This window comes from Urocitellus parryii, chromosome 4, assembly GCF_045843805.1.
Source record: "Urocitellus parryii isolate mUroPar1 chromosome 4, mUroPar1.hap1, whole genome shotgun sequence".
NCBI lineage: Eukaryota > Metazoa > Chordata > Mammalia > Rodentia > Sciuridae > Urocitellus > Urocitellus parryii.
The window spans coordinates 19538737-19682915 of record NC_135534.1 but is presented as its reverse complement, the minus strand read 5'-3'; the positions used below and the strand labels follow the sequence as shown (position 1 = coordinate 19682915).

Genomic DNA, 144179 nt, shown 5'->3' with positions numbered 1-144179 from the left:
TTTAAGTGGTTGAAAAACAATCAAAGAATAATATTTTGTGACACATGAAAATCACATGAAATGCAAATTTAATGCTTGTTAATAAAATTGTATAGAGACACAGCCATGGGCATTAGTATATTGTAGGTGGCTGATTTCACTACACTGGCAGTATTTTTCTTTTTCTTTTTTTTGAGTAGTATTGGATTGAGTCCAGGGGGCACTTACTAGTGAGCTACATCCTCAGCCATTTTTATTTGTTTATTTTTATTATGAGACAGGGTCTCACTTAGTTGCCAGGCTGGTCTTGGATTTGCAGCCTACCTGCCTCAGTCTCCTGAGTTGCTGGGATCCGGGGTATGTGCCACCATGCCCAGCTACACACTGGCAGAGTTGTACAACTTGCAGGGCCTGAAGTATTTACTGTGTGGCCTTTTACAGAAGAAGTTTGTTGACCCTTCAATTTAGGACATTCATTAGGCTTGATGAGATGTTGAGAATCACCTGTCACCTCCTATCACCATCTTCTCTGTGGGCCAGCTCTGCTGCGCCAGCTCTCCAATAATTTATTTGACGACTCCGTCTTCTTTTCACTGCTTGGATGTTAAATAAAAAAAGTGTCTCCTGGGTGATGTTTATGGCTTGACAGCATCTGCTGGGATAACTGTGTGGCTTTCCTGTGAAACCTGTGTTTGGGGGCTGTTAGGTTGCTGATTGGAGAACTGTCGTGTGGATGTTCTGGTGATGTGCTGTGCATTGGATGGGAAGATCCGTAAGGCTGACTTTCCACTGCCCCCAGACTTTGAGCCCACTGTGAGACTGTCCTGGCACACGGGGAGAAGGGCACCAAGGTCTTGGGCGCTCAGCCAACCTTGGCAGACCCTGCTGGCAGGTGTGGGGAGTGGGGTTGGTGGTGGCTTTTCGGGAAGCAGTGTGTTCCTGGCTGATGCAGCCTGGCCTCCCTGGGGGCTCAGTGCAACTCTGGCTGTGATGGGCAGTGAGACCCGAGAAGTGGCCAGGTCCCCTCGGCATGCAAGAGAGCCCGGAACGCCCACTCGCTCTCCCCTGCTGTTCAGGCTCCTGTGTTGGCAGATTCCCCTCCAGTCCTGCTCTTCTCAGTCTTGTGAGAAGGCCCACTCCTCTTCTGCTCCATGACTCCACCCTCCTCCCCGAGGCCCTGCTGGAGGTGATAATTATCATAATAGCTAATATTGATTGTGCACCCTCTGTATGCTGAGTTCTTCACATGGATTTTATCATTGAAGACTTGTCACAATAGTCGTATGAGGTAAATACTGTTTATACCATGAGAAGTGGGGGGGCGGGAGGGACTGACTTTTTTAAAGAGCAGTTTTAGGTTCACAACAAAATTGAGAGGAAGTTACAGATGTACCCACATATCCCTGCCATTTCCTTGTAGTTATGAAAATTATCAAATGTACAAAAATGAACTTCCAAACACCCACCTCTCAGGCTCAGTCCTTTTCAGATATTTCACCCTGCCCTTGCTCTAGCTAGATGGTATTGTTGATAATTGTCGAAAGTGGTTAAGTAGACTCCTGAGTGTGTCCTCTGTCATTCCTGTGCTCGATGGCTGGCAATGCCAGGTCAACTCCCTCATATGGGTGTCTGCTGCCATTGATAGAGCCCCTACTCCATGCTGCTTAATTCCTGCATGGATCCTGCAGAGTAGACCATAACTTACAAGCTGTCTTAGTCTGTTTTCTGGTGCTATTACAGAATGTCAGAGGCTGGGTAATTTATAAAGGAAAGAGGCTGATTTTGGCTCATGGTTTTGTAAGTCTAGGACCACATCTGCTGAGGGCTTCATGCTGTCTTAATTCATGGGGGAAGCAGAAGGGCAACCTGCTTTCATGGTAACCAGGCCAGTCCCCTCTTCACTTGAGAAAGGCATTGATCCACTCACGAGGGCACTGCCCCCTTGACCCAAATACCTTGCATCATGCCCCACCTTCCAGCACTGCTGCATAGAGGGCGCAGGTCTCAGTGGGAACTTTGGTGGGGACACACTGTTCTTAAACATGGCACAGGTAGAGTAACTCATGAAGTTAGGTCATTGGCCTTCGGACTCTTTGCTGATTAAGGTGTTGGTGCCAGGATTCAGACCTAACTCCAAGTCCTGCTGATTTTTCTACCCTACCCCACCTTGTCTCAGTCCCCTCAGTTCAGAATAGCAGGATCAGTGGGCGGTGGCTTGGCGTACCATGGTGGCTATTGGCTGTTTTTTACTCTAAGGGGGCTGGACAGGGCAGGAGGGAAGGGGACTGGTGGGATTTATGGAGCAGTTTTATTAGATTCAGGGGATGGAATCAAAGTCTTCGACTAGAAGATCCGAACTCTCTGCCTTGCATTTTGATTTTGGGGGGTTTGGACCTAGCGTTGGTGGCGAGGCGTGGGGAGGCAGTGGGAATTTGGGGGCAGTCGAGTGGTACATTTAATATTCCCTTTGTGCTCATTCTTCACTGCTGACATTGGCTAGAAGTCTCTTCCTGAGAGAGAACCCGAGAAAGTAAACAGTCGGTTAATGATTGTGACCCGGGTGTTGTGGCTACAAGGTACACTTCAATCAAAGGTCACCAGCTCAGATGTCTTCAGGGCCAGTTGGGAACATAAATAAATGGATTGGGCCAAATTGTGAAAAGTCACATGCCTCTCAGGCCTTCGTGTGGTGGAGAAAACCCACAGTGTGGGTGCCACGTTGCTTGGCAACTGCCATTTGTCCTCAGCGTTGGGGCGACAGTATCTGGGAGAGACTGTGAACACCAAGCACTCCCCCCTCCCCAAAGGGGATTGACAGTCAGATCCAATTAATAGCTTGAACGTGGCCAGATAAGAAAACCAAATCCTTTTTTTTTTAAATTTTATTTGAGAAGCTGAAAATCAGGATTTAAAAACTGCTAAGTCTCCCTGTTTTTTTTTTTTTCAATACTTAAGATTTTAAGAAACATCACGGGTCAAGCAAAAGACGACCGAGCCCTGATTTAGCTTCCCCAGACCTGGTATCTGAGGTGGAGCAGGGGTTCAGACCCTCTGGCCTTGGTGTACGAGGACTGAGCCCTGAGGAGCACTCTGGGATTGGGCCTCAGGCCCAGCGCTGGTCTGGTGGAGCTGCTGAACCCCGCAGGGGCTTACTCTCGCCTTCAGTTGTCCCAGGGAAGGTAGGCTACTTGTGTTCTTGAGGTCCCTCGGGAAATCCGTAAATGTTGATCTGAGTTTCATTTAGTATCCGCCCCTCACCCTTTGAGTGTGTTTAAAATTATAATGAAAATACTTGTCCCAGTATCTCTTCCACCAAGTCTGCGTACAGCCGAGGCTCTCAGCATTTTAACTTGGTTACATTCAAAATAAGAGCAGAGAGCAGGGCCACTTGAACTTGGAAGAGGCTGCTTTCGTTGAAGAATGCACACACACACACACACACACACACACACACACACACACAGGTTTACATTCATACATACCTAGATCAAATATGAAGTGTGGAATTCTAAATCTATATGTAGTTCTTCATAAGATTCTTAAAAAAATAGTTCTGCTGCTAAAAATACCCATGGAAACTTTTGGCCTGGGATTTCGTCACCCTCAGCTCTAAATCTCAAAGAGTTCACATAGTCTCACCAAAATAGTGCCTCTGGTGACTCTCTTCTCAGTGCCTTTGGTAGAGTCCCTCATGCCTCCAGTTGGCCCAGGTCGGGGAGAGGGGCCACCTGGGCTGTGCAGGGTGCTTGGTCCTCCTCCCTTTCCCCGAAGCCTCGTGTGGTGTTTTGGAGCACAGAGCTGTGGGTTGTGCTCTCTCTTCTCCACCCTTCCTTCTGGCTGACAGCAATGAGGCAGAGTAGGCCAGCCATGATCATCTTGCTTTGCCTGCCGTATTGTGCCCTGGGTACCCTTTGCCACGCTGCCTGCTGGCTTGCCCATCCCCTGCCTTTTGGACTCTAGGGTGGAAGCAGATGCTGGGGCTCAGGCCACCCCACAAGGCCACACCTGCCTGAGGGAAGTGTTTGCAGAGATGTTTGCTGCCTGGCTTCTGGGTTTGGTGGGAGGGCCCACCCAATCTGCCATTTTCACGATCAATGATTTGCTTTGGGGGCTTTTTTTTTATTTTAGGGAGCCGTTGGGTGATTTTCACATGGGAGATTAAATGAGGACTAGGGAGAATGATGGTCTTTCAGAAATGAAATCTTTGCATGCTCCAGATCCCATAAAATGCTATTTGATTTTAAACATTGCTTGAAGCGGTTCACATTTTGGTTAATTACGTCAGTGAGTAAAAATAACTATTGTCATATGGTGTGTGGGCTTGGTTTTAGAAGGATAAAGAGTCTATTGTTACCCATTGTGCTATTCAGTCACTTATTACCCACCCTTGAAAAACCAACGTGTATAATAGAAAACCTGAAGCTTTGTCAGATGTTAAAATCCAGGCTCTCCAATTCACTCCTTTTTTTTTTTTTTTTTTTTTTTTTAAAGAATAGTGCAAAAGCCGCATCAGTCATTCAGTTCAGCTGGCCTGATGGCACCTGGCTGTGAGGCCCGGATGGGCCCGGCCACCTGCAGGCCTGGGGTTTGCTTTTGATTTCCTGGTCTCAGTGGAGACTTTCCTGGGGATGAAGCTGCTTAGTGCTGCCTGGGCGTGGTTCAGGTCAAGGGCTTCAGGGCTGGGCAGACCTGGGCCAGAATCTGTAAGATGCCCGAAAGGCTCTTAACTTTCTTTTTTTGTAGCAGGGATGGAACTCAGGGACACTCAACCACTGAGCCACATCCTGAGCCTATTTTGTATTTTATTTAGAGACAGGATCTCACTGAGTTGCTTAGGGCCTCACCGTTGCTGAGGCTGGCTTTGAACTTGTGATCCTCCTGCCTCAGCCTCCTGAGCCCCTGGGATGACAGGCGGGGGCTGCCACACCCAGCTAGGCTCTTAACTTTTCTAAGGGCCGGTGTCCACGTCTGTAAAATGGGGATAAACACAGCTGCTGCCTCCCGGGATCGTTTTAAGCCGAAGCACAGAGACTGGGCAGCAGCGAGGGGCTCAGTCAGCCTAACAAGTAGCACCGACCAGGATTAAATTTCCCGGGACAGGGCCACTCTTGAGGCTTTTCTGCCACTCTTCCTCTGCAGGCTGCCCTCAAACCACTTGAGCCCCTCCTTTCCTGTCCCCAAGCTCACGAGGTCCTTGCACCCTCTGCCTGCTCTTCCGGTGGCTCCTGGCTGCTTGTCCACATTGTGGTATCAGGCTTTGACTTTTTTCTTTTGGGGGGGGGGTTACTCAGAGTTGAACTTGGAGGCCCCACCACTGGCTACTTCCCCAGCCCTTTTAATTTTTTATTTTGAAACAGGGTCTCGCGAAGTTGCTGAAGCTGGCCTCTAAGTGGCTGTCCTCTTGCCTCAGCTTTCCAAGCTGCTGGGACCACAGGTGTGCCCACCCCCACCCCCTCCCCACCCTGCCACACTGTCACTTTCTTTTGGTGGGTCTCTTGCTGGTGAGCTCTTGGGACCACCTGAGTTCCCCGCCATCTCTTCAGAGCCTGGGACAGTGCAGGGTGGAGGAGGAGGAGGAGGCATGAATGGAGGGACTGGACAGGTCAGAGGTCACCCAGCAAAGCCCAGGGGCAGCGGGGACAGAGGTTCTTGGAGCAGGGGAAGGTTGTCAGCTGGGAATAAAGGAAGTTTGTTTTGTTCACGTCTTGGGAGAACCTAGACGTGGCACCTACAGGTCAGGCACCTTCTGTCATTTTGTAATTGGTGAAGGGGTGGCTCTGTGAGAGCGCAAGGACCAGGAGCAGCTGGACCTGACCCCAGATTCCCAGGCTCTCGGCAGTGACGTTCTGAGGTCTGTGCTGCTGGTCTGTGTGCTCCTGTGGACCCCTGCTCACCTGTCCCCAACCTGCTCTGCCCACCAAGATGAGGCTGACCTTTATGTTCTACACCAGGGGTGACCTTGACCTCTGGCTTCCCATTGGGCCAGCCCAGCAGGAGGCCCCAGCCAGAGGGCCTCCTGGGAGATGCCTGTTTGCTCTTTCCTCATGTGGCTACCCCAGGATTCTTGCACATCCCTTGCTAATGTCCCTTCCCCTACCCACACCATTGCAAACAGACCTTTCAAACTCTCCTTACCCTGGTTGAACATGTTTCTGGGAAGTAGTCTAGTAGTTCTGTTACATTTCCTCTGTAGATTGAAGGGAGAGGCTGCTAGAGGAGGGGCATCCGGGTACATGAGGGTACCCGGAGAGGCTGCTAGAGGAGGGGTATCCGGGTACAAGAAGACTTTAGGCTTTGGTCTTTTATGTTCCAAACAAGAGGATCTAGAGAGAGTTACAGGGAGAATCTGACAGACTGAAACAAAAATATATGGTAGCAGATAGAATCCTGTCTGGCACTTGCTGATTGTATGTGTATGTGTTTATGGGGAGCATCAAAAAACGGAACCCACCTGAGTCTGTCTCAGCCCTAGGGTGAGGCTGTTCCATTCGGGGTCATGAGGACTTGGCTACTTCGGAGGAGAAGAGGGAAGTCAAGGAGCGTTGGGCAGAGAAACAGAGCCCAGGGAGCAAGAAGTCCGAAGTTTGTAGACAGGGAGACAGGTAGCAAGGAACGGTCACGTCAGACAGAGGGGAGGAGGAGAAGAGGTTGGGGTGTTTTGGTGTGTAGTGTTTCATGGAGAGTGAGGGGGGTGGGGATTTAGAAGTCTAAGGTGGACATGACGGGTGAGGTCCCGTTGCGTAGTTGTGGAGTGAGAAGAATCCAGGGTTCAGAGTGGATCACTGAGGTCCCTTCTGCAGCTTTGGCTAAACAGGGATGGCGTGAGGAGCAGCGTTAACAGTTGCTTTTTCTCTCAGGCCAGGGGGAGATCCTTGTGACTGGAGCCACAGTTCCTGGAGGCTGGTGGTTCCCAGAGAGGGTTTGCCTCTTCAGCAGAGGGAAGGAGAAGTTGTGAAACAGGAACCCATCTCTGAGGGAGGGAGCCAGGAGCCGGGCTGGAGGTCTCACAGCAGGGGCTGCTCCCCAGAGAGGAGGAGACTCTCCCTACCTCGAGGCGCTGTCTGATGGGCTGTCCACCACACCTGGGGGGTCTGGGTAGCCGAAGCCTTGGACAGGACAGAGGACACCGCTCCCTTCCTACTGTCATCGCTGGGGTCTTCTCGCTCCTCAGGGTTTGCTCCTGTTGTCCAGCTGTGGGGGTCGGCAGAAGCATTGGGTCCCCTGTGTGAGTGACTTTTCAGGGCAGTAGCAATAAAAGGGTGAGTTTTGAGTACCCAGGACAGGAGGGGCTGAGGACCCTTGGTGAGAGGGGGTGAGGCCGAGACCTGGGCTTGAGTGTTGGTGCTCCTCCCTGGCTGTGTGTCCTTGGACAAGCCCCTTACTGTCTCTGGGCCTCGATGGCCTCCTCTGTATCTGGATCGTTCCTTTTCATACTTGGGGAAAAAGAATACTCGGGAGAGTAGGAATTTCAGATTATCCATTGTTTTTGTCAATGGGACCCGAGCCTTGGCCATGTTATCTGTGCAGAGGGGACAGAAGCACCTTGCAGGGTTGCCGTGAAGGTGACGGTAATAGTGGCAGCTGAACGAGGTCGTTGACTCTCTTCCTCACTCCCAGGAGCCAGACGGGTCGGCATCTCCGTTTACAGATGCAGACGCTGGGGAGCGGAGGTGGAGCTTGCAGCCCGCCTGCCCGCAGCCGGGGCTGCTGCATGGTGCCCTTCACGGTGTCGGAGTCTAGATCCATCTCATAGCCTGATGCACGACTCTGCTGAGACGAGGGTTGCAGAGAGCCCAGCTCAGCACCCGGCACGGGGCTGGCCCTTAGTGAACTTGGGTCACTTCTTCATCATCCTCCGGCTGTCCCGGGCTCTGGAGCGCCAGTGTTTTTGGTTCAGTTCAGGGTGACTGCTCTCCCTCTTCTCTGCCTCCCCAAATCCACCTCTCGAGACTTATTTTCCAACAACAGCCTCCCCCCTCTCCCCCAGCAGTGGCTGAGCTTGATTATACAGTCACCCACTCTTATCTTTTTAAAAAATCAAGGTGAAACCTATATAGCATAAGAGGAAACACTTGACTTCAGCGGCCTTTAGTACGTCTGCAGTATTGTGTGACCATCGCTTCATCTAGTTCCAAACACGTTACCCACAGGAAACCCCAAACCCCAAACTCATTAGCAGCCACCCCTCCTCCCAGCCCAGGCGACCACTAGCCTGCTTTCTGTTTCTGTGAAGTCCCCTGTCCCGGGTGTTACATGTCCATGAAATCATACAACAAGTGGGGCCTCCGTAATGTTTTCAGGGTCCGTCCCCGTGGTAGCGTGGATCAGTGCTTTGCTCCTCTTTGTGGTCAAAGGATATTTGGTCCCGTGGATCGACGGCACTTCAGCCTCTGTTGGGACGGGTTGGGTGGACTCTGCCTGTTGACGTTTGCGGATTCGGCTGCCCTAACACGTGCTGTCTTTCATGCGAGCATGGCCCCCATAACCCTCTGATCCAAGGGTCTGCCAGGTCCCAAGGGAAGGGCTGGGAGCTCAGGGAGATGTGCCCCTGGCACGGAGCTTGCCCCTGCACTCTTTATCAGGTTTGATTTCCACCAGCGGGAAGTACAGAGTGGGCGGGATGGTCTGATTTCCAGCCTGAAGCCCCTCTTTCCCATTCTTTCCCTCTGTACCCTGGTCCCTGGGGCAAGTTAGGGTTGCTGCGTGATTCTGGGTTGTGTAACTCAGGGTCCTTATCTGTCAAGTGGAGATTTAGAGCTGCTGCTGTACAGTACCGGAGTCCCAGGGAGGAGCTGTGAAGCGCTCACTTCTTTGCCTTCTGGGATTGGGAGAGGCTGGGGTGGAGACCCACTGTTGGAAGGTCATTCACGAGGGATTATTTCTGTGGAGTCCTTCTCCATTAGTGGGGAAGGAGCTGAGGTTATTCTTGTCACTATGCCTCTCTGTCAACTGGTGGAAAATTGTCCCCCAAAAGTTTCTTTTCTGCTTTGCATGTGCATTTATGGAAACTGGTCTCCTCTGGCACAACTGGTCTTTGACTTTATTGGAGAAAGATGAGCTTTCTGTTGATTGCGTTCTCTAAAAAGGTGTTAGTGAAGTACCCCCTGTGCCAGGTGTCTTGCCCGTGGTGTCTTTCCCAGTGCCTTTTTACCCAGAGACTGGGGGTCTGGCTGATGACCCAGATCCTGGCTCTGCCTCTCCCCGGGTGCTCTGTGGTCCTGGACAAGGACATGGTGGGATTACTTTTTTAGAGGGTGGAGGTTAAAAAAGGGACACACAGGTATCATCTTTTGAAACTAACTTATAAGTTACCCCAAACTCTTAGAGTGTTTCTGTGCACTTGGGAGGCACATGGCTAGTGGCTAAGCCCAGGGGTTCTGGAGTTGCGTGCCTGGGTTCAGATCCAGGCCCTTCACCTCCCCAGCTCATTAGTGACCTGTGCCGCCTTCCAGGTTGTTTGCAGGACGAGACTGGTTTTGGGAAGCACTTAAAACAGGGCCCAGCCTGGGAAACAGGTTGAGAATACAGATTCAAAGCTGTGATTTTAATCTCCCGTAAACCTGCCTTTTCCTCCAAGATGTGGTCCTTGCGCTCCTAACGGTAGAACTCACAGCCCTTGGACGCGTTGTCCCGTGTAGTGGTCATCAGCCTCTGACTTAGGGGCCAGATCATCGGAACACACAGACACGGTCAGATGGCACCAGCCCCCAGCTGCGTTCAGCCACCATCCTCCCGGCGACACACAGGCTGTCTGCTGTAGCTCTGGCTCTTGAGTGGCGTGCTTGGCCCACTCAGGTGCTTGAGAATCGCTTGTTAGACAACCACCCGTGTTTCTCCTGAATCACTTATTTTTGGGCACGTCGCGTTTCCCTTACTTTCCTGGAAACAGCTTGCGGGCGGGACCGAGATCCGTGAAGATTTTAGGTGATACTTAGATGGATGGGTTCCAGGAGAGGGGATGGCACATGCCGAAGAGATGCCACTGGGAGGGGCTGGGACGTGCCCTCCCAGGGTGTTGAGGTTTTGTGGTCTCACATTTTCTAACTCCTGGGCAGAATACGTTTACCGCCCTGTGCTGCCTGCCTGGCCACTGACTCCCTGCCCGTCTCAGACCATGTGGACTGGTGTGTTGCCTGGACTGAAGGGCGGGGCGGGGCCCGAGGTGAGGGGTTGCATTGAGGGCTTCCTGGCTGACGTGGAGGGGTGGGGGTGGGAAGTTTGAGAATGGGGGAACATGGCGGCAGGCTTCCCTGCCTGTTGGGCTCATTCTTTCCTTCCAGTGGCATTCACTGAGGGCCTACTGTGTGCAACATAGTCTTTGCTCTCATGAGGCATGCATTGTAGTTGGGGGAGATGGGATATGCGGGGGATAAGGGGCATTAATTTCCATGGCTGACTGGGAGAACTTGGTGAAGAGGGGACAGTTTTGGCCATGCCATGAGAAGGAAGGTCTGGGGCAGAAAGCTTCAGGAGGGATAAATACCTAAGGGGGAAGCCAGCTTCAACAACGTGAGGGGCACTGAGACCAGAGGGGCTGGGCGGGCTGTGATTGAAGGGTGGAATTTTATTCTCAGTGTGGTGGGAAGTTAGTGGACTCCCGCCACGCCACTCCCCACCATTTTTGATTATTTTCTTCTTCCTGAGCATCATCCTTTGAACAATCCAGCTCACCAAAAAGATATGTTTATGAAACAATGGGACATGCAGCCTTGAATTATTTTAGGCTTTAAAAGGATGGAGAAATAATTTATGGATCACAACGAATATCCTTGAGAACCCCCCTCCAACCTGCTGAGGATCTGGAGATGGCGGATTCATCAGCCAAATCTTGAAAGCCTTTCTTTTCAGATCTTCATTCCACCCAAAGCTGCTTGTCCTATGATTAAAAAAAAATATATTACTGCCACCTACTGATAGAAGATGAATTTTTGTACAATGAAAACCCCCAACCCAGTGGATTTCTTCTGCTACATCTGGCTTTGCATGCTGCACTTGTGACCTGGAAATCATTCTGGGGAAGGGGTGCACCGGTCCTGGTTTCCTTTTTATCTGGTCCTGACAGCCCCAGTTCATCAAGAAAGGGCAGGAGAGAGGTGCTGGCCTGGGAGCTGCTCCAGTGCTGTCCGTGGGAAAAACACTGCGTAGCCAACAGCTGCCCAGTTAATCTTTGTAGTTAACCATTGATTTCTCTGAGTCCCTATATTTAATGTCCCAAGACACCTGAGCCCTGGCCAGCAAGCCTTAGCTTAATGCACGTACCACTCCACCCCCCATTATTAAATCCTCAACTGCTCTATTTCTGATTTGCATTTTCCATGTCTGAATGAATCTGCTGACTTCTGTTTTTTTTTTTTTTCTGTTACAGATTGTGTGCGCAGGTGATGGTGAGTACCATTTTCCTCTGTTCTTGTATTGTTCGCTACTGCCCCCTAGTGAACACAGAGCAACATTAACAGCAACTGTGAAAAATCTCAGAATTTTAAATACCCTTAGGTTCAATCCCTGATATTAAAACAAAACAAACTTAACTATTATATCTAGTTTTGTTTTAGGATAATTTGTTAAAGCCCTGTAACTTTCCAAATTTTCTTTAGAAGAAGTGGGGTGAGGATGGAAACAGCAAATAAAAGGAAAAAAATTTCAAATAATCATGCAGTCCTGATTATTTATAAAAAATTTATATTTTATAAAACATAAAAATTTATATTTTCTAAGTTGGATGCTGTGTACCTCTAGTCCCAGCCACTTGGGAGGCTGGGGCAGGAGGCTTACTTGAGCTGAGGGGTTTAAGACCAGATTGGGCAACATAGTGAGACCCTGTCTTTTAAGAAAAATGTATTCTGTGTGACTTTTTTTTTTTTTTCCAATACCGAGGGGTGATTTAACTTACTAGAAATTATAACATAGTATGTTTATGTTTTATGTGCTGTTATCCCATAGGTATTTTCTTTTGGCGCTACCTTGCTATGTTAAGAAAAAGAAAAGCCATATACTGGGATAACCTTTGGAAAATCAGAGATAGCTTCCTGTGTGTTTTGCTTTCACGTGGAGGGCTGGACTGGGGATGTGGTTCAGTGGTGGCAGGGTGAGCGAGCATGTGCTCGACCCTGCATTTTTATCCCAAGAACCTCAGAAAGCAAAACAAAAAGCCAATATCATGTGGAAGGCTGAGCTTCAGTTGCTAGCCAGTGCTAGTTCATTCCCTGGTCTATAGTAAAATGAGAAAAATTAAGATATAATAGTTAAGTTTTTTTTTTAAATTAAAAATCAGGGATTGAACCTAGGGGTATTTAACCATTGATCCACATCCCCATCCCTTTTTAATTTTTATTTTGAGATAAGGTCTTGTTAAGTTGCTTAGAACCTTGCTAAATTGCTGAGGCTGGCCTCAAATTTGTGATCCTCCTGCCTCAGCCTCCCAAGTTGCTCGGATTATAGGTGTGTGCCATCATGCCTGGCACTAATAAGTTTTTTAAAAAATATCTTTTATTTTATTTATTTATTTTTATGTGATTGAACCCAGGGCCTTGCATGTGTTAGGTGAGTGTTCTACCAATGGGCCACAATCCCAGCCCCACTAATAAGTTTTTAATGAAACTAAATTAATGAAAGCACCATTCATTCTGGGATTATGACCTTACTAATTTTTTGGTCATAAAACATTTCTAAAGGTAATAGTATTTTAAAAACAGGGTGTATGTTGGGAAAAAACAAAAATTGGTAGCTTTTGTTTGTCCCTAAAATTTTTCTTTTTCCTTAGGAAAGATCCCAAAGTCTGTGAGCCATAGAGATAAAGATAATTAGGTTGTTCTCAGAGTGCTGTATAAAGGAGGCAGATCTTGTTGAAACCTTCTAATAAAGCAAATCTTAGTTAATAACAGTGATTTTTGCAAAGTGTGTACAAACAGTGGGGAGAGTTCTGTGCTTGGCATTTTTCCCGTTAATCATTTTGGTAAGGGCTGGGGATGTGGCTCAAGTGGTAGCGTGCTCGCCTGGCATGCGTGCGGCCCAGGTTCGATCCTCAGCACCACATACAAACAAAGATGTTGTGTCCGCCGAGAGCTAAAAAATAAAATATTAAAAAATCTCACTCTCTTTAAAAAAAAAAAATCATTTTGGTAAATAAACTGGTAGGTACTTGTGCAGTCTTGAGCCACTAGTGCTAGAAATCCCAAGGTACTTCTGCTCACATCAGATTGGCTGGAGCTTAGTCACATGGCTCTATTTGGCTGCAGAGGAGGCTGGGAAATGTAGTCTTTATTTCATATAGTCATGCACACAGCTAAAAATCTAGGGGTATGTGACAAAGGAAGCAGGGGGGATGTATTTTGCGGGTCAACAGCAGGCTCTGCTGCAGCTCTGTAAACAGAGGTCTTGGGAGGCTTAGTAACACAGTCATCATAAGGCAGGCAGCAGCGGCCAGGAGTCTACCCCAGAGTGTTCCTAGTGGCTCTAGTTTCCTGGGAATGGCTTTGTACAATGTAAGCACACAGCATCTGCCCCCGTGTGGCCAAGTGCCTGCTCCATGGTGAGAAACATGAGTGTCTGTGGACTGGTGCTGTAGCTGATGGGCCAGAGAGCATCAGACGAGAGCCCAGATGTCCTAGTGTGCTTTTCCATCTCAGTGTCAGTATTTTGTAAGAGTTTCTCACCCTTGTTTTCGAGGTGCAGATTCTTCATCTAATCATTCTCTGTTTTCCCACAGCCCCTGGTCCAATTTCCGAAACTGGCTTAGCCTTCAGCAATGACTCACAGCCCTCTAGGATTCCTACTGGGCAGGAAAATACTGGAGAACTTAAAAGTGAGGACACCACCAACCAAAGTATTACCATTGGTAACTTGTCCCCTGGAACCAGTTATCCGAGTGGGACTGAAGGGACATCCAAAACAGTTGACAGTAGACCTGGTAAGCAAGTGGGTGGTACTTTTTGTCAGTGATGCTTCTTAAAGGAAACTTGTAAGATCTGTAAATATCATATTTTCTGAATATTGTCTTTTAATCATCTAAAAGACTTGAAATTTCTCTTTATGAAAGTGCATATTCATAATATAAAATGCATCTCAGCAAAAAGATATCATATGAACCATCAATCAGAAACAGTCACTGATGAATTATGATGTTATTTTATAATTTTAAGACATGTGTATATATTTTTTTCTGCTAGTCAGTTTATTATGAATATTATTCTTCAATATAAATATTTTTACAGCATACTTTTTTTGGGGGGGGGTTGCTGGGGATTGAACTCAGGGGCATGCAACCACTGAGCCACCACCCCAGCCCTAATTATATTTTATTTAGAGACATGGTCTCAATGATTATTTAGGGCCTTGCTTTTGCTGAGGCTGGTTTTGAACTTGCAATCCTCGTGCCTCAGCCTCCCAAGCCTGAATATAGCATACTTTTAACACCTTCCTGCCGGTCTGTTGTCGGAATCATAGTTGGTAGATGATAATGACCCATGGTCCAAAACAGGTCCACTGTGTGTTTTTGTATGTTTTATATGTATGTTTTACTGGGACACAGTCCTGCTAATTTGTTTCTGTACTCTCTGTGTCTGCTTTCCTGTTAGAATTGAGGAGGCATAACAGGGAATTTATGGGATGGAAAGCCTGAAGTATTTGTTCTCTGGTGCGGGGAGCCACCCTGGATGAACACGCCTTTAAGTCCTGATGCCCTGGGGTCCTGAACAATTATTGCTTTCCTTCTGCAGTAACTTGGGCTTACCCCAGCTCGGATAACAAGGCGTGGCTCCAGGTGTAGGTGTCACTTGCTGGGGTTGAGTTACACTCACCTGTTCCTTTGTAATCCTACCCCTTCTGCCTTTTTTGGATAGAATGTTCTAAGAAACAGCATTCCCCCCAATAAAAGCCCACTTCCAAACGAGATCTCACTCCTGTCAGTCTCTTGTGACCTTCTCTTACACCACTTTGGGGAGCCTGAGGCCAGAGATGGGGAAGCCGTCCTGAAGCTCATATAAAGGTATTTTGTGTCTGTGTGGTATTGTGCATCACCACACGTAATGGATGGGAGTGGCACTCTGGCATTCATAGAAGAAGCTTTCTGACTTCTGGGGTAGATCATTGGCTCTTAACATAATGGTTTAAAGGAATCTAGGGTACCCCCCCTTTTTTTCAGGGCTTCATGAAGTACTATAATACTAACATGTTATTTGGCTTTCCTGCCCTTCATTCTTTATTGGGTACACAGTGGAGTTTCCTAGATGTTGTAAGGAATGGGAAGACATTGTCATTCCGATGGCGAATAGAATGTATGCTTGTATATATATATTTTAAATTTTTTTTAATTGTAGATGGACACAATACCTTTATTTTATTTATTTATATGTGGTGCTGGTGATTGAACCCAGTGCTTCACATGTGCAAGGCAAGTGCTCTACAACTGAGCCACGACCCCAGCTCCTGCTTCTGTATTTTTATGTTTAAAAATTTCCTATTTATTTGTACTATAGTATGAATAAATATAACCTATGTAAGCAGAAATTCTCTGAGATCCTTAATTTTAAAAAAGGTATATAGGTCCTTAATCCAAAAAAGTGTAAGAATGGCTGGTTTGCAGGTTTTCTAAGTTGTATAACTAGTTATCTAATAATGTTGAATAGGTAGATTATTTTCATACTTTTTCCATAAATATCATTGTGATGCAATAATTTTGTTAGTTCAATAAGGCTATAAGGTATTGATAAAATTATACTACTAAAGCAGTTTAAAAAAACTACTGAATTGTTCCTAGGTCAAGATAGGGAAATTTTAGGAGTTCCTAGGGAGATTATGTTCATCAGTGGTGTTTTAAAAATTGGTCTCTGTTCAGGGACAGCCCCAAGTGCTTCAGTGGCCACAGTGGTGCTGGTTTTTGGGAACATAGCAGATGGTCCTTGCAGACAAAAGCAGTCTACAAATACTGGAATGATCCCTGTCTTTCAAATGCATAGACATTAATGTCTAGTCACAAGGACTAAGAATAATGAGAAAGGCCATGATATCACCAGAGATACAAAAACAAGTGCTATTAACTGGATAAAAAGAGATAGAGATGTATGTTTGAATTCTGAGGAATTCAAAATAACTCCTCTAGGGAAGCCCAGTGAACTTCAGAAGACGACAGAGATGGAATTCAAAGAAGTGAGTATTCTAATAAGTGACCAGAAATGGGAACTGTGACAGAGAGGTTGAAATAGTACAGACAAAATCAAACAGAAATCCTGGAGCTGAAAAATACAGTGACTGAAAGGACCAGTGCCATAGAGAGCACCATCAGCAGAGCTGATAAAACTGAAGAAAGAATCTAGGAACTTGTATAATGTGAAAATATACAGTGGGAGGAGAGAGAAAGAAGAGATATGAAGAATGCTTTTGGGATTTATGGGATAGCACCCAAAGAGCGAGTGTTCAAGTCATTGGCATTCAAGAGGGAGAAGAAGAATACAAAAGAGTATGGGCTGGGATTGTGGCTCAGTGATAGAGTGCTTGCATGGCTTGTGTGAGGCACAGGGTTCAATTCTGATCACCACATATAAATAAATAAATTAAAAAATAAAGGTCCATTGACAACTAAAAAATATTCAAAAAATAAAAATTATTTAAATAAATGATAGCATAAAACTTTCCAAACCTGGAAAAAGATATAAATATCAAGGTATAAGAAGAAAAATCTTCATTCATATCGAACCGTAATAAAGCTACACCTACCCATAATTAATCCATCAAATATAAAAGGTAAAGACAGGATCTTGAAATGTTAAAAGAAAAGAAGCAAATAATAAATCATGTAGTTATAATATGACCAGGAGCAGATTTCTTAGCAGAAACTTTACAGTCCATGAGCAAGTGGAATGATAGATTCAAAGTGCCAAAGTTTAAAAAAAGACCTGAACTGTACTTGAGACCAAGTTGACCTAACAAATGTGAATAGAACGTTCCCTCTAGTAGCTGCAGAATATACATTTTTCTCAGTTGCATATGGGACATTATCTGGCATAGATCATATGGGAGGTTACTAAAAAAGTCTTAAGAATATAAGAATACTGAAATTATCTCAGGCATCGTTTCTAACCATCACAATATAAAAGTAGACATTAGTAACAAGAATTTTGGAAACTATGGGGTGGGGCTGTAGCTCAGTGGCAGAGCGCTTGCCTAGCATTCATGAGGCACTGAGTTTGATCCTCAGTATCACATAAAAATTAAATAAAACAAAGGCATTTTGTCTATGTAGAACTACAAAAAAAAAGAAATTTGGAAATTAGAAGTGTATGGAAACCAAACATTATTGTCTTGTACAATCAGAGCTTCAATAAAAATATTAAAAGGGAAGTTAAAAAATTACCGAGGAAAATGAGAGTGGAAACATCACATGCCCAAACCTATGGGATATGGCAAGAAGAGTTCTACGAGGAAGGCTTATGCATCAAATAACTATATCAAAATGAAGAAAGATCTTAACAAGTGTTGCACCTAAGGAACAAGAAAATTAAGAAATACTGAGCCCAGAATTAGTAGAGGAAAGGAAATAATAAAGACCAGAGAAAGAAAAAAAAAAAAAAGAAACAAACTAAAAATATAATTAAATAATCAACAAAAGGAAGAGTCTGTTTTTTGAAAAGACAAAATTGAAAAATTTTTAGCTAGAGTGAAAAAAAAAGACTGTGAACTCACTAAATATCAGAAATGAAGGAGACATTACACCTGACACTACAGACCTGCAAAACATAATAAGAGACATCATGAGCCATTATGTGCCAATAGGTTGGATAAAGCAGAAGATATGAATAAATTCCTTGACAAAAAAATCAACCAAGATTGAAGTGTGAAGAGAGAAAATCTAAACAGATCACCAGTGAATAAGGAAACTGAATCAGTGATAAAACATTTCCCATTAAAAGAAAGGCCCAGGACCTGATGGCTTCAATGTGGAATTCTATTAATTATTCAAAAAAGAATTAATATCAATTTATCTGAATTTTTTTCCCAAAACAATCAAAGAGGAGAGAATATTTTCAAAAGTGTTTTTACGAGGACAGCATTTAACCTGATAGAGAAACCAGACAAGGACAGCAACAGCAACAAGAAGCCTTTGAGACAGGATTCCCAGGGAACCCAGGTGTAGAAATCCTTAACCGAATGCTGGAAGCTGGATTCAAGAGTAGAGTTAAAAGACCATTCAACTGTGAAAGTGGGATTCATTCCAGGGAGGCAAGGATGGTGCAGTGGTGTCTTCCAGTCAATTACCCTGATATCTCACATGAACAGGCTGAAGGATGATAGCAAATGTAGGAAATAGAGTTTGAAACAAACAAACAAGAAACCCATTTCTTTCTTTTCTGAACTATTGAAACTTATGAATCTGTTTCCCAAACCTTCCCAGATTCCCCTTTATGAGTGAAGGAAATTTCTTTCTCCATGAAAATGGTGCCCTAGCACAGTGTGGGGGAGAAGACTGGTCCCCAAAGAGGGTGCTGATGTTCTTGCTCCCCCCGCCCCTGCAGCTGTTCTTGTTTTCTCATGATCCTCCTCACCATCATCATCTGATTGTAAATGGCAGCACCCCAGTGATCATCTGGCAAAACTGCTTCTCGGACACTGGCATTTGTTGCTTTAGAAAAAGGAAACTTCATGTCATGAAACTTTTTGAATCTTGGTCCCTGAGATGATTCCTGCTCGTTCCATTTTTTCTTCTCTTTATCACCTCTCTGCCCTTTTTCACTGATTGGATAAATATTCTCACCTCCTATGAGCCAGATGAGGTGACTTCTCCATGCTCATGCCAAGATGGTGTCACTTGGAAAGTCTCTGCTCATTTGGGGTCAGTTAGAAGCTCCTTGAGAATAAAGGCCACATAATCTGTGTTTTACTTGGTTTATGGTTGTTACTCATTAATGTTAATAACCATGACAGGTTTTGTTAATTTATGATTCTGTACATCTGCAATTTTATAGATGGTGAAAGTGATGTTGGGTAGATGAAATGACGCTGAGCAAATTAGAAGGCTAGTGACTAGCATGATGGCGTCTTAGATCTGAGTTCTAAATGTCCAAGTCTGGTGTCTCGCTCCACATGTTATGGTGGCCTGTAGTGATCTTTATCATTTGATGGTGTGTTAGACCTGTCAACAGGGGAACCAGAGAGTGAGTGTGTCAAGGGACAGATTGCAGGTGACACTGCTAACAAGTGGAGCAGGTCTTTAAGTTCAGATTGGGATTCCAAGATCTGCTCTTACGTGAGAGCTTTCTTGTGATGTCAGGGTTTGGCAAAATAGTTACCACATGCTTGTGCATCCTATACAATCTCTCTAAATGCAGAGTGTCCTGAGAATAGGGAGAGAGACTCCTTTGCCTCTTACATCTCTTTTTGTATCCGCTTGGAGACAGAGTTAACCCTGAGTTCAAGTTACAGACAACAAGGCCAACCTCTATGAGTTTTGCCTCATTTAAAAGGCTCTGTTTGATGGACACATGCTCATACAGGTGCATATGTGTGTTTAAATACCTTTTGTTGCAGGAAAGTGTAAGGGGCAAATGAAGAGAAATGAAACTGACATTGTAAGATTTGCTTTTGTACAGCAGACACAGCAGACCTGACACTTACATGTATTTTTCGGATGTATTTTCTTATCTTTGTCCTTGAAAACAACCTATAAACAGCACCCAGTCCTGTGTTTGGCATTGATGCTGTTTCCATCAGTCCAACCAGCGTGGTCCTGACCTGGAAAAACAATGACACAGCTGCTTCTGAGTACACATATGCAGTAAAGAATGAGAGGGACAACGCCTGGAGGATGATTGTAACCAGTAAAACAGAGTGTACCATCACAGGCTTAAGTCCGGGAACTTCATATGAATTCTCCATCACTCCAGGAATAGCCAATGAGACGTGGGGAAGTCCCACGTCCAAAACTGTCACAACAGGTGAGCTCTCTGGCTCCCAGGGGTGATGACGGACTGTTTCTTCTCATTCTGTCTCCCGGAACCTTGTCCATTCAGGTTGCCCGTTGTGATAAGATGGGTGTGCATTTGCTAGAGGAGGAGAACAGCGTGTGTGTTGTGTCAAGCCCAGGAGTTCAGCTGGCCAGACCCTTCAGTATTAAGCTTCTGCGTGTTTTGGGGAGTTTTAACTATTTCCACCTGTTTTGTTTTCAAAATTTCTTTTGCTATTATTGGTTCATGCCTACTGTTTTGCCAAGACTTAAGGAGCGGAGACTGCTTTAGAAGTATGCTTTGATGATATCAGTAATTATTAGCTTTTAAAGATGTTATTTATTTATTTATCGTGTTCTAATTAGTTATATGAGACAGTAGAATGCACTTTTGACCCATCATACATAAGTGGAGTATAATTTCCCATTCTTCAGGTTGGACCTGATGTAGAATCACACTGGTTGTGTAGTCCTAGATGTACATAAGGTAATAATGCCGGATCCTTTCTACTATCCTCACTTCCCTCTCCCCTCCCTTCACTCTCCTCTACCTAACATAAGGTAAGTCTATTCTTCCCCAGTGCCCCACCCTTAATGTGCATTATCATCTGCATATGAGAGAAAACATTTGGCCTTTGAGTTTTTGGGGTTGGCTTATTTTGCTTAGCATGATATTCTCCAGTTCCATTCATTTACCCGCAAATGATGGAATTTAGTATCTTCAGGAAATCAATGCTGTTTTTGTATTCCCAGGAGTTCCTTTTGTGTGGGAGAGTTTGGTATGCATTGTAGAAAAACATGTGTGTTTCAAATGACAGAAGAGCCTGATGACATTTAGACTTTAGATATATTAGGCAGGTTAGATTATGGCGTAGCTTGGACATCAGTACCCTAAGTCTCTTGTTATAGCTGGAAGTTTAGCTCTTTTCCTTTTTTTTTTAAGCTGAAAGTAACCCTCCCCCCCAAAAAATGAAAAAGTATTTGACAAATGAGCAGGTTTTTTTTTTTTTTTTTTTTTGTCCAGGTAAGAAGGGAGAACAGGATCTTTGTTTGTTTTCTGGATGTTGAGGCTGGTGTGTGACTCATTGGCTGGTGAAGTGTTTGGAAACCCGGCCTTTGGGTTACAGAACTTGATATTATTCTGTCTGGACATGTAGTAGGCAAATATCAAACCAGTGGCTTTCAGAAATTTTTTTTTAATATTTCTTTTTCAGTTGTAGTTGGACACAATACGTTTGTTTATTTTTATGTGGTGCTGGGATTGAACCCAGGGCCTTTCCTATGCTAGGCGCGTGCACTATCACTGAGCCACTACCCTAGCCACACATATTTTTTTTTTTTTAAAAGCTAGGAAATTATTTCATTAAAGACAATCTTTTCCAGAAACCCAATGCGTTAAAACAAAAGAAAACTAGAGAAAGGAGCCACAGGGATGAGTGTCTCAGGTATCTTCACAAAAGTATTCTGGAGCTCCCTAGATCCCTGATTTTAAAGAAGGTAAATAGGTCCTTAATCCCCAAAAGTATAAGAACTGCTGGTCTGCAGGTTTTGTATGTTATATAACTAGTTACCTCATAACGTGGAATAGGTCCATTATTTTCATTGTGATGCAATAATTTTGTTAGTTCTGTAAGGCTATTTGTTATTGATAAAATGCTTGTTCGAAAGCAGTCTGAACAAACCACTGAATTGGGAAATTTTAGGAGTTCCTAGGGAGATTATGTTCATCAGTGGTGTTTTAAAAATTGGTCTCAGTCTCAGGAGACCCCCAAGAGCTTCAGTGGCCACAGTGGTGCTGTTTTTTGGGAACATAGCAGATGGTCCTTGCAGACAAAACCAGTCTACAAAGACTGGAAGGATCCCTATGTTTCAAATGCATACACATTAATGCCTACTCATGAGGACTAAGAATAACGAGAAAGGCCATGATATCACCGAGATACAAAAACAAGTGCTGTTAACTGGATAAAAAGAGATAGAGCTGTATGTTTGAATTCTGAGGAATTCAAAATAACTCCTCTAGTGAACTTCAGAAGATGACAGAGATAGAATTCAACGAAGTGAGTATAGTAATAAGTGACCAGAAATGGGAACTGTAACAGAGAGGTTGAAGTAGTACAGACAAAATCAAACAGAAATCCTGGAGCTGAAAAGTACAGTGACTGAAAGGACCAGTGCCATAGAGAGCACCATCAGCAGAGCTGATAAAGCTGAAGAAAGAATCTAGGAACTTGTATAATGTGAAAATATACAGTGGGAGGAGAGAGAAAGAAGAGATATGAAGAATGCTTTCGGGATTTATGGGATAGCACCCAAAGAGCGAGTGTTCAAGTCATTGGCATTCAAGAGGGAGAAGAAGAATACAAAAGAGTATATGGGCTGGGATTGTGGCTCAGTGATAGAGTGCTTGCATGGCTTGTGTGAGGCACTGGGTTCAATTCTGAGCACCACATATAAATAAATGAATTATATATAAAGGTCCATTGACAACTAAAAAGTATTCAAAAAATAAAAAATTTAGCAATCTTATTTAAATAAATGATAGCATAAAACTTTCCAAACCCGGAAAAAGATATAAATATCAGGGTATAAGAAGAAAAATCTCTATTCATATCGAATCCTAAGAAAGCTACCCCTACACATAATTAATCCATCAAATATAAAAGGTAAAGACAGGATCTTGAAATCTTAAAAGAAGCATATAATATATCATGTAGTTATAATATGACTAGGAGCAGATTTCTCAGCAGAAACTTTACAGTCCATGAGCGAGTGGAATGGCAGATTCAAAGTGCCAAAGTTTAAAAAAAGACCTGAACTGTACTTGAGACCAAGTTGACCTAACGGATGTGTATAGAACGTTCCCTCTAGTAGCTGCAGAATATACATTTTTTTTTCTCAGTTGCATATGGGACATTATCTGGCATAGATCATATGGGCGGTTACTAAAGAAGTCTTAAGAATATAAGAATACTGAAATTATCTCAGGCATCGTTTCTAACCATCACAATATAAAAGTAGACATTAGTAACAAGAATTTTGGAAACTATGGAGTGGGGCTGTAGCTCAGTGGCAGAGCGCTTGCCTAGCATGTATGAGGCACTGAGTTTGATCCTCAGCATCACATAAAAAATAAACAAATAAAATAAAGGCATTCTGTCTATGTAGAAATGCCACACAAACACACACAAAAACACACACAAAAAGAACTTTGGAAATTAGAAGTGTATGGAAACTAAACATTATTCTCTTGTACAATCAGAGGTTCAATAAAAATATTAAAAGGGAAATAAAAAGTTACTGAGAAAAATGAAAATGGAAACACTGCATGCCCTAACCTAATGGATATGGCAAGAAGAGTTCTAAAATGGAGGTTTATGCATCAAATAACTATATCAAAAAAGAAGAAAGAGCTTAACCCGGTGTTTCACCTAAGGAAAATAAGAAAAATAAGAAAATACTGAGCCCAGAGTTAGTAGAGGAAAGAAAATAATAAAGATCAGAGAAAGGAAAAGAAAAAGAAAAAAAACCAAACCAGAAACTAGAAATATAATTCAAAAATCAACAAAAGGAAAAACTTGTTTTTGAAAAGAGGAAACAAAATTGACAAAATAACTCCTATGGCGGAGCTCAGTGAACTTCAGAAGACGACAGAGAAAGAATTCAAAGAAGTGAGTATAGGAACAAGTGACCAGAAAAGTGACTAGAGAAAAAAAGGCTGTGAACTCAGTAAATATCAGATATGAAGGAGACATTACAACTGACACTACAGACATGCAAAGCATAATAAGAGACATCATGAGCCATTATGTGCCAACAGGTGGATAACGCAGAAGATGTGAATGAACCCCTTGACACAAAAATATACAGGTGCATATTTGTATTTAAATGCCCTTTGTTGCAGGAAAGTGTAAGGGGCAAATGAAGAGAAATGAAACTGACATTGTAAGATTTGCTTTTGTACAGCAGACACAGCAGACCTGACACTTACATGTATTTTTCGGATGTATTTTCTTATCTTTGTCCTTGAAAACAACCTATAAACAGCACCCAGTCCTGTGTTTGGCATTGATGCTGTTTCCATCAGTCCAACCAGCGTGGTCCTGACCTGGAAAAACAATGACACAGCTGCTTCTGAGTACACATATGCAGTAAAGAATGAGAGGGACAACGCCTGGAGGATGATTGTAACCAGTAAAACAGAGTGTACCATCACAGGCTTAAGTCCAGGAACTTCATATGAATTCTCCATCACTCCAGGAATAGCCAATGAGACGTGGGGAAGTCCCACGTCCAAAACTGTCACAACAGGTGAGCTCTCTGGCTCCCAGGGGTGATGACGGACTGTTTCTTCTCATTCTGTCTCCCGGAACCTTGTCCATTCAGGTTGCCCGTTGTGATAAGATGGGTGTGCATTTGCTAGAGGAGGAGAACAGCGTGTGTGTTGTGTCAAGCCCAGGAGTTCAGCTGGCCAGACCCTTCAGTATTAAGCTTCTGCGTGTTTTGGGGGAGTTTTAACTATTTCCACCTGTTTTGTTTTCAAAATTTCTTTTGCTATTATTGGTTCATGCCTACTGTTTTGCCAAGACTTAAGGAGCGGAGACTGCTTTAGAAGTATGCTTTGATGATATCAGTAATTATTAGCTTTTAAAGATGTTATTTATTTATTTATCGTGTTCTAATTAGTTATATGAGACAGTAGAATGCACTTTTGACCCATCATACATAAGTGGAGTATAATTTCCCATTCTTCAGGTTGGACCTGATGTAGAATCACACTGGTTGTGTAGTCCTAGATGTACATAAGGTAATAATGCCGGATCCTTTCTACTATCCTCACTTCCCTCTCCCCTCCCTTCACTCTCCTCTACCTAACATAAGGTAAGTCTATTCTTCCCCAGTGCCCCACCCTTAATGTGCATTATCATCTGCATATGAGAGAAAACATTTAGCCTTTGAGTTTTTGGGGTTGGCTTATTTTGCTTAGCATGATATTCTCCAGTTCCATTCATTTACCCGCAAATGATGGAATTTAGTATCTTCAGGAAATCAATGCTGTTTTTGTATTCCCAGGAGTTCCTTTTGTGTGGGAGAGTTTGGTATGCATTGTAGAAAAACATGTGTGTTTCAAATGACAGAAGAGCCTGATGACATTTAGACTTTAGATATATTAGGCAGGTTAGATTATGGCGTAGCTTGGACATCAGTACCCTAAGTCTCTTGTTATAGCTGGAAGTTTAGCTCTTTTCCTTTTTTTTTTTAAGCTGAAAGTAACCCTCCCCCCCAAAAATGAAAAAGTATTTGACAAATGAGCAGGTTTTTTTTTTTTTTTTTTTTTTTTTTTTTTTTTTTTTGTCCAGGTAAGAAGGGAGAACAGGATCTTTGTTTGTTTTCTGGATGTTGAGGCTGGTGTGTGACTCATTGGCTGGTGAAGTGTTTGGAAACCCGGCCTTTGGGTTACAGAACTTGATATTATTCTGTCTGGACATGTAGTAGGCAAATATCAAACCAGTGGCTTTCAGAAATTTTTTTTTAATATTTCTTTTTCAGTTGTAGTTGGACACAATACGTTTGTTTATTTTTATGTGGTGCTGGGATTGAACCCAGGGCCTTTCCTATGCTAGGCGCGTGCACTATCACTGAGCCACTACCCTAGCCACACATATTTTTTTTTTTTAAAAGCTAGGAAATTATTTCATTAAAGACAATCTTTTCCAGAAACCCAATGCGTTAAAACAAAAGAAAACTAGAGAAAGGAGCCACAGGGATGAGTGTCTCAGGTATCTTCACAAAAGTATTCTGGAGCTCCCTAGATCCCTGATTTTAAAGAAGGTAAATAGGTCCTTAATCCCCAAAAGTATAAGAACTGCTGGTCTGCAGGTTTTGTATGTTATATAACTAGTTACCTCATAACGTGGAATAGGTCCATTATTTTCATTGTGATGCAATAATTTTGTTAGTTCTGTAAGGCTATTTGTTATTGATAAAATGCTTGTTCGAAAGCAGTCTGAACAAACCACTGAATTGGGAAATTTTAGGAGTTCCTAGGGAGATTATGTTCATCAGTGGTGTTTTAAAAATTGGTCTCAGTCTCAGGAGACCCCCAAGAGCTTCAGTGGCCACAGTGGTGCTGTTTTTTGGGAACATAGCAGATGGTCCTTGCAGACAAAACCAGTCTACAAAGACTGGAAGGATCCCTATGTTTCAAATGCATACACATTAATGCCTACTCATGAGGACTAAGAATAACGAGAAAGGCCATGATATCACCGAGATACAAAAACAAGTGCTGTTAACTGGATAAAAAGAGATAGAGCTGTATGTTTGAATTCTGAGGAATTCAAAATAACTCCTCTAGTGAACTTCAGAAGATGACAGAGATAGAATTCAACGAAGTGAGTATAGTAATAAGTGACCAGAAATGGGAACTGTAACAGAGAGGTTGAAGTAGTACAGACAAAATCAAACAGAAATCCTGGAGCTGAAAAGTACAGTGACTGAAAGGACCAGTGCCATAGAGAGCACCATCAGCAGAGCTGATAAAGCTGAAGAAAGAATCTAGGAACTTGTATAATGTGAAAATATACAGTGGGAGGAGAGAGAAAGAAGAGATATGAAGAATGCTTTCGGGATTTATGGGATAGCACCCAAAGAGCGAGTGTTCAAGTCATTGGCATTCAAGAGGGAGAAGAAGAATACAAAAGAGTATATGGGCTGGGATTGTGGCTCAGTGATAGAGTGCTTGCATGGCTTGTGTGAGGCACTGGGTTCAATTCTGAGCACCACATATAAATAAATGAATTATATATAAAGGTCCATTGACAACTAAAAAGTATTCAAAAAATAAAAAATTTAGCAATCTTATTTAAATAAATGATAGCATAAAACTTTCCAAACCCGGAAAAAGATATAAATATCAGGGTATAAGAAGAAAAATCTCTATTCATATCGAATCCTAAGAAAGCTACCCCTACACATAATTAATCCATCAAATATAAAAGGTAAAGACAGGATCTTGAAATCTTAAAAGAAGCATATAATATATCATGTAGTTATAATATGACTAGGAGCAGATTTCTCAGCAGAAACTTTACAGTCCATGAGCGAGTGGAATGGCAGATTCAAAGTGCCAAAGTTTAAAAAAAGACCTGAACTGTACTTGAGACCAAGTTGACCTAACGGATGTGTATAGAACGTTCCCTCTAGTAGCTGCAGAATATACATTTTTTTTTCTCAGTTGCATATGGGACATTATCTGGCATAGATCATATGGGCGGTTACTAAAGAAGTCTTAAGAATATAAGAATACTGAAATTATCTCAGGCATCGTTTCTAACCATCACAATATAAAAGTAGACATTAGTAACAAGAATTTTGGAAACTATGGAGTGGGGCTGTAGCTCAGTGGCAGAGCGCTTGCCTAGCATGTATGAGGCACTGAGTTTGATCCTCAGCATCACATAAAAAATAAACAAATAAAATAAAGGCATTCTGTCTATGTAGAAATGCCACACAAACACACACAAAAACACACACAAAAAGAACTTTGGAAATTAGAAGTGTATGGAAACTAAACATTATTCTCTTGTACAATCAGAGGTTCAATAAAAATATTAAAAGGGAAATAAAAAGTTACTGAGAAAAATGAAAATGGAAACACTGCATGCCCTAACCTAATGGATATGGCAAGAAGAGTTCTAAAATGGAGGTTTATGCATCAAATAACTATATCAAAAAAGAAGAAAGAGCTTAACCCGGTGTTTCACCTAAGGAAAATAAGAAAAATAAGAAAATACTGAGCCCAGAGTTAGTAGAGGAAAGAAAATAATAAAGATCAGAGAAAGGAAAAGAAAAAGAAAAAAAAAACCAAACCAGAAACTAGAAATATAATTCAAAAATCAACAAAAGGAAAAACTTGTTTTTGAAAAGAGGAAACAAAATTGACAAAATAACTCCTATGGCGGAGCTCAGTGAACTTCAGAAGACGACAGAGAAAGAATTCAAAGAAGTGAGTATAGGAACAAGTGACCAGAAAAGTGACTAGAGAAAAAAAGGCTGTGAACTCAGTAAATATCAGATATGAAGGAGACATTACAACTGACACTACAGACATGCAAAGCATAATAAGAGACATCATGAGCCATTATGTGCCAACAGGTGGATAACGCAGAAGATGTGAATGAACCCCTTGACACAAAAATATACAGGTGCATATTTGTATTTAAATGCCCTTTGTTGCAGGAAAGTGTAAGGGGCAAATGAAGAGAAATGAAACTGACATTGTAAGATTTGCTTTTGTACAGCAGACACAGCAGACCTGACACTTACATGTATTTTTCGGATGTATTTTCTTATCTTTGTCCTTGAAAACAACCTATAAACAGCACCCAGTCCTGTGTTTGGCATTGATGCTGTTTCCATCAGTCCAACCAGCGTGGTCCTGACCTGGAAAAACAATGACACAGCTGCTTCTGAGTACACATATGCAGTAAAGAATGAGAGGGACAACGCCTGGAGGATGATTGTAACCAGTAAAACAGAGTGTACCATCACAGGCTTAAGTCCGGGAACTTCATATGAATTCTCCATCACTCCAGGAATAGCCAATGAGACGTGGGGAAGTCCCACGTCCAAAACTGTCACAACAGGTGAGCTCTCTGGCTCCCAGGGGTGATGACGGACTGTTTCTTCTCATTCTGTCTCCCGGAACCTTGTCCATTCAGGTTGCCCGTTGTGATAAGATGGGTGTGCATTTGCTAGAGGAGGAGAACAGCGTGTGTGTTGTGTCAAGCCCAGGAGTTCAGCTGGCCAGACCCTTCAGTATTAAGCTTCTGCGTGTTTTGGGGGAGTTTTAACTATTTCCACCTGTTTTGTTTTCAAAATTTCTTTTGCTATTATTGGTTCATGCCTACTGTTTTGCCAAGACTTAAGGAGCGGAGACTGCTTTAGAAGTATGCTTTGATGATATCAGTAATTATTAGCTTTTAAAGATGTTATTTATTTATTTATCGTGTTCTAATTAGTTATATGAGACAGTAGAATGCACTTTTGACCCATCATACATAAGTGGAGTATAATTTCCCATTCTTCAGGTTGGACCTGATGTAGAATCACACTGGTTGTGTAGTCCTAGATGTACATAAGGTAATAATGCCGGATCCTTTCTACTATCCTCACTTCCCTCTCCCCTCCCTTCACTCTCCTCTACCTAACATAAGGTAAGTCTATTCTTCCCCAGTGCCCCACCCTTAATGTGCATTATCATCTGCATATGAGAGAAAACATTTAGCCTTTGAGTTTTTGGGGTTGGCTTATTTTGCTTAGCATGATATTCTCCAGTTCCATTCATTTACCCGCAAATGATGGAATTTAGTATCTTCAGGAAATCAATGCTGTTTTTGTATTCCCAGGAGTTCCTTTTGTGTGGGAGAGTTTGGTATGCATTGTAGAAAAACATGTGTGTTTCAAATGACAGAAGAGCCTGATGACATTTAGACTTTAGATATATTAGGCAGGTTAGATTATGGCGTAGCTTGGACATCAGTACCCTAAGTCTCTTGTTATAGCTGGAAGTTTAGCTCTTTTCCTTTTTTTTTTTAAGCTGAAAGTAACCCTCCCCCCCAAAAATGAAAAAGTATTTGACAAATGAGCAGGTTTTTTTTTTTTTTTTTTTTTTTTTGTCCAGGTAAGAAGGGAGAACAGGATCTTTGTTTGTTTTCTGGATGTTGAGGCTGGTGTGTGACTCATTGGCTGGTGAAGTGTTTGGAAACCCGGCCTTTGGGTTACAGAACTTGATATTATTCTGTCTGGACATGTAGTAGGCAAATATCAAACCAGTGGCTTTCAGAAATTTTTTTTTAATATTTCTTTTTCAGTTGTAGTTGGACACAATACGTTTGTTTATTTTTATGTGGTGCTGGGATTGAACCCAGGGCCTTTCCTATGCTAGGCGCGTGCACTATCACTGAGCCACTACCCTAGCCACACATATTTTTTTTTTTTAAAAGCTAGGAAATTATTTCATTAAAGACAATCTTTTCCAGAAACCCAATGCGTTAAAACAAAAGAAAACTAGAGAAAGGAGCCACAGGGATGAGTGTCTCAGGTATCTTCACAAAAGTATTCTGGAGCTCCCTAGATCCCTGATTTTAAAGAAGGTAAATAGGTCCTTAATCCCCAAAAGTATAAGAACTGCTGGTCTGCAGGTTTTGTATGTTATATAACTAGTTACCTCATAACGTGGAATAGGTCCATTATTTTCATTGTGATGCAATAATTTTGTTAGTTCTGTAAGGCTATTTGTTATTGATAAAATGCTTGTTCGAAAGCAGTCTGAACAAACCACTGAATTGGGAAATTTTAGGAGTTCCTAGGGAGATTATGTTCATCAGTGGTGTTTTAAAAATTGGTCTCAGTCTCAGGAGACCCCCAAGAGCTTCAGTGGCCACAGTGGTGCTGTTTTTTGGGAACATAGCAGATGGTCCTTGCAGACAAAACCAGTCTACAAAGACTGGAAGGATCCCTATGTTTCAAATGCATACACATTAATGCCTACTCATGAGGACTAAGAATAACGAGAAAGGCCATGATATCACCGAGATACAAAAACAAGTGCTGTTAACTGGATAAAAAGAGATAGAGCTGTATGTTTGAATTCTGAGGAATTCAAAATAACTCCTCTAGTGAACTTCAGAAGATGACAGAGATAGAATTCAACGAAGTGAGTATAGTAATAAGTGACCAGAAATGGGAACTGTAACAGAGAGGTTGAAGTAGTACAGACAAAATCAAACAGAAATCCTGGAGCTGAAAAGTACAGTGACTGAAAGGACCAGTGCCATAGAGAGCACCATCAGCAGAGCTGATAAAGCTGAAGAAAGAATCTAGGAACTTGTATAATGTGAAAATATACAGTGGGAGGAGAGAGAAAGAAGAGATATGAAGAATGCTTTCGGGATTTATGGGATAGCACCCAAAGAGCGAGTGTTCAAGTCATTGGCATTCAAGAGGGAGAAGAAGAATACAAAAGAGTATATGGGCTGGGATTGTGGCTCAGTGATAGAGTGCTTGCATGGCTTGTGTGAGGCACTGGGTTCAATTCTGAGCACCACATATAAATAAATGAATTATATATAAAGGTCCATTGACAACTAAAAAGTATTCAAAAAATAAAAAATTTAGCAATCTTATTTAAATAAATGATAGCATAAAACTTTCCAAACCCGGAAAAAGATATAAATATCAGGGTATAAGAAGAAAAATCTCTATTCATATCGAATCCTAAGAAAGCTACCCCTACACATAATTAATCCATCAAATATAAAAGGTAAAGACAGGATCTTGAAATCTTAAAAGAAGCATATAATATATCATGTAGTTATAATATGACTAGGAGCAGATTTCTCAGCAGAAACTTTACAGTCCATGAGCGAGTGGAATGGCAGATTCAAAGTGCCAAAGTTTAAAAAAAGACCTGAACTGTACTTGAGACCAAGTTGACCTAACGGATGTGTATAGAACGTTCCCTCTAGTAGCTGCAGAATATACATTTTTTTTTCTCAGTTGCATATGGGACATTATCTGGCATAGATCATATGGGCGGTTACTAAAGAAGTCTTAAGAATATAAGAATACTGAAATTATCTCAGGCATCGTTTCTAACCATCACAATATAAAAGTAGACATTAGTAACAAGAATTTTGGAAACTATGGAGTGGGGCTGTAGCTCAGTGGCAGAGCGCTTGCCTAGCATGTATGAGGCACTGAGTTTGATCCTCAGCATCACATAAAAAATAAACAAATAAAATAAAGGCATTCTGTCTATGTAGAAATGCCACACAAACACACACAAAAACACACACAAAAAGAACTTTGGAAATTAGAAGTGTATGGAAACTAAACATTATTCTCTTGTACAATCAGAGGTTCAATAAAAATATTAAAAGGGAAATAAAAAGTTACTGAGAAAAATGAAAATGGAAACACTGCATGCCCTAACCTAATGGATATGGCAAGAAGAGTTCTAAAATGGAGGTTTATGCATCAAATAACTATATCAAAAAAGAAGAAAGAGCTTAACCCGGTGTTTCACCTAAGGAAAATAAGAAAAATAAGAAAATACTGAGCCCAGAGTTAGTAGAGGAAAGAAAATAATAAAGATCAGAGAAAGGAAAAGAAAAAGAAAAAAAACCAAACCAGAAACTAGAAATATAATTCAAAAATCAACAAAAGGAAAAACTTGTTTTTGAAAAGAGGAAACAAAATTGACAAAATAACTCCTATGGCGGAGCTCAGTGAACTTCAGAAGACGACAGAGAAAGAATTCAAAGAAGTGAGTATAGGAACAAGTGACCAGAAAAGTGACTAGAGAAAAAAAGGCTGTGAACTCAGTAAATATCAGATATGAAGGAGACATTACAACTGACACTACAGACATGCAAAGCATAATAAGAGACATCATGAGCCATTATGTGCCAACAGGTGGATAACGCAGAAGATGTGAATGAACCCCTTGACACAAAAATATACAGGTGCATATTTGTATTTAAATGCCCTTTGTTGCAGGAAAGTGTAAGGGGCAAATGAAGAGAAATGAAACTGACATTGTAAGATTTGCTTTTGTACAGCAGACACAGCAGACCTGACACTTACATGTATTTTTCGGATGTATTTTCTTATCTTTGTCCTTGAAAACAACCTATAAACAGCACCCAGTCCTGTGTTTGGCATTGATGCTGTTTCCATCAGTCCAACCAGCGTGGTCCTGACCTGGAAAAACAATGACACAGCTGCTTCTGAGTACACATATGCAGTAAAGAATGAGAGGGACAACGCCTGGAGGATGATTGTAACCAGTAAAACAGAGTGTACCATCACAGGCTTAAGTCCGGGAACTTCATATGAATTCTCCATCACTCCAGGAATAGCCAATGAGACGTGGGGAAGTCCCACGTCCAAAACTGTCACAACAGGTGAGCTCTCTGGCTCCCAGGGGTGATGACGGACTGTTTCTTCTCATTCTGTCTCCCGGAACCTTGTCCATTCAGGTTGCCCGTTGTGATAAGATGGGTGTGCATTTGCTAGAGGAGGAGAACAGCGTGTGTGTTGTGTCAAGCCCAGGAGTTCAGCTGGCCAGACCCTTCAGTATTAAGCTTCTGCGTGTTTTGGGGGAGTTTTAACTATTTCCACCTGTTTTGTTTTCAAAATTTCTTTTGCTATTATTGGTTCATGCCTACTGTTTTGCCAAGACTTAAGGAGCGGAGACTGCTTTAGAAGTATGCTTTGATGATATCAGTAATTATTAGCTTTTAAAGATGTTATTTATTTATTTATCGTGTTCTAATTAGTTATATGAGACAGTAGAATGCACTTTTGACCCATCATACATAAGTGGAGTATAATTTCCCATTCTTCAGGTTGGACCTGATGTAGAATCACACTGGTTGTGTAGTCCTAGATGTACATAAGGTAATAATGCCGGATCCTTTCTACTATCCTCACTTCCCTCTCCCCTCCCTTCACTCTCCTCTACCTAACATAAGGTAAGTCTATTCTTCCCCAGTGCCCCACCCTTAATGTGCATTATCATCTGCATATGAGAGAAAACATTTGGCCTTTGAGTTTTTGGGGTTGGCTTATTTTGCTTAGCATGATATTCTCCAGTTCCATTCATTTACCCGCAAATGATGGAATTTAGTATCTTCAGGAAATCAATGCTGTTTTTGTATTCCCAGGAGTTCCTTTTGTGTGGGAGAGTTTGGTATGCATTGTAGAAAAACATGTGTGTTTCAAATGACAGAAGAGCCTGATGACATTTAGACTTTAGATATATTAGGCAGGTTAGATTATGGCGTAGCTTGGACATCAGTACCCTAAGTCTCTTGTTATAGCTGGAAGTTTAGCTCTTTTCCTTTTTTTTTTTAAGCTGAAAGTAACCCTCCCCCCAAAAAATGAAAAAGTATTTGACAAATGAGCAGGTTTTTTTTTTTTTTTTTTTTTTTTTTGTCCAGGTAAGAAGGGAGAACAGGATCTTTGTTTTCTGGATGTTGAGGCTGGTGTGTGACTCATTGGCTGGTGAAGTGTTTGGAAACCCGGCCTTTGGGTTACAGAACTTGATATTATTCTGTCTGGACATGTAGTAGGCAAATATCAAACCAGTGGCTTTCAGAAATTTTTTTTTAATATTTCTTTTTCAGTTGTAGTTGGACACAATACGTTTGTTTATTTTTATGTGGTGCTGGGATTGAACCCAGGGCCTTTCCTATGCTAGGCGCGTGCACTATCACTGAGCCACTACCCTAGCCACACATATTTTTTTTTTTAAAAGCTAGGAAATTATTTCATTAAAGACAATCTTTTCCAGAAACCCAATGCGTTAAAACAAAAGAAAACTAGAGAAAGGAGCCACAGGGATGAGTGTCTCAGGTATCTTCACAAAAGTATTCTGGAGCTCCCTAGATCCCTGATTTTAAAGAAGGTAAATAGGTCCTTAATCCCCAAAAGTATAAGAACTGCTGGTCTGCAGGTTTTGTATGTTATATAACTAGTTACCTCATAACGTGGAATAGGTCCATTATTTTCATTGTGATGCAATAATTTTGTTAGTTCTGTAAGGCTATTTGTTATTGATAAAATGCTTGTTCGAAAGCAGTCTAAACAAACCACTGAATTGGGAAATTTTAGGAGTTCCTAGGGAGATTATGTTCATCAGTGGTGTTTTAAAAATTGGTCTCAGTCTCAGGAGACCCCCAAGAGCTTCAGTGGCCACAGTGGTGCTGTTTTTTGGGAACATAGCAGATGGTCCTTGCAGACAAAACCAGTCTACAAAGACTGGAAGGATCCCTATGTTTCAAATGCATACACATTAATGCCTACTCATGAGGACTAAGAATAACGAGAAAGGCCATGATATCACCGAGATACAAAAACAAGTGCTGTTAACTGGATAAAAAGAGATAGAGCTGTATGTTTGAATTCTGAGGAATTCAAAATAACTCCTCTAGTGAACTTCAGAAGATGACAGAGATAGAATTCAACGAAGTGAGTATAGTAATAAGTGACCAGAAATGGGAACTGTAACAGAGAGGTTGAAGTAGTACAGACAAAATCAAACAGAAATCCTGGAGCTGAAAAGTACAGTGACTGAAAGGACCAGTGCCATAGAGAGCACCATCAGCAGAGCTGATAAAGCTGAAGAAAGAATCTAGGAACTTGTATAATGTGAAAATATACAGTGGGAGGAGAGAGAAAGAAGAGATATGAAGAATGCTTTCGGGATTTATGGGATAGCACCCAAAGAGCGAGTGTTCAAGTCATTGGCATTCAAGAGGGAGAAGAAGAATACAAAAGAGTATATGGGCTGGGATTGTGGCTCAGTGATAGAGTGCTTGCATGGCTTGTGTGAGGCACTGGGTTCAATTCTGAGCACCACATATAAATAAATGAATTATATATAAAGGTCCATTGACAACTAAAAAGTATTCAAAAAATAAAAAATTTAGCAATCTTATTTAAATAAATGATAGCATAAAACTTTCCAAACCCGGAAAAAGATATAAATATCAGGGTATAAGAAGAAAAATCTCTATTCATATCGAATCCTAAGAAAGCTACCCCTACACATAATTAATCCATCAAATATAAAAGGTAAAGACAGGATCTTGAAATCTTAAAAGAAGCATATAATATATCATGTAGTTATAATATGACTAGGAGCAGATTTCTCAGCAGAAACTTTACAGTCCATGAGCGAGTGGAATGGCAGATTCAAAGTGCCAAAGTTTAAAAAAAGACCTGAACTGTACTTGAGACCAAGTTGACCTAACGGATGTGTATAGAACGTTCCCTCTAGTAGCTGCAGAATATACATTTTTTTTTCTCAGTTGCATATGGGACATTATCTGGCATAGATCATATGGGCGGTTACTAAAGAAGTCTTAAGAATATAAGAATACTGAAATTATCTCAGGCATCGTTTCTAACCATCACAATATAAAAGTAGACATTAGTAACAAGAATTTTGGAAACTATGGAGTGGGGCTGTAGCTCAGTGGCAGAGCGCTTGCCTAGCATGTATGAGGCACTGAGTTTGATCCTCAGCATCACATAAAAAATAAACAAATAAAATAAAGGCATTCTGTCTATGTAGAAATGCCACACAAACACACACAAAAACACACACAAAAAGAACTTTGGAAATTAGAAGTGTATGGAAACTAAACATTATTCTCTTGTACAATCAGAGGTTCAATAAAAATATTAAAAGGGAAATAAAAAGTTACTGAGAAAAATGAAAATGGAAACACTGCATGCCCTAACCTAATGGATATGGCAAGAAGAGTTCTAAAATGGAGGTTTATGCATCAAATAACTATATCAAAAAAGAAGAAAGAGCTTAACCCGGTGTTTCACCTAAGGAAAATAAGAAAAATAAGAAAATACTGAGCCCAGAGTTAGTAGAGGAAAGAAAATAATAAAGATCAGAGAAAGGAAAAGAAAAAGAAAAAAAACCAAACCAGAAACTAGAAATATAATTCAAAAATCAACAAAAGGAAAAACTTGTTTTTGAAAAGAGGAAACAAAATTGACAAAATAACTCCTATGGCGGAGCTCAGTGAACTTCAGAAGACGACAGAGAAAGAATTCAAAGAAGTGAGTATAGGAACAAGTGACCAGAAAAGTGACTAGAGAAAAAAAGGCTGTGAACTCAGTAAATATCAGATATGAAGGAGACATTACAACTGACACTACAGACATGCAAAGCATAATAAGAGACATCATGAGCCATTATGTGCCAACAGGTGGATAACGCAGAAGATGTGAATGAACCCCTTGACACAAAAATATACAGGTGCATATTTGTATTTAAATGCCCTTTGTTGCAGGAAAGTGTAAGGGGCAAATGAAGAGAAATGAAACTGACATTGTAAGATTTGCTTTTGTACAGCAGACACAGCAGACCTGACACTTACATGTATTTTTCGGATGTATTTTCTTATCTTTGTCCTTGAAAACAACCTATAAACAGCACCCAGTCCTGTGTTTGGCATTGATGCTGTTTCCATCAGTCCAACCAGCGTGGTCCTGACCTGGAAAAACAATGACACAGCTGCTTCTGAGTACACATATGCAGTAAAGAATGAGAGGGACAACGCCTGGAGGATGATTGTAACCAGTAAAACAGAGTGTACCATCACAGGCTTAAGTCCGGGAACTTCATATGAATTCTCCATCACTCCAGGAATAGCCAATGAGACGTGGGGAAGTCCCACGTCCAAAACTGTCACAACAGGTGAGCTCTCTGGCTCCCAGGGGTGATGACGGACTGTTTCTTCTCATTCTGTCTCCCGGAACCTTGTCCATTCAGGTTGCCCGTTGTGATAAGATGGGTGTGCATTTGCTAGAGGAGGAGAACAGCGTGTGTGTTGTGTCAAGCCCAGGAGTTCAGCTGGCCAGACCCTTCAGTATTAAGCTTCTGCGTGTTTTGGGGAGTTTTAACTATTTCCACCTGTTTTGTTTTCAAAATTTCTTTTGCTATTATTGGTTCATGCCTACTGTTTTGCCAAGACTTAAGGAGCGGAGACTGCTTTAGAAGTATGCTTTGATGATATCAGTAATTATTAGCTTTTAAAGATGTTATTTATTTATTTATCGTGTTCTAATTAGTTATATGAGACAGTAGAATGCACTTTTGACCCATCATACATAAGTGGAGTATAATTTCCCATTCTTCAGGTTGGACCTGATGTAGAATCACACTGGTTGTGTAGTCCTAGATGTACATAAGGTAATAATGCCGGATCCTTTCTACTATCCTCACTTCCCTCTCCCCTCCCTTCACTCTCCTCTACCTAACATAAGGTAAGTCTATTCTTCCCCAGTGCCCCACCCTTAATGTGCATTATCATCTGCATATGAGAGAAAACATTTGGCCTTTGAGTTTTTGGGGTTGGCTTATTTTGCTTAGCATGATATTCTCCAGTTCCATTCATTTACCCGCAAATGATGGAATTTAGTATCTTCAGGAAATCAATGCTGTTTTTGTATTCCCAGGAGTTCCTTTTGTGTGGGAGAGTTTGGTATGCATTGTAGAAAAACATGTGTGTTTCAAATGACAGAAGAGCCTGATGACATTTAGACTTTAGATATATTAGGCAGGTTAGATTATGGCGTAGCTTGGACATCAGTACCCTAAGTCTCTTGTTATAGCTGGAAGTTTAGCTCTTTTCCTTTTTTTTTTTAAGCTGAAAGTAACCCTCCCCCCAAAAAATGAAAAAGTATTTGACAAATGAGCAGGTTTTTTTTTTTTTTTTTTTTTTTTGTCCAGGTAAGAAGGGAGAACAGGATCTTTGTTTTCTGGATGTTGAGGCTGGTGTGTGACTCATTGGCTGGTGAAGTGTTTGGAAACCCGGCCTTTGGGTTACAGAACTTGATATTATTCTGTCTGGACATGTAGTAGGCAAATATCAAACCAGTGGCTTTCAGAAATTTTTTTTTAATATTTCTTTTTCAGTTGTAGTTGGACACAATACGTTTGTTTATTTTTATGTGGTGCTGCGATTGAACCCAGGGCCTTTCCTATGCTAGGCGCGTGCACTATCACTGAGCCACTACCCTAGCCACACATATTTTTTTTTTTTAAAAGCTAGGAAATTATTTCATTAAAGACAATCTTTTCCAGAAACCCAATGCGTTAAAACAAAAGAAAACTAGAGAAAGGAGCCACAGGGATGAGTGTCTCAGGTATCTTCACAAAAGTATTCTGGAGCTCCCTAGATCCCTGATTTTAAAGAAGGTAAATAGGTCCTTAATCCCCAAAAGTATAAGAACTGCTGGTCTGCAGGTTTTGTATGTTATATAACTAGTTACCTCATAACGTGGAATAGGTCCATTATTTTCATTGTGATGCAATAATTTTGTTAGTTCTGTAAGGCTATTTGTTATTGATAAAATGCTTGTTCGAAAGCAGTCTAAACAAACCACTGAATTGGGAAATTTTAGGAGTTCCTAGGGAGATTATGTTCATCAGTGGTGTTTTAAAAATTGGTCTCAGTCTCAGGAGACCCCCAAGAGCTTCAGTGGCCACAGTGGTGCTGTTTTTTGGGAACATAGCAGATGGTCCTTGCAGACAAAACCAGTCTACAAAGACTGGAAGGATCCCTATGTTTCAAATGCATACACATTAATGCCTACTCATGAGGACTAAGAATAACGAGAAAGGCCATGATATCACCGAGATACAAAAACAAGTGCTGTTAACTGGATAAAAAGAGATAGAGCTGTATGTTTGAATTCTGAGGAATTCAAAATAACTCCTCTAGTGAACTTCAGAAGATGACAGAGATAGAATTCAACGAAGTGAGTATAGTAATAAGTGACCAGAAATGGGAACTGTAACAGAGAGGTTGAAGTAGTACAGACAAAATCAAACAGAAATCCTGGAGCTGAAAAGTACAGTGACTGAAAGGACCAGTGCCATAGAGAGCACCATCAGCAGAGCTGATAAAGCTGAAGAAAGAATCTAGGAACTTGTATAATGTGAAAATATACAGTGGGAGGAGAGAGAAAGAAGAGATATGAAGAATGCTTTCGGGATTTATGGGATAGCACCCAAAGAGCGAGTGTTCAAGTCATTGGCATTCAAGAGGGAGAAGAAGAATACAAAAGAGTATATGGGCTGGGATTGTGGCTCAGTGATAGAGTGCTTGCATGGCTTGTGTGAGGCACTGGGTTCAATTCTGAGCACCACATATAAATAAATGAATTATATATAAAGGTCCATTGACAACTAAAAAGTATTCAAAAAATAAAAAATTTAGCAATCTTATTTAAATAAATGATAGCATAAAACTTTCCAAACCCGGAAAAAGATATAAATATCAGGGTATAAGAAGAAAAATCTCTATTCATATCGAATCCTAAGAAAGCTACCCCTACACATAATTAATCCATCAAATATAAAAGGTAAAGACAGGATCTTGAAATCTTAAAAGAAGCATATAATATATCATGTAGTTATAATATGACTAGGAGCAGATTTCTCAGCAGAAACTTTACAGTCCATGAGCGAGTGGAATGGCAGATTCAAAGTGCCAAAGTTTAAAAAAAGACCTGAACTGTACTTGAGACCAAGTTGACCTAACGGATGTGTATAGAACGTTCCCTCTAGTAGCTGCAGAATATACATTTTTTTTTCTCAGTTGCATATGGGACATTATCTGGCATAGATCATATGGGCGGTTACTAAAGAAGTCTTAAGAATATAAGAATACTGAAATTATCTCAGGCATCGTTTCTAACCATCACAATATAAAAGTAGACATTAGTAACAAGAATTTTGGAAACTATGGAGTGGGGCTGTAGCTCAGTGGCAGAGCGCTTGCCTAGCATGTATGAGGCACTGAGTTTGATCCTCAGCATCACATAAAAAATAAACAAATAAAATAAAGGCATTCTGTCTATGTAGAAATGCCACACAAACACACACAAAAACACACACAAAAAGAACTTTGGAAATTAGAAGTGTATGGAAACTAAACATTATTCTCTTGTACAATCAGAGGTTCAATAAAAATATTAAAAGGGAAATAAAAAGTTACTGAGAAAAATGAAAATGGAAACACTGCATGCCCTAACCTAATGGATATGGCAAGAAGAGTTCTAAAATGGAGGTTTATGCATCAAATAACTATATCAAAAAAGAAGAAAGAGCTTAACCCGGTGTTTCACCTAAGGAAAATAAGAAAAATAAGAAAATACTGAGCCCAGAGTTAGTAGAGGAAAGAAAATAATAAAGATCAGAGAAAGGAAAAGAAAAAGAAAAAAAACCAAACCAGAAACTAGAAATATAATTCAAAAATCAACAAAAGGAAAAACTTGTTTTTGAAAAGAGGAAACAAAATTGACAAAATAACTCCTATGGCGGAGCTCAGTGAACTTCAGAAGACGACAGAGAAAGAATTCAAAGAAGTGAGTATAGGAACAAGTGACCAGAAAAGTGACTAGAGAAAAAAAGGCTGTGAACTCAGTAAATATCAGATATGAAGGAGACATTACAACTGACACTACAGACATGCAAAGCATAATAAGAGACATCATGAGCCATTATGTGCCAACAGGTGGATAACGCAGAAGATGTGAATGAACCCCTTGACACAAAAATATACAGGTGCATATTTGTATTTAAATGCCCTTTGTTGCAGGAAAGTGTAAGGGGCAAATGAAGAGAAATGAAACTGACATTGTAAGATTTGCTTTTGTACAGCAGACACAGCAGACCTGACACTTACATGTATTTTTCGGATGTATTTTCTTATCTTTGTCCTTGAAAACAACCTATAAACAGCACCCAGTCCTGTGTTTGGCATTGATGCTGTTTCCATCAGTCCAACCAGCGTGGTCCTGACCTGGAAAAACAATGACACAGCTGCTTCTGAGTACACATATGCAGTAAAGAATGAGAGGGACAACGCCTGGAGGATGATTGTAACCAGTAAAACAGAGTGTACCATCACAGGCTTAAGTCCGGGAACTTCATATGAATTCTCCATCACTCCAGGAATAGCCAATGAGACGTGGGGAAGTCCCACGTCCAAAACTGTCACAACAGGTGAGCTCTCTGGCTCCCAGGGGTGATGACGGACTGTTTCTTCTCATTCTGTCTCCCGGAACCTTGTCCATTCAGGTTGCCCGTTGTGATAAGATGGGTGTGCATTTGCTAGAGGAGGAGAACAGCGTGTGTGTTGTGTCAAGCCCAGGAGTTCAGCTGGCCAGACCCTTCAGTATTAAGCTTCTGCGTGTTTTGGGGGAGTTTTAACTATTTCCACCTGTTTTGTTTTCAAAATTTCTTTTGCTATTATTGGTTCATGCCTACTGTTTTGCCAAGACTTAAGGAGCGGAGACTGCTTTAGAAGTATGCTTTGATGATATCAGTAATTATTAGCTTTTAAAGATGTTATTTATTTATTTATCGTGTTCTAATTAGTTATATGAGACAGTAGAATGCACTTTTGACCCATCATACATAAGTGGAGTATAATTTCCCATTCTTCAGGTTGGACCTGATGTAGAATCACACTGGTTGTGTAGTCCTAGATGTACATAAGGTAATAATGCCGGATCCTTTCTACTATCCTCACTTCCCTCTCCCCTCCCTTCACTCTCCTCTACCTAACATAAGGTAAGTCTATTCTTCCCCAGTGCCCCACCCTTAATGTGCATTATCATCTGCATATGAGAGAAAACATTTGGCCTTTGAGTTTTTGGGGTTGGCTTATTTTGCTTAGCATGATATTCTCCAGTTCCATTCATTTACCCGCAAATGATGGAATTTAGTATCTTCAGGAAATCAATGCTGTTTTTGTATTCCCAGGAGTTCCTTTTGTGTGGGAGAGTTTGGTATGCATTGTAGAAAAACATGTGTGTTTCAAATGACAGAAGAGCCTGATGACATTTAGACTTTAGATATATTAGGCAGGTTAGATTATGGCGTAGCTTGGACATCAGTACCCTAAGTCTCTTGTTATAGCTGGAAGTTTAGCTCTTTTCCTTTTTTTTTTTTAAGCTGAAAGTAACCCTCCCCCCCAAAAATGAAAAAGTATTTGACAAATGAGCAGGTTTTTTTTTTTTTTTTTTTTTTTTTTTTTTGTCCAGGTAAGAAGGGAGAACAGGATCTTTGTTTGTTTTCTGGATGTTGAGGCTGGTGTGTGACTCATTGGCTGGTGAAGTGTTTGGAAACCCGGCCTTTGGGTTACAGAACTTGATATTATTCTGTCTGGACATGTAGTAGGCAAATATCAAACCAGTGGCTTTCAGAAATTTTTTTTTAATATTTCTTTTTCAGTTGTAGTTGGACACAATACGTTTGTTTATTTTTATGTGGTGCTGGGATTGAACCCAGGGCCTTTCCTATGCTAGGCGCGTGCACTATCACTGAGCCACTACCCTAGCCACACATATTTTTTTTTTTAAAAGCTAGGAAATTATTTCATTAAAGACAATCTTTTCCAGAAACCCAATGCGTTAAAACAAAAGAAAACTAGAGAAAGGAGCCACAGGGATGAGTGTCTCAGGTATCTTCACAAAAGTATTCTGGAGCTCCCTAGATCCCTGATTTTAAAGAAGGTAAATAGGTCCTTAATCCCCAAAAGTATAAGAACTGCTGGTCTGCAGGTTTTGTATGTTATATAACTAGTTACCTCCTAACGTGGAATAGGTCCATTATTTTCATTGTGATGCAATAATTTTGTTAGTTCTGTAAGGCTATTTGTTATTGATAAAATGCTTGTTCGAAAGCAGTCTGAACAAACCACTGAATTGGGAAATTTTAGGAGTTCCTAGGGAGATTATGTTCATCAGTGGTGTTTTAAAAATTGGTCTCAGTCTCAGGAGACCCCCAAGAGCTTCAGTGGCCACAGTGGTGCTGTTTTTTGGGAACATAGCAGATGGTCCTTGCAGACAAAACCAGTCTACAAAGACTGGAAGGATCCCTATGTTTCAAATGCATACACATTAATGCCTACTCATGAGGACTAAGAATAACGAGAAAGGCCATGATATCACCGAGATACAAAAACAAGTGCTGTTAACTGGATAAAAAGAGATAGAGCTGTATGTTTGAATTCTGAGGAATTCAAAATAACTCCTCTAGTGAACTTCAGAAGATGACAGAGATAGAATTCAACGAAGTGAGTATAGTAATAAGTGACCAGAAATGGGAACTGTAACAGAGAGGTTGAAGTAGTACAGACAAAATCAAACAGAAATCCTGGAGCTGAAAAGTACAGTGACTGAAAGGACCAGTGCCATAGAGAGCACCATCAGCAGAGCTGATAAAGCTGAAGAAAGAATCTAGGAACTTGTATATTGTGAAAATATACAGTGGGAGGAGAGAGAAAGAAGAGATATGAAGAATGCTTTCGGGATTTATGGGATAGCACCCAAAGAGCGAGTGTTCAAGTCATTGGCATTCAAGAGGGAGAAGAAGAATACAAAAGAGTATATGGGCTGGGATTGTGGCTCAGTGATAGAGTGCTTGCATGGCTTGTGTGAGGCACTGGGTTCAATTCTGAGCACCACATATAAATAAATGAATTATATATAAAGGTCCATTGACAACTAAAAAGTATTCAAAAAATAAAAAATTTAGTAATCTTATTTAAATAAATGATAGCATAAAACTTTCCAAACCCGGAAAAAGATATAAATATCAGGGTATAAGAAGAAAAATCTCTATTCATATCGAATCCTAAGAAAGCTACCCCTACACATAATTAATCCATCAAATATAAAAGGTAAAGACAGGATCTTGAAATCTTAAAAGAAGCATATAATATATCATGTAGTTATAATATGACTAGGAGCAGATTTCTCAGCAGAAACTTTACAGTCCATGAGCGAGTGGAATGGCAGATTCAAAGTGCCAAAGTTTAAAAAAAGACCTGAACTGTACTTGAGACCAAGTTGACCTAACGGATGTGTATAGAACGTTCCCTCTAGTAGCTGCAGAATATACATTTTTTTTTCTCAGTTGCATATGGGACATTATCTGGCATAGATCATATGGGCGGTTACTAAAGAAGTCTTAAGAATATAAGAATACTGAAATTATCTCAGGCATCGTTTCTAACCATCACAATATAAAAGTAGACATTAGTAACAAGAATTTTGGAAACTATGGAGTGGGGCTGTAGCTCAGTGGCAGAGCGCTTGCCTAGCATGTATGAGGCACTGAGTTTGATCCTCAGCATCACATAAAAAATAAACAAATAAAATAAAGGCATTCTGTCTATGTAGAAATGCCACACAAACACACACAAAAACACACACAAAAAGAACTTTGGAAATTAGAAGTGTATGGAAACTAAACATTATTCTCTTGTACAATCAGAGGTTCAATAAAAATATTAAAAGGGAAATAAAAAGTTACTGAGAAAAATGAAAATGGAAACACTGCATGCCCTAACCTAATGGATATGGCAAGAAGAGTTCTAAAATGGAGGTTTATGCATCAAATAACTATATCAAAAAAGAAGAAAGAGCTTAACCCGGTGTTTCACCTAAGGAAAATAAGAAAAATAAGAAAATACTGAGCCCAGAGTTAGTAGAGGAAAGAAAATAATAAAGATCAGAGAAAGGAAAAGAAAAAGAAAAAAAACCAAACCAGAAACTAGAAATATAATTCAAAAATCAACAAAAGGAAAAACTTGTTTTTGAAAAGAGGAAACAAAATTGACAAAATAACTCCTATGGCGGAGCTCAGTGAACTTCAGAAGACGACAGAGAAAGAATTCAAAGAAGTGAGTATAGGAACAAGTGACCAGAAAAGTGACTAGAGAAAAAAAGGCTGTGAACTCAGTAAATATCAGATATGAAGGAGACATTACAACTGACACTACAGACATGCAAAGCATAATAAGAGACATCATGAGCCATTATGTGCCAACAGGTGGATAACGCAGAAGATGTGAATGAACCCCTTGACACAAAAATATACAGGTGCATATTTGTATTTAAATGCCCTTTGTTGCAGGAAAGTGTAAGGGGCAAATGAAGAGAAATGAAACTGACATTGTAAGATTTGCTTTTGTACAGCAGACACAGCAGACCTGACACTTACATGTATTTTTCGGATGTATTTTCTTATCTTTGTCCTTGAAAACAACCTATAAACAGCACCCAGTCCTGTGTTTGGCATTGATGCTGTTTCCATCAGTCCAACCAGCGTGGTCCTGACCTGGAAAAACAATGACACAGCTGCTTCTGAGTACACATATGCAGTAAAGAATGAGAGGGACAACGCCTGGAGGATGATTGTAACCAGTAAAACAGAGTGTACCATCACAGGCTTAAGTCCGGGAACTTCATATGAATTCTCCATCACTCCAGGAATAGCCAATGAGACGTGGGGAAGTCCCACGTCCAAAACTGTCACAACAGGTGAGCTCTCTGGCTCCCAGGGGTGATGACGGACTGTTTCTTCTCATTCTGTCTCCCGGAACCTTGTCCATTCAGGTTGCCCGTTGTGATAAGATGGGTGTGCATTTGCTAGAGGAGGAGAACAGCGTGTGTGTTGTGTCAAGCCCAGGAGTTCAGCTGGCCAGACCCTTCAGTATTAAGCTTCTGCGTGTTTTGGGGGAGTTTTAACTATTTCCACCTGTTTTGTTTTCAAAATTTCTTTTGCTATTATTGGTTCATGCCTACTGTTTTGCCAAGACTTAAGGAGCGGAGACTGCTTTAGAAGTATGCTTTGATGATATCAGTAATTATTAGCTTTTAAAGATGTTATTTATTTATTTATCGTGTTCTAATTAGTTATATGAGACAGTAGAATGCACTTTTGACCCATCATACATAAGTGGAGTATAATTTCCCATTCTTCAGGTTGGACCTGATGTAGAATCACACTGGTTGTGTAGTCCTAGATGTACATAAGGTAATAATGCCGGATCCTTTCTACTATCCTCACTTCCCTCTCCCCTCCCTTCACTCTCCTCTACCTAACATAAGGTAAGTCTATTCTTCCCCAGTGCCCCACCCTTAATGTGCATTATCATCTGCATATGAGAGAAAACATTTGGCCTTTGAGTTTTTGGGGTTGGCTTATTTTGCTTAGCATGATATTCTCCAGTTCCATTCATTTACCCGCAAATGATGGAATTTAGTATCTTCAGGAAATCAATGCTGTTTTTGTATTCCCAGGAGTTCCTTTTGTGTGGGAGAGTTTGGTATGCATTGTAGAAAAACATGTGTGTTTCAAATGACAGAAGAGCCTGATGACATTTAGACTTTAGATATATTAGGCAGGTTAGATTATGGCGTAGCTTGGACATCAGTACCCTAAGTCTCTTGTTATAGCTGGAAGTTTAGCTCTTTTCCTTTTTTTTTTTAAGCTGAAAGTAACCCTCCCCCCAAAAAATGAAAAAGTATTTGACAAATGAGCAGGTTTTTTTTTTTTTTTTTTTTTTTTTTGTCCAGGTAAGAAGGGAGAACAGGATCTTTGTTTTCTGGATGTTGAGGCTGGTGTGTGACTCATTGGCTGGTGAAGTGTTTGGAAACCCGGCCTTTGGGTTACAGAACTTGATATTATTCTGTCTGGACATGTAGTAGGCAAATATCAAACCAGTGGCTTTCAGAAATTTTTTTTTAATATTTCTTTTTCAGTTGTAGTTGGACACAATACGTTTGTTTATTTTTATGTGGTGCTGGGATTGAACCCAGGGCCTTTCCTATGCTAGGCGCGTGCACTATCACTGAGCCACTACCCTAGCCACACATATTTTTTTTTTTAAAAGCTAGGAAATTATTTCATTAAAGACAATCTTTTCCAGAAACCCAATGCGTTAAAACAAAAGAAAACTAGAGAAAGGAGCCACAGGGATGAGTGTCTCAGGTATCTTCACAAAAGTATTCTGGAGCTCCCTAGATCCCTGATTTTAAAGAAGGTAAATAGGTCCTTAATCCCCAAAAGTATAAGAACTGCTGGTCTGCAGGTTTTGTATGTTATATAACTAGTTACCTCATAACGTGGAATAGGTCCATTATTTTCATTGTGATGCAATAATTTTGTTAGTTCTGTAAGGCTATTTGTTATTGATAAAATGCTTGTTCGAAAGCAGTCTAAACAAACCACTGAATTGGGAAATTTTAGGAGTTCCTAGGGAGATTATGTTCATCAGTGGTGTTTTAAAAATTGGTCTCAGTCTCAGGAGACCCCCAAGAGCTTCAGTGGCCACAGTGGTGCTGTTTTTTGGGAACATAGCAGATGGTCCTTGCAGACAAAACCAGTCTACAAAGACTGGAAGGATCCCTATGTTTCAAATGCATACACATTAATGCCTACTCATGAGGACTAAGAATAACGAGAAAGGCCATGATATCACCGAGATACAAAAACAAGTGCTGTTAACTGGATAAAAAGAGATAGAGCTGTATGTTTGAATTCTGAGGAATTCAAAATAACTCCTCTAGTGAACTTCAGAAGATGACAGAGATAGAATTCAACGAAGTGAGTATAGTAATAAGTGACCAGAAATGGGAACTGTAACAGAGAGGTTGAAGTAGTACAGACAAAATCAAACAGAAATCCTGGAGCTGAAAAGTACAGTGACTGAAAGGACCAGTGCCATAGAGAGCACCATCAGCAGAGCTGATAAAGCTGAAGAAAGAATCTAGGAACTTGTATAATGTGAAAATATACAGTGGGAGGAGAGAGAAAGAAGAGATATGAAGAATGCTTTCGGGATTTATGGGATAGCACCCAAAGAGCGAGTGTTCAAGTCATTGGCATTCAAGAGGGAGAAGAAGAATACAAAAGAGTATATGGGCTGGGATTGTGGCTCAGCGATAGAGTGCTTGCATGGCTTGTGTGAGGCACTGGGTTCAATTCTGAGCACCACATATAAATAAATGAATTATATATAAAGGTCCATTGACAACTAAAAAGTATTCAAAAAATAAAAAATTTAGCAATCTTATTTAAATAAATGATAGCATAAAACTTTCCAAACCCGGAAAAAGATATAAATATCAGGGTATAAGAAGAAAAATCTCTATTCATATCGAATCCTAAGAAAGCTACCCCTACACATAATTAATCCATCAAATATAAAAGGTAAAGACAGGATCTTGAAATCTTAAAAGAAGCATATAATATATCATGTAGTTATAATATGACTAGGAGCAGATTTCTCAGCAGAAACTTTACAGTCCATGAGCGAGTGGAATGGCAGATTCAAAGTGCCAAAGTTTAAAAAAAGACCTGAACTGTACTTGAGACCAAGTTGACCTAACGGATGTGTATAGAACGTTCCCTCTAGTAGCTGCAGAATATACATTTTTTTTTCTCAGTTGCATATGGGACATTATCTGGCATAGATCATATGGGCGGTTACTAAAGAAGTCTTAAGAATATAAGAATACTGAAATTATCTCAGGCATCGTTTCTAACCATCACAATATAAAAGTAGACATTAGTAACAAGAATTTTGGAAACTATGGAGTGGGGCTGTAGCTCAGTGGCAGAGCGCTTGCCTAGCATGTATGAGGCACTGAGTTTGATCCTCAGCATCACATAAAAAATAAACAAATAAAATAAAGGCATTCTGTCTATGTAGAAATGCCACACAAACACACACAAAAACACACACAAAAAGAACTTTGGAAATTAGAAGTGTATGGAAACTAAACATTATTCTCTTGTACAATCAGAGGTTCAATAAAAATATTAAAAGGGAAATAAAAAGTTACTGAGAAAAATGAAAATGGAAACACTGCATGCCCTAACCTAATGGATATGGCAAGAAGAGTTCTAAAATGGAGGTTTATGCATCAAATAACTATATCAAAAAAGAAGAAAGAGCTTAACCCGGTGTTTCACCTAAGGAAAATAAGAAAAATAAGAAAATACTGAGCCCAGAGTTAGTAGAGGAAAGAAAATAATAAAGATCAGAGAAAGGAAAAGAAAAAGAAAAAAAACCAAACCAGAAACTAGAAATATAATTCAAAAATCAACAAAAGGAAAAACTTGTTTTTGAAAAGAGGAAACAAAATTGACAAAATAACTCCTATGGCGGAGCTCAGTGAACTTCAGAAGACGACAGAGAAAGAATTCAAAGAAGTGAGTATAGGAACAAGTGACCAGAAAAGTGACTAGAGAAAAAAAGGCTGTGAACTCAGTAAATATCAGATATGAAGGAGACATTACAACTGACACTACAGACATGCAAAGCATAATAAGAGACATCATGAGCCATTATGTGCCAACAGGTGGATAACGCAGAAGATGTGAATGAACCCCTTGACACAAAAATATACAGGTGCATATTTGTATTTAAATGCCCTTTGTTGCAGGAAAGTGTAAGGGGCAAATGAAGAGAAATGAAACTGACATTGTAAGATTTGCTTTTGTACAGCAGACACAGCAGACCTGACACTTACATGTATTTTTCGGATGTATTTTCTTATCTTTGTCCTTGAAAACAACCTATAAACAGCACCCAGTCCTGTGTTTGGCATTGATGCTGTTTCCATCAGTCCAACCAGCGTGGTCCTGACCTGGAAAAACAATGACACAGCTGCTTCTGAGTACACATATGCAGTAAAGAATGAGAGGGACAACGCCTGGAGGATGATTGTAACCAGTAAAACAGAGTGTACCATCACAGGCTTAAGTCCGGGAACTTCATATGAATTCTCCATCACTCCAGGAATAGCCAATGAGACGTGGGGAAGTCCCACGTCCAAAACTGTCACAACAGGTGAGCTCTCTGGCTCCCAGGGGTGATGACGGACTGTTTCTTCTCATTCTGTCTCCCGGAACCTTGTCCATTCAGGTTGCCCGTTGTGATAAGATGGGTGTGCATTTGCTAGAGGAGGAGAACAGCGTGTGTGTTGTGTCAAGCCCAGGAGTTCAGCTGGCCAGACCCTTCAGTATTAAGCTTCTGCGTGTTTTGGGGAGTTTTAACTATTTCCACCTGTTTTGTTTTCAAAATTTCTTTTGCTATTATTGGTTCATGCCTACTGTTTTGCCAAGACTTAAGGAGCGGAGACTGCTTTAGAAGTATGCTTTGATGATATCAGTAATTATTAGCTTTTAAAGATGTTATTTATTTATTTATCGTGTTCTAATTAGTTATATGAGACAGTAGAATGCACTTTTGACCCATCATACATAAGTGGAGTATAATTTCCCATTCTTCAGGTTGGACCTGATGTAGAATCACACTGGTTGTGTAGTCCTAGATGTACATAAGGTAATAATGCCGGATCCTTTCTACTATCCTCACTTCCCTCTCCCCTCCCTTCACTCTCCTCTACCTAACATAAGGTAAGTCTATTCTTCCCCAGTGCCCCACCCTTAATGTGCATTATCATCTGCATATGAGAGAAAACATTTGGCCTTTGAGTTTTTGGGGTTGGCTTATTTTGCTTAGCATGATATTCTCCAGTTCCATTCATTTACCCGCAAATGATGGAATTTAGTATCTTCAGGAAATCAATGCTGTTTTTGTATTCCCAGGAGTTCCTTTTGTGTGGGAGAGTTTGGTATGCATTGTAGAAAAACGTGTGTTTCAAATGACAGAAGAGCCTGATGACATTTAGACTTTAGATATATTAGGCAGGTTAGATTATGGCGTAGCTTGGACATCAGTACCCTAAGTCTCTTGTTATAGCTGGAAGTTTAGCTCTTTTCCTTTTTTTTTAAGCTGAAAGTAACCCCCCCCCTAAGGAAAATTAAAAAATATTTGACAAATGAGTTGGTTTTTGTGTGTGTGTGTGTGTGTCCAGGTAAGAAGTGCGAACAGTGTCTTTGTTTGTTTTCTGGATGTTGAGGCTGGTGTGTGACTCATTGGCTGGTGACGTGCTTGGAAACCAGGCCTTTGGGTTACACAACTTGATATTATTCTCTCTGGACATGTAATAGGCGAATATGGAACCAGTGGCCTTCAGCATTTGTTTTTAATATTTCTTTTTTAGTTGTAGTTGGACACAGTAGGTTTGTTTATTTTTATGTTGTGCTGGGATTGAACCCAGGGCCTTTCCTATGCTAGGCGCATGCTCTATCACTGAGCCACAACCCTAGCCACACATTTTTTTTTTAAAGCTAGGAAATTATTACAGTAAACAAAATCTATTCCAGAAACTCCATGTGTTAAAACAAAAGAAAACTAGAGAAAGGATACAAATGGTGAGTGTCTCATGTATCTTCACAAAAATATTCTGGAGCTCCCTAGATTTCTGAGTTTAAAAACGGTACATGGGTCTTTAGTCCAAAAATGTATAAGAACTGCTGGTCTGCAGGTTTTGTAAGTTATATAACTAGTTACCTCATAATGTGGAATAGGTCGATTGTTTTTATTGTGATGCAATAATTTTGTTAATTCTGTAAGGCTATTTGGTATTGATAACATGCTTGTTCGAAAGCAGTTGAAAGAAACTAGTGAAATGTTCCTAGGGCAATTAGGGAAATTTTAGGAGTTCCTAGGGAGATTATGTTCATCAGAGGTGTTTTAAAATTGATCTCAGTCTTTGGAGACCCCCAAGTGCTTCAGTGGCCACAGGGGTGCTGGTTTTGGGGAACAAAGCAGATGGTCCTTGCAGTCAAAACCAGTCTACAAAGACTGGAATGACCCCTATGTTTCAAATGCATACACATTAATGTATAATCAGGAGGACTAAGAATAATGAGAAAGGCCATGATATCACCCGAGATACAATAACAAATGCTATTAAGTTGTTAAATAGAGATAGAGATGTATGTTTGAATTTTGAGGAATTCAAAGTAACTCCTCTAGGGAAACCCAGTGAACTTCAGAAGACGACCGAGACAGAATTCAAAGAAATGAGTATAGTAATAATTGACCATATATGGGAACTGTAACAGATAGGTTGAAAGAGTACCGAAAAAATCAAACAGAAATCCTGGAGCTGAAAAATACAGTGACTGAAAGGACCAGTGCCATAGAGAGCACCATCAACAGAGCTGATAAAGCTGAAAAAATAATCTAGGAACTTGTATATTGTGAAAATATACCGTGCGAGGAGAGAGAAAGAAAAGGTACGAAGAATGCTTTCGGGATTCAAGGGATAACACTAAAGAGCAAGTGTTCAAGTCATTGGCATTCAAGAGGGAGAAGAAGAATACAAAAGAGTATGCCTGGGACTGTCGCTCAATGATAGAGTGCTTGCATGGCTTGTGTGAGCCACTGGGTTCAATTCTGAGCACCACATATAAATAAGTAAATTTAAAAATAAAGGGCCAATGACAACTGAAAATATTCAAAAAATAAAAAATTCAAAGCTTATTTAAATAAATGATAGCATGGAAGTTTCCAAACCTGGTAAAATATATAAATATCAAGATATAAGAAGAAAATTCTCCATTTATGTTGAATCCTAATAAAGCTGTCCCTACACATAATTAATCCATCAAATATAAAAGGCAAAGACAGGATCTTGAAATCTCAAAAGAAAAGAAGGAAATAATATATCCTGTATTTATAATATGACTTGGAGCAGATTTCTCAGCAGAAACTTTACAGTTCATAAGCAAGTGGAATGATAGATTAAAAGTGCCAAAGTTTAATAAAAGACCTGAGTTGTACTTGAGACCAAGTTGACCTAAGGGATGTGTATAGAATGTTTCCTCTAGTAGGTGTAGAATATACATTTTTCTCAGTTGTATATGGGATATTATGTGGCATAGATCATATGGGAGGTTGCTAATCAAGTCTTAACAATATAAGAATCCTAAAATTATCTCAGGCATCTTTTCTAACCATCACAGTATAAAAGTGGAGATTTAGTAACAAGAATTTTGAAAACTATGTTGGTGGGGCTGTAGCTCAGTGACAGAGCACTTGGCTAGCATGCATGAGGCACTGAGTTTGATCTTCAGAATCACATAAATAAATAAAAGAAAGGCATTTTGTCTATGTAGAACTACAAAAAATGAACTTTCGAAATTAGAAGTGTATGGAAACTAAACATTATTCTTTTGTGCAATCAGAGGTTCAATAAAAAAAGGGAAAGTAAAAAATTACTGAGGAAAATGACCGTGGAAATATCACATGCCGAAACCTATGGGATATGGCCAGAAGAGTTTTATGAGGGAGGTTTATGCATCAAATAACTATATCAAAATGAAGAAAGATGTTAACAAGTCTTGCACGTAAGGAACAAGAAAAATAAGAAATACTGAGGTCAGAATTAGTATAGGAAAGGAAATAATAAAGACCAGAGAAAGAAAAAAATAGATACAAACTAGAAATATAACTAAAAAATCAACGAAAGGACGATTTTGTTTTTTGAAAAGACAAAATTGACAAATTTTTAGCTAGAGTGAAAAAAAGTGTGAACTCACTAAATATCAGAAATGATGGAGACATTACAACTGACACTACAGACATGCAAAGCATAATAAGAAACATGATGAACCATTATGTGCCAATAGGTTGGATAAAGCAGAAGATATGAATAAATTCCTTGACACAAAAATCAACCAAGATTGAAATGTGAAGAGAGAAAATCTAAACAAATCACCAGTGAATAAGGAAACTGAATGAGTGATAAAACATTTCCCATTCAAAGAAAGGCCCAGGACCTGATCGCCTCACTATGGAATTCTATTAATTATTCAAAAAGAACTAATATCAATTTATCTAAATTTTTTTCCCAAAACAATCAAAGAGGAGAGAATATTTTCAAAAGTGTTTTTACGAGGACAGCATTCAATCTGATACAGAAACCAGACAAGGACAGCAACAGCAACAAGAATCTTTCGAGACAGGATTCCCAGTGAACCCAGGTGCAGAAATCCTTAACCAAATGCTGGAAGCTGGATTCAAGAGTAGAGTTAAAAGACCATTCAACTGGGATGAAGTGGGATTCATTCCAGGGAGGCAAGGATGGTGCAGTGGTGTCTGTCAGTCAGTTATCCTGATATCTCACATGAACAGGCTGAAGGATGATAGTAAATGTAGGAAATAGAGTTTGAAACAAACAAGAAACCCATTTTTTTCTTTTCTAAATTATCGAAACTTATGAATATGTTTCCCAGACCTTCCCAGATTCCCCTGAATGAGTGAACAAAATTTCTTTCTCAATGAAAATGGTGCCCTAGCACAGTGTGGGGGAGGCGACCGGCCCCCAAAGAGGGTGCTGCTGTTCTTGCTCCCTCCGCCCCTGCAGCTGTTCTTGTTTTCTCATGATCCTCCTCACCATCATCATCTGAATGTAAAGGGCAGCACCCCAGTGATCATCTGCCAAAACTGCTTCTCTGACACTGGCATTTGTTGCTTTAGAAAAAGGAAACTTCATGTCATGAAACTTTTGGAATCGTGGTCCCTGAGATGATTCCTGCTCATTCCATTTTCCCGTCTCTTATTACCTTTTTTTCCCTTTTTCACTGATTGGATAAATATTCTCACCTCCTATGAGCCAGATGAGGTGCCTTCTCCATGCTCATGCCAAGATGGTGTGACTTGGAAAGTCCCTGCTCATTTGGGGTCAGTTAGAAGCTCCTTGAGGGTAAAGGCCACATCATCTGTGTTTTATGTGGTTTCTGGTTGTTACTCTTTAATGTTGAATATCATTAAGATGCACACATGTAATGATGTTAATAACCATGTTAGTTTATGATTCTGTTAGTTTATGATTCTGTACATCTGCAATTTTATAGATGGTGAAAGTGATGTTGGGTAGATGAGATGACTGAGCAAATTACAAGGCTAGTGACTAGCATGATGGCGTCTTAGCCCAGAGTTCTAAATGTCCACGTCTGGTGTCTTGTTCTTCATGTTATGGTGGCCAGTAGTAATCATTTGCATTTGATGGTGTGTTAGGCCTGTCAACAGGGGCACCAGAGAGTGAGTGTTTCAAGAAACAGATTGCAGGTGACGCAGCTAACAGGTGGAGCAAGTCTTTAAATCCAGATTGGGATCCCAAAGCTGCTCTTACGTCTGAGCTTTTTTGTGATGTCAAGGTTTGGCAAAATGGTTACCACCTGCTTCTGCATCCTATGCCATCTCTCTACATGCAGAGTTTCCTGGGAGAGAGACTCATTTTCCCTCGTAAATCTCTTTTTTGTATCCACTGCTAGACAGAGTTAACCCTGAGTTCAAGTCACAGACAACAAGGTCAAAATGAGTTTTGCCACATTCTAAAGCCTCTGTTTGAGGGACACATGCTCATACAGGTGCATATATGTGTTTAAATGCGTTTTGTTGCAGGAAAGTCTAAGGGGCAAATGAAAAGAAATGAAACTGTCAGTATAAGATTTGCTTTTGTATAGTAGACTCAGCAGACCTGACACTTTCATGTATTTTTCTAATGTATTTTTTTTCTTTTTTCTTGAAAACGACCTATAAACAGCACCCAGTCCTGTGTTTGACATTGATGCACTTTCCATCAGTCCAACCAGCGTGGTCCTAACCTGGAAAAACAATGACACAGCTGCTTCTGAGTACACGTATGCAGTAAAGAATGAGAGGGACAACGCCTGGAGGATGATTGTAACAAATAAAACAGAGTTTAACATCACAGGCTTAAGTCCAGGAACTTCATATGAATTCTCCATCACTCCAGGAATAGCCAATGAGACGTGGGGAAGTCCCACGTCCAAAACTGTCACAACAGGTGAGCTCTCTGGCTCCCAGGGGTGATGACGGACTGTTTCTTCTCATTCTGTCTCCCGGAACCTTGTCCATTCAGGTTGCCCGTTGTGATAAGATGGGTGTGCATTTGCTAGAGGAGGAGAACAGCGTGTGTGTTGTGTCAAGCCCAGGAGTTCAGCTGGCCAGACCCTTCAGTATTAAGCTTCTGTGTGTTTTGGGGAGTTGTAACTATTTCCACCTGTTTTGTTTTCAGAATTTCTTTTGCTATTATTGGTTCATGCCTACTGTTTTGCCAAGACTTAAGGAGCGGAGACTGCTTTAGAAGTATGCTTTGATGATATCAGTAATTATTAGCCTTTAAAGATGTTATTTATTTATTTATTATGTTCTAATTAGTTATATGAGACAGTAGAATGCACTTTTGACCCATCATACATAAGTGGAGTATAATTTCCCATTCTTCAGGTTGGACCTGATGTAGAATCACACTGGTTGTGTAGTCCTAGATGTACATAAGGTAATAATGCCGGATCCTTTCTACTATCCTTCCTTCCCTCTCCCCTCCCTTCACTCTCCTCTACCTAATGTCAGGTAAGTCTATTCTTCCCCAGTGCCCCACCCTTAATGTGCATTAGCATCTGCATATGAGAGAAAACATTTGGCCTTTGAGTTTTTGGGGTTGGCTTAGTTTGCTTAGCATGATATTCTCCAGTTTTATCCATTCTCCTGCAAAATTTTCGTCCTTTGTATCCTTAGGAAATCAGTGCTGTGTTTCTATTCCCAGGAGTTTCTTTTGTGTGGGAGAGTTTGGTATGCATTGTAGAAAACATGTGTGTTTCAAATGACAGAAGAGCCTGATGGCATTCAGACTTTAAATAATTTTAAGCAGTTTTCGTGATTGTGTAGTTGGATATTGGTACCCTAAACCTCCTGTTATAGCTGGAAGTTTAGCTCTTTTCCTTTTTTTTAAAGCTGAACGTACCCCCCAATATAAAAAGTTATTTGACAAATGAGCTCCCCTTTCTCCCCTACTTCCCAGTTAAGAAGGGAAAACAGACCCTTGTTGGTTTTCTTGTTATTGAGGGTGGTGTGTGATTTCATTGGCTGGTGAAGGCCGTGGAAACCTGGCCTTTGGGTTTCATAACTTGAAGTCAGCTCTATCTAGTATAGTATCCTATCTGGACATGGAATATGCAAGTATCAAACCAGTGGCCTTCAGCATTTTTTGTTTTTTAAAGCTAGGAAATTATTTCATTAAACAAATCTTGCACAGAAACCCAATGTGTTAAAACAAAAGAAAACTGGAGAAAGTAGCCACAGGGATGAGTGTCTCAGGTATCTTCACAAAAATATTCTGGAGCTCCCTAGATCCCTGATTTTGAAGAGGGTAAAAAGGTCCTTAATCCAAAAAAGTATAAGAACTGCTGGTCTGCAGGTTTTGTAAGCTGTATGACTAGTTACCTAATAATGTTGAATAGGTCGATTATTTTAATTGTGATGCAATAATTTTGTTAGTTCTATGAGGCTATTTGGTATTGATAAAATTATTCTTTGAAAACAGTTTAAACAAACTACCGAATTGTTCCTAGGGTAAGATAAGGAAATTTCATGTGTTCCTAAGGAGATTATGTTCATCAGTGGTGTTTTAAAATTGGTCTCAGTCTGAGGACACCTCAAGTGCTTCAGTGGCCACAGTGGTGCTGGGCATTGGGAACATAGCAGCTGGTCCTTAAGACAAAACCAGTCTACAAAGACTGGAATGATCCCTATATTTCAAATGCATTGATATTAATGTCTAGTGACAAGAACTAAGAATAATGAGAAAGGCCACGATATCACCAGAGATACAGTTGCTAGCAACTGGACAAAAAGAGATAGAAATGCATGTTTGAATTCTGAGGAATTCAAAATAACTCCTGGGGAAGCCCAGTGAACTTCAGAAGAGGACAGAGAAAGAATTCAAAGAAGTGAGTATGGTAATAAACGACCGGAAATGGGAACTGTACACAAAGGTTGAACTAGTACAGACAAAATCAAACAGAAATCCTGGAGCTGAAAAATACAGTGACTGAAAGGATCAGTGCCTTAGACAGCACCATCAGCAGAGCTGATAAAGCTGAAGAAAGAATCTAGGAACTTGAAGAGAACTTATTTGAAAATATACAGTGGGAGGAGAGAGAAAGAGAGAGAAAAGTTATGAAGAATGCTTTCGGGATTTATGGAATGGCATTTAAAGAGTAAGTGTTTGAGTCATTGGAATTCAAGAGGTTGAAGAAGAATACAAAAAAGTATGGGCTGGGGTTTTGACTCAGTGGTAGAGTGCTTACACGGCTTGTGTGAGGCACTGGGTTCTATTCTGAGCACCACATATAAACGAATAAAAAAAATAAAAGTCCATTGACAACTAAAAAATATTTTAAAATATACAAAAATTTAGAAAGCTTATTTAAATAAATGATAGCATAAAACTTTCCAAACCTGGAAAAAGATATAACTATCAGGGTATAAGAAGTAGAAAAATCTCCACTCATATTGAATCCTAATAAAGCTACCTCTACACATTATAATTATTCCATCAAATATCAAAGGCAAAGACATTATCTTGAAATCTTAAAGGAAAAGAAGCAAATAATATATCATGTAGTTACAATATGACCAGGAGCAGATTTCTCAGCAGAAACTTTACAGTCCATGAGCCAGTGGAATGATAGATTAAAAGTGCCAAAGTTTAAAAAGAGACCTGAATTGTACTTGAGACCAAGTTGACCTAACAGATGTGTATAGAACATTCTCTCTAGTAGCTGCAGAATATCTATTTTTCTCAGTTGCATATGGGACATTGTCTGGCATAGATCATATGGGAGGTCACAAAACAAGTCTTAACGATATAAGAGTACTGAAGTTATCTCATTTATCTTCTGTAACCATCCAATATACTAGTAGACATTAATAACAGGAACTTTGGAAACTAAGGATGGGGCTGTAGCTCAGTGACAGAGCAGTTGCGTAGCATGCATGAGGCAGTGAGTTTGATCCTTAGCATTACATAAAAAAAATAAACAAATAAAATAAAGGTCCATGTAGAACTACAAAAAAAAAAAAAGAACTTTGGAAACTTTAATAGTGTTTGGAAAGTGAACATTATTCTCTTGTACAATCAGAGGTTTAATAAAAATATTAAGAGGGAAACTAAAAAATTACTGAGAAAAATGACAGTGGAAACATCACATGCCCAAACCTATGGGATATGGCAAGAAGAGTTCTACGAGGGAGGTTTATGCATCAAATAACTATATCGAAAAGGAAGAAAGATCTTAACCCTGTGTTGCACCTAAGGAACTAGAAAAATAAGAAAATACTGAGCCCAACATTAGTGGAGGAAAGGAAATAATAAAGATCAAAGAAAGAAAGAAAAAAACAGCAGTCCAGAAACTAGAAATATAATTCAAAAATCAATAAAAGGAAGAACTTGTTTTTTGAAAAGACAAACAAAATTGACAAAATAACTCCTCTAGGGAAGCCCAGTGAACTTCAGAAGATGACAGAGAAAGAATTCAAAGAAGTCAGTATAGTAATAATTGACCAGAAAAGTGACTAGAGAAAAAAAGACTGAGGATTCACTAAATATCAGAAATGAAGGAGAATTACACCTGACACCACAGACATGCAAAGCATAAAAAGAGACATCATGAGCCATTATGTGCCAACAGGTGGATAACCCAGAAGATATGAATAAATTCCTTGACACAGAAACCAACCAAGATTGAAGTGGGAAGAGAGAAAATCGAAACAGATCACCTGTGAATAAGGAAACTGAATCAGTGATAAAACATTTCCCATTAAAAGAAAGGCCCAGGACCTGATGGCCTCACTGTGGAATTCTATCTACTATTTAAAAAATAATTAATATCATTTTATCTAAATTTTTTTCCTCAAAACAATCAAAGAGGAGAGAATATTTTCAAAAGTGTTTTTACGAGGACAGCATTCAACCTGATACAGAAACCAGACAAGGACAGCAACGGCAACAAGAAGCCTGTGAGCCAGGATTCCCAGGGAACCCAGGTGCAGAAATCCTTAACCGAATGCTGGAAGCTGGATTCAAGAGTAGAGTTAAAAGACCATTCAACTGTGATGAAGTGGGATTCATTCCAGGGAGGCAAGGATGGTGCAGTGGTATTACCCCGATATCTCACATCGACAGGATGAAGGATGATAGCAAATGTAGGAAATAGAGTTTGAAACAAACAAGAAACCCATTTCTTTCTTTTCTGAAGTATTGAAACTTATGAATCTCGTTCCCAGACCTTCCCAGACTCCCCTAAATGAGTGAACAAAATTTCTTTCTCCTTGAAAATTGTGCCCTAGCACAGTGTGGGGGAGATGACCAACCCCCAAAGAAGGTACCTCCGCCCCTGCAGCTGTTCTTGTTTTCTCATGATCCTCCTCACCATCATCATCTGAATGTAAAGGGCAACACCCCAGTGATCATCTGCCAAAACTGCTTCTGGGACACTTGCATTTGTTGCTTTAGAAAGGATACTTCATGTCATGAAACTTTGAATTGTGGTCCCTGACATGATTCCTGCTTGTTCCATTTTTTTCTTCTTTTTATCACCTCTCCTGCCCTTTTTCACTGATTGGATAAATATTCTCACCTCCTATGAGCCAGATGAGGTGCCTTCTCCATGCTCATGCCAAGATGGTGTGACTTGGAAAGTCCCTGCTCATTTGGGGTCAGTTAGAAGCTCCTTGAGGGTAAGGGCCACATCATCTGTGTTTATGTGGTTTCTGGTTTTTACTCCTTACTGTTATAAACATGACGGCTTCTGTTAGTTTATGATTCTGTACATCTGCAATTTTATAGATGGTGAAAGCGATGTTGGGTAGATGAGACGACTCTGAGCAAATTATAAGGCTAGTGACTAACAGGATGGCGTCTTAGCCCAGAGTTCTAAATGTCCAAGTCTAGTGTCTTGTTTCCATGTTATGGTGGCCAGTAGTAATCATTTGCATTTGGTGGTGAACAGGGGAACCAGAGAGTGTTTCAAGGGACAGATTGCAGGTGATGCAGCTAACAAGTGGAGCAGGTCTTTAAGTCCAGATTGGGATTCCTAGAGCTGCTCTTATGTCTGAGCTTCCTTGTGATGTCAGGGTTTGGCAAAATGATTACCACATGCTTCTGTATTCTATACCATCTCTCTATGTGCAGAGTTTCCAGAGAATTGGGAGACAGACTCATTTTGCCTCTTTTATCTCTTTTTGTATCTGCTGCTAGACAGAATTAACCCTAAGTTCAAGTCATAGACAACAAGGTCAACCTCTATGAGTTTTGCCTCATTTTAAAGCCTCCGTTTCAGGGACACATGCTCATACATGTGCATATGTGTGTTTAAATGCCTTTTGTTGCAGGAAAGCCTAAGGGGCAAATGAAGAGAAATGAAACTGTCATTGTAAGATTTGCTTTTTATACTAGACACAGCAGACCTGACACATGTATTTTTCTAATGTATTTTTTTTTCTTTTTCCTTGAAAACAACCTATAAACAGCACCCAGTCCTGTGTTTGGCATTGATGCTGTTTCCATGAGTCCAACCAGCGTGGTCCTAACCTGGAAAAACAATGATACAGCTGCTTCCGAGTACATGTATGCAGTAAAGAATGAGAGGGACAACGATTGGAGGATGACTGGAAGAAATGAAACAGAGTGTACCATCACAGGCCTAAGTCCAGGAACTTCATATGAATTCTCCATCACTCCAGGAATAGCCAATGAGACGTGGGGAAGTCCCACGTCCAAAACTGTCACAACAGGTGAGCTCTCTGGCTCCCAGGGGTGATGACGGACTGTTTCTTCTCATTCTGTCTCCTGGAACCCTGTCCATTCAGGTTGCCAGTTGTGATAAGATGGGTGTGCATTTGCTAGAGGAGGAGAACAGGGTGTGTGTTGTGTCAAGCCCAGGAGTTCAGCTGGCCAGACCCTTCAGTGTTAAGCTTCTGCATGTTTTGGGGGAGTTTTAACTATTTCCACCTGTTTTGTTTTCAAAATTTCTTTTGCTATTATTGGTTCATGCCTACTGTTTTGCCAAGACTTAAGGAGCGGAGACTGCTTTAGAAGTATGCTTTGATGATATCAGTAATTATTAGCCTTTAAAGATGTTCTTTCTTTATTTATTATGTTCTAATTAGTTATATGAGACAGTAGAATGCACTTTTGACCCATCATACATAAGTGGAGTATAATTTCCCATTCTTCAGGTTGGACATGATGTAGAATCACACTGGTTGTGTAGTCATATATGTACATGAGGTAATAATGCCGGATGCTTTCTACTATCCTTCCTTCCCTCTCCCCTCCCTTCACTCTCCTCTACCTAATGTAAGGTGAGTCTATTCTTCCCCAGTGCCCCACCCTTAATGTGCATTAGCATCTGCATATGAGAGAAAACATTTGGCCTTTGAGTTTTTGGGGTTGGCTTATTTTGCTGAGCATGATATTCTCCAGTTCCATTCATTTACCCGCAAATGATGGAATTTTGTATCTTCAGGAAATCAATGCTGTTTTTGTAATCCCAGGAGTTCCTTTTGTGTGGGAGAGTTTGGTATGCATTGTAGAAAACCTGTGTGTTTCAAATGACAGAAGAGCCTGATGACATTTAGACTTTAGATAATATTAGGCAGGTTAGATTATGGTGTAGCTTATATACCAGTACTGTAAGGCTCCTGTTATAGCTGGAAATTTAATTTTTTTTCTTTTTTATCTCTTAAGGTAAGAAGGGAAAACAGGCCCTTTGTTGGTTTTCTGGATGTTGAGGCTGGTGTGTGATCTCATTGGCTGGTGAAGGCTGTGGAAACCTGGCCTTTGGGTCCCACAACTTGAATTCAGCTAGATCTAGTATAATATCCTATCTGGACATGGAATAGGCAAATATGAAAACAGTGGCTTTCAGCATTTTTGTTTTTAAAGATGGGAAGCCATTTCATTAAACAAAATCTTGCCCAGAAACCACATATGTGAAAATAAAACAAAACCGGAGAAAGGAGCTACAGGGATGGGTGTCTCAGTTACCTCACAAAAATGTCCTAGAGCTTCTCAGAGCACAATTGTAGGGGGATAACAAGCCCACATTACAGGTTTTCTTTGTTGCCTTGTAAAAGACAGGTGGAAAGGAGAGCAGAGGATCAATAGAGGAGATGAATAAGAGAAAAGCACGTAGAATGATGGAGAAGGAATGATGGAAGGTGGCAGGAAGCACCTGGCAGAGGAGCTGAGTATTCTGGTGTCAGTGCAGAGCACATCAGCTGCTGTGGATCTAGCACCTACTGTGTGCAGAGCTGTCCTTAATTGATTAGCTTGTCCTCATAGTAGCCCAAAGAGCTACATCTGAAAAAACTAAATGTAGAGAAGTTAAAGTTTCTTCCAAGATACCAGAGTTTCCAATATCAGGTGATGGAATTGGAGCCCAGGGAACCTGTCTGCAGTCCACTGTGGTACCACGACGCACATAATAGGCAGCCAGAGTCCTTAAGCTGAGTGGTTTACTAGTGTTACATTTCTTAATACTAGTAGTGCAAAAGAGTGCTGGGGGTGTAGCTCAGTGGTAGAGCTCTTGCCTAGCATGAGTGGGGCCCAGGTTACATCCCTAGCACACACCACACATACACACACACACACACACACACACACGTACGCACCTGAGTGATCTGGCTTAGAAATCTTAGAAGTCTTTGCATGAGGGATATTTAAGGTGAGGAAGGAAATCAGAGAGCAGACCACCTTGCTACAGGGCTGGAGAGGGCCAGTGTCTCTATGTGGAGCCGCCTGCAGACCTCTGGTTAAGTGTTTTCCTCTATGTGCAATATTGCCTGCGAGTTTATGGATTCTACTTTCCCCACTGTCACCAATAATGTGTGTTCTTGAGCAAGCCACCCTGCCTCTCTGGGTCTTTTTTTCATCTCAAAAGTGGAGTAGATGTCATGTTAGAGGCAATGGTTTGATTTATGTCACTGTCAGCCAAATAAGGTAGTGGAAGGACAGATGAGTGTATGGTGTACATAGATAGACTTTTGGACCATCCCCTCAGGGGTTAGAATACAGGATGTGCTCCTTAACCTAAGTGCCTTGGTACTATAAAATGATGCTATGTGCCTTATCTTGAATTGAGACCATTAGACATAGGAAATAATCATTTTATTTGAACCTTTATTGTTAGTGTCTAAAACAAACATAATTAAATGCTGCTGTTTAAAGGGACATTTTAAAGAAGAATTTCCAATCCTCATTGGGGTTAGTGTCGAGGGATTGTATAGATCCTAGACAATTTTGATCTTAAGGTTTACTCTTCCTTCTTTCTATATAATGTCCTTTTACCTCTCCTGTGAAATGATGAATATGTGCTGGATCCCGGTATAAAAAAAGTGTTTTAGTGGGTCACATCGAAACGTCAGTGACTTAATGAAAGATGATTGCAGATATCTTGGTCCAGTAATGTCCACTGTGTGTTTTTAAAATAGAGCCTCGTCCAGTGTCTGGGCTTCGTGTTACCTTCATGGGTGTGAGGCTGCTTGCTCTTACCTGGATCAAGGACAACGGTACTGAGTCTTACCAGATTCTCCTTGAAACCAATGGAAGTCAGACAGAGATGACCAGAGACTTGGCCATCAATATTTCGGTCCTGAAGCCGGGGTTTCCGCTTCGTCCAGAATCAAACGAGACACAAGGAGACACCCTGGGTATGGAAAGTGACTGGGGGAAGTTGTGAAAGTGTGCCTCCTAGTTTTGTCTTTCAGCAATGTTTTATTTAAAAAACATGATTCTTATATTGGTAGAGGGTTTCACGGTTTGTAGAGGGCTTTCCCACCACACTTTAGTTTGATCCAATTCCTTTATGAAGAAAGGAAAGATTGTTCTTATTTTACAGGTGAATTGGGGTTCAGAAAGCAGTGGGTCTTCAAACTTCTGGGCTCTGCCATCCATGAAAGGAGGCGGACCTCTTAGCTTTTTATTTTTCACTGGAACAAGTAACAGGTGGATTAACCCAAGTAGAGCTAGAGCTATAAAGTTGGTGTTAGGATTCTCTACTGCAAGTGATAGACAGAAATCAGACTTTGGAGAGTGATTTATAGTGTGTGTGTGTTTCCCCACCTCAGGCAGCAAGGCCTTAAAGAAAGATGGGGGGCATTTCTCCTCTCTTCTTCCTTCTGTTTGGCAGCTTCTTGTCAGAGGGCCCCTTCCACACACTCAGGGAGTAGTGGCCACCAGGCCTCCCTGTTTTGTACCCTGCATCTCCCCTACCCACTGCGGTCCAGGGAGGCATTCCCCGAGTGGGCTTTGGTTAGCAAAATCTGAATCATGGACCGTCTCTGGAAGATCATGTTGGAATGGGAGAAGAAAAATGTCCCAAAGAAGAGAGAATGGTCCAAAATAGCGAACTTGAGAGAGAAGCACAAAATATCTGGGGTGTTCCTGGGATAACAGCACAAAGTAAAATATCCAGGCCTTTTTAAGAGACCATATCTCTCTTTAGGGGAGGAAGGGAGCAGATATTTACGGAGTACCAAATGTGGGCATGGTCAGATGTGTCATCTTTTGGGGGGTGGGGACACTGAAAGAAGTTGGGGATGTGTTTCTCTCGTGGTCAGTGTCTTTGCTTTCTGCACTTAAAACAGATGCCAGCAACACAGGAGAGGAGATGAGCACACACCAGCTGTGCAGCAGCCCTCCGGGCACCGTGACTGCATACTGCCGGGTATCTGCAGACCCCTCCTCTGGCCAGGAGTCCCAACACATTGACGTCCTGCTTGTTGGGTTGAAGTCCCACACTCAATACAAGGCCACTGTTTATTCTCAAGCGGCGGATGGCACAAAAGGACAGCCCCAGGCCATTGAGTTCAGGACAAGTATGTCGGATTCTGTGTGATGATTTCAACCCGGGTTTCCCAGCACAGAGTTTTACCTCCTGTGATTATGGATCTGAGTTATCTGTGGCTTGTCAATGAGTTCTGTGGTCAGGGGGAGTTTTCTGGGAGAGATTTTGGGCAGCACAGATCTGTGGGGTGTCTCCTTTCGTCTGTGGCTGTAGTACGCCTTTCATGAGGCTCAGGAGAGCACCCGAGCAGCTGCTGTGTGCAGGCTGTGGCCCCGACTCACGTGTCTTTCCTGTCTCTGCTTGTTAGTTCAAGAGACAACTGCGGTCATGTTTTTTTTTTCTCTTATAAATAGATAATCGTTGCCTAATTTTCCCCACGGTTAGATGAGGAAATGAGTTTCCCTTTTTGGCCTGTCCTTGGAATTCACGCTGATCTTTCTGTGGAAACGCTTGTTGATGAGCACATCCTTCCTCCCTAGCTGTGATCCATCAGCACTTCGGCTCTATCAATTGACCAGTGCTCGGTGGCTTTTGGGGTCAGTGCTGATGAGGGAGTAAAGAAATACACAGTTCCTACCCTCAGGGAGCTCCCAGTGCAGATGGGGAATTGAGACAAACCTTCATGGAGAAGAAAGTGGTGGGGCTCAGGGACAAAGGCTGCAACATCACAGTTCCTGGGGCCTTGGTGGCAGGACTGTGAACAGGCCCACAGAACTGAGGGACTGAGGGTGGAGGTTGGCGGAGCAAGGACAGGAAGCACACCGGCACCCAGAAAGCTCTGGGAGGGTTGGGCCACACCAGGTCCAGTGACCCCCTCAGGATTTAAAGTCTCTGGAAGGAGAGAATGTCATACCTGCTTGCTGGGTGGCTGTGTGGGGAGAAGGAGCCACTGTCCCCCAGCTTCCATGTGAGTGACAAGCGGTTCCTCCCACCAAGGATGTTGGGGTGTTGATGGAAGGAATGCTTACTGCACAGGTAACACGTGGGCACCGACCCCTGGGTCTGCCCAGGGAGTGCTGTGGCTATTGGAGGTGGGAGCTGATTTTGACTTCCGTTCCCGAGGGAAGACCTCTTCTGTAGGGAGGATCTGAAGTCCCTTTGGAGGGGCAATAGGACTAGGATAGAGAGAAGGGAGAGCAGGACACCTCAGTGAGGAAATGTCCTGAGTGAAAGAGCAAGTGACAGACCCCAGGTATGAAGGTAGAGGGCTGAGGGCGGTGGAGGGGAGATTAATGGGGGTTAATGGGGGGCTGTAACTCTCCTTTCCAGGTCCATCTGTGGAGCTTTGAATTTATGTGTGTGTGTGTGTGTGTGTGTGTGTGTGTGTGTATGATATGATGCAGTCGGACACAATACCTTTATTTTATTTATTTATTTTTATGCGGTACTGAGGATTGAACCTAGTGTCTTGCGAGTGCTAGGTGAGTGCTCTACTGCTGAGCCACAACCCCAGCCCTGAATTTTTTTTTTTTAAACAAATACTTACAAAGTCTCCCCTGGGCTCACAGAGGCCCCTCTCCCTAAGGAGTGACCAGATAGGTGGGTGTTTAGAAGAATGGTAACTAGTGGAGCTCAGAGCGTTGAGAGTCCTGGGCGGGAAGCTCGGCTGGGAAGAAAGGTCAGGAGCCCATGCCCTGGCTGATGAAGGCTGGAGGTGGGATGAAGGGAGTGGGAAAAGGAGGGGACTCAGTGACACTTAAGGACCCTGGTTCACTCCAGAGTGCCTGATTTAATACCTAGGGAAATGTTGAGATTTTGAGAATCGTCTCTGTCTCCTTTAGAGACTGAAAAGGGGAGGAGGCTGGAAATGCCTAGCGGGGGGGTCTGTATTACATGCAGGGCTTGGCAATTCGGGGAAGAAGTGAGTGCTAGTCATGTGTCAGGGATGGCAGGCTCTCCTGGTGCCCTGTTGAAGGGGTCACATGGGTATGTCTTCTTTCCTTCTCTCCAGGTGATGCTACTGTGTGGGTGGGGAGGGAAGGATGTGGCCACAGGAGTAGCCATTTGGCCTCAGAGGGCCCTTGGTGGCCCAGCGGGGTGGCAGGTGGAGGCTTCTGGATGGGGAGGGTGGGGAGGACTCCAGGAGGACGGGGCTGCTCCACGGGTGCCATTCACTTGAGAAGCTTGTGTGAGAAGGCGAGTGGTGCTGAAATCTGGCCTGGGGGCCTCTCACCAAGCCAGGCACCTCCTGCTGGGTCTGCTCAGAGGAAGGTTCCTTTGCCCGATTTACTAAAAGGGGCTGTTATGGTTTGGATGTGAGGTGTCCCCCAAAAGCTCAAGTGTGAGATAATGTGAGAGGGTTCAGAGGGGACATGATTGGGTTGTGAGAGCCTTAACCCAAACAGCGAATTAATCGCCTGATGGGATTAATGGACTGGTAAAGTCTGTTGCTGGAGGAGGGTGGGCACTGGGGCTGTGGCTTTGGGGTCTCTATTTGTATCTGAAAGTGGAGATCTCACTCTGTGCGTCCTGATCATCATGTGAGCTGCTTCCCTCCACCACACTCTTCTGCCATGTTCTGCCTCACCTCAAGCACCAAGGAATGGAGCCTGCTGGCTGTGAACTGAGATCTCTGAAACCGTGAGCCCTCAAATAAACTTTCCTCCTCTACAGTTGTTCTGGTCGGGTCCTGTTAGTCACAGCAGCAAAAAAGCTGATTGAAACCGGTCCATGTTGATTAAGGTGGGCTTTGGGTTCCTTCTTTTTAAAGAGGTTTGAGCAAAAGTGATTGGGTCTTAGTTGGTGTTCCACGTATGTACATATCATGGTTTGTGTCAAAGTTCCTTAGGGCTTGATAAATCGTAATCACAGCAGCTATACCCCACTCTGTGGTATGTATAAGTGTGTGTGTGTGTGTGTGTGTGTGTGTGTGTGTGTGTGTTTGCATTTTACATTTTAGTCAGTTTGGGCTGCTGTCACCAGTTACCACAGACTTGGACAGCTATTGATTTCCCACAGTCCTATAAGCTGGAAGTTGGAGATTGGAGCACAAGCATAGTTGGTTTCTGGTTGCGGGCCCTGTGCTGGGTTGTAGACCCTGGGTCCTCACACGCAGAAGGGGTAAGACAGGGCCTCTTTTGTGACAGCACTAATCCCATCCACAAGCCTCCACGCCCATGACCTGATCCCCTTCCTACAGCCCTACCTCCTGTACCATTGCCTCAGCAGATAGGATTTCCACATACTTGGGGGACATAAGCATTCGGTCCCTTGTGCACACATGCACACACACGCCTGGCATTCTATAAGTGACTAGTTAGGTGGGGCAGGGTTAAGGAAACCAGAGGGGTTTGAGGTGCCCCACATAAGCCCATGGCAGGGATACATCTTGAAGGCAAGGGGAGGCGATGGTTTTCCTGGATCCCAGGGAGTGCTGAGCCAGGGGAGGGCACAGAGGTGCCAGGACATGGGCACGGAGCAGGAGCATGGAGGAAGGACCCCGACTGCTCTCCTCCAACCTGCCCTCAGCAGCCCGACATGTCATTCACTGTGGAACCTGCTCACAGGCCATGTGGTAGGGCCCCCAGTGATGCTCAGCCCTCCATGGCACAGAGCAGAAAAGAGGAAAGAGGATGGACTGGGAGGTTGGGGTGGGAAGTGACAATGACGAGTGTGCTCTTGAATTACTTTTCTTTTTTTCCGGGACTGAGGACCAAACTCAGGGACGTTCTACCACTGAACTGCATCCCCAGCCCTTCTTTAAAATTTTGACACAGGGCCTTGTCAAGTTGCTTAGACTGGCCTTGAACTTGCAATCCTCTTGCCTCAGCCTCCTGAGCGGTTTGACAGGAGGGCCCCACCGTGCCTGGCTTCTCTTGTTCTCTTTTGCTTGAGGTTAGAGTTGTTATCTCCATTTTATAGATGCGCAAATTGAGCTGAGATGATTTTTCTAAGCTCAGTCAGACTTGATCAGATGTCCCTCAAGCCTGAGCCTGTGGTCTTTATTTGTTCATGTTGAGTGCAGTGTTCGCTCCAGGATGGATATACTTGAGGACTTTCCTGGGTCACCTGGGCACCAAGTGGGGGTTGGCATCAGAAGAATCCATGTTATTGTTTGATCAGGAGCCTATCATTTCTCTGAAGGTTGATTCACAAAAAATAACAAAGGGCATCTGTACAGGGCCAGGTGGATTCTTCTCCCACTGGTGATGCCTGACTTTTCCAGGACCCGAGTGTGTTTCCAGTCCTGCAGGGGTAGCATGGAGGAGGAGCCATTCCTGCCGGTGTTTAGGCCCCGTGACATGCTTAGTGGTGGCCCTCTCCCTTTCCCCACTCTGGCTTGGCAATCCGATTAATTTTCACTTCTCTGTGTCTTAACAGATTCTAATCAGGTTTCTGACCTCAAAGCGGTGAACGTCAGTGCCACAAGCATGACCCTGACCTGGAAAGCCATCTATAATGGGTCATCCTCTGCTTACTCCTACAAGATACAAGTGGCCAGTGTCCTCAATCTCACTGTCAGGGAGACTCATGCCATGGTCTCGGGACTCAACTCGAGTACCTTGTACAACATCACGGTGTGGCCTTTCCTGGGGAACGCCGAGGGCACGCCAGGCTTTCTCCAAGTGTATACCCGTGAGTTCACCCATTGCTCTTTTTATTTTTTTAAATATATATGTTTTTAGTTTGAAAGACCTTCATTTTATTTATTTATTTTTATGTGGTGCTGAGGATCAAACCCAGGGCCTCACAGACGCAAGATGCGCACTCTACCACGGAGCCACAACCATAGCTCTTAACTGACCTTTCTTGCATCCTGCTGTGTGCCAGGACCAGCTCTAAGACGAAGAAGCTCTGTTCTTGCTCTGGAGGAGTCCCCAGAGCAGCCTGTGGACCCACAGGGACTCTTCCCTTCTTTGGCCTGTGTGATGATAATGTGATCACCGGTTGCCCCTAGCACACACTGAGCTTCTTGTGACATTCTTTCCTTGTGCTATCTCATTGAATGCTCACAACAACCCTGTGATGTGGTTGTCATTAGCCTTATCTTATGGATGAAGAGGGCAAGACTGAGAGGTGACGTAGGCAGGTGTCACACCTGCTAAATGACAGAGGGGAGATTAGACCTCTGGTCTGTCTCCATTCCAACCTGTGCCGGTAGTGACTATTCCAGCAGGGTAGAGACCTAGCTGGTTCTAGAGCCAGGCAGCCTGAGCGCCAGCCATCACCTCCACTTTCCAGCTATAACAAGGATGCCCAGCAGAGCCTAGAGCTTCACCCTTGAGGACTTTACTTGCTGCCAGAAGTCCCACAGTACTTCTGCTCACATCAGATTGGCTGGAGCTTAGTCACATGGCTCCATTTGGCTGCAAAGGAGGCTGGGAAATGTAGTCTTTACTCCCTATACTCATGTACATAGCTGAAAATCTGGGGGTATGTGACAAAGGAAGTGGAGGTGGGGTGGAGATGTATTTTGCAGGTCAACCGCAGACTCTGCTCTGTAAACAGAGGTCCTTCCTAAGAGGCTTAGAAAGCAGGCAGCAGTGACCAGTTATCTACCCAGAGCTGGAGCCCATGTTCCTGGGCTCTAGCCTCCTCTTGTTTCCTGGGAATGGCTTTGTATAATGTGAGCACACAGCATCTGCCCCGTGTGGCCAGGTGTCTGCTCCACGGGGAGAAACACGGGTGTCCGTGGGCCAGTGCTGTAGTTGATGGGCCAGAGAGCAGCAGACGAGAGCTCAGGTGTCCTGTGTGCTTTCCATCTCAGGGTCGATACTTTGTGAGAGTTACTCACCCCTGTTTTCGGGGTGCAGATTCTTCACCTAATCATCCTCTGTCTTCCCACAGCCCCTGGTCCAGTGTCCAACTTTCGAGTGACGAATGTCGGCGTCAGGGAAATTGGCTTAGCCTGGAGCAGCAATGACTCACAGTCCTTTAGGATTCTTACTGTGCAGGAAAAAATTGGAGAACTTAAAAATGACACAACCACCAACCAAAGTATTACCATTGGTAACTTGTCCCCTGGAACCAGTTATCATTTTGAAATATTTCCACGAGGACCGGATGGGACTGAAGGGCCACCCCAAACAGTTGACAGTAGAACCGGTAAGCAAGTGGGCTGTGCTTTCTGTCAGTGAGGCTTCTTCAAGGAAAGTTGTATGATTTATAGATGTCACGTTTTCCACGTGTTGCTTTTCTTTTTATTAAGGAAAAAACCTTTAAAAACTTTTCATGACACTTTTGCATATCATGATTTAAAAAACAGGCAAATGAAAAAAAAATGCATGTAACCTATCAGGTGATTCAGTTGAGGTCATTTTATGCATGTGGTTTTGTCACCTGTCTTAGCCCACTTAACAGTTTGTTATCAGTATTTTCCCCTGTCAATGTGTTTCTACAAGATATTTTTGACACCTACCTTGTATTCCATTGTCTAAATGTTGGGACTGGTAGGTAGTAATGGTTGATGGGTGTGTGTTTTTGTAACTACAGTTATACTGGATCACAACCATGCTCACTTGTGTACTGTCTATGCCTTCTTTCATGCTAGAAGTGAGTAGCAATGACAGAGAATTTATGGCTTATAAAGTCTAAATACTTATGTTCTGATCCTGGCTGAGAAAGTTTTCTGACCCTTGATCTAGAACAGTGTGGTCCAGGAAGCTCCAACAGTGTTTTAGTCAGCTTTTTCTTTCTGCTGTGACCAAAAGACCTGGCAAGAACAAGCAGAAAAGTTTATCTGGGGCTCATGGTTTCAGAGGTCTCAGTCCATAGATGACCGACTCCATTCTTTGGGGCCCGAGGTGAGGCGGAACATCAGGGCGGAAGGGTGAGGGTGAGGAAGGCGGCCCAGGATGTCACAACATGGAAGTAGAGAGAGACTACACTCAGCTCTCAAAATATAAACCTCAGAGACACACCCCTGGGACCCACCTCCTCCACCCACTCCCTACCTTCGAACTCTCACCACCCAGTTAATCCATTTCAGGGATTGACACACTGATTGGGTTAAGAGTGTCACAACCCCATCATGTCACCTCAAAACTTTCTTGTCTCACGCATGAGCTTTTGAGGGACACCACATACCTAACCTTAACAAGTGGCCCCCTGTTTCCTTTCGGGGGCTCTGTGAGGTATCATCACCACCACTACCACCATCATCATCATCATTGTACTAAAATCTTTTTTGACTTTCCCGCTCATTCTCTCAAGAGTATATAGTGGAAATTTCCAGATACTGTGTGAAGTGGGATGTCATTTTCATTCTGATGGCCAGTGGGATGTATGCTCTGCATTCTTATGTTTTAAAAAATTCCTTATTTTAATTTCTAATACAGTAAATATTGGTAGATATAACCTATTGGTAGATATAACCTATATTAAAAAAGTTCTCTGAGATTCTTAATAACTTTTAAGAAGGGAAAGGGGTCTGGAGACCAACAGGTTTTAAGAGCTGTGGTCTAGATGTGTTTGTTGTAAGTCAACTACTACCCTGTGTTCGGGCACCTCGACTGTTTATGATATTTCACAAAGAACTTTGTGACACGGTTATGTTAGTTCTATAAAGATAATTGATATTGATGAAACAATTTCATGAAAATAGTTTAAATAAATCATTGAATTATTCCTAGGTTGATTGGAGAAACTTTTGGGAATTCCTTGCTCATTATTATTATCACTATTATTATTTATTTATTCTTTTTAGATATACATGACAGTAGAGTATCTTTTGATATATTATACATATGTGGAGTTTCATATATGAACATAGAAAACTTACGTCCAATTCATTCTCTTTCCTATTCCCATCTCCCCTCCCTTCCTTTCATTCCCCTTTGTCTAATCCAATGAACTTCTGTTCTCCCCATCCCCCACCTTATTGTGTGTTGGCATCCGCACACCAGAGAGAACATGTGGCCTTTGGTTTTGGGGGATTGGCTTATTTCACTTAGCATCATAGTCTCCAGTTCCGACCATTTACCAGCAAATGCCATATTTTATTTTTCTTTTTGGCTGAGTAATATTTCATCTCATAGGTATACTACATTTTCTTTATCCATTCATCTATTGAATGGCATCTAGGTTGGTTCCATAGTTTAACTATAGTGAATTGAGCTGCTATAAACATTGATGTGGCTGTGTCCCTGTAGTATGCTGATTTAAAATTCTTTGAGTATAAACTGAGGAGTGGGATAATGAGGTCAAATAGTGGTTCCATTCCAGGTTTTCTGAGGAATTTCCATCCTACTTTCCATAGTGGTTCACCAATTTGCAGTCCCACCAGCAGTGTATGAGTGAACCTTTTTACCCACAGTCTTGCCATAAAGTTAATTTTTGTTGTTTTTAAAGTTTGGCATAAATTTTTCAGAAAGCACGGAAAACATACAGTACTCCTCTATCTTTGACTGCAAGATATTGAGACCCTTTATATCAAGGGCAAGAAAAATAATGAGTTGGAGTCTTTGAGACACACAAGTCCTTCTGGCTGGGGAGGTGTCTTCCACCCTCTTGGGTTGGTTAAGTGGTGCTGGTTATGGCAAAGCATTACTAGTCTGCTTCCAAAATACTGGAACAGATAAAATCTGTCCCTCAGGCAAAATTCAGTAGCTCACCTTTTAGGTGAGACTGTTGAGATGGTGGTTCAGTCTTATTCTGAACATTGGTAAGAAGATCATCTCTGAGAACCCTTGATACACTGTGTGACTCCCTAATACCGAGTTATTGTAATAATCATGTGATGTGGTGGGAGTCTTCGGAGTGCTGGGTTCTCCATGCTGTATTTAAAATCTTCAACTTGGTGGGATAGGTTCTATTATCTCTGTTTGATAGAACAGGAAATGGGGGGGGGGGCTCTGTGAGTTTTAGTAAATGGCCCAGAGTGACAAAACGGCACATGGAGACCAGAGGTTTGACCACCGTGTGGACTGACAGGGACGTGGTGCGGCCCAGCAGTATAGTATCCACCAGGAGAAGATGTCTTTCATGACAGCTTGGAGCTGGGTCCTGTGGAAGGGAAATCAAGAAGGCTCGCAGGGAGGCCCCAGAAGCCTAGGGTTACCAGTCCATTGTTGAGTAGCCGTCACTGTTATTGAGAAAAACCAGTTTAACAGCAGGAAAGGCAATTTTGAAGAAGGAAAATAAATTCCATGTGACCCAGCAATTCCACGTGTAGGTACACATCCACGGGGATTGAAAGCAGGATGTGGAGCAGTTCCTTGCACACCAGTGTTCCCAGTGGTGTATGCACAATTGCCAACAGGTGGCTGCAACCCAGGGTCCATCAGCAGGTGAGCGGATGGACAAAACGTGGCTTCTCCGTGCAGCAGAATATTCTTGAGCCGTAAAAAGGAGTGGAGTTCTGATAACGTACAGCATGGGTGGAGGTTGGAAATGTTGAGCTTGGTAGGATGAATGCTGTGGGATTCCACCACATGAGGTGCCTAGGTAGGCAGGCTCGTGGAGACAGAGGGTAGAACAGGGGTTACGGGGGCTCGGGAGTTATTGTTCAGTAGACACAGAGCTTGTGTTGGGATGATGAAAATGTCTGGGGTGTGATAGCGATTACACCAGGAAGGGAATGTGTTTAAAGCCACTGAGTGGTACACTAACAGACGGTTACGACGACTCCTGACCTGATCAAATTCTGTTTCTCTCTGGGTACATCATCAGAGTTATTATGCAGATGATTTTATTTTGTATTTGAATTTATGTTTTACTCATCGGACACCATTATGCCCTCATAGTTATCATGGCCCACAGCTCCCCCTCCCACCCTTATTGGAATATTTAGGTTATTTCTGTTTTTTTTGTGTATGTTTATAGAAAAAAGCTGCTTTGCATAGTCTTTTGTCTGTGGGTCCCTTTGACATCAGGAAATTGGGGCTAGGGAGACAAGGCTTTGCACACTGCTCCCTTTAGGAGGACCCATTTAAAATATTAATTATTTTTGGAGCAAATAGTACATGCGTGTATTACTGTTATAGTGGAAATGTTCCCCTTTCTTGTCCCCCAACCTCCCAATTCTTGTCCCCGGAGGTGACCTTGATGACTGGGTAGAGAGGAGGCTTTTCAAAGCGAGGGCAGAGAAGACTCCCTGCTTACATTGTTATTTCCGGCTGCAAGTTTGCATTCACCTTGTACGTGGTCAGGTATGGAGCGGTCCAAGTCCAGGCTCGCACTGACTTCTCTCTGGACTCCCAGCTCTGTGGTGGGAGCACTCCTGGGCTTTCTTCCCTTCCTCCCCCAACCTCAGGTGCTCCAACTTAGTAATAAGTCAACTCCCCCTTTCAGTTTTCAGTGTTCCAGGCTCTGTCACAATAAAGCATTTTTTATTTTGAGGGAATGATTTAAAACAAACAAGCTCTCTATTGAGGTGTGGTGTACAAACCAAAAAGTGCACACACATCCTCGGTACCTAGTTTGATACATTTTCACGAACCAAATGCATGGGAGTACCAGCTCAGATGAAAGAACCAAGCACGATTTCCACTTTAGAAAACCCCTGGAAGGGGTCACTTTTCAACAAAATCAAAAGACCAGAGAACTGGTAAGTTCATCCGAGTCACGGAGGAGTCTGGATTCTCGAAAGAACTTGGTGTATTTCTTTCCCCAGTTTTGGAGTTGGCCCTCTGCGAGCTCCTTGCGGAGTTTGATGACAGAAGAGCAGGTTTTTTGGCTGGACGTGTTGAAAGGAAGCCAGTTGTCACGATGGTCGTGTTTTCCTTTCTTTCCTCTGATTAGACACTAGTGCGGTCTTTGACATCCGTGTGGTCAATGTCACCACCACCGAGATGCAGCTGGAGTGGCAGAACACAGATGGTGCAGCTGAGTACACCTACCATTTGGTTGTCTGGTCTGAGAACTACTTCAGGGAAAAGAACATCTCGGAGAAAGCCGACACTCTGCAGAAACTCAAGCCGGGCACCTTATACAACATCTCAGTCTCTCTAGTCGCTGTCCAGGGGCACCCCAGCTCCATTGTCCAGTACACACGTAAGTCTCTTAGGATGCCCTTCTAGGTGAGAGTCTCCCTGCCTGTCACTTGGGGGCAGCACTGGTTGGATGATGGGATAAGGGTCCATTGTGTTTCTGGGATCCAGGGTGACCTTGAAGTGGCTTCAGTGGAGAACCTCAGCTTTGGCAAAGGTTCCCCTGTTCTCGTCGGGCAGCACCTGGTGTGGAACCTGTGTGAACGTGGAATTGTCCTTGTTTATTTTTTGTGAACCTGAGGATGGAACCCACGTTCTAGGCAAGCACTGAGCTACATCCCTCGCTCCCTTTAAATTGCCCAGACTGACCTGGAACTTGAAACCCTCCTGCATCGGTCACTGGGATTACAGGTGTATACCGCCGTACCTGGCTTTTGAAACAAAGCGATCTACTCCATGGGAGTGGAGGACGTAACTGTTCTACTCATTCCTTGGGAACACAGACTGGAGGAGAGTCACCTGGTCACACTGGTATTGGAAAATCCTGCTTGGATGAGGAGCTTTGCTTGTAGGGAGGGAGATGTTTTGCTAATATTCAAACCAAACAGACGGTAGCAACGTTAGTTTATAATATACCTTCAGTGTATTTCCCCCTTTTCATCAGTCAGATTTGAAAAACAGATTGGAAATCAGACCTTAAAAATACATTTCAGATATACCTTGAGGTATTAGAAGAAGTCTGAAAAACTTCAACTCTTTTCAGATTTGACCTGTATAATTATTTCCTGAGTGTCTTTTTGGGAAAGTCTTCTGAACTTTGAGCCAGCACATATTAGCTTTTATTCATTCTTCTGAAGGAAACGGGGCTGTTTTTTTGCATATGGTAAGTAAAATAGTCCTGGAATTCAAATTAGTCTGTGCTTTTCTTTAAATCTTTTTTTTTTTTTTTTAAATCAAGGGCCAAGCAATGTGTCCAACATGACAATAAAGACCACCAGCACAGCGGCGACCCTGCACTGGTGGAACCAGGACGAGGCCTCTTCCACGTACTCCTACCGCCTTCTGATTGAGAAGGCTGATAATTCCAGCAACGCGACTCAAGTGGTCAGGACGGACATTGGGGTCACTAACGCCACAGTTGGGGACCTGATGCCTGGCTCACATTATAGAGTGGAGATCTTTGCACAGGTGGGGAATGCCACCGAGTCGCTGCCATTCCTGGAGTCATTCTGTACAGGTGAGCAGCCCCAGGTGCCTCTCGGTCCTCCGCCTGTGTGGTGCTGACCATGTCCTCACGTCGTCCTCCCTGGCCGGTGGTTTCTTAGGTCCCAGCTGGTGTGCAGTAGTAGGTGGCTGGCTGAGACGTCCTGTTGTCCTGGTGCCTTCAGTCAGCAGATTTTTACTGCGTGCTTGTTGGGTGCCAGATTTTATTTATTTTATTCTGACTGGGAAGACAAACAATAAAGATAAATGAGTAAATTGTTAGGTGATCACTACTGCTAAGGAGAGGAGGAAAACACAGACAAGGGCAACATGGGATGTTTATCTAGGGTGTCCAGGCAAGGCTCAATGAAAAGGCAATTTTGAGCAGAGATCCCAAAGAAGGGAAGGAGCCAGCGTGTGGCTGTCAGAGTGTCCAAGCATCACACATGAAGGAGCAGCCGTGCAAAGGCCCTAGTGCCGGGTTTCTGTTCGCGATTAAAAGGCTCAGGGGTCACTCCAGTTGAACTGGGCTGTGCAAAATAACCACACAAGAGACACAAATTCCTTTGTCTTTGGGGTCGCTGTGACGGCTCCTCTGACCTTAAGGGTCCACAGGAAGAGAGAGAGAGAGAGAGAGAGAGAGAGAGAGAGAGAGAGAGAGAGAGAGAGGGAGAGAGCGAGAGCACGCCTTTTATTGAGGAGAAGCTATTCAAATGAGGCAAGGGGTCAGGTTTCAGGGGGCTGAGTCTATCTTCATGAAGTCCACTGTCAGCAGGTTGACTGACACCTGGGTAGGCCACACCCAAGGGCACAATAAGAGAAGGGGACACACACAGGAACTTCCATGGAAGATTCTATCCTAAACAGGGCAAGGGGTTAGATTACAAAGGAACAGGTGAGCATAGCTACACCCACGGGGCTGTAACAAGACACACCCATGAACAAAGCACCGACCCTCGGACCCAAGAAGGGTGGGGAAAGCTCTGCCACATTTCTGCGACTGAGCGCCTCAGCACCCAGCTGGGGAGTGTGACTCAGTCACATGTAAGGTTGGTCTCCCACACCCGAGGCTAGAGGGAGCCTCTGTGCTGGAGGAAGAGCAGGAGGCCAGTGGCGGGAGTGGACCACAGGAGCTAGAAGTGACTGGCCGGGGCATGGACCACATCCTTGTAGTTCCTGGCCTGGTTTTTCCATTGAAAAAGATGAAGAGGATATTGCTCAACATTTTCTCCCTTCTTGATTTTTACCCATCTCACAACTCAGAAGGTGGGATGGAGAAGAGCCCGTGCTGAGAGCATCCAGGGAAGGCGCTGAGGTGGTTTTGATGAGTGCTCCTGCTCTCTGTTGATGGTGGCGCGTTGTCACCTCTCTACCCTGGACCCCCTCATTCTCAGCTCCCTTAGCTCCTGCAGCCTCTCTTCCTTAGACCACATCGTTCAAGTGGGTTCAGGTTCTGGGGTAGGAATCTCATGGGACCACGGCTCCCCTGTGTGTTGGAGCAGGACCTTTGGCCTCTGACCTTTCCCATGGGGTGGCTACAAAACCTGCAGCTTTGAGTCACCCCTGCCAACTTGGGTTGCATCCCAACTGGTCTAGTCTCTGATCTTCGGTATCTGGGTGGTTTCCACTGCGGACGCCTGTCGTAGCTATAATTATTGCAGCCTGTAGCAAGAGAAAAAATTCATACGCCTATTTATGGTGGATGGAACAAGAGCTGTTGAAGTGGGCGCACTGGGTGGGTTACTTTTCAGGCCTCGGGGTGAGGGGGGGATGTGGGAGCCACACAAGTGACTGGTGAGAGCTTTCCCTGCTCTAGAATTCTGTGGCATGAGTGATAACAGCCTCCTCCAGTATGTGGGCACAGTTTCCCATTGACATCGATTTGATGTTGCCATTGGTGAAACTTCTGGTCTTCAGACAGAGACACATAATACTGTATTTTCAAGGCAAAGACACTGATGCCATTGGGCCTGGATCCCTCAGCATGCTGTGTGGATAGGAAGTGCCCTGAGCATGCAAAACCTGGGATCCAGTTTTGGCTGTGCTGATCCCCAGCTGTGTCTTGTTCTGCAGATGACTCACCTGGCTAAGCTGCAGCTGATTTATCTGCAAAACAGAACAGTATGGACCTTACTTTGCCCCTAAAGAGTTGTCAAGAGGGCCCCACGTGGGGCGTTGCAGGTGAAGAGCTTGCTACCACTCACAGTTTGGGACTTGCCAGGGAGCCCACTTGCCTTCCCACTTGCTCAGGGACTGACACCCAGTGTTTCCTCTGACCCTAGAAAGTTCTGCAGTGGAGGCTCAGAGCAGGTGGGGGCTGATCCAGGGCTGCACTATCTTGTGTTGCCCAATTCAGGTCAGGCCTGTCTGCTCATCATGGCTGGGCCAGTATCCTTCTGCTCCCCATGTCTACATGTTTGCAAAAGCAAAAGTTCCAGAATCTCACAAAGCACTGTGCTTGCTTTGCAGAGCCTGCCCCAGTGGCCCCCTTCCACTGTGAAGTGGTCCCCAAAGAGCCAGCCTTGGTTCTGAAATGGGCCTGCCCCCCTGGCACCAATGAAGGCTTCATGCTAGAGGTCAGCAGTGGAGCCTGGGACAACGTGACAAACCTGGAGAGCTGCACCTCGGAGAACGGCACGGAGTACAGGAAAGAAGTCACGTATTTGAATTTCTCTACCTCGTACAACTTCAGCATCACCACCCTGTCTTGTGGAAAGAAGGCACTTGCCACCCAGAACACCTGTGTCACTGGCATCACAGGTGGGCTGCATGGCAGGAGGGAGGTCATGCCTGGACAGGTGGACCCAGTGGCTTGGCAAATGTAGCCTAGAAATCTATTTTTTTAAGTTTCCCCCCAAATGTTTATTTTAATTTTGTTGTTGTTATAAATGGACACGATACCTCCATTTATTTATTTATATTTACATGGTGCTGGGGATTGAACCCAGTGCCACACATGTGCTAGGCAAGCGCTCTACCACTGAGCCACAACCCCAGCCCCCATATGTTTATTTTTATTGGCATCGACTGGTATCCCATTCTGTAGAAATTCATCTAGAAGAGCAGAATAAGAGGGTCTCATTTTTTATATCCTAGGAGGTTCTCTTGCTTTGTAGAATAGCATATTGCCACATTTTCTTTCAAGTAGGGAGTTCTCTTCCTGCATTGAAAAGGCATTGCTATAGCTGGGTGTGGTGGCACACACCTGTCATCCCAGTGGTTTGGGAGACTGAGGCAGGCAGATCTGAAGTTCAGAGCCAGCCTCAGCAAAAGTGAGGTGCTAAGCAACTCAGTGAGACCCTGTCTCTCAAATACAAAATAGGGCTGGGGATGTGGCTCAGGGGTCGCATGCCCCTGAGTTCAATCCCTGGTACAAAAAAAGGAAAAAAAAAAAAAGGACATTTCTATAGAAATCCTCACAAAGTAGACATATATGATAAAACTCATGCACCCAGCTGAACACGCGTGAAGAGCACTTGGCCAATCACCCCCCACCTTTCCCATGTAGGATGACTTTTAAACCAGTTCTGATGGCTGTGTACTTTTAATTGTAAATATTTCAGTAGGTATTACTTCAAGTCAGGGACGCCCGTCTTCTTTCTTTCAGACATAGCTACAATAATATTACTTTAAATGGAATAAGACCTTTAAAAAATCATTATTAGATATTCAGTCAAGATTCATATTTCCCTGGAGTCTGTGTTAACAAGCTCTGGAGCTGCCGGGGGAAGCAGACACTTCCTATGCAGGGGATCCTCCTCAGTAATCTTTTCAGGCCTGGTCTTGGCTGCATATGTGTGTGTTTGTGCTTGGGAAAAACCAAGTTCTATGAATTTGTGCTCCATTGCTTCTGATCTCCATTTCCCTGTGTCTTTGCCAGAGTTATGTCTTTGAATGACCTGGTAGGGATCCATCTTACTTTGTGCTTTTTGACTTTTGGATATATGTTCTTTAGGACATAAGAATGTTCCTAACAATCTAAAGAATTAGTGCTTGCAATAGTAAGGGGGGAAAAAGCCTCTTACTTCAGAGAGCTGCCTTGGAAAGTGGTTGAGGAATTGTATGGACAGAGCCTTGATTTAGGCAGACCTGGGTTGGATTCTAAGATCTGCCGTTTATCAGTTGTGTGAGCTCAGAAAAACTATTTAACCTCTCTGGGCCTTGTTTTTCTTAGTTGTAAAAGGGGAAATAATACTTATTTTCTAGGACTGTTGTACAAATTAGATGAAGTAATGTGTGCCAGGGACCACTTTAGAGTTGCCATGTGTGGCTGCTTAGGTTGTGCACTACACGATTCCTGGGGACACCATTTAGGAAGACTGAGTGCAGTGTGTAGGGGGGTGCTCTTTGAAGTTATGTAGTACACAACTGCATGGGACCCTGGGTCACATCCCTTTGGGTTTCTGCAGCACTCCAGAACATAATAGAAGCAATGAACATTTTGTTTGCTTTTCCATAGTTCTGTTTTTTGATATTTCAGTGTGTACAAACTACTAAAGATCAGAAACCATGTTGGATTACGTGTTTCCAGGACAAAGCCCAGGAGAGCAGCAGAATTAGTTGTTGAGGCTGAACAACGTGGGTCAGGGTTGGATAATAACCATTCATCATTTAGTCCAGTGATTCTCTCACTCTCATTCGCAGCTTCCTTTTTGCAGATGAATTTTTATATATAAATGTAGCGTGTGTCACATGAAAGTGGAGCTGCATTTTCTCTGAGTTTGGAGCTGTTGGAAGGTGGGGTGGATCCAGGAGAGCCAGGGTGATAGTCTTTGCCAGGATTCGCTGTTTGTTACTGTGTGCCAGGGTTGAGGGGATGGTGGTGGTACACTTAAGGGGCACTGCGGTAGACAAGGTCGGCAGGGACCCTGCTGAGTTCAGGATTCAGATAGAGAAAGAGAGGAAAGGATTTCCAGGTTTAGTAGTAGGGGAGCGGGCATGCTGTGCCAGTCCGAGGGCAGAGAGCTGGGGACCCTCTCTGGCCAGCTGAAAGGCAGAGCTGATGGAAGGTGTGGGAGTCTGTTTGGAAACCGCTGTTGGAACAGTTGACATACGTGGGAGTAGCACCTCCAAGTGGTCACTGCTGTCCATTACATGAGAGGTTTCCCAGCATGTAGCACAGAGCCACCCCTTCACTAGAATGGGTTATTCTCTCTCTTTCATAGGCTCATATGAGTTTTGAGATTGTTTTTTTTTTCTATTCCTGTAAAAAAGATGCCATTGGGATTCTGATAGGGATTGCATTGAATCTGTAGACTTCTTTGAGTCGGGTGGACGTTTTGATAATATGAATTCTCCCAATCCATGAAGATGGGATGTCTTCCTATTTATCTGTGTCTTTAATGCTCTGAGCAGTGTTGTGTAGTTTTCAGTGTACGAGTCTTTTACCTCCACAAATCTGTTTAAAAAATAAAAGAAAATAAAAGTCTATGTTGTTAGAAGTCAGACGAGGTTTCTGGGAGCCTACCCTGGAAATGTGAAGGAGACATTGTGATCAAGGCTTCTCCAGGATCCACAGTCTCTCCATGTCACTGGTTTTCTTTCCTGCCTCTCCCTTCTGGATTTTCTTTGCGTTAACCTGTCATTCAGCTCCCAGAGCATGGACAGAGCATGGACAGGAGGACATTCAAGCACATTCTTCCCCTATTTTTTTTTGTATTGGAGATTGGACCCAGTGGTGCTTTACCATTGGGCTACCTCCCCTGTTCTTTTTTTATTTTTCTTTTAATACTTTTTAGTTGTCAGTGGACCTTTATTTATTTATTTATTTATTTACATGCAGTGATGAGAATTGAACCCAGGGTCTCACACATGCAAGGAAGTGCTCTACCGCTGAGCCACAACCCAGCCTTCCCCTGTTCTTTTTTAAAGTTTTTTTTTTTTTTTCTTCTTCTTCAAAGTTTTAAGACAGAGTCTTGCTGAGTTGCTGAGACTGGCCTTTGAGCTTGTGATCCTCCTGTCTCGGGCTACCCTGTTGCTGTGGTTTTAGGCATGTGCTATTGCTTCTGGCTAAGGAATGTTTTTGTTCCTGTTTTGGTTTTATGTGTTGGGTGATCACGTTTGTTTTGGTTTGTTTTCTTTCAGACCCCCCTCCTCCAGATGGATCCCCTAATATTACGTCTGTCAGTCATAATTCAGTAAAGGTCAAGTTCAGTGGGTTTGAAGCCAGCCACGGACCCATCAAAGCCTACGCTGTCATTCTCACCACTGGGGAAGGTAAGGAGGGGCTGCCACGGGTAAATCAGTGTTCGAGAGATGCCGTGACCACTGAGGCATACTAGTGACACAAGCACATGCCTCTCTTCACACTTCAGCCCCTGTTTTGGCACCCAGAGCGGGAGTTGGCTGTTGGCCTGATGGTCTTGATCTGGGGTCAGCAAACTTTCTATGAAGGGCCAGAGAGCAAATGTATCAGGCTTTGCCTGCCCTACAGCCTCTGCCTGTTGAGCTCGGCCGTTGTAGTAGGAGAGACATCTAGATGGTGGTGGCTGTTCTCCTTAAACATTATTTACCAAACAGGTGGTGGCTAGATTTGGGTCATAGACCATCATGTGCCAACCTCTGATGTAGATTTTTCTTTTCTTTTGCAACACAGGGTCTTTTAGTGGCAGAATGTTATTTAGTCTTAACCAATATTATCTTCCCTCCCATCCAGATCATCCTTAAAGGATGACTTTCTTTTGAAAGAAAACAGAAAACGATTTCCTTTGCAGAGTGCATCCCTGCAGAAGTGGATTCAGGTTGCTTTTCCTTAGGGGGCTCTGTTACATTCCTTGGTGGTCAGAAGGGAATGACAGAGTGTCCTCAATTGCTGCCTGTGAGGGCACCGCATGGGCCTGAATTTAAAATGCCAAGCTTTGTTGTTTGGGGCAATTCTTTCATGTGAAAAATGCAGGGCCACCTCTGCCCTCCCTGTACCTCAACCTGGGGTGCTGTCCTCATCTCCTTGAAGAAGACGGGGACCAAACACACTCTGCAGGGATCCTAGGAGATAAAAGTTGGCTGGCTCCAAAATTTCAAAGAGCAGTGTTGAGACACATTTCTCTCTCTCTCTCTTTCTCTTTCTCTCTTTGAGTCTGTTTCAAGTTCTTTTTTATTTTGCTGGGAGGGTTTTCAACAAATCCCATGGCTCAGACCTTTGCTGAATGAGGGTGCTGATGTTGCCTGGTGGCACTGCTGACCAGTACTGGCCTGTGATGAACGGGACCCCAGGCCTTGGGCCGGATGGTCTGGCTTAGAAATCCAGGACCATGGGGGCCCTGTGACCTTGGGCCAGGCCCTGTCCGTTTACCTGTGCTTTTATTTTCTTGTCTGTAGATTGGGGATAATAAGCTTTTGTGATGGGATCCATGGGGGTGAAGTGAGTTAATGTAAGCAAAGCCCGACAGTGAGAGGCCACTGGCACGCAGCATCAGTGTCATAAGGTAGGTAAACGGGAGACTTAAGACTCTGCTGTCACTTAACGATTTGCCTTCTCTGTGCCTTTCTTAGCTGATAACCCTTCTGCCGATGTTTTGAAGTATACATATAAGGATTTCAAAAACGGGGCCTCGAACACGTACGTGACCTACTTCATAAGCACAGAAGAAAAGGGACGTTCTCAGGGCTTGTCTGAGGTCTTGAAATACGAGATCAACGTTGGGAATGAGTCAACCACCCACGGCTATTACAACGGGAAGCTGGAGCCTCTGGGCTCCTACCGGTGAGGCCCTTTGTTCTTGTGTTTGGGGGCCGAGCCTCCTGAATACAGAGCTCTGTGTGCCTGATTGTGGTCCTTGTCATCCACAGGGCGTGTGTTGCTGGCTTCACCAATATTACCTTTAACCTTCAAAGTGATGGACTCATCAACGGAGCTGAGAGCTACGTGACCTTTGGTCCCTATTCAGAGGCGGTTTTCTTGCCCCAGGATCCAGGTAGAGGAAAGACAGGAGTCGCGTCATCAATTCCGGTGTCCACCTCCTTTGTACCCCAGGGGGTGGGAGTGCCTGCCTCTCCCCTCTTAGAAGTGGAGATGTCACTTGTTCACTGGGCCCAGCTCAGCTTTCTCCACTCTGAGGTCCCCGGCAGCCCTTGTCTCTCACTCTCCCTTTTCGAAAAGCCAGCTGCATTTCCAATCTGCATAGATTATTTAGTCCTTTAATCTCAGAGTAGCTGGGCATGCTGTGTGACTTTTGGTGCATAGAATTCTTGGATATTTGCATCAGAAGGAATCATAGAAATTGCCTCATTCAGTCTGTTTTAGAAACAAGGCTGTTAAGACCCCGAGATGGAAAGTCACTTCCCCAGGGTTACACAGCGGCCTAGAGGCCTGAAACTCTGGCCTTGGACTCCTTGTCAAGTGTTGCTATCCATCATCATAGAACTGAGTGGTATGGGAGCTTTGGAACCTAAGGGAAGTACCTCCCCCACCTCCATGCCAGAGACAAATTGTCTTGTCTGTTTTTTCTACTTGGGAGACGTTGGGTATAAAAAAGAATTCCCTAGGAGCAAAATCTGGGGAGTCCCCACTCCTCCCCAGTGAATGAGAGATCCACATCACCTTAGCATGGTGCCGTAAAGTGTTTTTTGCTCATACGGGGTGTTGGGCTCAAAAACCCTGAAGTGGTAGGATAATCAGTGATCTAGCCCAGTTCCCTAGTTGAGGAACTAAGACCTGGAGATGAATTAGGCCTTTCTCACAACTGTCCAGGTAGTGGTGGAATAATGGGGATAAAGAGCCCAGCTCCCAAATGCCTGGACTAGTTTAAGGTCCAAAGATAGGTGACCATGCACATGCACATGCGTGTACTCTGGCACTCTGACCATACCCCCCCGCCCTGTGCTATGAGGCCCCTGGCCGGTTGTCTGCTGGTCAGGGGTCCTGCAGGAACACCTTTCCAAGTGCCTCCCATTTGGACTTTGCCCAGGTGTCATCTGCGGAGCTGTGTTTGGATGTATCTTTGGTGCCCTGGTCATCGTGGCTGTGGGAGGCTTCATCTTCTGGAGGAAGAAAAGGTGACATTGTTTATGTTGATTGTAACACTCTACTCCACAAGGGAGCTTTTTATCGTGGGAAATTTCAAACATTCCAGGATTGGAAGGAGTCACTGGGAGAGTGCCCTTTTCCTTCCCGTCGTCCTCAGGGGTCCCCACCTGCCAGTCTGGCTTCACTTTTGCCCCAGCCGGGGCACTTTCAGCCCGAGCTGGCTGCTGCATCGGGCTGTTGGTGAACCCCGCGGCGTAGGATGCTGTGCTCCCTCCGAGTGTTCTAGTCCACAGGCAGTTCCACGGGGCAGTGGTCAGAGGTTTCCTTTTAGAGTCAGCCAGGTCCCAACCTAGGATCCCCCTCTCACCTGCTGTTGGGAACCTGAGCCTCAGCGGCCTCCTCTGTAGTGTGGGGATAACAAGCGTGCCCAGCTCGGGAGGCTGCAGAGCCTTGGAAGGTGAAGTGCTTTGCACACTGTCTTATCCCTCGAGAGCTGGTATTTGACCTGTGTAAGCACCCTGTGGGTAGTTAAGTAGTGATGGAAAATAGCAGCCCTGTTTTAGGTGCCCCTAGTGTGCTTGGGTTTGTGCTTTCCATGAATTATTTCCTTCCCAAGGATCTGGAGAGGCAGATCTTGTGAGCCCCATTCCATGGACGCAGAGGCGCAGAACAAAACTTGAACGTGGTGTTTGCACTTTGTCGCCTACCCTCCTGCCTGATTGTGGGAAGCCTCTGTCAGTTGGGGTTGATTTGCATCCAGGTGCCTTCAACCAGGGGATTTCCTCCCTGACCCAGGGTTTTTAATGTGACCTGTGTCTGGTTTCTGGTGCTGCCACCTTGCACTGTTGAGATGATGGCAGTGCTCACAGTTCTTAAATTTTGGGAAGGAAAGATCAGTGGCTGGGTGAAACAGCTTTATAGTATTTTTGTTATAAAAATAGAGTAGGCCTAATCTGTGGTGGCTCATGCCTATAATCTCAGCGACTCAGGAGGCTGAGAGAGGAGGACCACAAGTTTGAGACCAGCCCCAGCAACTTAGTGTGACTCAGTTTCAAAAAATGACTTGGAGCTGTAGCCTAGTAGTAGAGTTTAATCTCCAGTACTGAAAAATAAAATGAATGCAAGGAAAAAAAAAAACCAGAAAAAAAGAGAAAAAAAAAAAGGAATCCATAATTGTAGAAACACACAAGACTGCTCTTAACTTTTTTTTTTTTCTTACCATTTTGATGTGCTTACAAAGCTCACACATGGGTGGAGTCATATCCTACATGTTAGTGTCTAGCCTGCCACATCCACTTAAGACAGAGTGGACAGCTTCACTTCATCATTATTTCAAGTGGCCACGGAATATTTAACTGTGTGGATGTGCCATCTATTTAACTGATTTATTGGATGTTTCTAATTTTTGGCCACAGTTACATATCCTTGGGCACACTCATTATTATTTCTTTAGTTTAAATTCCAAACTGGGCAATTATTGGGTTAGTGTGTATGCATGTCTTCAATTTTGGTACATGTCTGCCAAATTGCCTTTCAGAAAGTATATTTTAATCACCAGAATGGAGTTGAACTGGCAATGGGGAAGAATGCGGGTTCCCACCAGCATGGCAGCTCTGGGTCTGATGTGATTTTCTGGTTTATTGAGATAACTTACCAGACAGGTCTTCACACAAATGGAGTATGAACAAGTCTTGATTTTCAGTAAAGAAATGCCACTGATATGTATTTTCAAGGAAATTCCTGACAGTTTCTTGAGTAAGATTTCCTCCTACTTTCCCAGAATATAAAAGAGAATAACTTTCCAGATTTGTAACCAGCTTTTGCTGCTTGGGCTGTTGAGTTTGGTATTAGTGAGCAGGATTTAGTGCCTGATATGAACCCAGGCCCAGGGACAAGGCTTTAGTGCAGGTGTGAAAGGGGGAAATGCAGAATGAGCCTATTTTGTCTAATGGATCTCTTTTTCTTTCTAAACAGGAAAGATGCAAAGAACAATGAAATGTCCTTTTCTCAAATTAAGTAAGTTTCTATAGTTATCAGCTTTACTTTAGGACACCCAATCCCCCAATCTGTTCAGTGACAAAAGAATTCCTGATGGAACTTGCTGTCATTTTTCCTGATTGACAGAGTTGGCTATGATCATCTGCAAGTTCTTGCTAGCTGTTTTCTACAAGAAATCTGAAGCTAGCATCTTGCTTTGTTCTATTGTTTTATCAGTAAACACGTACTTTGTGATTTGCTTTTTTAAAAAACTAAGTGAATCATTAGATTTAAGGGGAGAGAAGAACTCATGTAAAGTCACAGATATGATCAGTTATAGAAGAGCGTTTGATTCCCTGATTCTCAGTTCAGTGTTTTATGAATAATATTATTCTAATCTCCAACCCTCATCCTACCCTTCCCCAAACAAATTATGTTCTGTGTTTTGTTCTTTTGAGATGATTTTTACTTTCCAGATGAGCAAGTCTTTCTAATTGCTTACTTTTTTTCTTTCCCCTTCTGTGATGAAGACCTAAAAAGTGAGTAACACCTTTTTTTAATGACTTACATTTTTCTACTTTTAGTATGAACTTCTGCAAATGTAAACACAATGCTAATAATTTGTTTTTTGGTGTTCTTAGGTCCAAGTTAATCAGAGTGGAGAATTTTGAGGCTTACTTTAAGAAACAGCAAGCCGACTCCAACTGTGGCTTTGCAGAGGAATATGAGGTCCGTGGTTGAAAATGTTGTGTTTTCCATTGCTTTGTGTTTTCTGCTGAGTGTCTGGACCTATCTTTGTGTTAAGGTGATGCTTTGTGTGAGAGGTGACTATGTCAGAGGGCTGAAACTTGTGCCTGTACCCTGGAGATCCCATGGTTGACCCTGAGAGCTCAGATGGACTGACTGTCACTTCTGGTAGATTATGTGTTTAATCTTGATATTTGGGGATTACGCGGAGGGGTAGAGAAACTAGGAATTCAAGTTAGAGGACTATTGAATAGAATAACTAGCACACTGTAGGAGCTGGCAAGAAAACCAGATGGGGCTTTGAGAGGTCTCCAAGTTTGACTTGGAGTTTTATGTGCAGTTTCACTGCCCTTGTCTGACTTCCATCCCTGCCTTTGCCCCCCAAACCAGCCCTGGAACTGCCCTGCTCAGAGGATCCCTGCACACTGGTCCTCCACATTTACACCCCTGAGACCCTGCTCACCACCTGGCACAGCTCACACACTCCCTTCTCCATGTCCCTTCCTCAGATCCCATTGGGGGAACATGAAGTCTCTGTCTGTCCTTGCAGTTCTCTGTCCTTTGCAGCGTCTGTCCTCAGACTGCCTTGTTCCACCTGTGGCACGTTGCTGTTTTCCACCTTCGGTGTTTGTTCGATTCTGTCTTGTCATGTTGGCGATTTCTGTCTACACCTCTCCTCTAGGTTGCAAGCCCTGAAAGGCAGGAATTGACTCCCCTTTTTTTTCTTCTTTTAGCTGTGTGTTGGTTTTCTGGACCTAAAGCCCACAGAAATGTATTTATGTAAACAAACGTATGCTCTACCACGGAGTCAAGCCCCCAGCCCTTTTTATTTTTTGAGCCAGAGTCTTGCTAAGTTGCTGAGGCTGGCCTCAAACTTGCAGTCCTCCTGCTTCAGCATCCTGTGTCACTGGGATTAGGCACAACTCAGCCTCTAGGGGAAGGTCCTTGCTTCCCACCTGCAGCTTCTGGTGGCCCCGGTTCTTCCTTGGTTTTGTGGTAGTGTCACTCTGATCTCTACCTTCATCTTCTTGTGGCATCTCCTTTCTATGTGTGAGTCTCTCTTTGCCTCTTTTCCACTTACATCAACACACCCATATGAGATTAAGGACCACCCTGCTCTAGCGTGACCTCATTTTAATTTGATGACATCAACAATTATGGGGTTTTCCAGTTAGATCATTGATACTGGAAGTTGGACACAGATAAATTATCACCTCTGCATTCCCCGCTTGGTCCTGCCACACTCTGTGCTCAGTGTAATCATATGTGAAAACTGAATAAATAATCAACTCATTCATTTTGTTTTCAGGATCTGAAGCTTGTTGGAATCAGTCTACCTAAATATGCGGCTGAGCTGGCAGAGAACAGAGGAAAGAATCGCTATAATAACGTTCTGCCCTGTAAGAGACTTCGCCCACACTCCCTTCCCTTCTTTCTTGCTGGCCGGCACCTCTCAAACGGGGTCGGGGCATAGTGCTCTAACTAATAGCCACATTCCAGAACTATTCAGTGGTCACCTATTGTATGTTAAATGCTACTCTCAGGGACATCTCATTTAATTGAGTCCTCACGATCACACTGTGAATTGGGTAGCAGAATAAACTGAATGCATAGAACTACTATGAGTAGATGCGGAAAATGCAGCACCTAGTGTAGGTGATTTGTTCAAGGTCACACAGGCAGGAAGGGCAAAACCAGGCTCTGGACCAGCCTGCAAGCCTGGTTCAAGGAAAACCAGAGTTTGTGCTCTCAACCCCGCTGTCTGTCTTTCAGCCCCTTTAATTCAGTTTGTAGAGTTCAGGGTGAAGGTGGGCAGATGCATAACAGGCCGGTGGCACTTGCCGCTCGTCCAGACACTCCTTTGATTGGCTACGCACATTCCACAGCTAAATATGAGTTATGTGTGGGTTCCTTCCTATTTTTAAGAATTACCCATGTTTGCCACACAACCAACAGGGAAAAATAGCAAGTTGAGTTTAAAAGGAGAATCATTTATTACACCAACTGTTAGATGAAAGTGGGTTGTGGTCTCTCTTTGGGGATGGGAGTTAGTTAGGGCCCAGAAGGAAGTGCAGGTGGATTGCAGCCATATTCTGATTTAGCAGAAACTGACAGACTTGTGGGTAATTTGTACATCAGGCTATTTAGAGACATTGTCTTTTCAATTTGAAGTCATGTTTTCTCTTTCCTGGACTAAAACATTAATTTCTCAGTTTAGTCTCAGCATTTTTCTCTAGCTCTTGGGTTCTTTTTTCTTCATTTCCTCCCCTTACACTTGACAAGGAGTATTGACTCCATTTCTGAGAAAAATCTTTTTAGTCTGGGTTGGGGGAGCTGCCCTAGCACTGCTTCTGAGGCCACCTCAGATCATCAGCCTGCTCTTGTGAACATCTGTGCAGAGTTTCGGATCTGGAGCGAGGGCTGGGAATTTGGTGTCTGGGTATGGTTTCTGTTGGAAGACTTTTGATTGAGACTCACACTGGTCACTGGGTATAGCACTGCTGTGTTATTTTGTCCCAGAGAAGGTGAGGTGGGTGTGGGCAGAGACAGGGCAGCCCCGGTGGTACCACTCAAGGCCTGTCCTGACTCTTGGAGTTCTAAGGTTATTTCACTGCTGGGGAATCAGGCAAATTTGTGTGTCATGCTTTTGAAAATGATAGTCATAGTTAGAAAACGTGAGTACTTTGACACTTCTATGCATAGTAGTCTTATACATTCAGTTTATTCGTGAACTTAGTATTTTTTATAACAACCTTTTTATATAAGGATAGAGGCAGGGTGGAAGAGGTTTACCTGGGCGTGTACCCTGTCGTGGTAGAACAGGCATTAACTTTGCATTGTTTGCTGCTCACCAGATACAAAGACTCCCATGAGTCACTTCAACTCATAAGCCCCAGTTTCCTCATCTGTAAAACAGGGTAAAAGCTTGTGGGGTGCTTTTGAGGAATGAAAAAAATTGCCCAGTACAATTTCTACTCTGCTCATGGCAGACACCTGCAGCCTCTTGCTTTGTCTGAGCAGGGAGACTGGTGTGGTTAGGAGCTGGGGCCTTGGTGTCTGACTGCCTGGGTTCTAACCCTGTCTGTGCCATTTATGAGCCCGACTTGGGCGACCCTGTAACTCCTCCATGCCGCAGTCACATAGGATGACCGTGAGATTAAATGAGCTGGTGTAGAGGATCCTAAGCTGCTCCTCTTCCAAGAGACACGGCCCGGATCTTGCACTTCTGTTCTCTTTCATGTCTGCAACTTCTCTAAAACGCTGGCTTCTAACGTTGGACCTTGATTTCTCCTTTTATGGTTACAGATGATATTTCTCGAGTCAAACTTTCAGCCCAGACCCATTCCACTGATGACTACGTTAATGCCAACTACATGCCAGTAAGTCGGCAGATGGCTCATAGTCCTGGGTTGTTACGACAGAAATATCAGAGTGTTCCTTTCTGTTTTCTTGGACACTGAGTATGTGTTTCCTGTCTTTAGGGCTACCATTCCAAAAGAGAGTTTATTGCCACACAAGGACCTTTACCCAACACTTTGAAGGATTTTTGGCGCATGGTTTGGGAGAAAAATGTCTATGCCATTGTGATGTTGACCAAATGTGTTGAACAGGGAAGGGTAAGTCTTTAAAAATTTAAAAATCAAATGAAATTAATTAATGTTTTTTTTTTATATTGTGGTGCAACTATGTCTTTAAAAAAAACCTTCCTCCTAAATATTACTATCTTTATTCTTAGAACTTTATTTTTCCTTTTATTCCTTAAAAAGTTTTTTCTCTTTTAAGCTTTTATTCATTTTTATTAGTGTTTTAATTATGCAGAATAATGGATTTGATTGTGGCATATTTGTACATGCAGATAACATTTTGATTATGTTCACTTTCCCATTAGCCTCTCTTCTTCCTCCTCCAGATTCCCTTCCTCTCCTCTAAAAGTCTCTCTGTTGATTTTCATGTCATATTTTTTTTTTAATCTTGAAAAACATCTGATTTTTCATTATGTTCATTTGTGTACAAATAGCAACATCTTCAATTCATTAAGTCACTGCTGCTGGAGTTAGTAAATAGCAAGAGTTGGGTTAGTGCTGTGGAAAATCTCCAGTGAGACTGTTTCAGTTAATTTTTTTTATCACTGTGACCCAAAGACCTGACAAGAACAACTTAGAGGAGAAAACATGTATCTTGGCTCATAGTTTCTTAGGTTCAGTCCATGGGCAGCTGACTCCACAGCTGTGGGCCTGAAGTGAGGCAGATCATCATGGCGCACGGGCGCAGCAGAGGGAAGCTGCTCAGAACGTGACAACCAGAAAGCTGAGAGAGAGCTCTGCTTATCAGGGACTAAAACATAAATCCCTATAAAGGCACATCCTGGTGACTTACTTCCTCCAGCCACACCTGACCTGCCCAAATTATTGCCCACTTAATCCATATCAGTGGATTAATCCACTGATTAGCTCACACCTCATAATCTAATCATTTCACCTCTGAGAATTCTGAGAATTCTGGCTGGTGGACACTGCATATCTAAACTATAACAGAGATGCGTAGCTCTGCCCGTTATCAGCTGTGTGCACGTGAGCAAGCCCACCCTGTCAGTAAGTAGCAGGCTTCTTTATCTCTCAGCTTGGAGGTTTCACCAATTCGGTGATTTTCACACTTAGATTTTTATCAGTGAGGCCCCTTCTTGAAGTAAAATCTCAGCGTTATCCCCAGATAAGTCTCAGCAGCAGCTCTTCCTGGTGTCCTGGAATCCTCCTATTGTTTCCATCAATGGTAAGATTTCTTCTGGTAATAAGACTCTGTGTTTCCCTAAATGGATATAAAGAAGATAGAAAAACGTGCTGAATTCAAAACTTTGGTGCCTGATGTTACTCCGTGAATTTTTGCTGTTGTTGCTGGGAATTGACCCCAGGATTTTGTACATGCTAAGCATGAGCCATACCACTGTGCTGCATTCTTGATTTTTAAAAAAAATGTAGATTTTACTTCTTGAGGAATAGAATGGATTCCTTAAGCTAGTGGTTCTCACACTGGATGTCCTTCAGAATCACCTGGAAGGTGGTTCTACCCCCAGTTTCTCATTGAGAACAGCATTTCTGGCAGTGGCCAGGTGATACAGATGCTGAAGTCCACGGTACATACTAAGTTGGTACCATCCTAGGTGATAGTGGGAACTCATCAGCTGTCATTTAAAAAAAAAATGTTCTTTTAAAAAAAGTTTTGGATGGTTGCTCACTTTTCTTTTTTTCTGGTTATTTTTGAAAGTAAAATTTCTATCAATGTGTATAAGTGCACACACACTATTATTTCATAATAGACATTATACTGAGGCTTTTTAAACCTCTTCTTTTTATCTTATGAGTGTATCTTAGGAATGTGGCTAAATTATTAAGTAGTTCTTTAAAACATAAAGTTACCAGATGTTTATCCAGCTTCAAGTGTGGGTAAGCTCCTGTGCTAGTGGAGGTCATGGAGCAGGGGGGATCACAAGGGTCGGCAGGTGATGGTGCTCGGCGTCCGGTTGCCTGTGATACGCAGGGCTGGGTTCTGCATTCCTTCTTGCATCAGGACAATAGGCTCTTAAGGGCATGAAAGAGCCGTCATTTTATGAATGCAGATAAACTTTATAGTACTGATGATCCCAGGACCTTGTCCGTGGCATATTATCATAACTGTTAGACAAGTGGAAATGAATAGTTAAATGTGTGGAGAACATGAAGATGAATTTAGATGGGCCATTCATCTTAGGTCAGGGTAGAAGTGGGTGTTACTGACTGGGTCAAAGGGAAAGGAAGCCAATGCATTTTCTGCATTAGAATTGCATTTTTTTTTGACATCAGAGATTAAACCCAGGGGTGCCACATGGGCCACATCCCCCTTTTAAACAATTTTTTATTTTATTATTTTTTAAAATTTTGAGACAGGGTCTCACTAAGTTGTTTACAGCCTAAGTTGCTGCCATATTTATTATGGTTTTCCTAGATCAACCCTGGGAGATATTATCATTACTTTATAGAGGGAGAAACTGAGGCTCAGAGAACCTTATAACTTGCTCACAAAGTAGCAACAGAATCCAGCTGATAAGAGGCTGAGCTGGGAATCAAATCTGTATTAGAATGTGTCCCAGTCTTGAGTTCTTTCTTAAAGCGTGGTACAGACAACAGGATCTTTAAAAAAAAAAAAAAAACAAGCAGAGATTCCCCAGCCAGAGGCATATCTCTGGAGGGGAAACCCAGGCATTTGTTTTTAAAACAAAACGAACCTCTCTGATAAGTCAGATAATCAGTCAAGTTTGAAGCTACTAGCAAGTGAACACACCTTGGGAAGCTGTGTATTTGTGCGCTGGTGTGTAAGGTATTTGCCAAATGGGGATTCAGCTATTCTTGAAGAGCAGTTATTTCCTAGTTTTGATTTCTGTTTACATTTGCTCACCAACTTTATCAGAATCGAAGATCTCAGTGTGATTCAACTTGATCCCCTTTACTGCTGTGTGTATTTGGACTGCAAATGGGGTGTATCTACAAGTGCTGGGAATAGTTCTCATTTCTTTGGGCTGCTTGGGGTTATGGGCCAACCTGAGTTTAGGGCAGTGATCTGTTGTGGAGTGACTCCTCAAAAGGCCAAAAGGAACCGGATGGGGATTGTGTCCCAATGTCAAGAGTTAGCAGGTGTTTGGCTCTAAATCAGAAATGCAGAAATGATGGGACCCAGTGGTGCACACCTGTAATCTCAGCTGTCTGGGAGGCTGAGGCAGGGGGAGCACAAGTTCTAGGTCAGTCTGGGAAATTTAGCAAGCTACTATCTCAAAATTAAAATTATAAAGGGCCAGGAATGTAGCTCAGTGGTAAAACTGGGGGTGGCAGGGGAGAGAAAATGATGACCCAGTGTTGGCAGATCTGATTTTTACAAAGTCTGAAAGCTCCCATTTTAAAGGAGTTGACAAGAATTATAAATTAAAAGCCAGAAAGGGTCAGCCCAGAGCCCTGCTAAGGGACCAGTTCTGTCCCGCATGCCAGTTTCTGTTACCTGGTTTTCCTTGTGAGGCTTTAGTGATAGTAGTTGATGTGATCTGAGTCTTTTCATGAAAAGTGCAATTTTGCAATTTTATTTCAGACAAAATGTGAGGAGTACTGGCCCTCCAAGCAGGCCCAGGACTATGGGGACATAACTGTGGCAATGACATCAGAAATTGTTCTTCCGGAATGGACCATCAGAGATTTCACAGTGAAAAATGTAAGTAAGAGGTGAAAATAGATAGATCTTAAAAAGCTAGCAGTTTCTGATTTTGGGGTGTACGTTTAGATTGATGTTGACTGTTAGGTTATTTTTTTTTTTTTTAAATCAGGAAAACGATTTTAGCTTTCTTTCTTTTTTCTTTATTTTGCAGAATAAAGGTATTCTTATGTAAATACACTCAAAGGCAACTCCTTGTGTTTATTTTCTCGAGAGAAATTTCATAAATTTTTCCTGAATAAAATGAGTCTTAAGAGCACGGCCCTGCATCAGTAGTTCTTTCCTCCCTCCTCCAGGTGATTTGTTCAGGGAATTTTTGTCACACACTGAAGCCTTTTGGATTATTTGGTTGGGAATATGTCATGAGGGGTGCCAATTGCTGTTAGGAGTGGTTTATACCTTTATTTTATTTATTTGTTTTTATGTGGTGCTGAGGATCAAATCTAGTGCCTCACGAGATGTGCTGGGCAAGTGCTCTACCACTGAGCCACAAGCCCAGCCCAGGAGTGGTTTATAAGGGTTATATTAATAGGATTTCAGGGCCTCTCTATGCACATTGCATCTTTTCCCCCAAAAGTTACAAACACAAATCCAATTAAATTGTGCAAGTGTTCTAGGACATCAAGTCTATATGTTCTTATTTTTATTTTTTAAACAGTGTTTGAAATAGAGGCCATGCCATGAAATGACACTGATACCTCCTGACGGCTGTCTAGATGGATTTAACTATTTGCATTTTATTCTTTTATCTTCTGGTTCCAAGTTTAAGTCTCTCCCCTAAAGAAATAGTAGGAAATATAGGAATAGGCTTTGTTAGTCATAAAGATGAGTCTGAGCATTATTTATAATGGATGAAAGATGGAAACTGTGCACATGCCCAGCCTTTGGAGAAAGGCGAAACTCTGACTTATCTAACTATAGTGTTACTCACTTATTTGAAATGATGCATATACATAGTATGTATACAGCTAGCCCTCTGATACCCAGGCTCTAGATCCATGGATTTGACCAACCTACCATCAAAAAATGTTTAGGAAAAAAAGTTGTATCTGCACCGAGTGCATAGACTTCTTTTTCCAGTCATTACTCCTTAAACAATACAGTGTAACAACCATTTACATAGTATTTATATCTTCTACATGGTCTGTTGTTGAAACTTTGTGCATGACCGTGTTCAGGAGGATGTGTGTAGGTCATGTGCAAATACTATGTCATTTTATACTATGTCGTTTTATTTAAGGGACTTGAGCATCCATGGATTTTCATATCTGTGGGGGTCCTGGAACCCCCAAGGTTGCTGAGGGATGACTGTCATCATGAGATGTTAGAACATAATGTGACTGAGACACTTGAGGAGATGAAATCTTATGAGTGTTATGAAAAGTGTGTGGAAGAAAAGCCGGGCAGCAGATCCAGGGGTGCCGACTCTTTTGGGAATTGGGGTGTTAAATTCTAGTTGACAAGGATTATCCTTGAAGGTTCTATAAGTCAGAGGTAAAGCACAGGATAATAAATATTAATTCTTTACTTATTGCTATGTCTCAAAGATTCTAGGCTCAATTAATATTTTACTTCCTCCTTTGTTGTCAAAGCTGTTACCAGGCACTGGCTGGGCTGCCTAAACAATTAGGTTTATAGTTGAAAAACCTTGCTTACTTCAGTATGCTTTGCCCATTTAAACTGAGTGGCTTATCTCTGGTTGCTTTTCCTGCTTGGAGTTTGCCTTTGTGGAGGGGAACTGTGGGTCAAATTGCCCACATCATATAAAAAAGATTGTTATGGCTGTCATTATTGTTTCATTAATTAAACTCCAGATTAATTTAGATTTCACTTTTTTTTCCACTAAAGCTTTCTCTTATATTAGAATCCAATCCAGGTTACCAGATGACATTTAGTAAAATATTATTCTTTTAATTTTATAAAATGCACGAATACATTTTCCTTTAAAAAAATGAGAGCATTAATACAGCTAAGAGTTTTCCTTTTACCACCACCCCTAACCTGAGCCCCTCTGCAGAAATAATAGTGAGAACTATTTCCTTCCTTGATTTCTTTTTCTCTCCCTCTCTCTCCTCCTACTTTGCCTAGCTAGCCCCTTTCCTTGGATGAGGACTTTTGGTGAAACTTGGGGATGTTAAGTTTGTTTGTGATGAGGCTTCACCTCACTTTGCCCTTTCTTCCAACTGTTTTTAAAATTTTGATTAATGTGAAATCATTGATTTTTATAATAAATACATAGTAAAACGTTAGCCTCAAAGGATAGCATTGTTAAAAGAGACGGAGATGCCTGCGGTCCAGCTGTGGGTCCACTTGGTGAGGCCAAGGCTCAGTCATGGGCTGTAGCTGGGTCAGTTCTGATACTTAAAAGTACATGTTTGGTCAGAGGTAGGAAATCAGTAGGTTTAATAACTAGTTTGTTGGAACAGGACCCAGTTTCTACTGTCTATTAGATGTTGAAATAGATTTTGGCAGTGGGCAGGGTGGGCAGGAACCTTTCTCAAAACCCTGCAATTGTAAATATTTGCTTGGTGCTTGCTAATTGCCTGCCATTCTCTTAGAGTCTCTGGAGGACCTTGATGAATTATGAGGTATGGATCCTCATGGTTTTATTTGGGTAAACTACTTTTGGTTTTGTGGTCAGCGACGTCCCCAGGTGGGCTTAGGAATGGGGTTTGTGAATCTCTCAGGAGGTGCAGGTTCAAAGATGTGAGTCCACTGTTGGCCAGCAACTGGAAAGGGAAGAAGAGATCAGAACAGGAGGAGGAGAAGATGTCTCAGCTGGCTCTGGGGTGAATGTCGGGGAAGCCATTCACTTTCCTCTGACTCTCCCTTTCCTCTTGCGCATGTTATGAGGATTTGATAAAGGATGTGGAAGATCCACAGCAGGCGTTGGTACTATGTGAAGTTCTTCTCTGGTTGTGCCCACTCCTGCTGCAGTGCCTGTTGTCTGTCCCAGGCATGCAGTGAGCAAGCTCTGCTCTCCTTTGTGACATTGTCAAACAACTCTTGTCTCTGAACCTGACCCCTTTGTTGTCTTGTAGATCCAGACCAGTGAGAGTCACCCGCTGCGACAGTTCCATTTCACCTCTTGGCCAGACCATGGCGTACCCGACACCACGGACCTGCTCATCAACTTCCGATACCTTGTTCGTGACTACATGAAGCAGAGTCCTCCTGAGTCACCCATTCTGGTGCATTGCAGGTATGCAGATGGCACTAAATGTGTGACAATTCCACATGCGATTTATGAGCAGTTCACAGAAACAGCATAAAGGATTGCAATAGTCATTTACAAATTCAAGAAAGATCTGAATCTATTCCCTAAGCTCCAAGGTGCTTGAATAGTGGTTGGCCAACTGTAGCCAGTGGACCAATGGTGATCAGCCACCTGTTTTACAAATAAAATGTCACTGGAACACAGCCAGCCCATTTGTTCACATATCTTATAGTTGCCTTCATGCTACAGTGCTATTACGGCCTGCAAAGCTGAACGTATTTGCTATTTGGCCCTTGCAGAAAGAGTGTGCCCACTCCTACTCTAGAACAATAAGAAGTGAACTTTAAAGCTAAAGGAATTAATTTGGGGCTGAAGAAAGGAGGAGGGGCTTTGTTGCTCTGTGGGGAAATAAATAGGTGAAAGGTCCTCTCCTAGGTTAGGGTGGCCACTAGAGTGGGATGAGTGGAGACTCTGTGACAAGGTGTTTTATTTAAGACATTTAACTCAAAAGTGAGTTTGGGACTTAGGCCTTAGGCTCGAGCTAGTGCAGCCTGACTTGCTGCCATTTCAGTTGAGCCAAGGTTGGCTGATCTTGGCCATCGCTCTCCAACAGTGCTAGTGGAGAAGAGCAAGAAATGAGAACAAATGGGGGCATTTTTGGAAGTCCACAGTTGAGGCAAACCACGGTGATGGGCTTCTGTCCCTTTCTTTCAGTGCTGGGGTTGGAAGGACGGGCACTTTCATTGCTATCGACCGTCTCATCTATCAGATAGAGAACGAGAACACTGTGGACGTGTATGGCATCGTGTATGACCTTCGGATGCACAGGCCTCTCATGGTGCAGACAGAGGTGAGGCCAGGATCCGTGATGGGCACTCTGCCCTGCCCATCTGTTTCTCAAGGTGGCATGGGGTCACATGCTTGCATTAGAATATTTCACCTTTCCAGATCTTCTAGCTCTTGGCTCTGGAGTGACACTGAATTTCGTTGCAAATCCTAAACTGAGTTGGAATTAAATGACCTGATACAAGTGACATAGTGGCACTGATCCCAGTCGTGGAACTACCTGGATAGTGTCAGGATCCTTCACCGTGCTGCCTCTGACTTATCAAATAATCGTTTCACGTCTCCAAACTTTGGTGTCCGGGTTTTAGTAAAACTGATCCTTCCACTCTTTTTTTTTTCTAAGAAGATCTGACATCTTTAAAGTAAGCTGACCAAACAGATGTCTTAAACAGGAAAGCTAGGAAATAGCATGATTCTGCTTAAGCATTAATGCAGCACTTAGTCCCCACCCATCCTCGTAGCCATTAAAGAACATTAGTTGTCAAGAGATACAGAGGTGACGGCCAGTGGAAAAAATGAACGTTGACTGTGTACCATGGGAACGTGTGCAGGACTGTTAGATTTGTTTTCCCCGAAATGTTCCCAATCAACAGTGTTTTCAAGGCATGTTCTGGTCACAGTACAGTGGGGACTAGCCTTCCTCTAAGGGATGGATGTGCCTTGACCAAGATGAGAGCAGAATATTAATTTTGTATCCGGCTGTTGCCCTGTACCAATTTAGAATCCTCTGAATATGCACTGTGTTTTTGAGTCTAGCAGGGAATGTTCTGGAGGCCCAGGTACATTGTGTGCTTCAAGGTGAACTGTGCCGTTGAATGAAAAGAGGAACATTTATCTCCTGTATTTGAGTTTCATTTTTCTACTATAATTGTATAGAGTCATCTCTCAGTCTCTGTGTTCTTTTAAGAAATACAGAAGTTGTGCCTGTGGATTTTTTTCTTTTTTTTTTTTATGTTCTGAAAATAGTACTTAGTCATTAAAAAATTTAGCAATAGAGGACTTTGTAGAGTATATTTTTCCTTTTTCCCTTTTCTTCCCCAAGCCTGCTTCCTGGAGGCTGTCAATGGGTCTAGTTTGGAATATGTCTTTTATAGGCCACTTCATGTTCCTCAGTATACATATAGCCTCACTCACTCACTCAAATGGAGTAGAGTACTTTGAAAAAAATGGATCCTGTTTTCTACATAAAGCTTCCTCATTTTTTTTTCCTTACAGGATTATGGTTATCTTTCTGCGTTGGCATACACCTCTTTTTATTTTTTATTTTTGGTACTGGGGATTGAATCCAGAGGTGCTTAACCATTGAGTTACACCCCTAGCCCCTTTTAATTTTTTGAGACAGGGTCTTTAAGTTGCTTAGGGCCTCTCCAAGTTACCAAGGCTGGCCTCGAATTTTTGATCCTCCTGCCTTAGCCTCACAAGCCACTGGCATTATAAGCATGTGCTACAGTGCCTGGCCTCCTCTTCCTCCTCCTCCTCCTCCTCCTCCTCCTCCTCCTCCTCCTCCTCCTCCTCCTCTTCTGATATATTTTTAGTTGTAGATAAGCACAATACTTTTATTTATTTATTTATTTATTTTCGTGTGAGAAAGAACCAGTGCATCACACATGCTAGGCAAGCGCTCTACCACTGAGCCACAACCTAGTCCTCTCTCTCTCTCTCTCTCTCTCTCTCTCTCTCTCTCTCTCTCTCTCTCTCTCTTTTATTTTTCCCCCATGGCTACCTGCAGATCCTGATGTGGTTCTCACTGCTTTTCATCTGATCACTCCTTTATCCCATCTTCTATCTTGAGAATTATGATTTACTTCTGCTGCGCAGCTTCCCGAGCCCAGGAAATCTTGCTGGGCTTGTTATTTTTTTGGACACCTGTGCATTATCTCCTCCACATCCTCCCCTTCCCCAGGATTCCGATATGTGTCCATGGGGAGGGCAGGGGGGGATGTGCCTCTCTGGTTGAGAATCACTGATGCAGAAATCTTGTTGTCAGGGGTTTCAGATTTTACCAGAATGTTGTGAACCTCTTAAAACCTGCTTGCTGCTTGCCATCGGGTGGGGTGGAGTTTGGGTGGTTGGTGACAGGGATGATGTACTGGAAAGTAGTTTGGGTGCTAATCTTGGGACCTGTGCTCATTGGCTCTCTCCTTTTCTCTCTCAGGACCAGTACGTTTTCCTCAATCAGTGTGTTTTGGATATTATCAGATCCCAGAAAGACTCCAAAGTCAATCTCATCTACCAGAATATGACTGCAATGACAATCTATGAAAACCTCGAGCCAGTGAGCATGTTTGGAAAAACAAATGGCTACATCGCCTAATTCCAAAGCAGATCCTTTTTGAAGTTAACCAGACCGACGCACCCACAGCAGAGGAAAAACGCCCCGATGTTGACATGTCTTCATACGTCTCTTATCTCAATTCTGTGTTCTGTTCTGTTAGAACTACTCTGGAGGGTGTGAAGCTGCGCATGTCAAACGTGGCAGATGAGAAGCTGGGGCTTTCAGGGGCTGTGGATGGGGGTGAGCAAATCAACTGCATTCCTGTTACCAATGGGATGAGTTCACTTTTTTATTTTCTTTGAGAATTGTGGAAAATCAGGAAAAGTGAGCTATGATTTTTTTTTCTTTTTCAAAACAGGTTTCTTTTTCTTTCTTTTCTTTCTTTCTTTCTTTCTTTCTTTTTTTTTTTTTAAGAGACTATTTTATATGATTCACATGCTAAAGCCAGGATTGTGTTGGGTTGAATATATTTTAAGTATCAGAGGTCTATTTTTACCTACTGTATCTTGGAATCTAGCTGATGGAAAATACATAATTGTGGGTGATAATTGTGTAGGGAGGGGGATGCGGTGCCTCTTCCGCATAAGTTTTCTATTTGAACATGTGCCTTTTCTGAATTATGCTTCCACAGGCAAAACTCAGTAGATATCTCTATTTTTGTATCGAATCTCATAATTGGAGTATGTGGAATATTTAAACAATAGTTTAGCATCCGAGGTTCGCCTTCTCGCTCACATTCCTGTTCTCACCCAACTCGAGGAGGCCTCTCTTTGCTCCCTCCCTCCCCCGACGTACATCTGTGCTCCATTTCTTTCTTGCTTTTATTTTTTTTTCCCTCCCAGTTTTCTCCAAAGACTTCTGTTGGCAACATTTTCAGCCCATTGGTTGGGTGAGAATGGAAACTAAAATATCACAGTGAGAATTTCTGCGGGTGGGGATGGGAGAAGCAGAGGAATCCTACGGTGACATAAATCCTTTCCTTGTCCCTGTCTCAACCCTTTTCTCATTTCTGTCTTTGGTAAGAAGGATTATTTAAAGGTGCAATATGTGACTTAGTGATTCATGATGCTCTGGGTTTTTAGTAATGTTTTACTCAGGTTGGCATTTTATGTGTGTCGTATGTCTGTGTATGTGTGTGTGTGTGTGTGTGTGTGTGTGTGTGTTTAAAAGTGTGGCAATCTGTGAACACTTCGGTGTGAATTCAGTGTCAGATGAATCCCCCTCCCCCAAAGTCCACTGGCTTTAGTCCCTATCTGCAGTGACACATATCGGTATCTACTGTACATATAAATACTAAACTCTTAAAACAGTCATTCCTATGAATTGAGGTGTACAAAGTCTGATTTGTATCAAAGATGTAATTATTATTTTTAAAACCTCTTTTCACTATACTGCTGCTGTAATTACTTTGATTTTTAATGTAGATTAATTTTTTTTTTTTGGCTTCAGGTGTGTATTCACCAAGAATTTCAGAATTTATGTGGATTTACTTTATGGGTACATCATCTGTAAACTTCTCAAGGCATTAACATGAAAGGATTTGTTTCTTTTATATTGTGGCTCAGGTTATATTTTGAAGAAGTTTCGAGTTTGTTTTCCAATAGGCAATGAAGTATACAAGGTCTTATGAAGGAATCACCGAGTCCTTGGAGTCCTGTGGCCGTGTCCCACAGTAACACATCCTGCTGCACACTCAGGACCAAGTGTCCTGTTGAGAACGGGAGCGGGGACTTCTCTGCCTCCCTGGTCACTGTGGGCCCGAGGGATCCTGCCTCCCGATGCTGCCATGTTCCTCACCTCACTGGCACTTTGAGAAGCGACTGGACATGTTAGTGGGTATTTTAGGGTGATACAGGATGAACCTCAATGTACTGAAAGCCCTCGATGTGGTTCAGAGGTTTCATGCTGTATGTCTTTTGTCCCCCTTTCCCTGTGAGGTACTGAAAGGATTAAAAGGAGAGGTCATGGTGGTGTCATGATTTGGGGAGAGTTTGCTTCTCAAATGGAAATTGCACTTTTTGCTGAACCCTTTGCATTCTTAGGTAGTAAGCAGTCCATTCAGTATCAGGCTTTCAAGCATGAGGTGGACAGGCCAGGTTGGGCCCTCCTAACTCCATGTCACAGAGGGCTGAGGCTCTGTAGGTGGGCACCAGGAAAGCCACACCGTCCCTGGGTTTGGGGCGGAGCTGGTTTTGGGTCTGTTGCTCCGGCACCTTCACACTGATCTGCCCCCGACTCATGCAGGCTGCGGAGAGTCCCAGGCACCATTCAGAGCTCCCAGTCCCAATAGCCACTCTCTGGGCCACACCTTTCCCACTCATGGTGGGGGCCTGAAGTATCAAATCCCACGTAGTTTCTAAGCCCTGCTCTGTCTGCACTGCTGCCACGGAAAAAATCAGAGGAAAGACTTGCCCCTAAAAATGTCCTTTAGAATATCAGAGTCCCTCAAAAGATTAAATCAACATAATTGTAAACATCTTGTGTAAAAATTGCAAAGCACAGAGAAGACCCTCCTTCCCCTGCCTGACATGAGCTTGGGAAATAGTTGGGCAACAGCCCCAGCAAGCCACTCTCCAACGTCACCCCGATCCTAGGAGGAAGGCTTGAGATGGAGAGGTCTGGAATTCCAAATGGGTAGGTCACACGAAGGTCATGATGATGCTCTGCAGCCTGGGAAGGACTGGGGACCAGGCCACTGGGGGTGGCCAGTGTATTTATAGCACTGTCATTGGAAAGGGAAGATGAATGTGTAAATAGTAGGGACAGGCTGGGGGCGGGTCTGATGTAAGACCACAGTGCCCTGAGCTTCTGTCCCAAGCCCTCCCAGGAACAATGAACTAGAATTTGGAGAGTCCATTGGGACCGTGGGGATGGTTTGTGCTCCCTGCACAGTATTTGACAGTTGCACATAGAAAAGCAGCCAGTGTGGATTCGCTGTCCATGAAAGAGCTACAGATTGGTGACCAGCTGGTTTGGGGGGTTTGGGCCATTAATATCTTCTCCCAAGAGCAAAAACATTTTGCCTCCAAAGTTGAATCTAGTAACGACTGGCACCAGTGGGAAGTGACATTTGGTGTCTGTTCCCCATGGCCGCATTGTGACCTCCAACCAGACTTGGACATAATTGACTCCACTGGATTTGTACTTGGCAAAGTCAGAGGCTCTCGGGCGTGGGGGTGGGGTGGGGGTCAACTATGCAGCTGATTCATATTTGTATTTCATGTGGGATGAAAAAGCTTGATTTTTATTTTATTTTATTTTTGAAATGCTTGATTGCGCTTGATGAGCTAAACAAAGTCTTGGTGACTGATGTTGATTTGCCTCAAAAGTCCAAGTTTCTGAGTTTTCAGACTACTGTGTAGCAGTTGTGTGTTTAACATACTGTAGCTTTTTCTCCCTTGGGGGCACATATGAGTAGGACATGTTGATGTGGACTCTAAACTGTAATTTTCTTGTAACTATTTTGGAATGATGCATATTTCTAATGTTTGTTATACTTGTACAGAGTATTGCTGTTGGTTGCTTTTTTTTTTTTTAAGGAAAAAAATGGCCTGAAAAATTTTTTTAAAGACTTACAAATACCAAATATACAAAATGTCAACACATTATGCCTTTGTTTCTTTCTTTTATTTCCCCCTCTCTCTTTACTTCATGTTCACACTATTTACCAAGCAGTTTATTGGCTTATATTTGGCTGGGGTAGGCTTAAAAAAACGAACAACGACATAAAACAAATAAACAACCCCCTCCCGCCAAAAACATGATTCCCTTTGGGATTTTCCACACAGAGTTAGTTTTCTAAGGCTGCCATTACAAATACCACGGACTGCGTAGTTTAAGTAACAAGAATTTATTTTCTCACAATTCTGGAGGCTAAAGGTCAGAGGTCGAGATGTCAGCAGGCCTCTTTCCTTGGCTGGCTTCTCCCTGTGTCCTGACATGGTTGTCCCTCTGTGCACGTCTCTGTTTAATCTCTTTTAAGGACTCCAGTCACACTGGATTAGGGCCCATCTTACCTCATTTTACTTGAATTCCCTCTTTAAAGATCCCATCTCCAAATGCAGTCACCCTCTGAGGTACTGGAGGTTAGGTCTCCAATATATGAATTTTAAGGGGACACAGTTCAGCCCATAACACATGCTGGGTGATTTAGTGAAGACGAGGCTCAGATGACATGGCTGTGGGTTCTCAGAGGTTCAGATGCATGGATCGAAGATGGGCAGGTACCTGCTTGGTGGAGGCATGCAGGCCTTGGGAAAGTCCCCGGGATTTTTATTTATTGACTTTTATTTTGAGACAGAGTCTTGCTAAGTCACCAAGGCTGGCCTTGAACTCATGATCTTCCCAACTCCGCCTCCCAAGTTGCTGGGTTTACAGGCCGGTGCCACCACACCTGGCTCCCAGGATTCTTTTATTTTTTTGCTCTCGGGGGATTTTTACTCATTTGTTGATGGATTTGGGGAATCTCCAAATTGCTGGCATGTTAAGATGCTTCTGTTGTGAGACAGATTCATGCCGCAGTGACTGATAGAGTGCTTGCTGTGGGGCAGGCGCCACAGCTCAGAGACTGAGGGTTCAGCAGAAACGAAACAGACTAGGATCTCTGCCTCTGTGGGGTTTACGTTTTGATAAGAAGGGATGAACAAGAAACACACTTACACCACGTCTTCAGTAGGTCAGAGTGTGAAAATATGGGGAAACGTGGGATTTCACGTCTCCACGTAGCAACTTTCCATTTTCACTCCATAGCTGTTAGGGGAGAGCTCTCTGACCCACACTCCACACCCACCCTGTTCTGGGGGAAGAGAGGAGAGGAGAGAGAGTTTGTGCATGTGGGGAGTCGAGGAATGAGCAGGAGCCCTCCCTTATGGGGGAGATAGCCCAGGAGGAGGGGCCTGGGCCTGTGTGTCGCGGAAGCTAGGGAACCCCAGGCTCAACCTGCCAGAGGCGTTGAGGAGGTGTAAAGGAAGGGGGACCAGGGATGTGGGGGAGGTACAGTGCTATTGAAGGGGAGTCTAAAGATACAGAGTTTTAGCAGCGGGGTAAAAGGGAGAGGTGGAGGGCATGAAAGTGCAGGCTTTGCTGGGGAACAGGAAGGTTTGGGGGGTGGCTGGGAGAGCAGGATCGTGCAGGCAGAGGCCTGGTGCCATGAGGCGGTAGCATGTAATGGAAATAGGTAAGTGATTAAAACGGTCTTGCCTTTAAACCATTGCACAGGTGTGTGTGTGTGTGTGTGTGTGTGTGTGTGTAGGTGGGTAGGTGGGCGTATACACACACACACACACACACACACACACACAGAATTTTACCTTCAGTATTTTTTTCTTTCTTTTTTTTTTGATACTGGTAACTGAACCCAGGGTTGCTTAACCACCAAGCTACCTTCCCAGTCATTTTTGTTTTTTATTTTGAGATAGAATTTTGCTAAGTCGCTGAGGCTGGTCTTGAACTTGGGATCCTTCTGCCTCAGCCTCTCTAGTTCACTGTTTTCTTGTGAGGGGAAGTGCATGGTGGTCACACGAGTGACCATTGCATGAAAGAAAGATAACACCAGACACAGGCAGAAGGTACAGTCCTGTTAATGTGGACACAGGATAGCAGTTTGCAACACTGAGCAGGGCATGCTGTGGCACTTTCAGTGGGAGACACGTTTCCCTGGTCTTAGGTCCCCTCAGACTCTCAGCAGGCGTTGATGGGGGCAGGTCAGGAGTTTGCCCCCCCACCCCCCACTCCCTCCCGCCTCTGTCCCTCTCCTCGTTCTCTCTCCTCCAGCCTTTCTGGGGGCCATGCCTAAATGTTGGCCTGCTTGCTACGTGCAAAATAACTAGACTCCCGAGTCATGGATGCGAAACAGTGGGTGAAATAAGGTCAGTTCCATGCACATTGTCCCTTAGTATGTCCAGGTCCGTCCAAGGACTATTGAACCATTTTTTTCTGATTAGGCATAATTCATTCCAAATATAAGTGTGCTGGTCGAGGGTAGAAAGTATTTTGCTTTTAAGAAGATCCTTCTGGGGGCTGGGGTTGTGGCTCAGTGGTAGAGCGCTCACCTAGCACATGTGGGGTGCTAGGTTCAATCCTCAGTACCACTTAACAAAATGAGATAAAGGTATTGTGTCCAAAGATAACTAAAACAGATCCTTCTGGATATGTGGCGGTACACTGACTGGTGCAAAGTAGGAAGTCCCAAACTTTCCCTTCACCTGGATTCTCCCTCCACCTCAAGGGCTGGAGTGGAAACCACAGACCATTTCTCCTTGTGGTCAGCACTAGGTGGCAGAGGACTGAAGTGTTCCTTGAGTGTTGGGAGTGCAGAAACTGCTGCTTGTCCAGGGTGGTGGAAGTGGTGTGGCATCTTGTTAATTTACATTTACACTCAGACTGCTAAAGGGCAGCTTCCCATGGGTAAGTTTTGGCCCTGATCTCATCTGGCCATCACACCTTCAAGGGGGACATTTCCAGGGACCCACTTTCATGCCTCAGACTCTGCTACTCACTTAAGGATCAGTAGGAAGGAAAAGATGGCGAGTCTTTTGCACATATGAGTGTTGTTAAAGTCTTGATGCTGTTGCATGCGGAGACTTTTGGGATGTTGCCTGGACCACAGTAAACAGTGGCAGCTATTCACTCTTCAACTTAAGTTTCTACTGCAGATCTGTTTTGGGCTGGCAGTGAGTTCTGGGTATGTACACGTGTAGACAAAGCAGCCACAATCGTTACCTTGTGTGTTTCAGAATCTATGGGAGAGACTGGAATTAAAAAGGGACCAAGCGGGTATCCTCGCTCACAGTGTGGCTAGGATGAAATGTCAGCCCTGGAGGGAGGGAGCAGAAGGGCCAGGCAGGACAGAAGGTAGGACCAGAGAGGCCAAGACCCCAAGGCAAGAGTGAATTTGGCACAAATGGAGACTAGTCCAAAGACTGAGGTCTCTGGGGTGAAGCTGGGGAGGAAGCTAAGAGTTTTGTAGGGAGCTGGAGGGGTATCAGGGAGGTGGTCCTGTTGGGCTTCATAAACCATAATAAGGAGTTGGGGTGTTAGTCTGTGAGCAGTGGGAAATCACCAGAGTTTTAGACCAGGGAGTGTCGTGATTGTGTCACTCACTGTATGGACAGTGGATTATGGAGGGAAGATGAAAGGCTGTCATGGTTCTGGTTTAGCAGTGGTCTAGGAAAGAGATGATGGGAACTTGGTAATGCTCTGGGCTGAACATCCGTGTCCTCCAGGCCCTCCATTTACATATGGAAATCCTAATTCTCAAAGTGATGGTATTACCTAAAACACTTAGGTAATTCACAGTAGGAAATTGGTGGTCCTGGGATTTGAATAAATTCTAGAGCTTTAAATAGAGTTTAAAACAGTCTTTTTCTTGATATAGACAACTTCAAATAGAACCTGAAAATATCAGGAGATAAAACAGTAAGAAATTTTTCCTACACCTCTATCCCAAAGGCCTTCACTAAAAATCCTGTTGTAGGTAGATCCTGAGCTTCCTGCAGTGACCACACTTGGGCTGGTGGTGGGGGCAGTGTCTGTACTCTTCCTGTTGTGCCAGGCCAAAGTTGTCCCACCGCTCTGGTGCGTACACTATTGGTAGGAGGACGAAAGAGACCTTCAGACTCTCACTGACATGTTATCTGTGTATTTTGTATAAATCCAGGCTAACCTGACCAAAATAACACGGCATTCAAGTGTCTTCTGAACACTTGCACTTAGTTTAATTAAGATGGCCTGGGTATAACCTAGAGAATGAGCTATCATGGGAAGGAGCAATCAAATGATCACCCGTCAGGCTTAAGTGAGAAAAGCAACGTACAGAACTCTAAGTAGAAAATAATCTCATTAAAAATTGAATACATAGGAGGAAAAAGAGACAATTCTAGAGTAATGTAACAATAGGATTGTGAGTGGCTTTTATTTTTACTTGCCTATATTTTCTAATTTCTCCAACTAAGCATAGAGTACATCACCATCATCATAACTAGTTAAAAACTTGGCTGGGTTTAGAGGCACTCATTTGTAATCGCAGCAATGTGGGAGACTGATCACAAGTTCAAGGCCAGCCTCAGCAACTTAGACCCTCAGCAACTTAGTGAGATCAGACCCTATCTTTAGAAAAAATGAAAAGAAAAGAAAAATGGACCGGAGATGTAGCTCACTGGTTTCAGTCCTTAGTACCAAAGTCAAACCAATGCAAAACAACAACAACAACAACAACAACAACAACAACAAAAACATAGTCTATTTTCCCCCTTGCCTCAAAACCCAAAGCTACAACATATCTTAAAATAGTGAAATTTTGTCAAATTCTTTAGATGCATGTGAACCATCTCTGTTTTTTGAGCACCCCCTGTTGCTAGCAGCTTGCTAAAAATGAAAAGTTTTGGATACTAGATTCTGAGCTGAAATGTGATAAGAGACAAGGGACCACTTTTCTGCTTCTGGCTGAGCGTGGTCTGCGAGGGCTCAGGGCCTGGCTGGCATCTGGGGAGCCAGAGGAATGAGCAGTCAGTGCAGAGGGGCTTTAGGTTCCCATTCCCCAAACTTGTGACAGCCCTCCTACCCATTCTGGGATTTCACAAGTCCTTGGTATTGTGGGGATGAATGCGGAGACTCTCTATGGCCCATGTGGGCAAAGAGATCGTGGGCTTTACCTGTTGCATCCTATCAAAGTCACCCTCTTGCATGCAGGTGAGGTCTGATCCAAAAGTTGGGCAAATGTCAGCTGAAGGTGGTGGTTTTGCAGGCTGCCACTAGATGGTGCCAGAGTTCCAGGCTGAAGAAAAAAAAAAACAAAAAACCGCTTGGCCAGGCTGCAAGAATGGAGTTAAGTAGGATTGGGAAAGGAACCAGGAGGAGGTGAGAGAAGCTCCAATAGCAACAAAGGGGCTAAGCAAGTGCCCTTGTCAGCAGTTAGTCTAGTAGCTTTCTCTTATAATTTTATACATAAAATATATTCATGGTGAAAAATTTGGGAAATTCAGAATGGAAAGAAATCCCATGTGTCACCAGCCAGTGAGAGGCCCCCCAGTGACCCTGCCACTTGACATGCACACCCTTGGGTAGTAGCCTCCCGCTTGTAGCTGGTTGGTCCGTGTGACTGCAGAAGACAGAGGCAGTGGGGATAGCTCACTTCTAGGATTAGGCTATAAAATTCTGCAGTGTCTCTCTTGGTTTCTCTCTCTTTTCCTTGTGCCCCCCTTTCTCAGATCTCTTGTTCTTGGGGAAGTCAGATGACATGTTCTCAGCAGTCTTATGGGAGGCCCAGGTGGGATGGAGGTCCAGCCTCCTGCCAGCAGCTACAGGAGAGGGCTTGGAAGCAGGTCTCCAGCCCCAGTCAAACCTTTGGATGACTGCAGCCTCGTGGGAAACCTTGAACCAGAAATACCCAGAGAAGCCACTCCTAGATTCCTGATCCATGGACACTGAGATGGGATTTGCTATCTCAAGCTGCTGCATTTTGGAATTATTCATTTCATGGTGAGAGATAACTAATGTATAGGTGAGAACATTCCACCGGACACGTAATACCACGGTTAACATTTTGGTTTCAATAATTCTAAGAGCTTTCAATGCTTGTATTCATCCTCCTAATCTCTCTCTCTGCAGAGCACACACACACACATCACAATACACACACACACAGACACACACACACACACACACTCTTTTTCTTGCAAAACTGGAGTCAAATATGTTAATATCCCTTTTTAAGATTAACATGTCTTTGAATATCTTCTTTGGAAACCTGATACACAGACAGAAAAATGGACCAATTATGGGTCAGTAGTTTGAGGAATTAAAAAAACAACTGAGCACATCTATGAAACTGGTCCTCAAATCAAGAAACAGACACTACCAGAGCTCCAGAGCACCGCAGGGCCTCCTCCAGACGCTCCCTGGCAATGCTTCCCACCTTCCTGACTGTTGACATAATGAGTTGATTTTGCACTTTTTGAATTAATACCCTGAGGTGTCAAGAACTTTTCTTCTATGCCATTAGTTATTCATCTTATTCACCATTTAATGACTGCATAACATTCCACAGGACAGCTACATGTCACTCTAGCTAAACTACTCTTGTTGATTGACATTAGGTCATTTCTGATTTGACTCTCTGCAAGGCTGCGGCATCTCTTGCAGTAACCTGATCTTGAAGACGTTCCAATTAATGTTTTTATTAATGCATTATAGTTACTTATAAGAGTGGAGTTCATTTTGACCTAATCATACATGCATGGACTATAATTTGCTCTACTTTAGTCCCCAATACTTCTTTCAATCCCCTCTTCCTTCCCTCTCCCATTCTCCTTCCTCTATTCTACTGTTCTTCATTCTATTTATTTACTGTTATTTAAATTAGTGCTTTATAGATGCACATAAAGGTGAGATCCACTCTGATGTATTCACATAGGTACATGGCACAACTTAGTCAATTTTATTCCGCAGTCTTTCCCTTTTCCTTTCCCCCCTCCCTCCCCTTTCTCTATTCCATTGATCTCTCTTCTATTTTCTTGGGATTACACCCCTTTATTTTCCCTTACTTTGATCCAGCTTCTGCATTCGGGAAGCATTTGACCCTTGATTCTCTAGTTCCATCCATTTCCCAGCAAATGCCATAATTCCATTCTTCTTCATAGCTAAGACTTCACTGTGTATATATACCGCATTTTCTGTATCCATTCATCTGTTGCTGGGGAACCTGGCTTGTTCCATAATGGCTATTGTGAATTGAGCTGCTATAAACATTAATGTTGCTGTGTCAGTATACTGACAGAGCAGGGTTTAGTTCATTTGAATAAACACCCAGGAATGGGATAGCTGGGTCATATAGTGGTTCCATTCCTAGTTTTTTTTTTTTTTTGAGGAATCTCCACTCTGTTTTCCATAGTGGTTGTACTAATTTTCAGTCCCACTGTCAAGGTAGACATCCCCACATCCTCACCAGCATTTATTTTTATTATTTGTGTTCTTGATGATTGCCATTCTAACTGGGGTGAGATGAAATCTCAGTGTAGTTTTGATTGGCAGTCCTTTGATTTCTAGGATATTGAAAAATTTTTTTCCATATATTTATTGGTTATTTGTATTTCTTCTTTTGAGAAATGTCTATTTAGTTTTTTGCCCACCTATTGATTGGGTTATTTATTTATTTATTTTTTGGTGGTAGGTTTTTTGTGTTCTTCATATACTTGGAATATTAATGCCCTATCTGAGGAGCAGCTGGCAAAAGTCTCCCATTCTGTAGGCCTCTGGTCATGCTCTGAATTGTTTCCTTTGCTGTGTGTGCAGAAGTTTTCAGTTTGACGCCATCTTGCTTATTAATTTTTGGTTTTATTTCTTGCACTTCAGGAAGTTAAGGAAGCCGGTGCCTGTGCCAATATGTTGGAGTGTTGGGTCTATGTTCTCTTCTATCAGTTGCAAAGTTTCTGGTCTAATTCTTAGTGTTTTCTGTTTTAGCCAATTTTCATATGTATAAAATGAGTGAATCAAAAATGCATATAAAAAGTTAAGAGTTGAGATACAATCTTGTGGAATTTCCTTCTAGACAGCCATTTCCTTCTAATCAGTGTTTGAGAAGGGTTCTCTGCACCTTTGACAACATAAATATTATAATAAACAAACCCCCCTTGTATTTATGTGTGACTTTTCTTCTTTTTTTTTTTAGTGCTAGTTATTGGGCCTAGGGCCTTGCACTTCATAAGCACATCCTTTGTGGAGCTGGGTGCGGTGGTGCACACCTGTAATTTCAGTGACTCGGGAGGCTGAGGCAGGAGGATCACAAGTTCAAAGCCAGCCTCAGAAACTAAGCCCTAAGCATCTCAGTGAGACTCTGTCTCAAAATAAAATATTAAAAAAGGGCTGGGGAGGGGCTGGGGTTGTGGCTCAGCGGTAGAGCGCTTGCCTCTCATGGGTGAGGCACTGGGTTTGATCCTCAGCACCACATAAAAATAAAGAAACAAAATAAAGATATTAAAAAAGGCAGGGGGCAGGGGATGTGGCTCAGTGGTTAAGGCCCATGGGTTCAATTCCCAGCACCAAAACAACAACAACAACAACAAACCCCAGATGCTTTGTGACTTTAGGACACATTAAAAAGAAAGAAAATCCTCTAGGGACCTTTACGTGGAGTTGGGAAGCCCAATTCTCCCCCTTAGCCAGCACCATGCATTGAAGATCTATGGAATTTTGTGGGGTTCCCATGGCTACAGCCCTGGGTGTGAAGCCAGGTGTCATGACTGTGTCTTGGACAACCTGATCCACACCTGTAGGTCCTGACCTCAGCAGCCTTGGCAGTGAGGTCCATCCAAGGCATCAGCTCCCAAGATGGGAAAGATCTTTAAAGACCTTTCTAATCAATCTTTGGTCTATGCCTGGGTCGTGTCTTCGGGACCTGGCCTGGAAGCTTATAGAAGTGGCAGGATCTTTGGAGGTAGGGAGAAGGCGGGCGGTTTCTTGGAATGGGTGAAAGGTTACCACGGGTGAGAAGGAGCAGATGTGTCTCGTGAGGCCCCACAGGCTGATGGAGGACCTGTGAGCAGCAGTGACAGGAAGGCAGGTTTGCTAAACAGGAGACAAAGCCTCCTGAGGAGTGAAGTCCCCTAGAGGTCAGCTGCCCCTCAGCGCAGCTCAGCTGGAGAAGGCCAGGCCCAGGAGCCTGGAGCATGACCTCGAGTCTGTGCCTCCGTGAGCTCTACCTCCTGGTGCTGTGTCTTCAGCTCTGGGAGCAGCGAAGGTGGAATGAAAGCACCAGAGAACAGGACGGATCAGCCCTTTGAATCGACCTCTGATGGCAGGGTCTCATCTCAGTCCCTTCATTGGTACCCAGGGGAGGCAGGAGGGTGGACTGGGACAGACCTGTGTGCTACTTCAGTTTCATACTGGAAGGTTCCATGGTAAGATCCAATTACCAACCTCCTCTGCATTCTGCTCAGAATCCACCCTCCAGTCACAGCGAACCTCCTCCCCTGGTTCTCCACAGAAGCTTCTTTTTGCTCAGATGCTTCTGTCTTCTCTGTGCTCAGCCAAAATAACATAGAACTCAGTTTCGGGCATTCTTTATCCCAGAAAGTCTCCTCTGTTCCTCATTCCTATTTAGATTTGCACTACCATAGAGTCTCTTAGGTGACCTTGGGACCCAGGGTCCTCATCTGAAAACTTAGGGTCACAGGGTTGTTGTCAGTGTTAAGTGACATTTCACACAGTGCCTGCAACACACTAAGTCATCCAAAAACAGTTTGCTGCTGTGTCTATCACATCTGCAATTCTGAATCGTAATTGTGGCCTTACGCTCACTCTGTGGGACAGGAACCCTTTCCTAGTCATTACGATTTCCCAGAGGCCAGCACAGGGCCTGGCTTCTGGTGTTTGTTAAATGAATGAACGAGTGCATGCAGAAATACATGTTCAGAGTGGGCCATTCTTGCCATAATACGGTTAAAGGACACCAGGAAACACTTCCACCCAAATCCTTCCACTGCTTGAAGTTTCATTCTTGAAGGAGAGAATGACCTAATATTCGTGGAGTGACTGGTTGAGGCTGTCTCGCATTTTATAAATGTTGGATGAATCCTAGGAGATAGGCATTGCTGTGGGGTCCAAAATGTACACCGCAGTTCAGCCGAGTAAAGGTCTTGATGGTCCAGAGCTGATCTCATCTTGCTCTGAAGCCCACCTTGCTGATGGCCAAGGGCCAGGGAAAGCACAACTTGTCACAGGTGATCCAGCATCTTCTGGTTAAAAACCGTTTTTTAGATGAACTCAGATTCTTTTGCATCAGTTCTCAGCCATCAAGTTTTCTCCATCGTCCTCTGTGTCTTCCTGTGATGGAGGCTGGTTGTGGGGGAGGCCTGTGGTTTTCCAGGCTGATGGGTGAAGGCCTTTCTCTTGATGCCTCTGCTTGCTTCTGATCATTGCTGAATCTTAAGGAGTTGAATTTGGCTCCTGGCCATCATGTCGGCTGCTGCTGGCCATGGATTCTGTTATCACTACTGTCTTGAGGTCTCCGCTTTAGGCTACTTGTCCCCACCTCAGGTCTAGTGGTCTTCTCAGCAGCCCTGAAACTTCTGGGATGGGGCTACATGGAAAGTTCTGGATCTCCTGTACACAGTACTGCTGTTACTCTTCCTTCACTGATGAAGCTCCACCATTCATTCTATTGGAGGTCGGGGTGCAACTCCTGTCTCGATGTTCTCACCATCTGGAATTTTCACCTGACTTTTTCTTAAATTTTTGAGATGTGGTCTCACCAAGTTGCCCAGGCTGGCCTCAAATGTGAGATCCTATAATCCCAGCCTCCCGAGTAGCTGGGTTACAGACATGCACCACTGTGCTCAACTCCACCTGATTTTTTAAAAAAATATATATATTTTTAGTTGTAGTTGGACACAATATCTTTATTTTTATTTGTTTTTATTTTTTATGTGGTGCTGAGGATCGAACCCAGCACCTCACACATGCTAGGCGAGTGCTCTACCGCTGAGCTAAGCCACAACCTCAGCCCCTCCACCTGATGTTTTTATTGCCTTGAGTCCCAACTCTCCTGCCTTTAGGTCAAGTGGCAAAAGGGCAAGATGCTAGGATCCTTGTCAGGAGCTGGGCAAGTCCTCAGGGGCTCCAGTATAGTTCCTTCTGAATGTCTCTTTCTATTCAGCCTTCAGCCACAGCCTTTTCACCTCCTCCCTGTCACATATTCTGTTTTCTTCTTCTGTAGTTACAGTAAAATTGTGTCCTTAGAGTCTGAGCTTTATTCTTGGTAAATAGATTGTTTCTGGAATTTGGAAGACCTTGTTAGAAAAGCTGTTCTCTAACTTTGAACTCTCAGAGTGGCAATTAGGAATGGATTCAGGGTGACATTGACTCTGCTCCGTTGAACTTGGCTTTGCATATTCTTTTCACATGAGTGTTTCAACCATCTATTTTTAAATTTTAGTTTTTATTGTTTTCTAAGTTATATATAACATTAGGATTCATCTTGACAGAATTATAAAAGCATGGAATATAATTTGTTCTAATTTGGTCCCCAGTACTTCCCCTCCCCTTCCCTCCTCCCTTCCCCTGCTCCCTTCCCCCTAATCTACTGATCTTTCTGCTATCAGAAATTCTTTGAAAAAGTAGTGTCTTATGGATGTACATGATGGTGAGATTTACTGTGGTATATTCATATATGTACGCAGGAAAGTTAGGTCACATTCATTCCACTGTCTTTCCTATTCCATCCCTCCTCCCTTTCTTCATTCCCCTTCATTGACTCCACCAATCTTTCTTTTATTTTTTAAAAAATTTGTTTTATCCTCCCCCTTATTTTGGATTAAACTTCTGCATATCAGAGGAAACACTTGACATTTGACTTATTGGGACTGGCTTATTTCAACCGTCTATTTTAACAGCCAAAGCCAAAGCAGAATTTTTTGTAGCCCGCATCTATCCTTCTTATGAAATATTAAAATCTGTTGAGAGAAACAAAGGGAAAAACAGATTTGTTTGGCATCAAATTAGAATAGCAGTCCATCTCTCTCAGGCCCTGCAAAATCCTTATCAGGAAACCGGAAGTGACCAGCATTGCCAAAGCCACACAGTCAGCAAGTGACAAGCCTGGGAACTGGGCCCCAATCTATTTGGCTTAAAAGTCAGGGCTGTGTCCACGGCTCCACCCTGGCTTTGCAACAGGGAGTTGCTTTTTACATCAGCCTTCTGATGTGGACCTTCCTTCCAACTTAGTGTAAGTGAGCAGGGGACACAGGAGGCGTGGTGACACATGGAGTCAAGGGAGTAGAGAAGCTGCAATATGCAGAATCACTGAAAAGGGAAAAGGAGGAGGCTTAGAAAGGAGTGAGGTGGGGAAGAGATGTTCAAAAGATACTTGGTAGATTCGCAGGGCTGGCGGGGAGGTGGTACAGGGATGGGAAAACTTCAGACTTAGGAGCCAGATGCATATGGTTTGTGTCCTGGCTAACCACCTACTAGCTGTGACACTAGGCAAGCCACTCCACCTCCCTGTAGAGTGAAAATCATGATAATATCCTACTTAAATTTTAAATGAGATAATGTGTGCAAAATTCAAGATTAACTATTGTTCTATATAAGCAGAGGCCGAAAATTTCCTTGGAATAGATGTCCTTGTTCTGATAAATTAACTGTGTGCCTTGCATGAGAGTGCAGATGTCGCAAGTGTAGATACCTATTTGTCCTGAGGTAGAGCAAAAAATGACTCTCCTCTTATAAGTAAATTTTTCACAAAGAACGAGGGGTTTTCATGAAGGAAGAGGATAAGATTCCTCAACTTTGAACTCTGAGATTTGCAATTAGGTCAGCCTCTTCTGGTGTTTCAGGGTGACATTGACTATGCTTGCTCTCTCCGCATAAAATAATATTAGAATTCCCAAGAGGGATCCTACCTTGAGGGAAAGGGACACCTGTGTTGGTGATGTAGGTTCAGAACTGGGGTTTTGGCGGGGAGCTTGATACAGTGTAGCATTTAGATCCAGCCATCCTGGACCACTGTGTTTTGGGGATCAAGAGCTGAGCATGTGAGAATTAATGAAGAGAACTCTGACCTTGGAGTATGGAGACTAACCATGGCATGGCCGAGTCCAGACCTGCAGCAGCATCCCTGCAACTTTGGGCAGTAGACCCATCCCCCACCCCAGATTGTGCAGGGCCAACTAATAGCAATGATGGAAAATAATCAGTGGTCAGATATTTTTTCTTTTTTGGTACCAGGGATTGAACTCAGGGGCACTTGACCACTGAGCCATATCCCCAGTCCCATTTTGTATTTTATTTAAAGACAGGGTCTCACTGAGTTGCTTAGCACTTCGCTGTTGCTGAGGCTGGCTTTGAACTTGTGATCTTCCTGCCTCAGCCTCCTGAGTGGCTGGGATTGAAGACTGGTCAGATTTTTAATTTTCTCTCCCTCCCCCCCCAGGGCTTTTGGCAGCAGAAATCCTTTTGGTTGAGTGTTCTTTGGATTTTCTTGGACAGTTTGGATGGAGGTGGATCAGACATTCTATGAGAGATAATGGATATTTTGCTAAAAAGGCAGGTGAGGATTTGATCCATTGGCTGGAGAAACAGAAGATATGATTTGATTAGTATTTTCCAGATGGTGAAATAGATTGTGAGTTGGGTAAATTTACTATTATTACAAACAACCACCAGATCACCCTGACTTTATACCCATGTGACACGTGGCTGATAACCACTCAAGGACTTAGGCTGGATGAGATTTTATGATCTTTAACCCACACCGCTTAAGATCACCCACAGTGTCTCCATTTAGCTGGAAGATAGGAACAGTTTGCAGAGTGGGTCATGGGTCAAGTTTGGAAGGGACATGTATCATTTTCATCTACATTCCTCTGGTAGGGAAATAGCATTTAGCTGTGTGCCCAACTGTGCCAGTGCTGGCTGCTGGCATCTCTGCCACATTGGTCAGGTATTGGATAAAGTGCTCAGCACAGTACTCAGTACACAGTAGGGATTCCATAAATGGCACTATCCTTCCTTTCAGAGCAACCTGTGGGGAGAAAGAATAGGGGGCAAAGAAATGGGATGTGGCCTCTGTTTTCCTGGGTTGGCATGGCAACCCACTCCTTCTAAGTGTGTGTTGTGGACCTAACAGGGTTCCTGGCAAGGCCACAGCATGGTCTACACTGTGCTTCAGGAGGAGTTGGAGCTGCAAGTCCTGGCTCATCAGCGAGGATGTGCTCACCTGGCCGCTAATTGTGCCATTAATTATGTGATCTGAGGCTCCTGGGAATCTCAAGGAAGCAAAAGAAGTTCTCAGTCATCTCTGAAGAACCTCCAAGGGATAGCATTAATTTGTTTCTTTGCAAACTTTCCTAACTCTTTGCCTCTGCTCCTTGGGGTACAATTAGTTGCCAACTCTGTCACCATGCCAAGAAGCCTGGGCACAGACCCAGAAGGCAGAGGACTGAAGGATCATCAAACTCACAGAACAGGACTAATTGGCCCCTTTTCTCCCCTTGGTGATCACGGTATCAGCAGAGAGCATTTCTACTAAACTCAAAGAGGACAATATCTGAGTTGTGGAGAGTTGTGGAGAGTTGTGGAGAGTTGTGGGAAATAATGAAATACATGGATTTAACCAACAAGCATTATTGTTATTTTTTTTTACACTTATGGCATTATACTCTGAATACTATCTTGCAACTTGCTTTTTTTTTAACCCAACAATATATTTTGGATTTCTTTCAATGACAGTATATATATGTACATTCATCCTGTTTCTTAGTATTTTATATGTACATGTCCCCAAGTGTGTGTGTGCAGCCGCATACGTGTACCTACCTCAAGATTGAGCTCCTTTCACTGTTTTGTCACTGATCCATGTAAGGTCCCTCTTATTTTATCTTCTTTCTTCTTTTTTTTTTCTCATTCCTTTCAAGCAGGCAATGTTCCATTGTATTTAGGTATAATTTTTTGGTATGTTAAAACTATGCTTTATGTCATAAGCAATGATATAGTGCCTTTCTTTGTGTACATCTCTCTTTGATCATCTGCAATAATGATCTAGGAGAAGTAAATAGCAAGAGAATTTCTGGGTCACTGGGATGCTTATATTGCATTTTAAAGGGGGAGGCTGAATTGCTTTGCTAAAAACTCAACAACTCAGTTTCTTAAGTTAGGATTGGCCATGCTAGTGGAAGGTCCAGAAAACTCCAAGGGCTTAACCAGTATCAGGTAGCTGCTCTGGGCAGTATCAGGCTTGTGGGTGGCTCTTCCCTACACTGTCGTTCAGGGATGTCTACTAAGGACTCAGCATCATCTGTATCCAGGTAGAAGAGGAAGATCATAGAGTGTGTGCATGGGGGACTTCCAGAGTCGGTGGCTTATATCATTTCTCATGCTCAGCAGGTGAAAAGCTATTTAATTGCCTCCCTAATTGCATTTGTGGTTAAAATACACAAAGAAAGGCACTATATCATTGCTTATGACATAAAGCATAGTTTTAACATACCAAAAAAATTATACCTAAATACAATAGAACATTTGATTGCCAGCAATGTGGTCAAACTGTGTGTCTAAGGAGGGGGATATCAGGTGTTGGTGGATAGTTAGTGATCTCTGCCCCAGTTACTAATGCTCCCTCCAGCAATATCTGAGGGTACTGTTGTCCTGCACAGTACCAAACAATGGACATTATCAACCTTGTACTTCTTTTTAAACCTACAAATGTATTTCCCAATTCAATCTGGACGTCCACAAAGACAGATACATCCTAGCACAAACCAAAAGTCAATCTCTTCTTTTTCTTTTTTTGCCAAACTGATGGTGAAAATGATGTTTTCTAAAGCAATATATATTTCCCTACTAGTGAGTTGAGATTTTTTTCATGTTTTATTGACTACTTGTATTTTTCTTCTATTGTCTTTTCATTAGCTTTGGTTGTTGAACTTTTCCTTATTGTTTTATAGGATATTATGGGTTGTACTTCCTCTCTCCTTTACTGGTTTCTCCCTGAGTTCCAGTCTGTTCTCTGTATGACCTTTGGCTTAGTCTATTGGTCTTGCCGCCCCTGTGATAGGGTTATCTCATTGTTGTGGTCCCTATAGAAAATCCCATGATTCTCGTGGGAGGCCACCACACCATGTGACCAGTGTTTTCCTTCCTGATTGGGGAGGCTCTGTTGGTCACTTCCCGTGATCTGGCCACATCAAGTGGCCCTAGACTGCAGCCCTGATCTTGGAAGTTATAAAAATGTCACAAAATGCATCTTCATGCGTGGGCATGCCTTCCTACAGCCCCAGGGGTGGAGTTATCTTACCTGTCCTTGTAACCCCGCCCCTCTTGATCTTTATTGAATGAAAATTTCTAAAGAATGAGAGTCCCCCCAATTAAAAACCACTCCTGAACGTGCTAGCTCTCTCTCTCTCTCCAGCCTCTCGTGACATTCCTCTTTCTCCCATTTGGGAAACTTGAGGCCAAGGGCAGAGGAGACATCCTGGGGCTTGAATTAAAGGTAAAGGGCTTGAATTAAGGTTGTGTGTCTGTGTTTTATTTGATGTGGGAGACCAACCTTGCACCTGACTGAGTCACTTCCTGCCTGGGTGATTGAGGCTTCAGGCAGATGCTGCTACATGCCCTGCCATTCTTGGGTTCCTGCCTACCTTCCTACTGCCCCATGGGTGGAGCTACACTCACCTGTTCCTTTGTAATATTACCCCTTGCCCTGTTTGGGATAGAGTGTTCCATGGAAACACCTTTTGTGTGTCCTCTTATCTTACTGTGCCCTTGGGTGTGGCCTTCCTAGATTTCAGTCAACCTACTGACAGTGGATATCATGAAGCTAGACTCAGCCCCCTGAAACCTGACCGAGAATTTCCAAAGAATAATGAAATACATAGAACCACAGAGCCAAGGATCCAAGAGAACTCCAAACAGGAAAGACAATGACAAAAGGAATGTGGTCCTACCTGCTGAAAATTGAAGTACAGGACAAGTCCCCAGGTGGCCTCAGTGGATCCAGCTCTTCTCACTCTCTTGCTAGTAGTTCTCAAAAGTTCTCTGTAAAATGAGGTCAAGAATACATCATCCTGAGGCAAAGAGGAAAGGTCCTGAATAGCCTGGGCTCAGCAACATCTCTCCTGGACACATTGTTTTATAGGGGTTAGCCCAGAGGATCAAGTAGCTCCCAGGTGCCAGCCCCAGCGTGCTTTAGCTGTTCATCAGCCATAGTGTGACATGGGTGCAGATGAGATTCCATCCACCCTGGACAGTTTTCCTGAGGGTTGGAGGACTGGCTCATCGTGAATCCCAGGCTGTTGTTGTCCCTCGGTGTGCATCTATGAGTAGTGAAGGTGTTTTGTTTAACTCATTGTGGGAGTGTTCTCTCTCACCCGGGTTCATGCAAGTGGGCTGATACCAGCGCAAAGCATTGCTGAAATGTTGATATGGATATAGCACATGGTGAATCCGATTCACATCAAGGCAACTAGAAAAGGAACAAAGGCATCCAGGGAAGAATGCACATTATATAAAAAATAAGAAACAAATCAGAGCAGGCTTCTCATCAGAAATTATACAAGTTAGAAGATAAAGGAGCGATGGCTTTAAAGTATTGGGAACCGTCCACTCTCCATGGCCCAGCTAACCTCTAGTTTGATACCATTGTTAATTTTTTTTTAAAAAATAAAGACTAATGATGATATTTTGGGCAAAATCCAAAAAATTTTTGGAGTATTTGCACAAAAATTTCCACACTATATGAAATATTAAAGTTCTTCAGGAAGAAAGAATGTAACACCTGATAAAAATCTGGATGTACACAAAGAAATGGAGTGCTCCCACATGGTTAAAATAAAGGTGAACATAGAGGAATTCTTTTTGGAAAAGTTGCTCTTAAAGATAATTGATTATGTAAGGCAAAAGTAGTAGGTGATATATTGCAGGTTTTTAGCTAATGTAAAAGTGAGCGATACGAGGACAGCACAAATGTGGGGAAGGGCATTAGAACTTGGCTGCTGCATGGTTCTGACACGGATGTGGGGAGGTATAAAAATATTTAATGGTAGGTTTGAACAATCAAAGATGCATACAATGTTTCCGAAAGAAAATACTAAAATGTTTTTTTTAAAGAGGTATAAATAATAAACCGATGGTGAGGTACAATGTACAATTAATCCAAAGTTAAGCAGGAAATAAGGAAAAAAGAAACGCAAGTCAGGCAGAACACAAGGATTAAGATTGGATAGAAATCAAACCAACCAATAATTGTACTAAGTGTCAATAGTCTAAACATACAAATTTGAAATTCAAATTGTATAAAGTAGCAAGCCCAAGTTTATTCTGCTCACAAGAAACTCATTTTATTTTTTTGAAAAATTTTTAAATTTTAATAACTTTTTTATTTGTTAATTTTTTTTATGTGGTTCTCAGGATGGAATCTGGTGCCTCACATGTGCTAGGCAAGTACTCTATTACTGAGCCAAAACCCCAGGCCAGAAACCAACTTTATTTATTTCTTCCATGCTTTTTATTGGTCCATTATAGTTGTCCATAATGGTGCATAATGGGATTCATTGATATAATTGTGTATGCACACAATATAACAATATAATGTTGCCAATATCATTCCCAGTATTTCTGCTTTCTCTCTTCTCCTCTCTCCTCTTGGTCCTGTTACTCTACTGATCTCCTTTAGATATTCATGAGATTCTACCCACCACTTTTCTTTTCCTTTTTCCTCTCTAGCTTCTACATGTGAGAGAAAACATGACAATTGACCTTCTGAGTTTAAACACAATATTCTCAAGTTCTGTCCATTAAGAAACCCACTTTAAATATGAAGACATACATAGGTTAAGAGTAAAATTATAAAAAAAGATATACCATAGGAGCACTAATCAGAAGAGAGTTGGAGCAGTTATGTTGGTATTAGGAAAAGTAGACTTTGGTACAGGGGATATTACCAGAGGTAATGAGGGACATTGCATAATGATAACCGGGCCAAGTCTCCAAGAAAACATAATAATCCTAAATGCTTATGCACTTGACAACAGAGTCTCAAAAATACATGACAAAATGTATAGAGCTGATGGTTCTTTTACCAAAGTTTTCCCAATCAACTTTTGATTGTGTTTTGAGTCAGCTTTTCGATGCTGTGACCAAAAGAATTGATGAGAACAAGGTAGAGGAGGAAAGGTTTATTTGGGGCTCACAGTTTCAGAGATCGCAGTTCATAGATGGCTGGTTCCATTGCTCTGTGCTGGAGATGAGGCAGAAAATCAGGGCAGAAGAGCGCAAGGATAAACCGTCTCAGGACATGACAATCAGCATTTCTCACTAGGGACAAAGCATAAATCCCAAAGGCACATCCCCAGTGACCCACCTCCTCCAGCCACACCCTATCTGCCTACTGTTACCACCAAATCCCTACCAGTGAATTAGCAAACTGATTAGGTCAAAGCTCTCATAATCCAATAATTTCACCTCTGAATGTTCCAGTATTGTCTCACACATGAGCTTTTGGGGAACACCTAATATCGAAACCATAACAGATTGGATGAACTTCATCATGTGGTAGATTCCTCAGAAGGGTGCTTATGTGCAGCATTTATTGTGTTGTTATGCATTAAAGAAAAAGGAATGAAATACTTTACCAAAGACAATGTGAGGTCTTAAAAGGTAGAATTAATAGTTAAAAATAAACCCAACACAAGCAAAATTATTGTGCTATAGTTTTGGTTATCAGAGAAAATCTTAACTGGTTAAAAGATTTTGTTTTATATTTTCTTAATTTCCTTAAAAGTGCTTCTATGCTATTGCTTTGCTTTGTATACTGTTTTTATTTTATTTTATTTTTTTGGTTTTATTATTTTATTTTTTTAATGTTGGTTGTTCAAAACATTACATAGTTCTTGATATATCATATTTCACATTTTGATTCAAGCGGGTTATGAACTCCCATTTTACCCCGTATACAGCTTGCAGAATCACATCAGTTACACTTCATTGCTTTACATATTGATAAACTCATGTCTGTTGTATTCTGCTGCCTTTCCTATCCTCTACTATCCCCCCTCCCCTCCCCTCCCCTCTTCTCTCTCTACCCCCACTACTGTAATTCATTCCTCCCCCTTGTACTGTTTTTCCCTTTCCCCTCACTTCCTCTTGTGTGTAATTTTGTATAACCCTGAGGGTCTCCTTCCATTTCCATGCAATTTCCCTTCTCTCTCCCTTTCCCTCCCACCTCTCATCCTTGTTTAATGTTGGTCTTCTTCTCATGCTCTTCTTCCCTAGTCTGTTCTTAGTTACTCTCCTTATATCAAAGGAGACATTTGGCATTTGTTTTTTAGGGCTCGGCTAGCTTCGCTTAGCATAATCTGCTCTAATGCCATCCATTTCCCACCAAATTCTATGATTTTGTCATTTTTTACTGCAGAGTAATACTCCATTGTGTATAAATGACACATTTTTTTTATCCATTCGTCTATTGAAGGGCATCTAGGTTGATTCCACAGTCTTGCAATTGTGAATTGTGCTGCTATGAACATCGATGTAGCAGTGTCCCTGTAGCATGCTCTTTTTAGGTCTTTAGGGAATAGACCGAGAAGGGGAATGGCTGGGTCAAATGGTGGTTCCATTCCCAGCTTTCCAAGAAATCTCCATACCGCTTTCCAAATTGGCTGCACCAATTTGCAGTCCCACCAACAATGTACAAGTGTACCCTTTCCCCCACAACCTCGCCAGCACTTATTGTTGTTCGACTTCATAATGGCTGCCAATCTTACTGGAGTGAGATGGTATCTTAGGGTGGTTTTGATTTGCATTTCTCTGACTGCTAGAGATGGTGAGCATTTTTTCATGTACTTATTGATTGATTGTATGTCCTCCTCTGAGAAGTGTCTATTCAAGTCCTTGGCCCATTTGTTGATTGGGTTATTTGTTATCTTATTGTCTAATTTTCTGAGTTCTTTATATACTCTGGATATTAGGGCTCTATCTGAAGTGTGAGGAGTAAAGATTTGTTCCCATGATGTAGGCTCCCTATTTACCTCTCTTATTGTTTCTTTTGCTGAGAAAAAACTTTTTAGTTTAAGTAAGTCCCATTTGTTGATTCTAAATGTTAACTCTTATGCTATGGGTGTCCTATTGAGGAATTTGGAGCCCGACCCCACAGCATGTAGGTCGTAGCCAACTTTTTCTTCTATCAGATGCCGTGTCTCTGATTTGATATCAAGCTCCTTGATCCATTTTGAGTTAACTTTTGTGCTTGGCGAGAGAAAGGGATTCAGATTCATTTTGTTGCATATGGATTTCCAGTTTTCCCAGCACCATTTGTTGAAGAAATGCTATCCTTCCTCCATTGCATGCTTTTGGCCCCTTTATCAAATATAAGAAAGTTGTAGTTTTGTGGGTTGGTTTCTGTGTCCTCTATTCTGTACCATTGGTCCACCCGCCTGTTTTGGTACCAGTACCATGCTGTTTTTGTTACTATTGCTCTGTAGTATAGTTTGAGATCTGGAATCGCTATACCACCTGATTCACACTTCCTGCTTAGTATTGTTTTTGCTATTCTGGGTCTTTTATTCTTCCATATGAATTTCATGATTGCTTTCTCCATTTCTACAAGAAATGCCGTTGGGATTTTGATTGGCATTGCATTAAACCTATAGAGAACTTTTGGTAATATCGCCATTTTGATGATGTTAGTTCTGCCTATCCATGAACAGGGTATGTTTTTCCATCTTCTAAGGTCTTCTTCAATTTCTCTTTTTAGGGTTCTGTAGTTTTCATTGTATAAGTCTTTCACCTCTTTTGTTAGGTTGATTCCCAAGTATTTTATTCTTTTTGAGGATATTGTGAACGGCGTGGTTGTCCTCGTTTCCATTTCAGAGGATTTGTCGCTGATATACAGGAATGCCTTTGATTTATGCGTGTTGATTTTATAACCTGCCACTTTGCTGAATTCATTTATTATCTCTAATAGTTTCTTTGTAGACCCTTTTGGGTCTGCTAGGTATATAATCATGTCATCTGCAAATAGTGATAATTTAAGTTCTTCTTTTCCTATTTTTATGCCATTAATTTCTTTCGTCTGTCTAATTGCTCTGGCCAGTGTTTCGAGAACTATGTTGAACAGAAGTAGTGAAAGAGGGCATCCCTGTCTTGTTCCAGATCTTAGAGGGAATGCCTTCAATTTTTCTCCATTCAGAATGATGCTAGCCTGAGGCTTAGCATAAATTGCTTTTACAATGTTGAGGTATGTTCCTGTTATCCCTAGTTTTTCAAGAGTTTTGAACATAAAGGGATGCTGTACTTTGTCGAATCCTTTTTCCGCATCTATCGAGATGATCATATGGTTCTTATTTTTAAGTCTATTGATGTGGTGAATAACATTTATTGATTTCCGTATATTGAACCAACCTTGCATACCAGGGATGAATCCTACTTGATCATGGTGCACAATTTTTTTGATATGTTTTTGTATCCGATTCGCCAGAATTTTATTGAGGATTTTTGCATCTAGGTTCATTAGAGATATTGGTCTGTAGTTTTCTTTCTTTGAAGTGTCTTTGTCTGGTTTCGGAATCAGGGTGATGTTAGCCTCGTAGAATGAATTTGGTAGTTCTCCCTCTTTTTCTATTTCCTGAAATAGCTTGAAAAGTATTGGTATTAGTTCCTCTTTAAAGGTTTTGTAAAACTCTGCTGTATACCCGTCCGGTCCTGGGCTTTTCTTAGATGGTAATCTTTTGATGGTTTCTTCTATTTCCTCAATTGATATTGGTCTGTTTAGGTTGTCTATATCCTCCTGACTCAATCTGGGAAGATTATATGACTTAAGAAATTTATCGATGCCTTCACTATCTTCTATTTTATTGGAGTATAAGGATTCAAAATAATTTCTGATTATCTTCTGTATTTCTGAAGTGTCTGTTGTGATATTGCCTCTTTCATCCCGTATGCTGGTAATTTGAGTTCTCTCTCTTCTTCTCTTCGTTAGCATGGCTAAGGGTCTGTCAATTTTATTTATTTTTTCAAAGAACCAACTTTTAGTTTTGTCAATTTTTTCAATTGTTTCTTTTGTTTCGATTTCATTAATTTCAGCTCTGATTTTAATTATTTCTTGCCTTCTACTTCTTTTGCTATTGTTTTGCTCTTCTTTTTCTAGGATTTTGAGATGAAGTATGAGATCATTTATTTGTTGGTTTTTTCTTTTTTTAAGGAATGCACTCCAAGCAATGAATTTTCCTCTTAGAACTGCTTTCAATGTGTCCCATAGATTCCGGTATGTTGTGTCTGTGTTTTCATTTAACTCTAAGAATTTTTTAATTTCCTCCTTGATGTCTTCTAAAACCCATTGATCATTCAGTAACCTATTGTTCATTCTCCAAGTGATGCATGATTTTTCCTTCCTTCTTTCTTTTATCGTTGATTTTCAGTTTCATTCCATTGTGATCAGATAAGATGCATGGTATTATCTCTACACCTTTATATTGACTAAGAGTTTCCCTGTGACATAATATATGATCTATTTTTGAGAAGGATCCATGTGCTGCTGAGAAAAAAGTGTAGCTGCTTTATGTTGGGTGGTATATTCTATATGTGTCAATTAAGTCTAGGTTGTTAATTGTATTATTGAGTTCTATAGTTTCCTTATTCAGCTTTTGTTTGGAAGATCTGTCCAGTGGTGAGAGAGGTGTGTTAAAGTCTCCCATGATTATTGTATGGTGGTCTATTAGATTCTTGAACTTGAGAAGAGTTTGCTTGATGAACATAGCAGCCCCGTTGTTTGGGGCATATATATTTATGATTGTTATGTCTTGTTGGTGTATGGTTCCCTTGAGCAGTATGTAGTGTCCCTCTTTATCCCTTTTGATTAACTTTGGCTTGAAATCTATTTTATTTGATATGAGTATGGACACTCCTGCTTGTTTCCGCAGTCCATATGAGTGATATGATTTTTCCCAACCTTTCACCTTCAGTCTATGTATATCTTTTCCTATCAAATGCGTCTCCTGCAGGCAGCATATTGTTGGGTCTTGTTTTCTGATCCATTCAACTAGCCTGTGTCTCTTAATTGGTGAGTTTAAGCCATTAACATTTAGGGTTATTATTGAGATATGGTTTGTTCTTCCAGCCATAGTTTGTTTATTAATGCTATTAAACCTGATTTGTTTTCCTCTTTGATTATTTTCCCCCCTTTACTGTCCTACCTCCCACTGTTGGTTTTCATTGTTGTTTTCCATTTCCTCTTCCTGTAGTGTTTTGCCAAGGATTTTTTGAAGAGATGGTTTTCTAGCTGCAAATTCTTTTAACTTTTGTTTGTCGTGGAATGTTTTAATTTCATCTTCCATCCTGAAGCTTAATTTCGCGGGATACCCGATTCTTGGTTGGAATCCATTTTCTTTTAGCGTTTGAAATATGTTATTCCAGGATCTTCTAGCTTTTAGAGTCTGTGTTGAGAGATCAGCTGTTATCCTGATTGGTTTACCCCTAAATGTAATCTGCTTCCTTTCCCTTGTAGCTTTTAAAATTCTCTCCTTATTCTGTATGTTGGACATCTTCATTATAATGTGTCTAGGTGTGGATCTCTTATGATTTTGCACATTCGGCGTCCTGTATGCTTCTAGGATTTGGGATTCTGTCTCATTCTTCAAGTCTGGGAAGTTTTCTTGTATTATTTCACTGAATAGATTGCTTAATCCTTTGGTTTGGAGCTCTGTGCCTTCCTGTATCCCAATGACTCTTAAGTTTGGTCTTTTGATATCCCATAGCTCTTGAATGTTCTGCTCATGGTTTCTTAGTAGACTTGCTGAGCTATCTATGTTCTTTTCAAGTTGAAATACTCTGTCTTCATTGTCTGATGTTCTATCTTCTAAGTGATCCACTCTGCTGGTAGTATTCTCAATTGAGTTTTTAAGTTGGTTTATTGCTTCCTGCATTTCTAGAATTTCTATTTGTTTGTTTTTTATTACCTCTATCTCCCTGTGAAATTGATCTTTTACTTCCTGGATTTGTTTGTCAATGTGATCTTTCATTGTCTGATTTTGCTGTCTCATGTCTTCCTTGAGACTCCAGATCATCTGAAGCATGTATGTCCTGAGCTCTCTATCTGACATTCCATCTGTTGCAGCTATTACCTCTTCTAAAGTTGAGTTGACCTGCATTGCCTGTGGTCCTTTCTTTCCTTGTCGTTTCATACCGCTGGCGTTTCTTTCTGCTTGGTGAAATTGTTGTGTCTTTGATATTTTCCCTCTACTTATTTATATTGCTCTTGTATAGTTGAAAAATCACCCTTGCAGGGCAGGTAGTGGCTGTGATCCTCCTCCAATTAGTGTGATCCATCTACCATGCTGGCAGGCCCTAGGTCTGCTTTGCTGGTCGGTCAAAGGTCCACCTACCCAGCAGGAGCCAGGGGCACCTGTGTCACTCCGTAGGTTGCTGGGCCTAACCTCCCGATGGGTTGCAGGTTCGCCTAGCTTGCAGGCACTGGGGGAGGGGCCGGCTCCGCCCCTCAGCAGGCTTTGGGCCCACTCTGCTGGTGTTCACAGTCCCCCGCCTACCTGCAGACACTGGGGGAGGGGACGGGCCTAGCCCTCAGCCGTCCGCCGGACCTGTCCTAGTGGGTCCGGTCCGCGTTCCCCGCCGGCACGTGTAGCTGCTGTCACTTGGCTGGTTGCTGGGCCTGACCCGCCCGCCCGTGGCTTGCCTGTATACTGTTTTTAAAAACATCAGTTGTACTAGAATTCTCTTAATTCTGTAAGTTATTTTATTATTCTCCTGAGAGTGCTTGGGATTTTTTTCTTTATTTTAAATCTAAAATAGTTTTACTAGAATACGTCTTAATGTTGTTTTTTTAAATATATTTTTTAGTTTATATATAGTTTATTCATAATTTAAAAAATATATTTTTTTAGTTTATATGGGGTTCTGAGAATTGAACCCAGTGCCTCACAGGTGCAAGGCAAGCACTCTCCCGTTGAGCTACAACTCCAGCCCCTGTTGTTTGTTTATGTTACTTTTTTCTGACATCCAGTGGATCCTTTCACTGTGTAGATTCAGATATTTTAAAATATATAAATAAGGTGTAGATGTATATAATACCTTTGTATAATTTATTTTTATTTTTATGTGGTGCTGAGAATCAAACCTGGTGCCTCTGAATAGATTCAGATATTTTTAAAATTTCTGGAACATATTTTGGATTGCAGTTTTAATATTGGCTCCATTTCATTGGCCTGATTTTCTTTTTTTCAGGACATCAGTTATATAGATGCCAGATAGCTCAGTTTAGTCATTTCTATCTTTTTCTTATTGACATTTTTTACTTCTTTTACATTTCATTTTACTTTGATTATTTGGTTTACTTTCATTCTTTTTATTATATTTTAATTTAAATATTCTCCCTTTGGTATTTTAATCTTCATTATCCATATGGTTTCTTTTTTATTCTATTTTTTTCCTCTCACTTCATTTCATCCTGATTATTAAAATCTATTTTTGTCTTAATTTTTTATATTTCTAACTCAAAGTTTTAATTTTATCTATAAATTTGTGTTTGTGTATCTGTAATTCAGTTGTGATTATGGTGTTGCACAATTCTTCAGCTTTGTGTTTGTGTTTTTAGGAAGAATTTACATCATTTTCATCAACTGATGTGCTGTTGTTCACATTTTCAGATTTTTTTCATAGGACATTTGTTTGGAGGAATTTTCTTTCTATGCTTATGGGTGTGGTTTTAATTCAATTTATTTAATTCTTTGAAAGCTTGATACAGATCCTATTCCTCATCTCTGTACTATATGGGACAAAAGTTGTCCCATATGGCATCTGCAATACTTCTCCAAGAATTGGCCTCTATTCTTCAATGTGTAATTAAAATTAGAGTAGTTGGCACCCAGTTGGCACCTGGTTGACAGAAAAAAGAGGGAAGGGAGGAGAGGAAAGAGGAGCAGGTGTGTTTCTGGGCATACCAACTAGGTTTGAACCCTTTAACATTTTAAAAAAGTTCCACCCAGTGACTTGCTTACATTTCTTCAGCCAGACTTGGGTCATAAGATCGTGTCTAGCTGCAAGGGAGTCTGAGAGTGTGACTGTTTTATTCTGAGGACTAGAAAGGAGTAAAGGTAACAGAGGAAGGAGCAGTAACTGCCATAGAAGAAGAGATGTCTTTATCCAATTTGTTGCAAGAAAGAAATATTATTAGTTCTTTTGGATGCTGCTGAACTTGCTCTTTTTTTAAAAAATATATTTTTTAGTTATAGACAGATGCAATATCTTTATTTTGTTTATTCATTTTTATGTGGTGCTGAGGATTGAACCCAGTGCCTCACATGTTCGAGGCAAACACTCTGCCACTGAGCAACAACCCCAGCCTGAATTTACTCTTAAGTGTCCCTTCCCCTATAAAATTCAATACAAACCCCTTCACATTAAACTGGGTAATAATTCAACCAAGTTTCACCCTGGAGACAAGAAATTCCACATAATTAAAAATCCTAATGTACATTCATGCAACATCAAGCACCATGTTATATAAATATTTCAACCCAGGTCATTTTGATTTCTCATTTTAACAACATTGAAGGTATATATTATTATCCCAATTTAACAGGTGAGAAAGCAGAGGCTTACAGCTGTTAACTAAATTTTCTCAGGTTACTAAATGATAGAAACAATCTATATCTGTTTTTTCCCTGATGCATACTTTCCATTATGATATTTTTTTCTCTTGAACTAAACATTTTTTTGATGAACATTTTTAGACTAGACATTATCTCTTCCTATTGTGCATTGTTATTAATTGGTTCCCAAAGTCCCCTTTCCCCATGGGTACAAAAGCTGTCCCATATGGCATCTGCAATACTTCTCCAAGAATTGGTCTCTATTCTTCAATGTGTAATTAAATATAGAGTAGTTGGCACCCAGTTGGCCCCCAATTGGCAGTCTATACCCCCAGACCAGCCTTCTTTTTTCTTCTCCCTTTGGTCTCATCTTCCCATGGTGACATAGAAACTCGATGGCATAAAATCTCTCCCAATGTCCCTTCTCATGAGCATGTCCATGGATGCTTTGAAACTGAATTAATTGAAGCACATTTTGAAAATTTTTCTAACTCAATTCCTTGGCCAAGTTTCACACTGGAGACAAGAAATTCCAAGGGGAATTTGGTTTCCTGATCCACAAAGTGAGCCCAATTTATTTGAAAGTGTTCAAGGATCTCAATATCGGAAAACAATCCTTGATCTTCTAGTGAGTGAGTGGGCTTCCTTCCTTTTCAAATGTCCACTTCATGCATTTGATTATAAATTTGTTGTTGCCTTGTAAGATGGAATGTATCTTCATTACTATTAGCATTAAAGACTCATTTGTTATGCAGTGATGTTCTGAAATAATGAATTTTAAATCATTTAAAGAAGGCAAAATGCTGTTACTGAATGAACATATGACTGTATAAGCAGAATATCTGGTGACTGATTCCTTTTTTTTCAACTTTGATGTGCAGAATCCCTCCTAAGCATGCTAGAGAAGGGTCACTATAGATGGCACTGAAGCTCCGCTAGGCGGTCACAGGGCTCACATACTGGACTAGTGGGAGGTCACAGGAGGAAATTCCAGAAGGGGATTTAGAGTCTGGAGAAATTCAATTCAGTTCAGAAAATTATGCACCTTTATTATATCAAAGTAGTAAGGATTTCAAAGGACATACTGATGGATTCTGCAAGATATTTTGATAAATGGAAGCCAAATGAGATGAGAAAGTAGAAAGGATAGTGAAATAGTAAATTTCACTATTTACCAGTTATTGGATTTTATACTTCTCTGGATTAAAAAAGTTTTTTTTCCTTTTAAATATGGTATGATTTTGAAAGTAAAATGCGAAAGGATCTTCTTTTACATTTCTGGGCAAATTGCTTATACAGTTAGATTCTTCAACAATGCAAATAGGCTACTTCCAAAATAGGGAACATATACTGAGTACAGATATTGTTCTAACTGTTTCACTTCCATCATTGAATTCTCACAGAAATCCCAGAGGATAAAGACTGTAAGTAACATCACTTTGTATCAAGAAACCGGGGCTCATAGACTGTGCTTAGCTTGCCCAAGATCTTATAAGTGGGAAGTGGGACCCAGTGAGAATGGGTTTTCTAAACAAAACAAAAATAAAAATAATCCCCAGAATCTAAAAACAATTGGTTGGTTGCTCCCTTTAGTTGTTTTTCTATTTTTAAATAATTGATCCAAAGATTGACCATAGGATTGATTTCCTAAATCTTTCCTTTTGTGATTTGTCTACATCACCATAAGCTGTTCATTTTATGAAAGGAATTTAGGACTTAGGGAATTTTGTTACCAAAAAAAGTAAGATTTATTTGTTGATTGGTGATAACAACCACAAAATAAAAACCTTGGTACAGCATTTATTTGTATGTTAGAATCCTGATCAATAACTAGCTGTGTGACTTTGAGAAGTCAGTTAAACTCTCTGTTCATTAGTCCTATCGTCTGGGAACTAAAGAGATTAGATTAACCGTGGGTGTGCATTTTCCTTTCAGCTCTAAAATGTCTTTGACTTCCCTTGGTGCCTTGGCTCAGATGAAGTGGTTTAGTCCCCTGGGTGCCTTCAGTGCAGATCCTGGAACCGGCTGGAGGAGTCTTGCTCAGTCTTGTTCCAGCCACACCCCTTCAGTATCCTCAGGCCTGGCCGTCCATCGGGGTGATGAGGCCGTGCCACCGAGGGAGGCCGTTATTCAGAACCTAAGGAGTGGAAACTCCACGTTCAACTCTTTGTTCTGAGATGGAATGTTTACCCAAGGAAGGTAAGTAATGCCCGACCACGAGGTTTCTCAGGTGCAGTGAGTGGGTAAGAGGCTTCAAATCGCTGTGTGATCTGCGGTGAGTCACTTTTTGTCCCTTAGGCTCAGTTGCCGACTGTATAAAGGAAAGTTCTGGACAGAAAGTTCCTCCTTGGTGTCCTCTGTCTGGGGTTCCATGCAGGACCACGTGGGAAGGAGACCTTCCTGCTTGGAATGCAAGACTCACTTATGACTGTCCATTGATGTTAGTGAATAACGTTTGACCTAGTTAGTGTCTCCACCAACCTTTCTCTACCTAGGCTTTTATACGTAATCCGTGGCTCACCTTGTAATTTTACCTGGGGAAGCTCTGGAGGGAAGAGGAGGTAACTTGTTACCAACTGTCTTTCTCCTTGGCAAGGGAGATGAGAAAGTAGAAATGCAATGAACACCAGGAAGTCTGAGCTAATGATAGCCATTATTTATGGAGAGCTTCCTATTAGTTAGGGCTATTAAGTGCTTTATATGTTTTATCTCAGAGCTAATTCTTGCAACAACCGCATCAAATATGAATTGTTTCCTTATTTTAAAGAATCCCGTTCACCAGGATGTGAAATGTGGTTGGCAGAGTTGAAAAAGCTGCCAGCTGCTCCACTCCCCGCTGGGGCCACGTTAGACCAGTCCTGGGGAAAGGGCAAGGTATTCCACTAGGTACTTGCTTTGTTTTCCTCAGTCCTTCAGAGATCCAGCAACTTAGAACTCTGCCCTCCACTAAAAGACAGGTCACTTACTTACCTGTCGAAGTCATCTGCTCTAGACTCTCACAATGATCCCAGGGAACCATAGGACATATTGTATTAAACCCCTCTAATGCATTCACTGAAGTACACATCACGTGGTCCATTATGGCAACCTAGTTTACAGGAGGACTTGGAAATGACATGTGTGTTTGTAAGAGTTTTGGCCTTTCAAGAGAGAAGTGGAGTGGGCTGGTAAAGTACTGGAGAGGATTCCAAAAGCCAGGTGGAGGAAATTGGGTCTGAGTGCCAGGCAACAGGGAGACAGTGAGCATTGCTGAGCGATGTGAGCCGCGGGAGACTCAGAGAGACTTTCTAACTTCAGTATAAAGAGCAGATTGGGGGTGAACACCATGGACACTTGGGGACAGATGGAGCATGTGATGGTCTGCAGTCATCCTCACACGGGCTCCTGTCCTGCTGGGAGATGGCTGCAGGAAGACAGACACAGGGACTGGTGAGATCATTGGATGTGGCACTGTGTAAATATAGAGGGGGAGGTGGGCATGAGGTGGAGGTGACCTTGGGGCTGCTGATGGGAGGGCCTGAGAGAACAAGGTGCTGCTATGAGACCCAGTGCAGGAGGGGATCTGTCTGGTCACCTCTGCTGGGAGGAGCAACAGATTCCATGGCTTAGTCTGCCAGCTGCAGCTGGGACCCCTGTCCCAGTGCTGGCCATGGGCTGGAGGAAGGAAGGCAGATCCCTGAATCTCACACTGTGTTGAAGAACCCATAGAGCTTCCTGGTCTCTGATGACCAGAGTAGGTGGAACTGAAACACTACCAATAACTTGGAGGTTTTACAATGCTTGTACTAGTCCCAGGGAGGGACTCATAAGTGGATTTGGGAAAGCTTTGCATTGGCCATGGGTCTTGGCGCCATTTTCTAAGGCCCTGGAGTGGCTCACCCCTGTGTCCTGTATCTGAGGTGTGGTGCTTCCTTCCTTTTCTTCTAGATAGCCTGGGTGTGGCCTGGGCTCACTCACTCACCAGGTGTGTTTCTTTGGGCAAGATGCTAAACCTGTGTGAATCTCCCTTTCCCCACTTGTCAATTAGCTACCTTAAAGGGATAAGGAGGAATGAAGTGAGGATGTGGTGGGGAAGTGCTTACAGTACAGCGCACAGTAGACCCTGGGTTCTAGTGGTCGCCTGTGGGTGATAGGATGACAATGAAAATGGTGACCATCAGGCACACAGATGTCCTAGTTTCCTTCAGGCCACCAGACTGCATTGCAGCCTTCTGGGGCTATTCTGATGCTTTGCTATTTCCATTCCTCTGGTACAGTAGGCGAGTGCCATCTTGCCTCCTGTCTCCCATGAAGTTGTTCTTCCTGGGTCCCCTTCTATTTTTTAAAATTTATTTTTATTTAAAAACTTTATTTTTGTGTTGTAGATGGACAGCGTGCCTTATTTTATTTGTTCATTTTTATGCAGTACTAAGGATTGAACCCAGTGCTTCACATGTGCTAGGCAAGTGCTCTGCCACTGAGCTCCAGCTCCAGCTCCCTGGGTCCCCTGTTTTTACCTGAGCAACCCTTGTGTCTTCTCTAGCTCTAGCCAGAAACCATCCTGAGGGTTCTCTCAGCAGGTTTTCACCTCGTATTAATCTTCATATTTCACTATGACAGAAATTTGGGGTATATTTACTATATATATATTAAGATGGAAGCATATGGAAGAAGGAAAATTCAGGACAATAAGAGATAATTCAAAGTAATTTTAAAAGCAGAGAAAATCTTGAGAATTTCTTTCCCTCAGCTCATAAATGTGCTCTTTAATCACATGGAGTTGAGGGTGGAGCCACCTTCCATTCTCTTTTCCTAAGTCCTGAGTTGCCTAGGTACGTGTTGTCTCAGAGTTGCTTATCACAATCTTTTTTTAAAAAATATTTTTATTAGTTATAGATGAACACAATACCTTTATTTTATTTGGTTATTTTTTTTATGTGGTTCTGAGAATTGAACCCAGTGCCTCACATAGGCTGGGCAAGCGCTCTACCACTGAGCCACAACCCCAGCCCTTAACACTGTCTTTGGTTCAGAGAATTATATAAAAGAAATCCTGAGAGACTGAAATAGAGAGAGGGGGTGGGCGGAGGAAGGAAAAAAGGGGGATGCATTCCATCAACATAGAAGAAAGATCAGTGGAGTAGGTGAGGGAGATTGAGGGGGAGGGAGAAGAAATGGGATATGGAAGAAAAGTGGAATGAATCTGACCTAACTTTCCTATATACACATATATCACAGTGAATATATCACAGTGAATCTCACCATCATGTATATCCACAAGACACTAATTAAGAAAAATAAACTATAAGTAAATAGCAGAAAGATCAGTAGAATAGAGGGAAGGGAACTGGGGGAAAGAAGAGAGGAACTGGATTAAAACAAATTATATCCCATGCTTTTATAATTATGTCAAAATGAATCCTAATGTTATGTATAAATAAAAATAACCAATAAAAAATAAAGAAAAAATCCTAACCTGCTGCTGATAAGAGTTTGCCAGTGATGGGCAAATTTGGAACAAAAATAATGGAGTAGTGAATGACCAGATGTTATTTCTGAACTGTGGTTTGATAGTGAGCTATATTCTGATCTACTTCCAGCCCTCCACTTAGCTCTTAGGTGACAAAATTTAAAATATGTTTAAAAATTCATGAATGTGGGGTGGGCCAAAACCATAGAGTCTGATAGAATTCAGAGATGTCCTTATGACTGTATGTCCTTTGTTACAGGAGTCTGAGATCCATCTTTTCTAAATGCAAATCATGGCAAGTACAAATAACGTGACTGAGTTAATCATCACTGGCCTTTTCCAGGACCCAGAGGTGCAGAGAGTGTGCTTTGTGTTGTTTCTCCCCGTGTACCTGGCCACTGTGGTGGGCAATGGCCTCATTGTTGTGATGGTCAGTGTCAGTAAGAGTCTGCGCTCCCCCATGTACTTCTTCCTTGGCTACCTGTCCCTGGTGGAGATCTGCTACTCCTCTACTGTGGTCCCTAAATTCATCACTGACTTACTTGCCAAGGTCAAAACCATCTCTCTGAAGGGTTGTCTGGCCCAGATCTTCTTCTTCCACTTCTTTGTGGTCACTGAGATCCTTTTGCTTATGGTGATGGCTTATGACCGCTACGTGGCCATCTGCAAGCCTCTTCATTACATGAACATTATGAGTCGTCAACTGTGTCACATGCTGGTGGCTGGTTCCTGGCTGGGGGGCTTCATTCACTCCATAATTCAGGTTCTCAACACCATTAATCTGCCCTTCTGTGGTCCCAATGTCATTGACCACTATTTCTGTGACCTCCGTCCCTTATTCAAGCTAGCCTGCAAGGACACCTTTGTAGAGGGGATCATTGTGTTGGCCAACAGTGGATTAATCTCCATCTTCTCCGTCACCATCTTGGTGTCATCCTATGCCATCATCCTGTTCAACCTGAGGAAACGCTCTGCAGAGGGGAGGCGCAAAGCCCTCTCCACCTGTGCCTCTCACATCACAGTGGTCACCTTGTTTTTTGGACCTGCCATCTTCATCTACATGCGGCCCTCGTCCACCTTCACTGGGGACAAACTAGTGGCTGTGGTCTACACAGTCATCACCCCCATGCTGAACCCCATCATCTACACACTCAGAAACGCAGAGGTGAAAAATGCCATGAGGAAGCTGTGGGCCAGAAAGGGGAACCCAGGGATGGGAACATGATAGAAAGATGTACGTCTGATTATTGGGTGTTTGAAATAATTTTCAGTGGGATATTTTAGTATGGCAGCAACAAATAAAGGACTTTGTGTTACTTCTTCTGTGATTCTCCTTGGTAACCACGACACCCTGGTGTAATATTTGAGGGATAGAGGTGAGGAATTCTCCCTGAGTCTTATTGGCTGCATGACATCCAATAGTATGAAGGTTTGGGGAATTGGAAGGTTCAAACCAAGTGCAAATGCAAAATGAACTTTCTATTCTTCTGGCGGGCTCTTGGCAGGTAGTACCATAGACTGTGTGATCATAGTCATCAGAAAAGTCCCTGAAGCATTTTTACTTCTTTTGACATGTTGGCACAAAGGTAGAATTGGGCCCTTTCACAATGTCCAACATTGTGAAGTGGCCCCTGTTGACTTGGGAATTACACACAGTTGTGGGGAGTTTGCACTCACTCCATCCACTTTTCCTTGAGGACCAGTTGAAATCATACAGGCAATTGCCAAGCAGAGTGTTGGAGCATCCTGGTTGTGTTATAGGTCTTGAAGATTTCCCCCTTTCTCCTGAAGGTACTAATTCAGTATGCAGGTGAGTAGATGGAAGTGCTCCAGGAAATTTTCCGCATTTCCCTGGAGTAGTCCCCATTGATCATGTCTATGGATGCCCACCATTAACCCCAGTGAAAATGCTACTTCTTCTGCCTGGAATACATTGCCTTCCTTTTCTAAATGCAAAATTCCTGCACGATTATAAAACCTAGGTTAAAATTTCCCCACTTATAAGGCCTTGTCTGACCTCCATCTTTCTTGGGTAGAATTGTGGTTGTTTCCAAGGCCATTTTACATTTATATGTCATCATTACCCCATCACTTTGATTGTGATTACTGTCTATGTGTTTCTCTCTCATGAGACTGTAAACTGTCAAGGGTAGCACTAAAGCTGTTCCTCTTCTTGGCAGCTCTATGAATCTTGCACATAGTTAGTTGATGCTTCAAAAGTACTTGTTGAATAAGCAAACTTTGAGGCTCATGTCCAAACCTTGCAAAGTCAACTCTCACGAATTCTTCAGGAACACCATCATGGTGGGGCAGCATTTCTCTCTTGTTAAAATTGTAAGAGCTCAGGCTTCAAAATTTTATTAGGTGATTCCAATTGCCTGTCAATCACAACCCAAGATCCTAGTCACTTAACTTTTATGATAGACTATTGTTGCTCAGTAGCAATAAAAAATCTCCAGAAGATTATTCTGAATATTATATGACATACATGTTATGGTTTATATATGAGGTATCCCCCAAAAGCTCATGTATGAGATAATGCAAGAAGTTTTGGAGGTAAAATGATTATATAATGAGAGTTGTAACCTCATGAATGAATTAATCCAGGGATGTGGATTAGCTGGGTGGTAACTGTAGATACGTAGGGTATGGCTGGAAGAGGTAGGTCATCGGGGACACGACTTTCAGGTTTATATTTTGTTCCTGGTGAGTGAAGCTCTCTTTCTGCTTCTTGTTGCCATGCCCTGAGCTGCTTTCCTCTGCCATGTTCTTCCACCATGATGTGCTGTCTCAGCTTGGACCCAGAGCTCTGGAGTCAGCTGACTATGTACTGAGACCTCTGAAACCATGAGACAAAATACATTTTTCCTTCTCTAATTGTTCTTTTCAGGTAGTTAGGTCACAGCAATAAAAAAGCTGATTAAAATAATACATGTAATGCTTTTAGAAAAGGACATGGTACAATGGAATAGAAAAAGGGGAATGATCGGAAGGGAGCCGGATGGGATAGGGAAAGACAGTGGAATGAATCGGACCTCACATTCCTATGTGCCTATGTGAGTATACCACAGTGAGTCTCACCATCATGTACATCCATAAGACACTGATTAAAAACGAACAAACAAACAAACAATAAATAGCAGAAAGAGCAGTAGAACAGAAGGAAGGGAACAGGGAGAGGGAAGAGGGGAGGGAAAGGGAAAGACCTGGGAAGTGAATTAGAACAAATTATATTCCATGCTTGTATAATTATGTCAAAATGAATCCTATTGTCATGTGTAACTAAAAAGAACAGTAAAAAAACACGGTACAGAGAACTTGGTGCTCAATAAATATTAGCTATCAGTATGATCAACATTAGTGCGGGTCCTTAGTTTTGTCTCTTATTGCTTCTCTGTCCACCCACTGGTCTTTCTGTTCTGTAGTGCTATTCAGAATAGACCTTGGTTCCACCTTGAAAGCTTTCAAGCACTTCTTGGCAGTTCATTCCTTTGTTTTGGGTAAACATTTGTTTCCTTTCTGTTACTTAACTGACTTTGAGTGCCTTACATACTATGTGGTACAAAACAGGAATTTAATATTTTAAAAAGTAGATGCTTACTGTAATGTAACCTCTCTTCTATGTCTTATGCTTTTAAATTCTGATAATGCATATTTCAAAACATTTGGTCCCAAACTAAGCAAAATAAAAGTAGCTCTGTTCTCTTCTTTGGTTCCCTGCCTGCATTAAAGCAGGCTAAGACTTTAGGATGCAGGCTGTGGTGATAGTTCCTTACTCATGTGCAGATTTGGTTTCCCCAGTGAGAAAGACAGATGGAACATTCTTTTGAGAAGTGTCTACTCAAGGCCCATTTTTGATTGGGTTGCTTGTTTTTTTTTTTGTTAAATTTTTTGAGTTCTTCCTATATTCTGGGTATTAATCCTGTCAGGTGAATATCTAGCAAAGATTTTTTTCCCCATTGTGTTGAGTTTCTCTATACTTTGTTCATTGTTTTCTTTGCTGTGCAGAAGCTTCTTAACTTGATGGTATCCATTGGTCAATTCTTGCTTTGTTTCTTGAGATATTGGAATCATATCCAGGAAATCATTGTTTGTGCCAATATCTTTTCTTTAATTTTTAATTTTTAAATTTGTTTTAATTAGTTATATATGACAATAGAATGCATTTATACACTTTGATATATAATACACAGGTGGGATATAATTTCTCATTTTTCTGAGTGTACATGTTGTGGAATCATATTGGTCATGCAGTCATATATATACATAAAGTAATGATGTCTGTTTCATTCTAGTGTCCTTCCTATCCCCACCTCCCCTCCTGTCCCCACCTCCCCTCCTGTCCCCACCTCCCCTCCTGTCCCCACCTCCCCTCCTGTCCCCACCTCCCCTCATTTCCCTCTACCTAATCTAAGGTAATCTA

At 42.2% G+C, this 144179-nt stretch overlaps 2 protein-coding genes across 2 annotated transcripts in view; both read left to right on the top strand.

Moving 5' to 3' along the window:
• The first annotated feature begins 50036 nt into the window (after positions 1-50036).
• Ptprj (protein tyrosine phosphatase receptor type J) lies at positions 50037-106728 on the top strand. The gene is made up of 24 exons (XM_077797247.1): positions 50037-50166; positions 55781-56044; positions 61573-61836; positions 64537-64755; positions 65692-65922; positions 70212-70466; positions 71679-71936; positions 76572-76823; positions 77718-77996; positions 80432-80722; positions 84047-84178; positions 85454-85664; positions 85751-85875; positions 86869-86956; positions 88902-88943; positions 89435-89443; positions 89546-89633; positions 90961-91051; positions 92958-93031; positions 93134-93268; positions 96762-96881; positions 99923-100083; positions 100813-100948; positions 103100-106728. The coding sequence occupies exons 1-24, from the start codon at positions 50037-50039 to the stop codon at positions 103256-103258; spliced, it is 4014 nt and encodes a 1337-aa protein (XP_077653373.1). The 3' UTR covers positions 103259-106728.
• A 33320-nt stretch (positions 106729-140048) lies between these two features.
• Positions 140049-144179, top strand: part of Or4b1 (olfactory receptor family 4 subfamily B member 1) — an 8733-nt gene continuing 4602 nt past the window's right edge. The window contains exon 1 of the mRNA XM_026382212.1: positions 140049-140944. Within this exon, the coding sequence (XP_026237997.1) occupies positions 140049-140944 (896 nt within the window). The remainder of the gene's footprint in view (positions 140945-144179) is intronic.

Coding starts and splice junctions, on each gene's coding strand:
- Ptprj (XM_077797247.1), top strand. CDS start 50,037: ATGATTGTAACCAGTAAAACAGAGTGTACCATCACAGGCTTAAGTCCG. Junction 76,824..77,717: donor CTCCATTGTCCAGTACACAC/GTAAGTCTCTTA, acceptor TTTTAAATCAAG/GGCCAAGCAATGTGTCCAAC. Junction 100,084..100,812: donor CCCATTCTGGTGCATTGCAG/GTATGCAGATGG, acceptor CCTTTCTTTCAG/TGCTGGGGTTGGAAGGACGG.